At 40.3% G+C, this 144179-nt stretch overlaps 5 protein-coding genes and 1 long non-coding RNA gene across 7 annotated transcripts; 2 read left to right on the top strand and 4 right to left on the bottom strand.

Moving 5' to 3' along the window:
- Positions 1-3092: 3092 nt before the first annotated feature.
- LOC141809204 (keratin, type I cytoskeletal 13-like) lies at positions 3093-5773 on the bottom strand. The gene is made up of 7 exons (XM_074696100.1): positions 5471-5773; positions 4740-4822; positions 4115-4271; positions 3796-3957; positions 3554-3679; positions 3328-3402; positions 3093-3242 (listed from the first exon to the last, which is right to left on the bottom strand). The coding sequence occupies exons 1-7, from the start codon at positions 5681-5683 to the stop codon at positions 3093-3095; spliced, it is 966 nt and encodes a 321-aa protein (XP_074552201.1). The 5' UTR covers positions 5684-5773.
- Positions 5774-38964: 33191 nt separating this feature from the next.
- On the bottom strand, positions 38965-43541 carry atp5mc1 (ATP synthase membrane subunit c locus 1). The gene is made up of 5 exons (XM_074697496.1): positions 43402-43541; positions 41819-41865; positions 40496-40576; positions 39550-39728; positions 38965-39361 (listed from the first exon to the last, which is right to left on the bottom strand). The coding sequence occupies exons 2-5, from the start codon at positions 41855-41857 to the stop codon at positions 39247-39249; spliced, it is 414 nt and encodes a 137-aa protein (XP_074553597.1). The 5' UTR covers positions 41858-41865; positions 43402-43541; the 3' UTR covers positions 38965-39246.
- A 10491-nt stretch (positions 43542-54032) lies between these two features.
- Positions 54033-56429, bottom strand: eve1 (even-skipped-like1). Its single transcript, XM_074696332.1, has 3 exons — positions 56420-56429; positions 56074-56315; positions 54033-54887 (listed from the first exon to the last, which is right to left on the bottom strand). Exons 1-3 carry the CDS (start codon positions 56427-56429, stop codon positions 54402-54404), a joined length of 738 nt encoding a protein of 245 aa, XP_074552433.1. The 3' UTR covers positions 54033-54401.
- Positions 56430-58982: 2553 nt separating this feature from the next.
- Positions 58983-95519, bottom strand: LOC141810190 (uncharacterized). Its single transcript, XR_012600057.1, has 4 exons — positions 95487-95519; positions 94890-94967; positions 93278-93354; positions 58983-59050 (listed from the first exon to the last, which is right to left on the bottom strand). It is a non-coding gene; the product is annotated as an uncharacterized LOC141810190 (long non-coding RNA).
- hoxb13a (homeobox B13a) lies at positions 75227-77189 on the top strand. Its single transcript, XM_074696994.1, has 2 exons — positions 75227-75941; positions 76942-77189. Exons 1-2 carry the CDS (start codon positions 75227-75229, stop codon positions 77187-77189), a joined length of 963 nt encoding a protein of 320 aa, XP_074553095.1.
- A 292-nt stretch (positions 95520-95811) lies between the features above and the next one.
- Positions 95812-141426, top strand: LOC141808996 (homeobox protein Hox-B9a-like). Of its 2 annotated transcripts, XR_012599971.1 has the most exons (3): positions 95812-95884; positions 109657-109840; positions 139846-139920. XR_012599971.1 is itself a non-coding variant. In XM_074695785.1 (2 exons), exons 1-2 carry the CDS (start codon positions 129407-129409, stop codon positions 140079-140081), a joined length of 849 nt encoding a protein of 282 aa, XP_074551886.1. In that variant the 3' UTR covers positions 140082-141426. The 2 variants fall into 2 exon arrangements, 1 of the variants encoding a protein (XP_074551886.1); XM_074695785.1 differs by lacking the exons at positions 95812-95884; positions 109657-109840 and adding an exon at positions 129407-130019 and having other exon boundaries at positions 139846-141426.
- Positions 141427-144179: the final 2753 nt, after the last annotated feature.

Below are 144179 nucleotides of genomic sequence, written 5' to 3'. Positions count from 1 at the left end.
GATCCACGCTTTCATGTTGTTGACGCCAAATTCTGACCCTACCATCTGAATGTGGAGCAGAAATCCAGACTCATCAGACCAGGAAATGTTTTTTCAATCGTCTATTGTCCAGTTTTGGTGTTGCTGTGTGAATTGTAGCCTCAGTTTCCTGTTCTTAGCTGACAGGAGGGTCACCCGGTGTGGTCCTCTGCTGCTGTAGCCCATCTGCCTCAAGGTTGGACGTGTTGTGTGTTCAGAGATGCTCTTCTGCAGACCTCGGTTGTAACCAGTGGTTATTTGAGTTACTGTTGTCTTTCTTTTAGCTCAAACCAGTCTGTCCATTCTCCTCTGACCTCTGGCATCAACAAGGCATTTTGGCCCACAGAACTGCTGCTCACTGGATATTTTCTCTTTTTGGGACCATTCTCTGTAAACCCTAGAGATGGTGGTGGGTTAAGATCCCAGTAGATCAGCAGTTTCCGAAATACTCAGACCAGCCCGTCTGGCTCCAACAACTATGCTACATTCAAAGTCCCTTAAATCACCTTTCTTCCCCTTTCTGATGCTTGGTTTGAACTGCAGCAGATGGTCTTGACCATGTCTACATGCTTAAATGCATTGAGTTGCTGCCATGTGATTGGCCGATTAGAAATTTGTGTAAACAAGCAGTTGGACAGGTGTGCCTAAAGAAGTGGCCGGTGGGTGTTTAGGTAATAGTTAAAGGTCCCATATTCTGCTCCTTTTCTGCAGTTTAATATGGATCATTGATGTCTTCATGAAATGGTAGTAACATTTTTTGGTCCAAAAAGCCAATAAATCAAGCACAGCAGCATTGTTTCCAGGCTCTCATAGCCCCTCTGTTCAGAACGCTCTGATTTAGTGGGCGTGGCCTCCATATGTAAATGAGCCGTCACTGATACCGCCCCGCTCTTCCACGTCACTGAGAGCAGCGCCACAAGCTCAGAGTGCACAATGTTTAAAAATAAATAAATAAATAAATAAATAAAATAAATAATAAAAAAAAGAGTGCACAATATTTAGAAAACAGTAAAGCCGTAACATTACAGGCTAAAACAACAGGCTAACCACAGCTACAGTTAGCATCCTGAAGCTAACACAGAGACAGGGGGACACTGAGGAAAAGCTCTTACATCTGCTCCACAGCACACAGCATTTAAAATACTCACATTTCCAGGGTCTGAGGTTTGTTGGCTGATGGTTGGTAATGCGCCTGGATTCAGGACAAGTTTATTCACTAGCCCTCTGTTATACTGTCCAAAGCTGGAAAAGCAGTCGGCCGTGAAGTGACTAGTACACACCTGCACAGTTTTAGAGTGTAGCTGGCACATTTCCCTGATAAATGAACTCTAGCCACTTACTCTTGTCCTCTTTCGACATGGGAAGCTTGTGCATGATGTAACTATGTGGCTGTTTACAGCCAAAAACAGAGCAGTGATGGCTCTTCAATTTCAGCATTCTCTCCAGCAGCAGGGAGGGGAGTGGGCGGGGAGGAGGTTCGGGGGCATCTGCTCCGGTGGACCAATCAGGTCAGACTTGCTTCTGATTGGTCATAAAAAGGAATCGCTGACGTCGGCAAATCCCCAAAATCCAAACAGCTCGTTTTAGGTCAGGATTTTATATTCACAAGCACTACTAAGTACAGGTTTGGTCATTAAATATCATATTTTGTGGGCTGGGAGGAAAACCAAAGACCCACAAATTTTACTAAAAGACTTAATAAAGTGATTTTTACAAAATATGGGACCTTTAAATAAATGAAAATTATAACAGATGCTCCACCAGGGAGGGTGGTGCCCTTTAATAGTCAGTGATTCATTAATGCTGACTACCCTCTGCAGTACTAATAGGCCCTCTTTATATTAGCCTCAGCTATCACTGTATAAATTCATGTGTGAAAGGATGAATGTGACATGAGGCGTAATGGCACATTCAGAAGACTTGAAAAGGGCTTTTTGTTTCCTTTTTAATTCAATAATCATAATCTACCTCTAAACTTCAATCAGAGAGACAGGATTTGGATCATTATCAGGAAAATGACAGTTTTTCTAAACAAGTCAACTAAAAGATCACACCACATGTCACATGGGCAGACATCTGAATAATGCTTGTCATGAAACACATCAGGATATCTAACATTGTTCAGCTTAAGCTTCAAATAATTATATCTAATCATAAGGGTGCAGTCTTGCAGAACCAGATATCAGAAAGTCTTATGGCAGAGTGCCAGGTTGTTTTTTCTTTTTCTGTTTTGTTTCTTTTTGAGAGATACAGAGTGCTTACAGAACATGTATTGTACATGTATCATGTAATTTGAACCAATGCAGGGTTTCAAAGTGAAAATTTAATGACTGTTTTCTTGGTGATTGTTCTGTTGTGGCCCTCTGCAAACATTCATCAACAGCAGCACTTAGTGGCCGTTAGAGGAACTGCAATTTCACTCTTTTAAAACACATCACAACAAACAACTTTATTCTTTGAAGCACCGCAGCAAACTTTATTTGGATGTTTGTTTCATTGTAAGCTGAGTGGGTGTGCCGCCTGCAGGAGCTCACAGCTCCTTGGTGATCTCAGAGCTTTTAGAGCTGACCACCACCCCGTCCACAACCTCTTCTACGACAGTGATAATCTTCTGTTTGGTGATGGAAGTGGACACAGGGGGAGTTGAAACTGTCACAGAGCTGGAGGAGGCAGAAGCAGAGGCAGAGCTGGAGCCACCACCAGAGCCTGAGCCAGCACCAGAGCGAGAGCTGGCGCCAGTGCCGAAGCCAGAGCCGGAGCCATAGCCGGAGCCTGAGCCGGAGCCGGAGCCAGAGCTGCAAGGAGACAACATACATGACGAAGACAACAACGTGACATGGCTGATAAAGATGCATTTAGGTTCTTTTTTTATTTCTAAAGGACAAAAGACAAAATGAATAATAGCTCTATTCTAGTGTATCAAATAAATTGAATAAAACTAATAATGTCACAAACAATCTTTTATCTTGACATATAAATTTTCTCTTTTTCTCTGTTTTTGTTGGACTTCACAAGAGAAACCAGCAAGACTTTCATCCTGCAGGAACATCCGGTGAACAACCCTTTTTTTCCTCTTACCTGCCACCCTCTCCATCCAGCAGCCTCCTGTATATCTCAATCTCCTGCTCCAGTTTGGTCTTGACGTCCAGCAGCATCTGGTACTCTTCAGACTGTCTCTCAAGGTCAGCCTTCAGCTGGCACAGCTGGTCCTCCAACATCGTCACCTTGGGTAGAGGCAGAATAGAGTTGATATCTTGGAGTGTAACAAGCAGCGACATTTTGAGCAGTGATGTCTGACAGCTGGCTCACCTGGTTTTGGTATCCTGCCAGTTTCATGGAGTAGCTGTTCTGAGTTTCAGCCAGGGTGTTTTCCAGAGACGCTTTCTGCAGGAGAAAGGAGACAGTTCACTTTCTTTGTCCTAGCAGTGTGTGTGTGTGTGTGTGTGTGTGTGTGTGTGTGTGTGTGTGTGTGTGTGTGTGTGTGTGTGTGTGTGTGTGTGTGTGTGTGTGTGTGTGTGTGTGTGTGTGTGTTCACCATGCTGAGTTGTGACTGCAGCTCTATCTCCAGAGCCTGCAGCGTACGCTTCAGGTCTGTGATTTCAGTTTTTGATGTTGAGATGGTTTCTACGCTTTCAGCCACTTCTTTGTTCAAATCCTCTGACTGTGTGGAGGGCAGAGACGACAGTGTGATCAGGACACATATATGTTATCTATTTCAGACACAAAATAACAAACACTCATTTAATTTCTGGACTGGTGTTTCAGGTAAAGTCTCACCTTTTTATTGAACCAAGCCTCAAGTTCTTTGTTGCTCTTGGCAGTAAGAGCAGCATATTGCTCCCTCATGTCTTCCAGGATCTTAGTAAGGTCTTGTCCTGCAGGAGCGTCCACCTCCACATTCACCTGACCGCTCATCTGGTCCCTCATGGCCAGCAGCTCCTACAGAGCAAATCAGAGAAACAATAATGAAGGTTTTGGACAGACTGAAACTGAAATGTTCTCTCAAACAGAGAGAGCTTGATTTGTAGATGAGGTTGATGAAATATTTTATGCCCCAGTATTCAGAGTCCTTCACTTTGTAGAGGGATTCACAGACCTCCTCATGGTTCTTCTTCAGGTAGATCAGCTCCTCCTTCAGACCCTCGATCTGCATCTCCAGGTCTGTCCTGCCCAGGGTCAGCTCGTCCAGGGCTCTCCTCAGCCCAGCGATGTCCGCCTCAACTGACTGGCGCATGGCCAGCTCGTTTTCATACCTGCACCGAGGACAGGGTCATGAAAAGTCAATAACGCTGTCATTTGGGAATTCATTTTTTAAAAACTAAACTGCAATAAAAGCCATTGAAATTTTATGTAGGTTGTTCACTAATTTGTGGACACCACAGTGTTGAGTATCTCGCTACAGTTTGAAATTAACTGAAAGATTTTAAACTTTATCACCTTCATCAGGAAGTTTGTCTTATGTCTCTCCTGCATTTAAAATATTTAAGCAAGTGAGTTCATAGCAGCCAATTCACTTCAAGGTAAGCTACCATCACTTCGTGTCTCTGCATTTAATTGCTTCCTGTCACTTAGCATAAGATGCTAAGTAACCAACTTGCTAACTTCTTAGTATTTCAAAGACATGATTACATTATTCCGACTGTGTGCAAATCTCTAACTTAGGAGTTTAAGTTAAACAGGTCTATAATTCACATTTAAACTAATCTCAATGTTTCACTCACTTGAGCCTGAAGTCGTCTGCAGCCAGTTTGGCGTTATCAATGGAGAGGTATATGGAGCCGTTAGCAGTGGTAGCATCCTGGATCTGGAAAAGTGACAGACGAAAGAAATGCTTTAAACATTTTCATGTTTAGCTTTTCTTTACCTTCACGCAATGTAAAATATCAAAGAGACATCCTTGGATTAATCTCTTGTTCTTTACCTCTAAGTTTGAGTCTGCTTAACCCCCCCCCCGTAGGCACACACTTACACACACACACTCCAAGTCCTGTTCAACAAGCTCCAACAACACAGCACTGATGGCTATGAACAATGACAGAACATGTCAGCTGTCGAACAGTAGGTAACACTGTTTATTATCAGGTAATTACTGATGATGTAACTCACTTCAGACTGCACCTTATCACATATACCCTGGTTTAATCTTGCGCAGCTATCACACTCACAATTATTGAGTAATGAAACATAAATGATCTACTTTTGAGGCCATTTCAGTTTCATAACTTTTACTGTTCCAGGTTATTATGATATATATATATATATATATATATATATATATATATATATATATATATATATATATATATATATATATATATATATATATATATATATATTGTGGGGGATACTCATCTCCAGGGTAATTGATAAACGGAATAGTACATGTGTTATGGAAGTGTCTGCATAATGATAAAATGACTAAGATGACTGTGCATGTCAGAGATGAACCTACCTGTCCCTGCAGATCTGCAATGGTGGCGTAGTAGGCGCTGTAGTCTCTGGAGGAGGGGGAGGTCTTCCTCTCCAGGAACTCTCTGATCTTTGCCTCCAGCTCAGCGTTGGCTGCCTCCAGGCTGCGCACCTTCTCCAGATAAGCAGCCAGACGGCTGTTCAGGTCCTGCATGGCCATCTTCTCATTGGCAGAGATGTCCATCTCTCCACCCATACCACCAGCACCTCCAGCACCTCCTGCGCCTCCAATGCCAGCACTAGCAAAGAACCCAGAACCTCTACCAGCTCCAGGGGCCAAAGACTGTCCTCCAAGGTACTTGAAGGTCATATCTTGTACACCCCCAAATCCAGCACCTGAGCTCATCATAGACATGCCAGAGCCCACAGACATCCTGGGTGAGTTTGCAGAGCCTGTGTACATGGACTTACTGCTGCTGCCTCGATACCTTGAAGCCATTATGGAGATGGTAGAGAAGGATGTCTTTCTGCTACAGCTGAGGAGAGGAGACACTGTGAAGCTCAAAGAGCTGCTGATGTTTTATACTGTTTGATGAGCCTGAGAGGAGGAGGGGGGATGGATGGTGCTTAAACTTGGGTGGAGACACCTGTCCTTGTTGACTCTCAAGAGGGTAGATGGGCTGTAGGTGTGTCTGAGAAATGTAGAATCCACCCATCATTAGTGTGTTCACCTGTTAGTGCAAACAGAAGGATTCCAGCTCGTATCAAAACATCAAAGCACATGAAAAGCCCCAGGCGAGTTCAGACCTGAATGACATTTAGATTCAAAGATCAGTCACTACGTATAAAGCATATCAAATCAAATCACATCTGTAGCTGCAAGGACTGATAACCTCACAGTACCACCGGCTGTTATTTCCGTTTTTATGACACCAGGGTTGAGTAACTCTTGGCTGCAGGTTGTTGTGGTGGGACTCATAAGCTGAAGAGGATTAAAGAGTAAACCACTTTGATGAAACAGCCTTTGTCAGCTGAGTAAACTTGGGTAAACAGAGCTGACAAAGAGCTGAGAGGAGGGGAAGGGAGGGCTTTGTCACATTTGGTTGACGCTGTAAATCAAGATTGGAAAGTTATTGAATTATAAGTGTCAAAGACTTAGAACTTGAAATATTCTCTGACAGAGATTTAAAGAGTCTATTGTGCTTAAAGTTGTGTCATGCAAGAGCTGAATCATCATCAGATTCATGACAGGGAGTAAAACATTTCAAGCTTAATTTTTGCCAAGAAGATCAGGTTGAAACTGATGGCTGCTAACACACTGAAGTATTCATTCATAAAACATACTCCAAATATTTTGGTTAGATACCAACAAACCTTTAGTCTGGGTTGGTCAAAATATCAAGGCCTAAGGTTAAACCATCTGTGGTTGCCAAAGGGTTGTACGCGTTGTCTGTTAAATTCCTTTAATGTTTCTTATCCTAACCTACACCCTACAAGTTTATATGTCCCTTTTTATTAATCTAATAATCATCTGAATAAAACATAAACATGGGACACCAGACACCACCTCACAAAGCCAGACCGTGCTCACTGATGGTTGGTGTAAACCCAAGGGGGTCTCAACCTGTCCAAAAAGTTTTGTGGTGTTGCGCCTTGCCGACACCAATCTGATCAGCTGCACCTCGAGGCTCAAACTGGAAGTGGTTTGGTGATAACTGTTTGAGACAAAGCTTCTGTTACAGCCCAAATACACCAGATGCGTCTCTGGTCCGTCTCTGCTCTGTTGCGTGTTGTCTGAGTACGTCAACTCACTCTATCTGCGTGCTCAGTCCGCCACCTTGCAGGACAACAATTGGAATCAAAACTGAGTATGAGTACCCACGCTTTCCAGCCCATCAGAAAGCCTCTCCTCATCCTTTTTTTGGGCTGTAAAACCTCCAACCTGTTGACTACTGGCCTGGCTGTGCATATTATATCAGTTTGTACTCAATAGAAAGTTGAGTTCGATGTGGTTTTGACACAATTTGTTTTATTTTGAAGGTCATTAAACATGGTTTACATGCACAACTTCCTGTCCTGTTCAGTCTTTTTATAAATCGATGTATCTAAAAAAGGATTGTTGCTTATATGCTGAGACATGCCGGAGCAGGGATGCAGCCAGGCAATGGACTGTATTCATTTTAAAGTGACACACTGACTCAAAAAACCCCTATCTACTCCAGTGCTGTGACAGAGCAGAGCAAGGCCGAAGATGCATCTGGTGTAAACGGGCTGTTACACTTAACTCGTTAAATTAGCCCTTTGGCATCTTTTTCAGGGGAAATGTGACGTTTATGAGATCAGCAGTGTCACTATTTTTCATCATGGCTGCAGCATAAGCCAGAAACATAAAACATTTCTTTCAAAATAAAATGTTAGTTTCGAACCTTTATTGTTGTTAACACTGCGTGCCCACAACAGTACCGATAGGCCCTTTTCATATCAGCATGTGACTTGTGATGTAGTGGCGCAGTCAGGCGACTAGAAAAGGTAGTTTTATGTAGGCTCATCATCTACCTCCAAACTGTGATCAGAGAGACAGGATCAGGATTATTACTAAGGAACAAAAAGTTATTTGACACAGTTCAGTTTAAGCTTCAAATAATTATACTTAACTACAAAGGTGCAGACTTGTAGAACCAGCTATTAGCAAGTTGTTTGTCATGTCAAAGTGACACTTATTACCTCTTCAGCAGGGTATTAGTATTTAATGTGGTTTAGGACTAAAGTTTAAATGTTTAAACAACAGAATCAGAGTCAGGAATCATGCTGCTGCTTTTGAATTTTCTTTATTCAATATTTTTTGTTGATCTATGTTGTTCAGTTTTTACTGTTCATGAGTCCATTAAAAGGATCTTCACTGGTGCATTTGTCTAACAGTTGGAGCGTGCTCCATGAAACAGTACTTGCCACAGCAGTTGCTGGTTCACTTCCAAGCCGTTGCAATTTGCAGCACTTCTTCCACCACTATCTACTCCCAACATATCCAGGATCTCTTCAGTCTGACAACTCAGTTTATCTTAGGCTTAAGTTTATCGCTGAAGCAGAACATTTGCAGGACTAACTCCCTCTGAGCCAGCAGGTTGGGTTTGAAGCTGCACGAAACACTGAAGCACGGCAGCAGAGTTGGCTGTTGAGGCAGAGATGGAGACAGAAAGTCTCGCAGGCTGGAGTTTTCTGCCTGAATTAGCTTGCAGGCAGTGATTCATTTTTTACTTCACCCTGAAGAAAATTTCAGATTTGTATTCAGACAGCACAACAGAGAGGGAGCAGTGAGAGAAAATGTGATCAACACAGGGGTCACTGGACTTTCCCAGCTGTGAGCGTCTCCTTCAGAAGAACACACACTGCAAGAAACTGAAATCTTATCAAGTGTTTTGTATTAATTTTAGTAAAAAATTGTTTTATTTTACTCAATATAAGCTGCATTCAACTTATCAGTCCTGAAAATGTCTTGTTTCAAAATGTCCTGAAAATGTCTTGTTTGTTTTATATTTATCCAAGTGACTATTTTACTGTTTTCTCTAACTGCAATGTCTGTTAAAAGGAGTGGGTACTCTGTAACTGTGCGCTCAGTTAATTTCCCTTACTTCTGCCTTTTCAAATACAGAGGGTATTCTGCAGATTTTATTTGTCACCCAAAGCAAAAGTCCTTATTCTGTGACTCCCAAATATTTCAATTACCTTTTCACCATTCCCAGCGTGTTCGTTGATTGGAGAAGATGACCAGGATGCATCCAAGTTCTCAGTTAACTCAGATTTCATGATAACAGCAAGTCAAGAGTGTGAGACAGATCCCTGGGTTCTTCTTGAACTCTCCCTAACAGCCCTGATACAAGTCTTGGGCTCGTTCTTTAGGGACAGAACCTGGATTTCTGGCCCTTGAACCCTTATATAGTTGAGAGATCAGCCTTTTCTAGACACTCAGTTTCTGATCTGAAATGTTGTCAGCTTCGGGGTGAGCCAGTGATGTCTCCTCTCATTTCCCAGCATCGTTTGGTGTTTTCCTAACAAAGAAAGGTTAAATGCACACTCACTTAAATGCACACTTCCATGCTGCCTTATCAGAATTGTTGTCTCCTCCCAAAGTACTTTCTGTTCTTCTCCCCTTCAACTCTAGGCCTGCAGCTGCATCGCTCAAATTTCACATCAGCACACACACACACATTCTCAAAAGCAACAAATATATTATGCAGTTATTTGCTGAAAACTCAACAGAAACCCAACAGAAGTATAAGTATATGAGTAAACAAGATAAATCATTTAGCTTTAAAAGAAAACCTTTCCTGTTACTGGTGTCCACTCTCCCTTCGTACTAAGTGATCTGTAGCCTCTCAGGAGCTATCAACCTTCTGCAAGTACAAACAGTATCACATGGCTGCAATTAGCAAAAATTAGTATAAGAACTGTGAGAGTAACACTTTATCCAACACCACATTCAGTCATTATTTAAAGACAAAAATGAGGTCTGAATTGCTTGTAACAAGTAAAAAAAAAAAATCTGCCAATGGAACAAGAACTGTTTGCATCAAAATTTGTTTTAAACTAGAAAAATGTCTTAAAAGAAGTACTTTTTTTCTTGTTCCACTCGCAGATTTTTTTAACTTGTTATAAGCAACTCAGACTCCATTTTTTGTCTTTAAATAACTTGGGGCAAGACATTTTTCTGGACTAATCAGGTGAATGTGGCTCATGTTAAGTCTAAAAAGACATTTTCTACTGAAAATGAGACAAAAACACTCGATGAGATTTCAGTATTTTGCAGTGCAAGAACCTCCTCTGCTGTGGGCTGCATGTGAGGAGTTTTTTTTTTAAGGCTTATTTGTGCCCAGGCAGGCAGGAGGCACGTTAGGTTTGTCCTGCAGCTCCATCTGAAGGTCTGTCTCCCTTTGCTCAGACCTTTTCTGCACAAGCCCAACATGCCACCGCCCATGAAAGCTGCGTCATAGCTTTACATCTTCCAATTGGAGGAGCATGAAGGCGTGGTTTCTATTTGCAGTCAATGCTCAGACACACTGACAGCAGCTCAGTAGATGGTTTGTCTCCCTGAAAGACTCCAGTTTGTGTGAGCTCTCAGAGATTTGCTCTGCAGTGGGAAAGTGTTGATGCTCCCACAATCATTAAAAAAAAACAAAACTTTAAAGCATCAAAAGATGAAAAAGGCCCAGTATCACAAAGTTTATAGTGGTAGCTGTAGTGTTTAAATCAGTTTCTGATATCAGGACTACTGGCAGGTTTTGCAAGGTTCAACCACCAAGTAAGTGAAACATATCAACCCTGCTGGAATCTACGATCCCATTCACAATCATTAACTTTAGTTTCTTAATTTAGGGCACTGACATGTTTTTTTTCATATCTTACTCCATATCCATATGTGTCTTTTATTTCTTTTAGTTATTTTATAGTGTTAAGTTTATTGTTGTTCTCCTTATTTTATCTATTTTATTTGTATTTATTATTTTATGTACTATTTATTGTTTTAGTGTATTATTGTTTACTGTTACTTGTTTTTATTACCTTAATGAGAACTGGTGGAGCTGTTTTACTGTTTTTATTATTATGTTTTTGATGTACAGCACTTTGGTAATGCTCAGTTTGTAAAATGTGCTTTATAAATAAAGTGGATCGGATTGAATTGGATATCCCTTACAGAAAATGCTAGTTCAATCTAAAACAGAATGCAACAATGAAAAAAAGGGAATGCCCATCCTGATATATTAACTGTGGCCCCAGAAACTATGACTTCTTTATTGTGTGGAAGCTAAAAAGTGTTTTTCAGTTTTATCTTGTCTTTGAACACTTTGAGGTTTAAGTTTGAGTGTTTGGTTTGTGCAGATTCATCAGTATCATTGCATGTTAAGATCAAACAACTGGGACGCAAACATAAAAAATATTCCCTTTCAGACATTAACACACCCTGAAGCAATGTCAGTCCGTTTAGTTTTAATGATTAAGGTGGAAAGTGTTTTGATGCAGAGTGGGTGTGTCTGTGTGGTATTCTGCTGCAGGCTTGTTCCCATCGTGAGCGTCTGCTCTCAGGCTGCAGGGAAAACTGACAGGTATGCACAACACCCTTTTTCTCTCTTCATCGTAGTAATTACAGGTGAAATTTAATTTCACCTGAATTCAGACAATGCCTGACATGTTTGTTTAAGAGGCGTGTTCGCTTCAGACATTAACCAACAAAATAGCGTGCTCAGACTGACAGTCTGCAGCAGGATCACTGCAGGTGATGTGCTGCACTGATTTAGCTGCAACACTGTCCTTACCTCATATATTTTGGTTAAACCCATATCTTTGTTTCTATTGACAAAAATACCCCCTCATGCCTATAGTTTCTTTTGTTTTTGTTTTTTTTAATCCTTAAGGATGTACAGACTAAAGACGTATTTTCACTAAACAATTAAAACCCTTCGCTCAAGTCAATGAGATGCAAAGTCAATGTGAAGGCGTACGTTCTTATGAGGCAGCAAAAAAGGCGCAGGCTTCGTCAGTGGATCAGGGTCAAACCAGCACATGTCAAAAATGTGGGACACATTTATTGCTCTACTTGCTTTTGCAAGAGCAGAAGATCTGAATTCAAGCAAATCTTTCACTCTGCATGGAGATCTTTTTGAGTGACCAAATGGATCAGCAGAGGTTTATTCATCTGGGAAAAAAAAAACTCAAATGATTGTATCTGTGTGCTGCTGCCCTGAGCTCTGAGACCCCACCTAATTTTTATGGGGACAGGAAGAGGCTCACTCAGAGGAAAATGAGCGAAGAGGTTGGATTATCTGCCAATTCAGAAAAACTCTTGTGGCTTGATTCCAGCTGTCCCTTCTACTGCCCTAATCAGCATCACCGGCTTTACCTCCCAATTAAGTCGAGCTCGGCTTTGACAACAGACCGAAGAAGTAATCAAAGGGAACCTCTTCCCTTCTGCAAGATCTAAGTCTCTGCATGCTTGAAAATGGAGCAACTAAATACAAAACATTCTATTATTCAGATACGCCCAAATAAAGTGAATAAATATTTTACATACATTTGGGGTGAACACACTGTGAAAAAAACTAACCCCTCTACCAGTGGCATGCACAGACTTCTTGAAGGGTAGGGAGAAAAGAAAAAAAGCCGCTTACAGCTGGTCACACCATCAAAGAGAGAAGTAAGTCCCCGATATGAGAGCACTTTATATTCTACCAATGGCACATTATATGGCTTAAAAACAGAGAAGGGCACTTTTTCACATGATTTCACCACCAAGTGGCCACTTTAAGGCATGTTTTGGCTTCTAAGACAGCACTTTAGCGTGTGATAGGCAGACCCCCCCTCAGAATGTAGTGCCTTCTACACACTACATGTGAATGTAATGTGTAGTACGCACTACATACTACCTACTGCTTTTGCATATAGTATGTCATATGACTGATCTGTTGGGTCTGTTTTGTAGTATACCACTCTGGTTTCCAGTCTCGGAAGGTGGGGCTACAGATGATGTTGGGGTTTTTGGCCTGTAATATACAAAACAAGTAACTGGCAGATCTTGGCATTTAGTTATTTTGTTAATCATATCAAACAGAATCATCATTCTTGATTTCTAATCTTACGCCAAAAGTTATATCGTTTACTGAAAATAAATCTGAAAGGGATTTTTATTTTTTACAGCTGATGTAAAAACCACTTATATATAATCCATATATGGTTTAAAAAGTGAACCAGTGGTTTATATGGGCTAATGAATTTGTAGAAGTTAACACCTCTTTTACGACTGGAAGTGACATGATTTACAGGATTTTCTTCGCATCACTTCACTTCTATCTCGCAAACTGTCTAACATTTGTGTTGTTGTATTGTAGTTGTAATGCAGACTCATTCCACTAGATGGCGGTAATTTACCAAAACCTGCCACCGCATAGACAAACAAAGTTAGCACCGTGCATTGTGGGAAACAGTATGCCAAGTAGACTGGTTTGTTCCATACTGAGGAATTTTCCTGGATCAGTAGAACATCCGGGGATTTTTAGTATACTGCAGATTTTGCAAGTTTTCACATACGGACCACTAAAGACTGAAATTCAGCCAAAGTAGTAAGCACTGCTAGTGTAGTAGGCGGTTTGGAAAACAGCCATAGTCTCCCTGTCACCTGTCTGTTTCTGAAATTAATTTTGAAGTAAAGAGTAGCTATAGGGCGCCCATCAGTCACGTGAGCTGTGCCTCTGATGGGGTGAGCTTGCCATCTTAGGCCCCGTTTACATGACACACTGTTCATCTGAACACTCTAAAACGAAGTGAAAGAAATCTGCGCTTACAAGGAGACGCTGAGGGACTAAAGGAGCATGTTAGGCCTGTAGGAGGTGCTATAAGTGTCTTGTCCAGAAGCCGCTTTTAGTAGATCTCCACCGAAGTAGAGTTGAGCTGATCATCTGGTGTGTTGGTGAATACTAAGAGCAGAAGTGGAGCAAAAGATGCACATTTTGTTAAAGACAGTCAGAAGATTGAGCAACACAAGCACAACACGGTAGTCTGCAACGATCGTAATAACTGTACTGCTGTACTGTTGCATGTGCTCGCTCAAAGCAGAGCGTGACATCAGTGTTTCCACTGAAAATGACAGCTTACTGTTAACACGGCAATGGTGTTGGCAGTGTTTCAGAGATATTCCACTCTGGAGGCTGTTTTCAAAAGTTTGCGTTTTACGTCGGCTAAAACTGTGGCATTTCCCCCAAAACCGTTGTCAAGAAAGGCCCCTTAATATCCTCTAAGCTGCCGAGATAGAAGAAAATTCACCCCCCGTACAGTGTGTGCCGATAGTAAAATTAACTATTCAGACAGGAGACATGTTTTGAACCAGGTTGTAAATCGGTTTATTTCTGCTTTGAAATCTGATTTTTTTGGCTCGGTGGGTTTGTGACCTCTGGTACTTCTGGAGCCAGCCTCAAGTGGACACTCAGCAGGTTTTAGCACTTCCACATTGTCTCACATTCTTAGACCAGAGGTTGCCTCTTGGTAATTTCACAACTATGTTGTTACAGCAGCATCATCTATAGCTTAAGCTAAAGTTAAAGCTTCCATTATCTACAACAGCTAATATGACACAGCCTGTGACCTGGTTATCGAGTGAGATGTAGGGTGTAGTGTTTTCAGTGTTTAACATTTTCCTCTTAGTTGTTTTTAAACGGAAAATGTTGAACCTAAAGTCTAAAACATGAGCTAATGCACAATACTTGTAAAAGTTGATGTGCTAAACTTCAGTCTAACCCAGGGTTACCTTTCAGTGTGACAGAGAGAGGTTGTTTGAAGATGAGCCAACTTAAAGCTGAGAGTCTGTAATTGTTTAATAAAGGAACCCTTAGATGAAGCTGGCAGATCGACAGACGTAAAAGATATTTAGGACCACAATTCATCAGCAGCAGTCTGAACACAACAGTGACATGAAGTTGCCGTGGGCTCTGCTCAGTGACTGACAGCCATTGTCTGATAACACATACACCCAAACACGCGTCAATAACTTCACCCTCCCCCGCCTCAGGAAACCTGCCCGACCCTCTGAACCTGCTCCAGCTCGCCCCTCCATACGCCCCACACCTGAATCCTTTGCCTGCAGCTCCTACGTTACATAACAGGTGAGAGGGCAGGGCTAACGTAGGCCGCTGTCACACCAGTTTTTGAAGGTGAGTCTTTCTGCCCCAACTTCATATACAACCAAGACAAAGGGTGTCAAGATTTTCAATACGAAAAACCTTTTTGACTTTACCATAGAGAGAAAGCAGAGAGAGGAGCACTGCTAATGACAACAAAGATGTGAAGTGCAGCTCTTCTTCAAAACCGATACTTCTGCTTTTACCTCAATAAAGTATCTCATCCTTTCCCTAAATGTGAGGCCAACATTTAGTTTGGATCATCAGAGCACTTACACCGTTCTCCATCAGGTAGCAGCAGGTGTGTGTGTGCGCCTGCAGGTGTATGTGAAGGTCAAACAGTGTGAGCATGTGGTAATTACACGGATTATGTTCTGATCAGTTTTACTCGTTCAAACCCGCCTGTAAAATATAAAAGCAGCTTCATGTTGAACACTACAGATGATTAATCCGTCTCACTTGAAGGGATAAGAAACATAACTCTCATGTTCATCCCTGCAGACTGTGTCGGCTCAGGAGATGAAGTTATCATAAAATACACCCAACACAAAGTTGTTCCAGCTGAAAGAACTTGAAGCTGTAGACAGAAACCTGAGTGCTAGTGCTGTATGATGGTATACACAAAGAGCAGGGTGTGTCGGCGTCTGTCAGAGCACGACTACTCTAAACACAGCAGATGTAGAAATAGCATGTAAAGGTACTACATGGAGAATGTTTTTTCAGTCATTGATATTTAACAGTATCTGATGTTGCTGGTTTGAATAAATACTGGCATGTCATCTTGGTTGATCTCTTTGTGTGGCTGCTCTGTATCAAAAGATGGGGTCATATCTCTAAACATCTAAATATCTCTAATCTCTAAACACAGAAAAAAACTGAGTCATATGTCATAAGGAGTTAAAGCAGGAGGACAAAACAAAACAAAGCAAAACATAACTTTATACAGTACGCTCAGGAACCCTAGCCAATCTGACAACCAAAAACATTGTATTCCACTTTCTGAAGGGAGCCAGCTCTCTTGTCAGAAGGTCCATTTATCAGAGAGCCTGTGCATCAGAACATCAGAAGGCCCTTTAGTCAAAAAAGAAGAAGCTCCATTAGTCAGAAAAACAAAATGTTAGTCAGAAGGCCCAGTAGCCAAAAAATAAATCAGGTGTACATTTGTTAGAAGGCCAGTTAAACATAAGACCCACTGATCAGAGGGCTGGCTAGTCAGAAAATCAAAAGGCCTGTAAGTTAGTAGGATCATTTAGAAATTAGAAGGCCTGTTAGTCAGAGGTCTATCAATCAGCAGGCCTAGTTAGAAGAGTTGTTTGCCAGGAGGCCCTTTAGTCTGAAAATCACAAAGTCAAAATAAGAGGGCCTTTGTGTCATAGGAAAGCCCGCTCTATTGTGAGAAGTCCAATCAATCAGAGGGCCTGATAGTCAGAAAATTAGGAGGCCTGTTAATCACAGCACCAGTTCAGAAGGCCAGTTAGTCAGAAGGCAAAGGGTCTGGTTTTCAGAAGGCCCTTAGTCAGAAAAAAAAAAAAAAAACTATCAGTCAGAGGGCCTCTTAGCCACAAAATGAGATGGCTCATTGGTCACAGGGACGGTGAATCAGAAAATCAAAAGGCCTGTTTGTCAGCAGGCCCATTAGTCAGAAAATTGGAAGGCCCATTGGTCAGATATCAGACAGTGCTTCAGTTGAAAAAGTCAGAACGCCAGATTGTCCCAAAATTAGTTTGGATTCATTTGATATTTTTTATTTTCATTTGGGCAAGTATTTCGGAGAATTTGGATCTGATAAAATTGGTAGAGATCAAAGTCATCTCAATGCAAGGGTGGAATAAAAATGTGTTTATTTAGAGGTTTTTGTAAGGAAACTGAGCAGAACTATGGGACCATTTATAAATCAAACGCAATAAAAAAGCTGCTATCATTAATCATTTAATGATTGAGAAGGTTTCACTTTTTAGTAAACTTTGCAAAGTCTACATAAACTACAAAAAACTGAGGATACAGCCACTCACAATCATAAACAACATCATACAAACAAAGCCAAGAGTTTCTCACAAAACAGCCACAGAGTATTGGATTTTGTCTTTCAGGCTCATGACTCTTACATGCTGTTTGTGTTCTGCTCTTTCTGAGTGTATTCATGTATTTTGCACATGAATATGTTTTGTTTTTGTTTTTTTGTGACTGAGTTGATGCTGTCTCTGTTTTGTATGCTTTACAGCTTAACCTTGCTTTGATACAGATTTACCTCAGGGATGATAGAGCTGAAGTTTATGCTTTAAATGCAGAAGCTAAATCCTCCTGAGGATCACACCTTGAGTTGGAAGCTTGTCTGTCTGGAACATCTACAGGTGTCTCTTTTTGCTTTCTTATTACTGGATCTTTGTACAAACAAAACTATGTGACAGTTTTTTAATCTTACACTTTATCAAAGTGCTCCATTCACCTCCAAATACCTCATCCCAGTGACTTTATTTAAGGATAATCTCACAGTTAATCTTGTCTTATTGATCTTTGTCCACAGACCGTGTCATGAAACATGCATTAAATCAAAAATCACCTGACTGAGGTGAAGCCTCCCCTCCCTCCCTCCTCTTCAGGGTGTGACACCACCTGGAATCTCTGTGGAACTTTCCTTAAACCACCTCTTGGCTTTCTCTCCTCTCATAAATCCTCTACTGTCACTTTTTCTCCCATTATCAGATCATCAATCATTCACTCAGCTGTCAGCGCGCCTTCCTCATCAAACTGCTCTGCACGGAAACCCAAACTCATGCATGGCATCCTGCAGAAACCGCTGCACTGCCACACCACCGCTCCCTTCGTCTAAAACAACAGACCTCCAATCACGGCTCTGTCAGCACCAGTTTCTGATGTGTGTGTGTGATAACTGTGTCATCCTGCAGAGAACTTTCACTGTTTGGAGTTATTTAACCCCTCAGATAAACCGTGTCCTGTCGCAGCCTGCCCACATTTCTGGTTTCTTTTTTACCTCTGGCTGAATGTTTTTACCATAAAAGGAAATGTCAAGGTGCTCCTTACCTGAGGCAGGTGTGTGACCTGCAGTAAAGCTGGAGCCAATTCTCAGCACTTAAAATGCCTTAGAAAATTACAGAACATGATTCAAAGCAAAAGAAGACTAAAAACTGTGATCTCATCCTTATAAAAGTTTGCATATTTGAAAAAAAAAAAAGTTCTTTCTGAAAGATCTAAAGGTGACGACTGAGATTATACTTAATTATCTTCTTTAAGACTCTGTGATGTTCACTTCTGACCCACTAATGTTCAAACCAAATGTAGGGCTTGGTGTTCAGAGTGCATAACTGGGTCTCTCTGAACCCAACCTTACCTTACCAACCTGGATCATTATGAGATCTTTTTGACTGCAGGAACTTTCCCCAGGAACTAAGGATCCTGTAAGGAACTATTGCCAATTCTCAGTGTCCACACTCACACACATTCCTGTAGAGTCTGTGAGGGCTTAGGGTCATACCACTGTGAAATTGTAGAGTGTGTGAGTGCTCTTGCTCTGACTTTCTGAGCCCTTAATGCTACCTTGCTGTAGGTCAACATATTTGCAGACACAGCGTGAGAGAATTACCCACAGTTCATTGCAGAGTGACATGAAACCATGAAAACACAAGGTTCCCTTGGGAAGCTCACACAAATGACACATCTTTAAAAAGAGAGTTGGCAAACAAGAATCACAGAGATTAAAACCAATGGTAATAATTCAGAAATTTAAGTCTGCTTGTTTTTTTGTTTTTTTTTTTGTTTTGTTTTGGTTTGTTTTTTTTTTTTTAAAAGAGAACATAAAACGGCCTGAAACTACCCAGATATAGATTATAGAAGGGAATATTTTTTTTATTGATTCCCCATGGGGGGAATTATTTTGCCACAGCAGCTCACAAAAGAGGGCAATATTGCAGTAACAATAAAAATAAATAAATAAATAAATAAATAATAATAATAATAATAATAATAATAATAATAATAATAATAATAATAATAATAATATGGAATTAAATATTTAAAGAAACAATGAAAAGTAGAGAAATATTACTATTTGCATATGTATATCAACACTCAGACTTCTGTACCATTTATGGCTCATATATTAAGATGTTTTTATATTTATATTTCTTTAGTTTCTTCAGTTTTTTGTACAAACTGTTTCGACTCAAGGAGTGTATCCATAATTTTTTTTATTACTTTAAACCAACAATTGTTCAATAACAATCCCTAATGCTGCTCAGATGAGCAACATGATGACATGCAGGTTATGTGAAGAGTGGCAAAATGCTGTTTCTATTCTTTAAGCCATTGCAGACCCATGCACTCAGACACTTTTTTGGATGATCTCAGTTTAATCTGCAAAGGCTCAGTGCTCAGGGCTTCACTGAACCTAAGGAGATCAAGCTCAGCGCTAACTTGAAGCTGGTTATCAACATGAAAAGTCAAACTGAGAGTGTGTTCGCAGGAGCTGGGTGGAGCAGGCTACTTAACAGGAATGACAGTTTACTGTCAGCACGTCATCATATGTTTTAAACTCAGAGCAAACTGTGATATGGAGCCTTGTTTATTTAAGTTTCAGAGTTGTACTGGGTGAAAATGTCACATTTCAAATAAACAGGTTGCATGAGCATGTATGTTTTATTTCTGGGACAATGTAAAGGAGGAGGTAACACTGATGTGTGGAGAAAAAAAGTCATCAGGCCTTTGCTGGAAGACATGAAAAGGAGCTGACTCCACCTCTTTTACAGCACAGAGACACACACTGATGGGCCAGCCATGAAACATCTGTGAGTGAGAGCAAACATGTGCAAAGGTAACGTACAAGAGAGCAGAAAGGAGTAAAAGCAGCTCCTGGTATGACATCAAATTCGACTAAGGAGTGACTGAATTCCTGAATGTGCCCATTTAGAGCTCTCGGTTTTCCCCACGATTAATAATCCCATAAACACATCTGTTTTGTGATGGAATAACAACATTGGGCACAAGCAGGTTCATGCTTGGTATTTTTATGAGATAGGTAGTTTTGTTGCATGCTATGGAGCCCAATGGGTGCCAGGCAGAAACAGAGACATGCAAACCTGTGGGTAAAGTTTATGAAGACATGTGACAGGTTATAATCTGTCAGTACTAGCTACTAAGGTGGATGACTTATTTGAGTACATGGATGATGAATCTATGAGTTGCAAACAGTGCACGGTTTACAAATCTGTTCACACGTATTATAAATTCCTCTCCTCACTCTGCTGTGATTTTATTGCAGTGAACAGGTTAAAATGATGCCAGAATATTCTCACCATGAAGAAGACTCGCATAAAAGTCTCATTAAATGTTGGAGCTTTCATTGATCCAAATGTTTGTTCTCCTCCATACAAACTGAGTTTGGATGCAAGCAGGAAGTCATAAAAGTTTTTCAATCTTGTACAAAAAAAGTTTCTCACAAACTTTGCGCTCAAAAAGAATTGGGCAACGAGTGTGAATGTCAGTTAACAGCTCAAAAGCAGGTTTGGCTTTTGGTCTGAACACACCTGCTGAGGTTGTGTCAAACCGTTAAATTTACTCATTATCTAATTGAAAGGGATCAGGCTGTGACTCAGCAAGCTAGTGTTACCTTTGAGAGTCAGTGTTTGTAACCTGACAGCGTCAGTGACTGGTTTTAATGAGAGTTATCAGGTTTCTGCTCTGACATGGAGACGCTGTGCAGAGCAGAAACCTGAGCACAGGAGAGTCACAGCAAAGATGTAATGACTTTTAGCATACAATCAAACACTCAGCTAATCTCAGCTCTGCACACGTCAGACTGACAGCAGATCAGATTTTATTCATCTGCTGCCAAGACGCTGCTCTCAGACGCTAATGAAACCTTTTTGTTCCAGCGAGGCACTGTTCGTCCACTTTTTGGCTTTTCGTGAGTTTTAATGAAACACAGAAACATGACGAGTCAGTTTGTCTTGTCTTCAGTGTAATGATAGTTTTCTGTGGAGAAATCATTCAAAACATTTAATAAAATAACCGAACAAGTCAATAACAGTTTTCTTGCACCAAACTCCATTTGAGTCTTAGCAGATTTAATTAATAACTGTGTTTTTCTGGGATAAAGACTGCATTTCCTCATGAAATGATGTTTGTGTGAATCATTATCTTAGTTCACCAAGAGGGATTTTGAACATTTTGTCAGTTTTTTAATAAGTTAACTCATTAATTTAGCGGTTTTCAGTGTTCTTCTATTCTATCTCCTGAATCTGCATCTTGTTCTATAAGTTTAGTCTTGATAAGATAAAGTGTGGCCCCAATTGTCGAGGAAACATGCACTGAAATGCCCTCCTGGTTGGCCAAACACACTAAACTGTCCTCTTGGATGGGAAAACCCCTGATTTGAGTAGTCTGTCTAGTTCAGTGGTTCTTAACCTGGGTTCACTCAAACCCTAGGGGTTTGGTGAGTCAGTTTCAGGGGTCCGCAATGGAGGTCAAGACACACTCGACTCATTGTGTCAATTTGTGATGAAGCACCCCGCTTGGCCATATTTAAAACATACTCACTATGCCGAGCAAAAGAAGAAAGTGGTCCGACAAATATGTACAACATGGATTCACATGTATCAGCGTCCTATCTGCATGATTTGTAATGCGAAGTTGAGCAACTCTAATCTTGCACCAGCAAAACTAGAGGAAGTGGCACTTGCCAAGGTGAAGCCACACATATCTGAACTGGTCTCTCAAAGGCAACAGCAGAAGTCACACTGATTTTCAGGTATGTAATTTGTTGTGAGTTCATACACTGTGTTGGTTATGTTCTTGGAACAAGGTAAAGTTCATGCACGGTTCATTTTGTGCACCAGTAAAAAAAAAAAAATGTATATATATATATATATATATATATATATATATATATATATATATATATATATATATATATATATATGTCTTGAATTTGAAAAAAATCACATTTTATTTTTCACCAATGAAGGGCTCGGTGAATGGGCAAATGAAACTGGTGGGGTTTGGTACCTCCAACAAGGTTAGGAACCACTGGTCTAGTTGTTCTTTTTAAGGCTATATGATGGGCCATTTGTACAACTTATAAACATGTCTAAAGTGTCCTCCAAAATATATGTAACTTGGAGCGCTCTTCAGTGGTGAGAACGCCCCTTATTGTGCCTTCATTTTTGCCCCAGCTCTTCAAAAAGTCTGTGTGAGCCAGTGATAGAAATAAGGAATGTAAAAGCTGACTCAGCATCTGGATGGTTTTCGAACGCACAAACTGGTGATCATTCACATGAGACATGAAGGATTGTTTTCAACTAAAGAAAAATTCACACATTTCCAACAAACTTTTATCAGTTTGTCACTGCAGCTGTTTCTCCCTCCTGTTTTACTGACAAACACTTTGTTAAACTACAGACAAACATCTTGGAATCCACATGGCCTAAAGTGTGAAATACCATCTAAAACTTGCTGGTCTGGGTCTGATTTTTATTGCACTAAGGCCTCAGCGTGTGGTGATGTCTTAGACAGATTAGTACAAGCAGTTTCTCCTGTTTGAAGCACTGTGAGTGCCCAAGTCACTGAAACCTTTTCTATCTCTCAATGTTTACCCTGCACTCAAACCTGTTCCTGAATAAACAGGTGAACCAGTCTTTTGTTTCAGGTGGTTACAGCTTTAAATGGCTTAAGCAGAAAAAACAGAAACTGAAGGTTGAAGGAAGGAGAGATTTTCCACTAAACTCCATCAAAGTTTGAATAAAAAGTGAGTGGAACAGTCCACTTTGTGATAATCTGTGTATTTCAGCTGATTTAATGTTTAAATGAACCTGTTCCTCCGCTCCCTCATAATGATTAGCATCTCTGTGTTTGCCAAAGGAAGATCTTGTGAAGTTTAACTGGATCTGTTTTTTCATGTCATCTGTCTGCTCTGAAAAACACTTTAGAGATCAGATGTGCTTCAGCGTCGTGTCAGCTTTAAAGAGGCTGTGGCTGTGTTTGATCCACGTCCAGGTTTTTGTTGCATCAGAGCATGCAAGAGAGTGACACACAGTGACAGGCGTGTCGCCGACACGGCAAACGCCCTGCGAGCTGATTGGCAGATTGCCTGTGAGAAGAAAAGCAGGACTAACAGTGATGATTATTAACAGATCCCTGCACAGATAGAGGAGAGGTTAATTATTTCATTAAAAATCTGTGTGTCTGGGTGTGTGTGTGTGAGTGTGTGTAGGTGTGCCAAGCAGGTAAAATACTTTCACTTGTTTTTCTTGTCTTCTTCATACTTCACTTAGTAAAAGTCTTCCAACAGGCCTCAGGGGAATAAGTGATGAACAGGTCCACACATGAATCAGCACACACACACACACACACACACACACACACACACACACACACACACACACACACACACACACACACACACACACACACACACACACACTCCAAATGTGGTTGTATAAGAGCAAACAGGACCCAGTAACCCACACATATTTCTTTTAAATTAAGCGACAAAAACTTTTTTTTTTTGGTCATTTTTCTTCTGTTTTTTGTAGATTCTAACTCTAGAGGCGATTTTGTTCATATTTTCTGAAAAACATAATTTTAACATGGTTGAAACCCAGGCCATTTTACATGTCCTTCAGGCTGCTGACAATTTTTTTTCTCTCCATTTGAAAAAACATCCTGTCAAAGTCAGAAAAGTTGCTCCGTCTTCATGACAAAGTAGAAACAGCTCAAATCAATAACATAATCATGCAAAGCATACTTTGACCTTTGATGAAGAGCGGCTCCTTAAAAACATGTAATTCAACCTAATAGCACAGAGCTGTGGTGGAATTTTCATATTGCTTTATGCCTTTCCTTAGTTAATTCTCTAAATTGCCTCTATATGTGTCACAATAATACCTGTATTTGCCTTAAAGTTATCTGCACACAGAGACAGTGTTTTTCTTAGTCTGGGTTGGATCGATTCACACATTCCTGTCTCCTTGAAAACTGTTTCTCACATTGAGTTCCCAAGCTAAGCTGAACCCCCTTTCTGATAGATAGACATAACAATCCCAATCTCAAGAATACTAAATACTGAGCACACGGACTGGTCTGTTAGAACTGACTTTGCATTACACTGGGCACCATGTGTACTGTCTGTCATATTCTCCTCGATCGAGCTATATAAACTATTTCAACTTAAGCCATCTGAGTCTCCTGAGTCTTCATCAAGTGTCAAGATTCCTGAAATTTCTTTAACAGAGCAGATGTAAAACAGTAACCTGGCATCTTGAGGCATTAGCAACACACATTAACCAACAATTTGCATATACAGACGAGGTAATGATGTCCCTTAACCTGAGTGTATATGTCAACCACAGACTGTATATCACATATCACAACATCCATCTGTTTCTGAAGCACAGTTTTGTTTGTGTAGCTGCACTGGAAACGCTGAGCTCAGCTTAACTTTGGTTGAACTAGTATGTAAAGGTGGAGTTGAGGCACACGTTTCAATCTGACAGCTACAGGAGGCCTGCTGTCCGTCAAGTTAGCCATGCCCTTCACTGAGTGCTCAGTTTTAACTGGAGTTCACTGTTTGCTTAGATGTAAACCAAAAAACTACGAAGGAAAACTACATTGCAAACAATCCAAGAGGCCTCACTTAATCCTTTAATAAGATCTCTACGTGAGTTATGCAGGCTTTTATCTATGTACAAGCCACCATTACAACAACTTGAAGCATTGTTATAGAAATGTTTTCGATTACTCCTGCTGCACTTTGTCAAAGACAGACGTCCTTTGTTTAAAATGTTTCACAATAAGAAAAAGAACAAGTATTAAAAGTATTCACTTCAGAGACATTCTTCACCTCATACCTGTCAGTGAGACATCCCCCGCCTGTCATCTTCAGCCACATGTTAAAATAACTCCACATGACAATAAGTCAGTGATAGGGAAGAGGAAAATCTCATCTTGAACCATCAGTTTTGTGAACCTTCTGAGGAAGACAGAGAACAAAATGATGAGTTTTTAGGTGCAAATGATAAAGAAAGTAGAGATTCTTGGTTGTGAATGGAATCAGTTCAGGTTTTTCATTTAACACTTCACCTCTTCAACTCTCACTTTTACTTTTTGTGAATGATTTACAGTTTAAACGTGCTCTCTGGAACTTCACTTATTCATTCATTTAATCACTGTAATTTAATGTGGTTTCATTTACTTTTAATTACAGCTACAGGAAGAGCCTGGTTGTTTTGTCTGCTGAGGTCAAACTGACTGACAGAGAGGCAAGACTGGAGCATCTGTAAACAAAGGGCTCTATTGTACACCATGTGCCCTGGTATGCTGTGAAGGTTTTCTTGTTATTTCCACTCGTCACAGTCAACATTTTCACAGCCAGCCTAGGTTATGTTATTGGAGATGAACCAGCACCCATGGAGTGATGTGCACCAATTTGTGTGCATGGATTTTATCTTTATGGAACTATAAGCTGAACAGTTCAAAAAGCAGTAATCTTAACATCTTTTCCCCCTCCAAGTTTAAAGATATTCAGCAAGTTTCTTCATTTTTTTTTTTTGAGCCAGGTCAAGGTGCATATTCTTCTGGGATTTATGTCCTGTTTTATATTTCAAGGATTAGGGTGTTTTTCCACCAAAGATCCAGGATCCAGGTGGTTCCCTTGGCTCATTATTGATTCGCATTTATACTGCAAGGTGACAACCCAGGTAAATTATGTAGATCCAGCCAGTGACCGAGAAAATGGAGAAAAAATAACAACACACTGCTAGACCTGCAGAGGGCAGTAAGACAACGATGAACCAGACTGTAAAAAGGACACCACAGAAGGAGAGGGTAAGCCGACTTTGGTATGTGTTGTACTAAAGTTAGCCCGCTAGCATGATGAATTACAATCATACTGTGTCTCTTTTTATTTAGTTTTTGTAAGTAGCTGAACATGCAGCCTTCAGACATGTCCCACTGTTCATGCACACGGAGTCACATGCAAGATAAGATTCACTTTTTAAACCCAAGAGAATTTGAGTTGCCAGAGTGCAAAATACAAGATTAGTGGTGCAGAGTATAACGTGTTGCAGTGAGTACAAAAAAAAGATGCAGAACACAGAGCAGCTCTCTATAAAAAATATAAAGTGTCATAAAATATAATATAATAAAGTGAAATATGAGTCTCTATCACGCAGAAACTATCAACTATCAAACCTCCTGATTGCTGCAATCCTGTGACCTCATGACCTCAACACTTCTCAGGGAGCGGCAGCAACACACTACAGAGCAGGAATTTAAGGAGAAAATAAACTCACTCATAATCTGTAAGAATGAGACAGACTTTTAAATCTTGAGGTAGATTAATACTTTAATAAAGTACAAACTTGTATTGATAAGGCTTAATAAACAAAAGAAATGGTTCTTTGCTTCTCGGTTGTGTATCCACAGCACATGCTTATACAGCATTGCATAGTCACCCTAAAACTTTCTCTTTTTTTTAAGATTTGATCAAAAAATAAAAAAAAATCTCAGAAACTGAAATGTTTTCTTAACCTCTCAGACCCATGATACTACATTTTTTAAGACTTTGACCTATTGGCAACATTTGCGGACACTGCCCATATCATCTTTTGGTGAAATCCCCTCATTACACCAATAAAAAAAAAAAGAAAAATAAAAAAAAACAATGTATTTAAGTTTAATCGCACTTATAAAAAAAACAGCTAATAGGGAACTCATAAAACAAAACAAAAAAAAAACTTTCTGTACAATGATAAAGTTTAGATATTATAATTATTAGGTCTTACCTATCCCAAATAGCAAGGTGAATTAAAAAATGCACACTAGACAAAAGCTCGGGTCTTTAAAGGTTAAGTATCCTGTAGGTCAAAGGTCAATATTTAAAAAGTGTGAGGGAAATGGTTTATGGAAATAGGTTGAAGCTGTGAAGCTGTCTTGAAAATGTATTTATATCATTCCCAGTGTAGCCAACCTGCAGACAGTTTATTTCTTTGTAAAGTTTATGTTCAACAATTTTTGTTTTTGTTGTTTCCAAAGTTAAATGTGTCTTTTTTTTTAGCTTTCAGGTACCTGAATGTCTCCATGTTTGTAGTTTTTATGTGATTTAAAGCTTCTTTTTTTCAGGAAGTGAAGCTCACTGGAAGACACTGACTTGTTATGATCACACCTCATGAATCTGTTCCTCATTAGATTTTATTTTTGAGTTCTCTGCAAATACGTTTGTCAGGTGAGCTCTGATACTCTGCTGCCCCCAAGTGGTCAAAGTGAGAATAACAAGAGACAGGATCATTGTGAAGTTTTCTGCCTCCTACTGGCTGTTTTTAGAGAATAAGTTAACAAAACCTGATTTTATTCTGTGGAAGCTGCTTGTGAGTATAGATAAGGACTCTTAAATACATTGAAAGGACACTTCTTATTTCCTTTTTTTTTTTTTTTTTTCACAAAAAGACCTGAGGTTGCTATCTATCTATCTATCTATCTATCTATCTATCTATCTATCTATCTATCTATATATATATATATATATATATATATATATATATATATATATATATATATATATATATATATATACAAGTTGTAGATATACAAATATATAAATATGAAGCATTTTGTTTTCTTAAGTGTGAGTATTGCTACTTTATTGTCCATTTCCTGTTTTCCTGTTTCCTGTCAACACAGTTGCTGCTTGCATAGTGTCTTGTTCCGTCTCAAACGTTTAACAGTAGCTTGCTGCCCAGTCATGATGAAGTCTAACCAAATAGACCTCTGAAGCGTCTGCCTAGTGGGGTCCCATCCAGCATTTCCTCTGAAGACTTCATTGCTGTCTTATCAATTGTGTAACTGTATTGATGGTTCAGGTAGTGTTCAGACAGATCAGAAATCTTTTCATATCTTCCCAGACATGCAGTGAGGTGGACAGTAGCTTTGTAACGTGAGAAGTAGAGCACCAGTGAAAGAGCCAGAGTGACCACAAAGAATGGTACTCTAAATGACTTACTCACTCCAGGGAGAATGAACGGGATGAGGATGCGGTTCTTCCCAGGACGACCATGTTGATCTTGTAAAAACTCAAAGTGTTTCCATGCACCGTCCTCTGGTATTCTCAGAGGGCTCACAGAGATGGTTGGTATCGTCCTTTCTCTCTCTCCAGCATCTTTCATTGAGTTCCAGCCTCTTGGCAGTTTGGTGGGCTGATGGCCATCACGTTTTACTTTACAGCTTTCATCTTCCCCACAGAAAAAGACCCTGTGCTGGGGCTCCAGGCGTCCTGTAGCAATGCCATACGCTGCATCAGAAAGGAGATTGCAGTTCCATGGAGAATAGAGGACCACATCCTGGATTGTGGGCAGAGGAAGCAGACAGCTGGCTGGGATCAGAGGATTTTCTATGGCTCCATGCGCAACAAAGATGATGTCAATGTTTTCCTGATCAATTTTCACTCTGTCCTTGTCGATCACGTCTTTCAAGAATTTAAACATATCAACAAGTTTCAGGAAGGCCCCAGTCTTTGCATTTTCTTCCAGCCATATCCTGACAGCATCTTTGCATTGTTTTTTGGCAAACTCTATCAGTGTCTTTTTGTCCCTACAGCTTCTTCTCATGCTTCCAATGGATTTCTTCACTTCTGCTAATTCCTTTAATGTGTGCCTGCAGGATGAACACAGAAAAGAGCAACTCAATGTTATTTTGTCTGAATATTCATAACAATACCTCAGCAGCTGTTTCTGCATCAGAGTATTTAGTGAAGAACTTTCTCTGTGGGGTTGCTTTTTCTTTCCATGTGTTTTTGTTCACAGTTCATACTCTCATGTGAAAACTCAACATTAGCCGAGTGTTGAAAAACTTACTCAATAGCATCCAGTTCTTTCTTTATGTTCTCAGCGTGAGCCTTCATGTCTTCGGACCTCTCTCTCAGAGTCTTGCTTTTGTCTGTCTCACTGTTGTAAATCAGCTCAACACCTGAGAACACAATTCTGAAGGTTCTCCGTGTGATCTGAAATTAGAAAACAAAATACCCTGAAAGACATTTTACATCTTACTTGTCACACATTCATTGATTGATTTAAAATATGAGCGGTAATTTGATTGGTTCTTACATATTTGAGTGCTTTCCCTGAAGCTTTTGATCCAACTACCTTCACAGCTTGTTTCAATGCAGCAGATGCCACTGACGACTAAAAAAAAAAAGAAGAAAGAATTCCTATGAGCGAATTACACGCAGTGCACATGAGCTAAATAAAGAACCCATTTCTGAACTTTTCTGGCACTAACTTGGTAATGCTGACCTTAGTATCTAAAATAAGTCCGAAGTGTTTTGCCATGGCCCCCATGATTCGCTCAGTAACATATTCTTCTTGAGCATTTTCAGGAACACCAGCTTCTTTTCCTTCATCTGCCAGTGACTTAGTGAGTGTCTGGATTTCCTTTTTGAGATTCTCAATCTTCTTGAAGATCTCTTTTTCTTTTTTATCCAGTAAACCCTCATTGATTCCAAAAGCAAGCATTGAAACTACAGCTAAAAAAGGGAGTGCTGTCCCTCCTATAAGTAATCCTGCAGCTATCAGCACAGCAGAGCCGACAGCAGACACAACGCATTCAGCAACTTGACTTTTATTAAAGGCCTCCCTTTCTTTCTCAAGCTCAGCAGCTAACTCATTCAACTCATCTGCAGAGTGTTTCTCCAGATCTACTAAAGAGAAGATTTTGTCAAGAAGTTTGTCAGCAGGATCCATGGTGTGGTTTTCAGTGAGAGGTCAGGGGGTCTACAGGACAGAAAGAGAGACATGAAGCACAGTGTTAGAGTTTCATCAAATGTTTGCAATAACTTCCCAAAGATGAGAAAAAGTATGGATAAAACTTCCAGAATTAATAAGAAGTTTGGTCATTGTAGTTGATGATTAGTTTCAGTCTGTTTTAGAGTTGATAAATGAAATTTCAAACCCATCTAAACCCAACATGCCTTTTACTATTTTTTAGAAAACAAGAATGGGAATAAGATAAGGGATTTACACAAGATCATTGACAAAAAGCGTCATGTATTACCAATCTTACCTGCTTTAAAGCACGTCAGGACGGGGTGGAGAGAAAGAACAAGTGTCCAAGATTCAGCTTTGCTATCTGCAAAGTGGGAGGTGGAGGTGTGTTTCTTTTTTAACTTTTGCCTATCTGTGTTTTTCTATTGGCTTAATCAGCATAAAGGTAAAAACACTTGTGAATGAAAGTGAAACAAAATGTAGTCCAAATTTTCCAGCAGTAATTTTCTGTTTATATCAGCAATAAAACAATATAATCAAGACAATCAAGACTTACATTGAGCTGATGTGTTATACTTTGGTAGATCCAAGCCAGTTTTCATGATTGCCATTTTACTGATATTTACTGGTAAATAATTGACTTTAGTGGCAGAGGGAAGATGTGTTCAGCAGTACAAAGACCATCAAAACAGAAAATAACCAAATATCAGATGAACTCAATCAGTTTCACCTGTTTAATATCAAACAATAAAGGTAGTGCGTGTACTGCCTAAAAAACTGTAACCAGTGTTGTAAATAAACTCCCTGCCTTACTTCAAGCCAATGAACAACTTTTCTAGCAAGTTGTGAACCAACCAACAAGTAAACTGAGCAACAGACCAATCATTTAAATCAACAGCTGGCTCACTAACTGTTCAAGACCAACAAGTGCACTGATCAACTTACCTCTGATCAAATCGACGGCTAGATGAGAAGTCTTCTGGCAGAAAAGTCAGCAGCGTGGTTGGAAATGTAACAGTTCCAATTCTAATGTAGCATGGTGACTAATAAAGCTGACTAACGGTCCTGAAGATCTTCATGCCTGCTGATCAACCAGCAGCTTGACCAGTCAGTCTTCCATCCATTCAGCACCACTGCTAAATTAGCACTTTTACTTTACAAGGTGGTAATGTTGTTGAACAGTTTATATCAAATAACAGTGGACAGGAAAAGATGACAAACTATTAATGGGGTGAAAATGTCACAGCACTTCATGATGTTTTCATGGGATGCTGATGTGCTTTACGTTCACAGGAGAATGTAAGATAATAAGTAGTGTTAAAACAGCATGGCTGTCGTAGCTTATTGTTTTTCGGTAGCTGTGATGGAAATCCCCCCAGAAATTTGGCACAGAAGTATTCCTGCCAACCCTTAGATTTATTAACAGATGTGACATAAGAGATGGCTAATAAAGATTTAGCAAATGCTTATCAGCTTAACTTTACACTCTCTGGATACTTTATGAGGTTTATAAGACCAATCACATGTTGTCAACAGGTTACCTTGGGGATTTGTTTCATTTTGTTATCTGAATTTTAGTTCAAATGTTTTCCTTCTCCTGGAGTAATTCATGTTGTGATATCAACTCAATTAAATGGAAGCTATAACAAAGTAGTTTTTCCAAAATAAATAAACTTAAAATTACTCATTTCAGGTAGAATTTGACCAAAGACTTCGGCTTTTTTAATTGGTTAATTATGTCGTTCATTTTTATATATTTAGACTGAAACCAGATTTGATTTGTATACAAACAATGGTTTAAAATGCAGCTTGCAGGTAAAAGTTCTTTTGAATCATTGTTTTTTTCCACCATAAAAACAGATTACTAGATGTTTCAAGGTATCTTGATTAATCTACCCATGATGAAATTTATGACTATGAGCCTGTTGGAGGTCAAAAGAGAGTAATAGGAGAAATAACATCCACAAAATATAGAAAGTTGAGGAGCAATGAGACCCAGTGGAAAAAGATGGTGAGTGACCAGCATTAGCTAAAGATAAAAAAAAAAAAAAAGGTGTGTTCAGGTCACAGGTCGTCAGTTCATGCTAAAGCAGTGAAATTACAGATAACATATAGAGGCCTGAGTGGATCAGTTTGTGTATGTCTTTGTCATGTTTTGTATCATACTTAGTGAGGAGCTTCATCTCTCCAGTGTCCAGTCCACCATATGATTTGACACATGAACAGTATCTCTGTACGATTCATGGGGCCGTGTGACTCAGTAGTAAAGGGGTTCAGGAGCTCTTCTTTTCCTGTTTTGTATGATTGATACAATAACTGTATAAAATCTGTGTTCTTGATAGACTTTATACTAAGAGCTTGAAAGTTTAGTTACCAACTTAATCACAGGGTTTCCTTCATACTGAAAACTGGGCTGGATAATTATACATTTGTATCAATGTGTTCCACCACAACTGGTGTCGATGTCTCAGAAATAGGTCACATCCACCCAGCGGTGAAACATGTGTCTTTTTACAAGCTGCTGTTCATTGTCAGCCATTTAAAGATTAAACTTTATAGCCAGTGCTGACATTTTCTACTTATCAGTCAAATTTGGCTGACTCTCAATCGAAAGGTCAAGAATTCAATCCCAGGTCCCCATCTCCATGTGTCAAAGTGGCTTTCGGTAAAACACTTAACCCAAACTGCACCTGAGTGCCATGCCTTCAGCAAGTAAATGGGTGATTTTCAAAGAAGCCTCTGCTATCAGTGTATAAATATGTGAATGTGGTTAGAAAATCAGAGGAAGCATCCCATGGAAACAGCTTATTTACAATGTTAGACTCAGTGTCAGTAGCAGTAAAAGCTACACTCCTTTCACAGATATTGTTCAACCCTTAACACAGTGTTTTTTTTTTATAATCTTATATTTTGAGTCTGTTTTGTCTCAGAATAAAACAGCATAAAGTTTTTTTCCTTTTTTTTCCCCTTTTAATGTTTGCGCTCCATCTATATTAGACGGCTTAGCAGTTTCTGATACATATGAAAGTTTGCTTTCCTCACTCTGATTTAAAGTCAGCTGAAACTTATGTCCTATCAAAGTTTTGAATCTATACCCTTAATTTTTTGTTTCAAATTAAACTCTTGATAATAAAGCTTATTCAAAAAAAGAGTTCTCTTGATTCTTGGTTGTAAATACACTGCACATGATCAGTGGTGTTAATCTTTTCTAAAGAAGTTAGTTTTTTACTTTAAAATATATTCTCTGATAAAGTTGAAAGAAACATAGATAGACTAAAGAAAATAATATTTACAATGACTGTTTTTTTCTGAATTATCCTGGAGGTCAAAGGTAAATATTTCAGAAGTGTGAGGACGTCTTTTTGAAAATAGATTGGCAATGATCAGTGCCAACCCTCAGACTATCGATATCTTTGTAAAATCATTAATGGAATCTTCTTGTTTACATAGTTGAATGTGTCTATGTTTTGAGCTTTTAAGCAGCTGAATGTCTTCATGTTTCTAGTTATTATGAGATTCAAAGCTGGTTTTCAAACAGTGAAGCACACTAGCAGACATTACTTTGTTACCATAACACCTTGTGGATCTGTGCTGTCAGGTGAAGTCTGATACTGCCCCTAAGTGGTCAAAGCGAAAATAACGCCACTGGTTATTTCTAAAGAGACAGGATTATTGTGAAGTTTTCTGCCTCTTACTGACTGTCCTGGGCGAATAAGTTATCAAAACCTGTTTTTATTTTGTGGAAGCTGCTTGAGAGTAAAGATGAGGACCCCTGAGTTGGTTGAAAAAAAGTTTTTATTTTGCTACTGAGGAGTGAAAATGATCTTACATAAAGGCTTGAGGTTGCATTTTGTACAACAGAGAGAACATAAGAAAAGTCGAAATAATAATCTGAATATAACTAAAATAGATCTGAATGTTAAACAAAAAGCAGCGACAGAAACACAAACTTCCATTTATACAAGTTTAACGGAGGCAGTCTGTAGATAATAAAACACCACAAAACGTGATGTAGATTAAAAATAACACTTATCTCTTCACTGAGAGATGGAGTTATGTTAGTACTGTCTTATTAATGAAGATGTTTTTATATTACATTTTATAAAGGAAACATTATATTCCTCAAACTACTTTTGTCATGCATTTTTCCTAATCTATCATAAATAAGTTACAAATTAGTCATACTCAGTAGCTGTAGCAAGAAGCAGCCTGTTGCCATATGTGTGAGTATTGTTGTTTTAGTTTTAAGTTGATTTAATATCATATATTTTTTATAAAGTTTGGTTGCACAATTTTAAAAATCAAGCCAGATGTGAATCATACATATTTCATTTAGTGCTCCTGTGCTGTTTGCGATAACTTCACCTCCTAAACCATCTGACACGTTTTAACCAAGGATTTAACATAGTTGCTGTATGTGTGGTGTTGAGTGTTTGATGTAAATATTTCACTAAATAAAAAACACTATCACAGAGGAGACAGAGGCAGGCAGAACAGTATCATGCACTGGGACTGACGGGGCCGGCTTTAAGCCTTGGTCTAACTAAACATATCTTTGAAGAGTTTGCTGAGAGGAGTCCCATCCAGCATTTTCTTTGATGACGTCATTGCTGTCTCATCAATAGTGTAGCTGTACTGATGGTTCAGGTCGTGTTCAAACAGATCAGAAATAGTTTCAGATCTTCCCAGACATGCAGCGAGGTGGACGGTAGCTTTATAACGTGAGAAAAGAAGGACCAGTGAAAGAGCCAGCGTGATCACATAGAACGGGACCTCAAAGTCGTCACTCACTCCTGGGAGAATGAACGGGATGAGGATGCGGTTCTTCCCAGGTGGTCCATATTGATCTTGTAAAAACTCAAAGCGTTTCCATGCACCGTCCTCTGGTATTCTCAGAGGTCTGACAGAGATGGTTGGTATCATCTGCTTTCTCTCTCCAGCATCTTTCATTGAGTTCCAGTGTTCTGGTAGTTCGGAGGGCTCATGGCCTTTATCTTCTACTTCACAACTTTCTCCCCCACAGAAAAAGACTCTATGCACGGGCTTCAAGCGTCCTGTAGCAATACCATACGCCGGATCAGCATGGAGAACACAGTTCCATGGAGAATACAGGACTACGTCTTGGATTGTGGGCAGAGGGAGCAGACAGCTGGCTGGGATCGGAGGATTTTTAATCTCTCCATGCGCCACAAAGATGATGTCGATATTCTCTTGGTCAATCTTCTCTTTCTCCTCCTCAATCTTGCCTTTCAAGAATTGAAACATGGTGACGAGATCAAAGAAGGCCTCAGACTTTTCATTTTCTTCCAGCCATGCCTTGACAGCTTCATCTTTGCACTCTTTTTTGGCAAACTTGATCAGTGTCTTTTTCTGCTCTGGGCTTCTTTCTTTGCTTTCAATGGAGTTCTTCACTTCTGCTAACTCCTTTAACATGCGCCTGCAGGGTGAACATGTAAAAAAAAAAGCACATCAGTTTTATGCCCAAGCAGCTGTTTCTGTGTCAGAGTATTTAGACAACATTTTCTCCTGAGGGAAGCTTTTCCCTTTTCTATGTTTTTGTTCAGTTACTACTTTCATGTGAAAATGCAACATCAGCTGAGTTTTTTTAAACTTACTTAATTGCATCGAGTTCCTCCTTTATCTTCACAGCATGAGTCTTCATTTCTTTGGCCCTTTTTCTTAGACTCTTGCTTTTTTCGGTCTCACAGTTGTTCAGAGTTGCACAGGTGTAAATCAGCTCAGCACCTGAGAACACAAGTCCAAATGCTCCTTGTGAGATCTGAAATTAGAAAACAGAAGAAATATTTATAACTTATCTTTTACACCTCATAGGTGTTTATTTAATACCAAAAAAATGCAATTAAAAAAATATACTTACACGTTTAAGTGCTTTACTTGAAGCTTTTGATCCAAATCCTTTCGCAGCTTGTTTTGATACTGCGAATGCTGAAGTCTCCAAAGCCATATAGCCAGCTTTTTTTATAGCTCGTTTTTTTATCATTGTCACAACCAGCTGACTAATCAGCAAGCAAGTACGTATGCTAACTAAAAAAAAAACTGTGCATAAACCTGACCTTTGTTTTGAACATTTAATGCCCGTGTTGGATACCTTAGTATCTAAAATCAGTCCGTGGCGTTTTGCCACGGCTTCCAGGATTCGGCCTGTAACATATTCGTCTTGAGCATCTTCAGGGACACCAGCTTCTTTTCCTTCATCTGCCAGTGACTCAGTGAGTGTCTGGATTTCCTCAGTGAGATTATCAATCTTCTCATCAATCTTTTTTTCTTTTTTATCTATTTTTGGGTTAATTCCATCAACAACTTCTGAACCCATATTGATGCTCAAACCAAGCCATGAAACTGCTTTGCCTCCCAGAGCCAATACAGGGACTGCTGTCCCTCCTGTGCACAATCCTGCTGTTAACAGTGCAGCAGAGCCGACAGCTGACACAACACTTCCAGCAACTTGACTTACATTAACAGACTTTCTTTGTTTCTCAAGCGCAGCAGCTAACTCATTCAACTCATCTGCAGAGCGCTCCTCCAGATCTGCTAAAGAGAAGATTTTTTCAAGAAGTTTGTCAGCAGGATCCATGATGTGGTCTTCAGTGAGAGGTCAGGAGGTCTAAAGGACAGACGGAGAGAGTTAGCTCAGGCAAAGCGGTGTCTCATCAAAAGTTTTCAATCATTTTCCACTCACTGCTGTGTGGCCTTTATCTGTGCAACTTCTCTTTTAATCCTCTGGGTTTGAAAATGTTGTGTCAATTGGTAAATGTTTAGTGCACATGATGTAGAAGCAGTTTAAAAGAAGAAGGAAACACAAAAAAAAAAACGATTTTTTTTGTGAGAAAAAAAACTAACTGTCTGAAGGCACAGCTCACTCAGTGTTGGAAAATTTTAGATTGAGCAAAAACTCGAGGAGACACGGTACTCTGAAGCACACTTGCCAACCCTCCCGATTTTCCCGGGAGAGTCCCGAATTTTAGTGCCCCTCCCAAATTCTCCCGGGCCCACAATTCTCACGGATTTCTCCCAATTTCCACCCGGACAACAATATTGCGACACCATTGCATAGATTGATGGTTAATCTATGCAATGTATGCCTTTTTTGTTTGTATTTTTATTTATTGAGCATACATTGCATAGATTAACCATTATTTTATTTAAACATTGTGACAGACTACGGCCAGGGTAATTATGGCGCCGGAACATCCGCTCAGTAGTTATAATTGGTTTAGCAATTAGCAGCACACAACAACCTTTCACTATATCCTTGGTAAATAAGTAGTAAATCAACATCGTTAAAGGGGGTAACAATGAAGAATATTCTGCTTTAAACCTTTTCTATTCCAACCAAAACCTCCAGAAACAATAAAACAGTGTCAACTGATGTGAAATTAGTGGTTTCAGTTCAGTTACATTTTAAACACACCAAACTAAATAAACTATGAAGATCATCTTTTCTCTTACCTGCTTTGTAGCTAGTCAGAATGAACTGGTGAGGAAATCTCGATGTCTGAGCCTCAGCTTTGCCTTTTTGTTAGCATTTAAAGGGTGGAAATGAGTGTTGGGCTTATGATGGTGCACCTCCAAAAGAGAAAGTAAAACTTAAACAGCCCATCCAGCTGTGATCAGCTGACGCATTATCACCTATTAACCAGTTGGTTGGATCCCTCCCCCACAAAATAAGCCCATGTACTTCAGTCCTTTGACCTTCTTAGTACATAGGCTAATATTCGTGGCCTTTTTCACATATTATTATTATTATTATTATTATTATTATTATTATTATTAAAATTTAAATTTAAAAAAGTGCGTCGCTTTGGAGGAAAGGATGTCTCGTCTGTCTCAGAACAAATGTTTCCGTTCATTTTAACCAAGGCTATCGCAAAGTTGCTGTTGATTAGTTGATTTTCGTTCCTATATTCGACGCAAGTGGAGGGCGCGAGGATGAGATCAAATGTGAAAATGTGTTGAAAAGATACAACAGTACTCTTATCAGACCTTAAGATAAAAAGCAGCGTTGATTTCTGGTAAACTACATCAATTATAACCAAAACTGTCTCAGGGCGCAGACACGGTTTATAGTCTCTCTTTTTAATGTTTGTTACCGTGGCTCAATGTGTCCATGTATGTAGCTTTCTGGTACTTTCCTATCTTCATGGTCTATGTTCTCGTGAAATTTAAGGCCTAGTTTCGAATTGTTCAGCTCACAAAAAGATCTGACTTGTTATTCTTTTTCCACCTCCTTAAGTTCCCTGTAGGAGCGGTTTTAGGTGAGCTCATACTCTACTGCCCCTAAATGGTCAAAGTGAGCATTACACCATAGGGTCTTCTTAGCGCCTTCACATGAAGAAAAACTGTTGTTTATTGTGTGTCCTGTTTGGAAGCACACAGATCACTTTACTGGTATATATCTATTCATCATGCAGTTATCATTTAGCGCATGATTGGATGATGATTGTGAACTCTAAATCTTGACATAACCTCATTCATGAGATTTCCAGAACAATGAAAATCAGCTGTTTACAAGATTTTAGGGTCAGGTTTACAGGAAAATGGACTCTTCTCTCAATCTGTGATTCCCTAAATGAGGAAAAGGAAGTAAGATAAACTAACAGGTGAAGCATCCAGTCAGTTATACTACAATTCTATCCATGTTATTGGACTATAAGTATTTTATTGGATTATTTATCAGACAAGTTAAAACATATTGATCCTGTTACATTGATTGTGTGATGGTTGTTCTTAGAATTTTGTGCCAATATAATTTACATCAAATTCATATAATTTTAAATCCCAGCTTTATGATCCACTCAGGACCTCCTATAGTAACTATTTATAGGACCATCCTTTCATCTTTACCAAATTCCAGTGATTGGAAGTTTCAGAGAGGGCTGAGTCTCCACAGCTTCCAGTCAGTGTGAAGAGATCCATGAAGGCTATTCACGTGTCTCCTCTTTCCTCTGAGAAGCCTTTAGAGAAGCTCTACAAATGGCTGATGAAAAATAATCATGCATTTAATTTATCATAAGAAAAGGTAAAAACAGCTGAGTGACTTGTAAGACCATCAAGTTAATCCTGAGTGTATTAGGAAATAACACTTCAGACTGTTGTTAGTTATCCCAACCATTTATTTTGGACAGATCTTCAACCGAAGTGAGGTCTTACATAAAACGTCTGAAAAACAAAAACAAGCTCAGGAACATAAAAATATTGGATTTGAGGTTTGTTCACCTCTGGTGTTAATATTTTCCGATGATTGGAATGGCCTGGCAGCTCATTCAAGAGTTCCCGTAGTGGAAACCCCCCTCCGGATGGGAGAAAGGGAGGGAGAAAAAGAGACAGGTGGGAGAGGAAGGTGAGTGAGGGGAGGCGTGGCCGTGTGTCCAGGTTTACATGGCGAACAGGATGAGGAACGCCACCATCAGACAGAAAAGACCCATAGCCTCAGACAGGGCGAAACCCAGGATGGCGTAGGAGAAGAGCTGCTGCTTCAGAGAGGGGTTCCTGTGGGGCGGAGAACACAGAGGTGTGGGTGAAAACAGACTGCCTCTCAGATATTCTTTGTGTGCATTTTTAACTTCAGTAAGAACAACCGTGGCCTATTAATCCTAAGGTTATTGAACACTGCTGAATTGCGGGAGTCAGAGGCTGAAGAAGAGTCACTACGCTGCTGAGAAAGAGCAGCACATTACCTGGCATAGCCGATGATGAGGCTGCCGAACACTGTTCCAATTCCAGCTCCTGATCCGGCCACACCCACTGTGGCAGCACCGGCACCGATGAACTTGGCAGCGGTGTCGATGTCCCGGGAGATGGCGCTGGTCTGGAAGGAACGGGTTAGGACTGCAGACTGGCTGACTGGCAACAGAGCCTGTGAGGAGAAACAGGGAGGATGAAGAGAAGATTTTACTGTTGCATCAAAAGAGAGGTGAGATAATTTAATAGACCTGAGAGTTTGATGTTAATGCACAAGATCATATATAAATTCTTTTTATTTATGCATAGAAATGGATTTTCAAACATAGTGATGTTCTGCTTTGTTGTGGTCTAGATCAGGGGTTCTTTAACTTTTCAGCCCATGACCCCATAAATAGCAAAATGCTGGGAAAATGGTGACCACCTGCTGTGAGAAAACACCAACAGGCCAATTCAAAAAAAAGACACAATGGATCTGAAATACTTGATTTGGCTTATGGGTGGAAAAAAAATAAAAAATAAATAAAAATCTTAAAAAAAGCTTCAGACTACATATGCGTCTGCACCGACACAGCTGTCATCTCTGGGGTTTGTAGCAATAATAATGTGTTGCATCTCTGGCCTGTCTCCTCTTATCATGTGCCGTTCTCAATTTCTCAACTCTCTACACCAGTATGAAGCAAAGAGCTGAAATTAGTGCTCAGTTGTTCTGAAGCCAAAGGCCAAAATGAAAAACCCTCATTCAACATGTCAGAAAGCCTGCAGGGCATGTCTTCACACACAGGGCCCAAGGAGAGGGATTTTATCTTTGAAGGGGTGCTTAACAGTCTGCATTCTTTTTGCTCCCAGACAGGATATTTGCTTGATTCCAGGTTTTTGTGACAAGTGAGGAAAAACTTTTTAAAGTCAGCTAGAAGCAGGGTGGAAGGAGGAAGGACGGACCTGCTGCTCCACTGTGACTTCAGGTCTGTTGAAGAGGGAGACTGAGACTGGCCGGGCGAGGACTCTGGACCCCCCACGCAGCTGCAAACGGACAAAAATAAAGTCAGGAAAAGATTCACATTTTCAGACAATTTTAAAAGAAGTCAACCATTTCAAATATGCAGCTTTTTTATTAGAGTGAGAGACAAAAAAAAAACATATCTGGATTTTTTGTTCAATGATTTAAAATAGTTTTTTTGTAAAAAAAAAAAAAAAAAAAAAGATTTTTTTTTCTTTCAAATTTAAGTCCTGCATTTAATCTTTGTCTACCCTGGATTTACATCAAATGAGATGTCAGATCCTAAAATGAATCTAATAAATCCTAAAATCTGACTGACACATGATCATGAGAAAAGCACCATCCCAGCCCTACTTTTAATCGAGTTTCTCTTTTTATACTTAAACTGAATAAAAAAAAGAGAGGGATTAAGAGGAGTCAGATGAAAGATGTGGGTTGTCTCATTAAACAATTTCTACTATAAGTCAATTAAAAGCTATTTAAAAGTGATCACTTAAGTTTTAAATTTAGTGTATCCATTCCAAAGAGCAAACAAAGTGTATTAAGGGATGTTTGTTATCACAGAAAATGCAGCAGCAAATAAAGGTCAGCTGACGATGGAGGAACTTTAACGTCCATCAAAGCACAAATCTGTTGAACATCTATATACATGAACTGAAATTAAAGCTTTTTGAAACGTGTGATCTCAGTATTGTGATTGATGAAATTATTAAATTCAAAACATTTTAAGACAGGTTGTTGCTGCTACAAGAAAAAAAATACACTAATTGCAAAACATGAGAAAGATTGCCAATTTGCAAACTTTCAGTGTAGCATTTTCCTGCATGGCAACACTCTGAGCCCAACTGAATTCTTACAAAAACTGTCAGACGTAAATATGGGACGATGTCCTCCACAGCACCTCTGACTGAGATGCCCCACATGCTGCAGGTCGGCTGACATGCAGCTCTGAAACAAGAGGCAAGGGTCAAATGTAGCTGTCATTCAGAACATCTGCGTCCTTGAAGACACAAAAAGGGGGTGCCTCAGAGCTGACTGAATGCAGGGATCCTCTGGCACTGAGTCAATGACATTTATCATCCAATTGTGTGCACACAAAACAGTTCTCCTGAAGTTTGAAAGCTTATTTTTTGTGTATTGTGCTGTTCTTGTTTTTGCTGCAGATAATGCATCTGACGGTCAATAAAGATTAATCTTTAACACCTTTAATAGTTATATTTAAATATGCATATAGAATTATTGTAAAGCCTTAAAAATCAACTTACCACAGCAGGAGAAGTGACAAACTTGGCGCAGGCATACATGGCTGGAGCTGTGGAGAGAGGATGCATTTACAGTTTGAACTTGTGGTTTAAAAAAGATCAGGTTAAAGGCTAGGGAAGAACTGAGTTGCATATCAAACTACTATTGTTTTTAGGAGGGTAGACAGCTCATCATAATGTCAGAATGAGAGGAACGATTATACTAAAACGACAGAGTAGTTCTCCATCTTTTCAGGGAACTCAATGAATGCTGCTGGCAACAGTTTGGTCCACATTGTCCAGCAGCTTTTGACAGCTTTGCTGCACAGGGAAGTTACCTCAGCTCCATTGTTCAGTGCCAAAGTGCACACACTCATGTAAGACAACTTCCAGAGGATTAGAGTCCTCCAGGTAAAATAAGTCACCCTGAGGCTAAATGAACTCTGCTCACAGAGTCTGCCGATTAATAAAGGTGAGGTTTGGAGAGAGATCCTGGTTTGTTGCTACTGGCAGGTTCAGCTAAGAGGCTAATCCAATTGCAGACACTACTTCAGGGATCAAGTCCAGATAAACATCCACACAGACACACTGAGCAGCTTTGATGCTTCCACATTCAGACTGCATAAGTTAGAACAGTGAAGATACTGGAGCCACTGATTTATCCATGTGCAGTCACACATGCACGATTAGCATATTTTATCCCGTTTGTCTCCACAGCTTTCACTCCTGACATCTCATACTGATGTTTTGTCTGGCAACATTTTGGTGCCCAAAGTTGCAACACAGCTCAAGCAATTGATGTTAATACAAGCAATACCTCTGTCACAGCAAAAAGCCAATCATTGCTGAGGACTTAGGGGTGGCCAATCAAATACCAAGGGGGCCCATGACACCCTTCTGGACACACTCCTGCCTGGAATATTTAATTTACGTGTTCTGTAACAAGAGTCGTCATATAATCCTCGCAGAACCAGCAGACAGATTAGTTTTTGTAATAAGTGGTTTCATTAAAGACTCGTGTGTCTGTCCTCAGAGAAGCTAGGTTGCTAAGCTAACCAGGCTGCAGACCTGAAGGTCAAAAATAAGCAACAGACGGTCACTCTGGGCCAGGACAGTAAGCACGGAGCACTGCCTGCAGAGATACACCTGCGGAGGTAGAAAAGCACCGCTCGATGTGACATCACGGGTGTCTGACAGGTGTGTCCTTGTAGCGGGGACTGACTCCGAGCTCAGTAGGCCTCAGGCTGTCAGACATTTTACATCTAGGTGTCTGTCAGCGCTGCTCGGCCGCACTGTGTCCGCTGAGTGATCTGCTGCAGGGAATCCACCACAGAGGGTGTCCGCTTATCACACCACTGCTGCTCGGTTACCTGTCACACAGGTCAACCACGAGGACACACATGAAAGGGCTCGGAGGTCTTTACAAGGATTCAAGTCATTGAATGGCCGACCTAGCGCTCTGGCTAGCTGATGTTAGCAATGACAGTTAGCCCAAGAGTTCGTACTGCATACTCGCACATTTAACTTTCAATAATAGAAGCACCCACTGAAAACTCAGATTAACGTTGCAGTATGTGCAGTGTGAGAGCTGAGTAGTGAGAGTTTACCGGTTTGTGAGGCTTTCGGAGGGTCCGGGATTAGCTGCTCTCGCACACAGCGGCAGTCAATGAATGTAGGAAAGGGGAGTTAGTCACCTTGTCATTTATAACATCAGCGCCTACGTCCTAAAATCTGATTGGTCAGTCACATCCCTCTTAGAGTCATCACTAACCCGTCATCACGTTACTCCCGCCCTTAGCGCCTATCATAAAGACGTTTATTGAATACTCCATTTATGATTGGCTACAATATTTGTCAGGGCGGGACTAAGGTAACTTTCATTAATTTGATTGGTCATTGGTGCCGGGAGTTGTGAGTTTACAGGAAACGACCTTTCAGAGCATATCCAGTGTCCTATGATCCAACTGGTCATTGAATGGGAAGTCCCACCTTCATATAATACAAGTTTGAATAGATCCAGATTCAAACCTTTAATTGGAATAAAATAACAAGAACTGCTGTAAGAAATTAAAATTTAAATAAAGCAGACCAAGAAAAAATAACATCATTAAGAGAGAAAAGGCACAAATATCAATGCAGGAATCCACATGAGGAGCCTTTTAACAAGCTGGGAAACAATTTGAAATCTTAATGCAATAAATTTTAAAAATGAGACAAAGTATGAGACAAAATAAGATATACAATTTCTGTCCTTTTTAAAGCCTGCACTATCAAACACATACAAATACAATAACGGAAAAAAAATGTTTCAATGGGACCAGGATATTTCTGTCATTTAGCTACTGATTTATTTATTTATTTCACATTACATGGTGCGTTGGATTTTTTTTCCTCAAATTTTTGGTTTTGTGTGCACAATGGACAGGGTGATTCTGTCTTACACCACTGTACAGCCTCAAAGCCAAAATACCCTCTCCAGCGCTGCCATCTTGCAGCCATAGTCTGCACAATAGAGGATCTGTGTAAAGACTGGTAACAAAAGAAGTATAATTTCTTTCTTTTATAAGACTAATCTCTTCTTTACTCCCCATTGACTGCTCTTACAATTCCACTGTCATCACTGTGAAATAAGAAGTATAACACTGTTTTATCATCTAAATAACTAATTAAACAGAAATCAATAAAAAAAGAGGACTTGAATACAATGCAGCCACATAATATCTGCGTATCAGCGTAGCAGAGGAATTTGTTGATCGTTTTGATGAGATCGATTTAATTTCTAAAGTTTGACCTCTCCCCCTTAAAGGGCAAATCCGTTTTTTTGACACCTGGACTTTATTTATAGGTGTGTGCATGCTCATATACTCACTCAGACAAATATTGTGCAGCTCTGAGTCCTTCAGAAGTTATTTAGATCCAACCGATTTTAGCCGCACTTAGCAGGGGCCACGGCAAGGGAGCTTCAGCGCGGGACATAATCTCTGCAAAATCGCTCATTTCGTCAATATTTTTTCATCCATCGCTATCCATCGTTATCACAAACACACTCCTCCTCTGTTGCCATAGGCAAACACTGTCCACAAGCGCACCACCAGTTCGCATTGAGTCGTGGACGTGCTCCTGTTTGTTGTTCTCGAGCCAGCTCTTCGTCTCCCTCCCTGCATCCTTCTTTCATGGAGCTCCTCGTCCGTGTACTCAGGCTCAAACTGGCAAGGACAACCGTCAAACTCGAAGTCGTAGTCTGAGGACAGTAGACGAGCTGATTTTACAATAACACACACACACACACACACACACACACACACACACACACACACACACACACACACACACACACACACACACACACACACACACGATGACAAAATATAGCCGAAATGAGCGATTTTGCTGAGATTATGTCCCGCTCTGAAGCTCCCTTGCCGTGGCCCCCGCTAAGTGCGGCTAAAATTGGTTGGATCTAATTAACTTCTGAAGGACTCAGAGCTGCACAATATTTGTCTGAGTGAGTATATGAGCATGCACACACCTATAAATAAAGTCCAGGTGTCAAAAAAACGGAGTTGCCCTTTAAGAATGAAAGGGGAGACAGAGTTTTTGACCAACACTGCAGCCAGTCACTAGGGGGGGCAGTTTTTGTGGCAACCTCATTCCAAGCCGAGCAAATTGACACATACAGTACACTTATGCATGCATGCATGTATGTATGTATGCAGTTTCTAAAGTTTCTGCTGCCAGCCTCAAGTGGACACTGAAGGAACTGTAGTCTTTTCCAGTTCCACATCAGCTTTACTTCCCATCGCTGACATTTTTTAAATTTTCTTTACATCTGTGTCACTTCATGTCTCAATCAGCAATAAGAAAACAGTATCATCCACTTAATGTTAAAAAACACAACAATGAGGTCAGGCAAATGAAGGCCAAGCTCACAGGGGGTTAAGAGGAAGGGGGCGGTCAGTAATAAACCTCAAAACGGTGGACTTTCTAAATATAGTATATGAGCAGATATGGTGGGTCATCTTCAGACAGGAGCCTGAAATAATAGTAATAAGTGTTTATATTGAACTGTTGGGAGTTTTTCTTGACCCTTTATAATACAAGATTAATTTTTTTATTGGAAGCTGCTAAATTCCTCACACCCTCAGAATTTTTGTTGTTTGTTGTTTTTTTTTGTTGTTTCCCGTGTACCACTAATCACCAAGCACTGTGACCTTTGACCTCTTCACCTTCTACTGTACTCCAAACCAGTTTCTGCATTTTACTCCACCAGTGCACCCATTTCAGCTTCCTGGAGATGGAAACGTCAGCTAAATTTTAGAATATAAATAATTCAATGCCATTTACTGCCACGGCTGAACAAGAGAGGCAAGCTGTCAGCTGATTTACAGTCTCGATGCTGACAGCTGATTGGTTGATCTCAGACGAAGGCCTTGCTTATAAATATTCATTATTACTTGTAAAAGAGTAATAGATTCCTCTATAGGGACTGGGGGAGAGGGAGGGGGGACAGAGAGGGGAAGGTGAGTTGCAGAGCTCATGCATTTACTCTTTAAAGCAGCAGAGGGCGCCAGCAGATAACTTTGGAATGACCTTTTCAACACATTATTCTTTCTTTCTTATAATAATGTATTAACAAAGATACAACAATCCAAAATAATTACTAATGAGATAAAACAAGTGGGGCTAAATGATAATGGAGTGCAAAAATGAGAAGCTGTTTGAAAATGTACTTTGGAGATCTGATCAGACGGAGTACCCAGCCTGTTTCTGCACGCTGTGGCCTCCAACATTGAACAGACATTCGATTGTCTTGTGGGGCTATCAGAGCAACAGACCTTTAAGTGAAAGAGTGTGGACTACAACTCCCACCACAATAATACTCATCACTCACTTTTCTTATCTTGATATTTTAGAAAATGATTGAAATGCTGGAGGGATGTTCAATACTGTAAGATCCTCGCCCGCTGGTCTGAGGTAAAGGATATTGTAAAAATGATCCTTGGAAATAAAGCTTTTGTGTCTGCCAAAGGAGGGCTGTGACAAAACATTGATGTAATGACCTACATAACTTCATCCTACAATCACAGACCCACAGAAAGGGGCCTGTAAGACACAACACCAACAAACTGTCGACACAGTCAGTGCAGAAGATAAACACCACACTGGTTTATGTTTGCACCAACATTGCAGAAAACACATCCAAAAAACACAGAAAGTTCAGTACTTTTTCTGTTTCCCTGCAGCAGACAGATCGAACTCTTTGGCATCCAGACATCTCCAGGCATCACACACACACTCACACACACACACACTGCAAACACACACACACACTGAGAGAGACGGCCATCTTCATTAGTGCTGAGTGCCAATGTGGCCTCAGGATTTATTGTCAGGAAGAGGGGAAGCAGACATGTACACACACACACAGACACACACACACCTCTTCAAAATTCCACTCCACAATAGCCGAGTAATAATGACCAACCTCAGCGGGATCAATAGACAGATGAGCCTGGTAAACACACACACATGCACGCACACACATACACTCAAACATACACTTTTGCATCTTCTCCATGCAGGTCTGCCCACAGCTCAGGAAGATGGATAGCTGCATTCACCCTGCAATTAATGATGATAGGTGTGTGTGTGTGTGTGTGTGTGTGTGTGTGTGTGTGTGTGTGTGTGTGTGTGTGTGTGTGTGTGTGTGTGTGTGTGTGTGTGTTTGAAAGCATAATGGAAACATGGTGGAATATTATTTCGCCCTCCCTCACATCCATCAATCAATTTTTCTAAACTGCTTCTCCACTTTATGATGACAGAGATCTGGAGCGTATCCCAGCATGCATTGGATAAAAGGTGTGTTGTTTTCATTGACTGAATAAATAAGAGCCACACAATTTGTGATGTCACTCATTGGTGTTTTCACCGCTCCTCTTGGAGCCTTGTTTGCCATTTTTAATAAAACATTTTTTGCAGCCTTAAGTGAGCATGTTTGATAAAGAAGTTTCATTATCACAAACTTATTTCTGAGTTCAGACATGAGGCTGAACTTTGGAGACTGCCTCAGGTGGACACTTGAGGGACTGCAGAATTTGGAACTTCTTTTTCAGCGTAATTTTTTCTTCTTTTTTAAAAATTTGCTGGACATTGGTGCTTAATATAAACACATTAGCACTGCCATTGGTGTGTACATGTGTGCGTGTGTGTGTGTATGTGTGCATGTGCGCGGTGGCTGTGAGGGAGTTTTACAAGCAATCTCTCGACTGCTTTGTGTGGTGCACACCTACTTTTACTACCCTACCACAGTGTAAGGAAGAACACACACACACACACACACACACACACACAGAACCAATAAGCTCCATGTGAATGAAATAGGCTGCCTGGTTTGGTATTGAGTTCTCCCTGGCCCAGTTTATGAGGAAGCTGCCTTGGAGGGGAGGTGTGTGTGTGTGCGTGTATGTTTTAGGAGCTGGAGGGGGGGTCAGACATTAGTTTAATTGTAGTCGGGGTCTAAAGCGAAATTCAAGCCTAAAAGCATCCATGCAGGGCTCCGACTCTTAGCCACACCTCCAGAGAAACAGACTTCACCCATCAGCTGCATGAGAGGTGATGCTGTCTGTTTGTATGTTGCCGTTTCAATAAATCATTTGTGAGTAAGCATCCTGAATACAGATATGAACTGAGCAAAGTCAAATGTAATTATTTAGTTTTCCTTAGATGCTAAGAGTCACCAAGGCTGCAAACTCTGCTTCTCCCTGTTTAGTGCATCAATCCTTTTCATTCTGCAGGCGACTTATCTCTGGAGCAGCTTTGTGAGGTTAAATAAACGCGTGAGGTCAGTAACAGACTAGCATGTGTGAGTGTGTGAATCAACATTCCTTCATGTGGCTTTGTGGTTTTCATTCTTCTCTATCATCAGCTTCACTAATCTCCCAATAAAGATTCTGTTCTGCCTTACGTGACCGTCACTGCTCACAGTGATTAGCATCAAAACACGGCCGCATTCCAAACCAACGGGAGCACGGTGCAACAGCATTCTGAGACATTTTGTTTTTGGATGCAAATATGAGAATTAAGTTAATACCTGAAAAAGTGGACAGTTAGCAAGATCTGGTTCACCTGCTCAGTGTGCAGTTACCGTGATGCAGTAGCAGCTATCTATACACAGGTGGCAGCACACAACGATATTACTCTGCAGAGTAAAATGGGTGTTGGTTAGATGACAGGTTTGTTACCAGGAGAGAAAGAGCTTACTTTAAAGTGTTCCCTTTACTGGTTAAAATTCTGTGAAGATGCCTTGTATAGCTTGTGTGAAAATGCTGCCAGTAAATAACTTAAATTCCTTTCACAATAACTATTTGTATTTTATATTTACAGTATGAGTAAGTTGCTTGAAGCAGTTTTGCCAGTACTTAGCTGTAACTTTAACATTAAAAAGTTTTACAAAGTGATCGACGGAAATTTTACTTTGTTTACACCAGCATGTTGGGCCCTGTATTCTCAATTCTTATGATATTGTAAATGGTCTTTTCTTACCAGCAGGAGGATTGGTCGATGTTGTAAAGCAACAGTATGCTCCAAGATTTTTTTTTTTTCTCACCTGAAAACAAAATGATAGCATCCACAAACAAAGCAGCAACTAGCTAAGAAGTCCCTCCCACTCTGCTCTAAAAGCAACATGTAAGTGTATTTCTGCTGTCCGCCTTGACAATATTTTATAGTTCTAACGATTTATCCAGCAAAATCAGAGTGACAACACTGATACACTTTTCAAAGACGGACCCTGCAGTTTTATGGCAGCCATAGTTGGAGTATGAACAAATAATATATGAATAATAAAAGTGTGTGTTCATTGTGAGTACTTTAACAAGTCAACAGTTATGCTTCATTGACAAATCAATAAGAGCTTAACAGAATCAAAGCAGAGCTGTAACTGAGGCACATGACCTCCTCTGAGAAAGATGATTTGTTTCCTCAAGACTTGCTTCTCCATCAGTGCTGTGAATGCAGTTCAGACAGTGTGGCCAAAATCAGTGTGACAGTGTGTAAGAGAAATACACATCCCTCAGTAAAATAAAAGTACGTTATAAAAAAATAAATCAGGTGAAAGTAGAAGATTTGTTACATTTTCTCCTGAAGTAAAGTCTGTGAAGCTATCCCCACAGTACAGCTCACCTCACATCTCAGACCAGCAGGTGTGCCTTTAAACCTCAGACCTCAAACTCACCTGGACAGGTGTTCAGCATGCCAGCCACCGCTCTGCAGGCTGCAACCCGGAGCAGCTCTGTGCAGGCTGAGTGTAATGATGTAGGACAACAAACAGAAGGGTTAATTACAGGTGAGTGTGTCTGAATGCAGCTTCACGGCGGGACACGCGGAGGATACCGCTCAGATAATAATGTGGTTTAATCATGTGAGGGTATAAGTACAGGGGGGAGGCAGACTGGGCTGTCTGAACGGGCTCAGGTGGGATGTAGAGAGGTAGGGACTGAATAAGGGGCTTTAATGTGACATAATTTGCTGTCTGTCTGGTGACTGTATTGGAGGTCCTCAGCTCCAGCGAGTCACAAGAAAAACCTGCCCTGTTTGTCTCATGAAGTTCAGGAGAAGTGAGACAGATTACAAGAACCTCTCCTCTTTGAATTTGTTCCAAGTGTTTTTTGAAATAGAAAACAAACAGTCTGTCATTTTATCTTTGTGGTACAAACATTCAGTCATGTAACATTTAACCTTGTGCTCATTCAGTATTCAGTGACGCATAAACTAGCTGAGCAAATCATTTTCCTTTTTGGTTTAATGAGCCTGTTGTGAAGTCACACCAGTTTTAACAAGTGACCACAACCCAAAAAGGATTTCCAAAGTCACTGATCCAAACCGGTCACGGGGAAAAGTGCTGACAAACAAACAAACACCGACAGATGTAGGAGGGTTAGAGCTTTGTTCCCCACAGTGGCCATATTTTACAAGCTAGAGTGACACTTTACACAAACATTGAAGTCCAGATGGTGCGATGGGGGGAAGCTAAAATAAATGGATCAAATGAAAAAAAGACAAACCAGCGATATCAAAAGCTGAGGAACAAAGGTCATCTTTAATATCACATTGACTCAGTGTTTCAGAGAAATGTTTTGTTGATGATAAACAGAAAATGAATGAAAAAATTGCAATGTAAAGGGCAAAAAACTGTAGTACCACTTGTGTCCACAAAAAGTGGACTATAAATGAGTCATTCCACATAGAGCCCTATGTTAAAATGTTCAACTTTACCATTTTGGTTTCTACTGCTTATTGGGCTTAAAGAGGGGGTATTGTGCTCTTTTTTGGGCTGCATACTGTCCCTTTGGGGCCCCCGTAGTAGCTCATAATGATTGACAGTAAATAAAAATCCCTGTTTTCTCACAGCGGTGTTTTAAGACTCTTATTTTAGCATCCGTCTAGAATGTGTCATTTTAGCTGCTGCCCTTTGCAGACCAGATGTGCATTTTTATGTAAATATTTTGCAAGTTTTTTTTTTTTTTTTTTAACCTACTGTTTTTCAGTGCAAGCTTTCACACCAGCAACGTTCTTTCGCTGAGCAAAATTGTGGCTTAAATTTTACAGACTGGGGTTTTTCCAAAGTTTTGCTTGCAATGAGTACACATCTGACCAATCAAAACGCTCATTGTTGACAAGTCACATACCAAAACATTCAACATTGATTGTGTCCCAGCACCTAGTTCTTTATGACAAAAGACATAAAAACTACAAAGAAATTATTTAAAGGAGAATAGCTGCGGAGATTGAATATGACACCTCCAAATATTTTGCAATTTTGTGCCATTTATTTGGGGCGCTGTTGGTGTGCAAAGGCTTTAAGGCTCCCCACTCCACAACCCATCTTTCCTCGGGGGGCAGAGCTTTGAGCAGATGCACCCTTCCAATGTCAAAAACCAGTTAGGAGATCCTCATGTGATGACCTCATCATTTCAGCAGGTCTCATGAAGATCTTGTACTATTTTTTGAATGGGCATTTTCTGGGATTTGTACACATATGAATATGTAGAGGTTTGAAAATCTGCACATTTAAAACATTGTTTACAGAATGCAGAACCTGCTCGGAATTTTTTAACCTTTTGTAGATTTTTTTGAACTAATATTGGGCAAATAACCAGCAGGTATCTGTGTCTGTGCTTCACCTAGTGCACTTGTTAGCTTGTTCAGTGTTTGTTTCATGTTGATTTGTTTACAGCTGCTCATGTGTAGCAGTCAGGGTTGTTGTTGGCTTTGCAGTATGCACTCATGTCCCAAGAATTTATGAGACTCAGCGGCCAACAGACCGATCGACTTTTCTGTCCAAAACCTTTTTACAGCCTATGCATCATTTACAAGACGAGCGCCGCTACAATCTGTTAGCGTTGTTCAACAAAACAACAACTGGAAACAACAACACAGGTGTTCAAACACACATACAAACATACACACCTCTAGATTTAGAGATATTGAATACCTGTTTTTAGCTAAGCCTTACGGTCAATTTACCACCAATTTATCAGTCTCCTTCTGTTTCTTTTCAACACACATATACACACTCTGACACACACAGCAGTGTAATTTTTTAATCAGTTTATTGCTTGAGCGGAGGATTTGTGTTTTGGTTGTAAAACTCCATCAGACCACAGAGAACAGTTAATCAGTGTATCGCACTAATATGAATGGATGTTTTATTCCACTGTGGGAAGATGACGGATTTATTATAAAAGTCACATTTAAAGAAACGTTCCTCGCTCCATCTGTGGCTGGATTCAGATTGAATTGCACTTTAACATTTACTGTAAATTAAAAGAAGTCATTGTGCATTTAAGAAAATAGAAACAGGCAGAAAAAATGTTTTTGAATCTCTGAATATTGAATCAGCAGAGAGGTGCTGCTCTCTGCGTGGGTTTTATCTTTTAAGGACAAGTCAACACAAAGGCTGGTGTAGTCGCTCATTTCCACAGAGTTTTATTTGAATTTATTTTGTTTTTATTATGAGCACTCAATGCTAAAAAATCTTCTTACATGGTCAGATAATGACTGAATTCTGTGTCAGTTTAATGCGCCTTGACCTCTCGACTGAAACAGACCAGAGAACCTCACTTGCACTTGCAAATAAATGAATGTAGTAGTCATGGGTGTTACGGCAGAAACTTTTGAATGTGAAGCATCCACTTTGTGCAATTTATTTGCATGTGCAGTGTTTTCTTGTGCTTGTTTCTCAATCCACTTTCCTTTTCTTTTTTAAATCTGAAACACTTTTAACAAACATAAACACCAAAGGCACATGTGCACTACTTTTGTTGCCGTGTACTGTGAAAGAATCTCAGAAAACAAAGATGTCTGTCATGAAAAATGACAGATCGAAGCTTGTACTAAGTGTTTGGTTTGCATTAAAGTGCAGAAAAAAAGATGTCAGAATGGTAAAGTAATCTACAGCAAGTAGACGGAGGATGAGACTGAAAGATTTTTCCCACTTGGGAGTTTTTGCACAGAGTTTGAAAACAGCTAAAATTTTGTCTTTACCAGAATGAGTCTTGGGAACTCAAAGCTTTAATTTCCTGTACAGCTGCAACATTAAGAAATATTAACAACAAAGTTAGATAAACACTCAAAAACTATTAATAATCTTTACATTTCTTTTGGGAAGGAGTTCAAGTTTCCAGGCAAAAAAAAAAATCAATACATTTTGAGATATGCAGAACCAAGAATGTCATGCATGAGCAAAATGATTAGTGTGGTGTTAGTTCTTAAAGAAGTGTTTGGATGACAATGCAAAAAGGAAAGGATGATTGACAGAAGGAAGTGAGTAAACCTGGCATCTATGAGATAGGCAGATTGACTGTTTGAGCTCAAATACAGCAGACTGCACCAACAATCTGCCAGATATCGTCCTTAAGATGATGCACAAAGACTCGCTTGTTAAATGTGATGTGCTGGAAGATAAATCGAGGCTGTGGGGATTGCACAGTTTTTGGATTTTTCGTGTTAAGAATTCACAGCAGCTCAGGGTCAAAGTCCCAAAGAACGGAGGTGTGGTTTTTGCAGCGAGCAAAGCTGAGACAAAGAGGAACGCTCGTCTGAATGTTCCAAAAACTGAGCTGCACGCGTATCACGCTGTGTTGTTGTGCATTTGCTGTTTTTCTACATTCACACACTGGACACCAATATTGCACTGTTGCAGCACAGTGTAAAAGTATAAAGGCGTAGTGACTGCAGTGTTGTTTCAGCCCTGTTGTGTGCTCAGAATATAAAAGGGCCAGCGTCTCTGTGCTCCAGTGATGTTTGCACATATTAATAAACATTTAGGCCAAATGGGCCCCTTAAAGCTCCACAGCAGTGAGCTCCTCCCCACATCAGATTCATAAGACGAGAGACTCCAAATCTTTATGGGTGTTTTTGTGGTAGATTATCATCGCCAGTCCTTTGTCAACGCAGACCATCGAGTGAGCAGAGATAGTGTGTGTTCACTCTTCAGTGTTTCACTATGCGCTCCATCATGTCGGTCAAATTGATGGAGTCACATTAAACCGTTTCTTTTCAGCAGCTTGGTATTCTTGAAGTGTCACAGATTTGTGACAGAGTTCCTTTACACCATCTCCTCCCTCCGCTCCAGACCGGCAGCCTGGGTTCTGGTCTTGGTTGTGTGGTCTTGGCTCAGTCCCAGCGCCTCCCCTCTGGCTTTGAGCAGCTGCTCTGATCCCCAGTGCAGGCAGAGCGGACAGGGGCATGAAGCAGGGTGGTGCACAATGCTGCTGGAGGGGTAAGGGGCGGCTGTGGGTGGAGGCAGCCCTGCTGCTCTGTGGTGGTACTGCGAGAGGCGGAGTGCATCCAGCGTCCTCATGGGGGCACTGTAGCGAGTGTGGGCCGAGGACGTGGGCGATGAGAGAGTCAGAGGGTAGTGATGGTGCAGGGGGAGGTGTGGGAGGTGGGGTGGGAGGAAGGGGTAGGGGAGTGAGGAGGAAGGTGAGGCGCGGCCCATTAAGAGCGCCCCCAGGGGGTCGACGAGGGGGTGAGGCCACGGCAGGGAGTGTCTCTGACGTTTGTCCTTCATCCTCCGGTTCTGGAACCAGACCTGCAGAGAGGAGACGGAGCAGTTGGTCATTGAGGGAAAACTCAAACACTGAACATTTGACTCCAACATCCAACGAAAGTGTTTAAACCACCTCTTCAGGTCAGAACTTCTAGGACATCCAGAAGACTCCAGTCCTTGTAAGTTATTTATATATCAGACTTAAAAAGCTGAGGTTTCTCATCCTTGGTCATCATCTCGGCAAAGAGAGGCCAACAACTACCCTGGCCCCGCTGGAAAGGCCACACAAACGTCTGCAAGCTGTTGTTTAGCTTCCTATGACACACCTGAGGCCTAAACCTGATTGTACATTGCCAAGTTCTACTTTCATTTCTTTTTTTGTCCCCAACTGTTCGCCGTTTCATTCTGTGTCCAAACCAGAGCAGCAAAGAGACTGCGGTATTTGGCTCACTGTGTGGATGCAGCTGAACCACCAATAAGCTACTGAAAACTGTTAATCTACCGTCTGGATTACATGTGGATTAGTCTCCAGCACTATTTTTTGTCTGCTTGGCCCAAACTCCACCAGATCATAGAATCTCCCTGAAGGCTGAGCTTCTAAAACGTCAGGTGGCAGCGTTTACGAGGCCTCGCCTCACATTCCTGCTCCGCCATAAAAGAGCCTGCTGTAGTTGGCAGAAAGGTGGGCGCATTTACTGCATATTAAAGCTGCTGCACTGCGCCAGCGGGCCTCTGCGGCAAATGTTTGACGCTGCTAAAGCTGTCACTACTCAATCCAGCACACTGGCTGAGTTCAGAGAAGACAGAGGGGATGTCAGAGGTGTTGACATCCTGGTGAGTGGCGGTCTCTGATTTCTCACTTCCTGTTTGACCTGCTTGATTTGAGCTTTTTCCTGCGTGTGTCAGACATGTGAATGGTCAGAGAAGCAGGAAAATACACTGAGCGCAGTGTGTGGTAAACACCATGACTGAAGCAAAATGCCTCCCAGTTTCACAGGTGAAACTTAACACCTGTGTCTAAAGAAACACTGGTTGGTTGGTCAAGAAGAAGAGGGATGAAGAAACACAGTAAACAGAATCAACTTTTGTTTCCTTAAAGAAGTTCAAACACCTCCTCTTGAAACAGTTTCTGCTCCCATCCCTGATTAATTGATTGATTTGGTCTGACCCTCAATATAAAGCTTCACGGCCCTGCTCGCTTAACTAGCCACAGGTTTCCCCACTCTACCTTTATTGTGGTCTCCGGTAGATTGAGCGCAGTGGCCAGCTCGCAGCGCCGGGGTCTGGACACGTAGCTCTCCTTTCCGTACTCCTGCTCCAGCCGGGACAGCTGCTCGCGCGTGAACGCGGTCCGGTGCCGCCGACTGTGGTCGAGTAGGGCGCTGCGCGTGCACTGCTCCGTCTGCCGCTCTCTGTCCGGAGCGTGCACGATGGCTGAGGCTGCCACCGGAGTCTGTCTGCCCTCCGCAACTGGATGGAGGAAACAGAGGGCACGAGCTTATTCAGGCACATGGGACGAGTTGAAATAAGATTTTTTAAAAGGTTCTAACGGTCAGGAAGTTAAGTTTACTAACTTTGAGACATTTCAAAACACAAACAGGGATTTACTTTTTTAAAGAAGCATGCGAGAGAAAAGTTAGCGTGCATAGATTTCGCCAATTCATTTACCCTCAGAGCAGGATTTAAAGCAGACGCAAATAAAAAGCAAAAAAATACATTTCAATAAAAAATACAATAAAAAATAATAAAATGTAAAAAATATGTAAGCAAAAATAAAAAGTTCAACCTATAGTCAAAGTCTTCAAGTCAAAGGCATCTTTTTTACAAGTTTGATTTTTGACTTTTTATGAATATTGACATTTTGACGTCACGTCACATTACTTATAATTGGTTAAGGAGACTCTGGTGAGAAGACCTGATTAAGTTATTTATACTTTAACCGTAGGCCTACTCCTCCCCCTAAAAAAGTTTGTACAGTTTTTTTTTTTATATAAACTCATAAATGACCCAAAATGTAAAAGTGTCAATCTTCAATATCTTTATTTTCCTGTAAAGAACAAAAACTGAAACACATATTTGTTTAAAGAAAATAATTATTCATGGTTTATGAATTTGAACATTAAATGGGATTTCTTTTTGGTTTTTAAATGTTCAGGAAGGTGAACTCCGGTCCGAAAGGTGTGAATGATTTTCCAGATAAACTTTTTCCAGATACCGCAGCTGTGCTAATCATGTGAACACTCAGTATTTAGGCAGTTTAATGCAATTAAACTTGCTCTGTAATTCATCAATATGGGACACTTTTCTAAATTTAATGGACATGGAGACAACTGGGAAGAAAAATGTTTCTGTTTTACAACCCATCGACCATAAGTCAGAGTGAACCCCTGAGTTGAAGTTTGCGCAGCTTTAAAGTTTACTCACGCATCAGGCTGTTCCTGTGAGAGCTCCAAACGTAAAATCCTCCTCACTGCTCCGCTGTCTCCCTGTTCTCCAGGTGAAGTGTCCCACTCCACAGGCAGGAAGGCCGCTGCTGAAGATGCCGCAGCCGCGACACAAACTTTTCTCACTCCCTCACACACACACTCACACACACACTCACACACACACTCACACTTCGCCCAGGTCTGCTCAGACAGTCAAGGAGGAAGATGAGGTGTTTTTGTCCCGACACCCCCCACCACCTCCCCCTTATTCCTCTCCTCCTCTGCTCTGTGTCCAGGGGCTGCTCCTCTTCCCTCTCTCCGGCGCTGCAGACAGGCCGCGGTGTGCGCGTCGGCCCGGCGCGGCGCCGCGGCCCGGAGAGGTGTTAAAGGTGTTAAGGGATAAAGCCTTTGGTCTCCGTCTCGGCCTTTGTACTTTTGTTATGGAGAATTAAAGACGCGCAGGCAGAGACAGCAGCCAGGCCCTCATTGTTCTTCTACGTTTGATGTTTGATGTTTGGAAGTCAATCATTACGCGCCTAATGGCTCCAAATCAGCCGAGGTGGCGCACGAGTGAGAGAAATTAATAATTAGAGTAATATCATAGACACAAATTTGTCTTGAATCTTTTGAATCAGCAACTTGTTAGTTTTACAGTTTTATGTTACTTTTTTCCCAAACCAGAAAAAGCATTCTTTCTCAGAATACGAATATTGTAAATTCAACATACCTCAGGCCATATTTCAGTATAAATGTAGAATATTCAGCGGTATAAAGTTAGTAAGAAAGATAATTATTTGTTTTATTTATTTTTTTGTTATGAGAAACGATTAAGCTAGATCTGTAACGGTGCTTTACAGAGGAAAAATAAAGAAATGATTCCAGTTTCGTTGCAACAAGAGTTGAAATAATAAGCAGTTATGACAGAGCTCCACAGAGAGGATTAATCGAGCTTTATTTAGCAGTAATAGCAGAGCAGTATCAATGAAAACGCGATCCTCTAAGTGCACAGGCTGGTCTGCAGCGCAGGAGCGGACCCTTGAACCTGTGTTTTGGAGCTTATTACGGCTATAATCTGCGCTGATTGTTAATCCAGCGGCCAGATGATGATAAAGAGGACAGGCGGAGGACGGAGACAGACAGACGCCAGGTAGGGTGGAGTCTCTGTTACATGCAGGAAATTTATCATCAAACACCCACAGACAGTGATACGTGAGCGCTCTTATTCTATGGACTCAGATCAGATATTTTCAAGATGAATCGTGTCAAATATTTTCTCTGTTTATTTTTATGCGGTTTTATGCGTCGCTGTCTGAAATGTGTCATGTTGGAGCTTCTGTGATGTGTTGACCACAAGTCCAGATCATAAAACAAGCAGAAAATTTTGTCTGTCCAAAATATCTGGCTTTCATTTTGCAAATCTAAACCAAACAGTGCTTACATTTTCAAAGCAAGTCAAAAACATTGTAAATATTAATGTGAAATGATCATAAAACATTATTATTGCTCCCAGTGGTGAAATATTTCAAGTGCAGAGACATTGATTTATGAGATTCTAAAGACTTTGGTGTAACTTTATTTGTGTTCAGAAATGTCATCAGTTCCTCAACATGAATACAACCAGTTGTCATACTCTCCATAAAGTAATAACCATTGAAAGTGATGACGTGATGTTGTTATTCAGTTATCAGGCCTGACACAGAGGAAGCTGTTGCTGCTGTTGAAGATGTCTCGGGTATTCTGGTTCATTGAGGGAATGAGAGGAGACAGATCAGCATCAGTCTGCAAACAACCACATCAGTTTGACATGAGGCAGAGGCTCTCTGAGATCTCTCAGATTTAGCATTTCAGGGAGTTGCGAGGTTACGATTTGAAGTGTTTCAAGTGCAGTACCTCTGTTGTCCATGAGAGGAAAGCTCCAAAAATGAGCCACTCCCCATAAAGCCCAGAATTAATCCCCCAACTTTTACTTTTTAAATGCAAGGAGTATGAAGTCAATTTACTTTCAACCCTTTAAAGTTTCATCCAAGAAAAAAAATGTGTGTGTGTATATATATATATATATATATATATATATATATATATATATATATATATATATATATATATATATATATATATATATGGAGCACTAATATTAGAAAACTAAAACATCCGAACAATTATTGAATTATTTCAAGCTGTAGAGATGTAGAGAAAATTTAACTGCTTTTTACTCTGTTCAAAATATTTTTAATGAGATATAGCAGCAAGTTGAAGGATTAAAATGTTTAACTTTGGATTACTTTAACTTAAGTAATTATTTTTATTTATTTATTTATTCATTTTTAAGATTATTTTGGCTTAAACTATGCTATACTTACTAATTGCTACATTGCGATTACCCCTTAGTCTGCTCGCTGTGCCTTTGAATAGACAAAACGCATGAGAATTTTTCCCTTTTAACCTGGCTATATGTTTATTTTTGCTGGATCTCTTTTTTTTTTTTTTTTGCATGGGTAAGTATGTGGTGTTAGGTGCTTTTGCAGCCAGCCTCTGGTGGACTCTTAATGAACTGCATTTCTGATGCTTTAACATTGGCATCATATTTTAAGACTGGAAGTTGATGCTTGATTACAAAAACCCTCACCCAAAAGTCTCATAAATAGGAGTAGACTTTTTTTTTAATGTGGTTACATTCAAGTTGATTCAGAAACATGGATGGGGAAAATTCCTGCTGGATGTTACAAGAGTTCACATTTTTCTTCATTCTGAACAGAAAATGCAAATCTGCCGGTCATGGTCCAGAAACTTGATGTTTGTCCCTGTGATTAATCCACTGTTGTTTTTCTCCCTTTCTACAAAACAACATTGTTCATGAGAACAAATGTTTTCAAGCTGTCACTGAAGTGACAGATACTTTGCTCATGTTGAGGAACATGTTGGATCTCTTTCTGATGCAATAAGTGTTTGACATGTGTATCCACACTGTACATGTTTCTACATTGTTTAAGACCACCTCACAAAAAATATGTGTTGTACTGAAATCCACCCGAAATAAATGCATCAAATGTGGTTTTGGCCTAAACTAATAATGTCTCAGTGCTCCAGTAGCGGATATAAGGAGAAGGATCAGGACTTAAGAGATTGATTGCAGTCCAGTGTGATATCATTGGCCCACTTTAATGTCTTGTTTATTTACAAATTAGCCACTTGACTTGGTCTGCATCATGTTCGCATAAACTGGAGCTTTGACGTCTGACGGCAGATGATGTTGTGTCTTTTTAGAAACATTCCTGATGACTTTACTCAGTGGAAAGTCTAGTTCTGTAAAACTCAGGGGAACACTTGTTTCTTGTTTATTTTATGATGAGGCTACAATCTGTTTTGATGTAGTCTGCATGTCTTTTATGGACTTAGTAAAGGCCTCTGACCCCAGAGAGTCCTATGGGGGGTACAGCGGGAGTATTGAGAATGATGAGCAAAATATTCCAAGGAACATGGCAACCATGCTGGTGTTGTGAAATTTATCTGAAGAGCTTGGACTCAGTGCAAAAAAATCAGTGGGAAATACACAGTTAATAGCAATGACTGGAATATGACTCACAGGTTTGGAAGCAGAAAAAAAAAGCCTGTGTCACAATTTGTGTTTATATTTTTCCAAGGGCATGGAATTTTTATGTATTTTTTTTAAAAATGGACTTTTTCAGAAAGGTTAAGATATGTCCACTACAGTAGACTTCACACACCTGAACATTTAATACTAAACAGTATGAACTAAATGTAAACATAAATTCAATTGTGCTTTTTAGTAATTTCATGAATAGTTATTTCTTTTTATGCTTTGCAAAACATTTTAACACATTTTATGTTTTAACTTTGTGTTGAAAATACACTTGCTGTTGCGTGATGTCCATTTCAGTGGACACGTAGTTTAGTGGGATTTACTGCTTATTTGAAACACCACCGAATGAACCTCAAAGGAGAAGAGCAGCAGAGAGCACTCCAGAGGCTGATATATCTGTCCACGGCAGTGACCACTATGCTCTACAGTAGTATATTAGTTGTGGGTGATTCACAAGAAAGCTGTGGGAGTTTTTTTTTAGGCTCATACCACTGAAACCACCGAGGATGAAGTCTCTGTGTAACTTAATATTTACAGTGAAACTGAGACTCACAACAAACGAATGCAGGGTGCTGCTCTGTGTTAGGATGTAGGACCTGAACTGGACCAGAGTTTACAGTTCTACAGTTTCATTTAGCAGATGCTTTTGTCCAAAGCGACGCAAGAATTTTGACTGAAGGGAAAACCTTTGTTAGTTGGACAAAATGCTACAATTTATTTGGCTGCAGGTGCTGCCATTAAGTGCAAGGAGATTTTTTTCACTATGAAGAATAATAACTCACACTAACACAGTTAATTGCTGCAACAATATAGTTCAACCTTCAACAGTTAAGTAAGAGAAGTGTTCTGTTTTCTCTTTGTGATCTGAATAATATATAAGGAGGTGCATCAGCAGGCTCTACAGGAAAAACAGTCTGTATGATGAGTAAAAGCAGGCAGAACACAATCCACTGTAACAACAACCTGACTTTCTTCAAAGACAATTTTACTACTGTCTTTTCATCAGATCTACAACATAATGTTGTTTTGAAGACTTTAGTAAGGGGCTGTTTACACAACAACAGTTTTAGGCTGAAACGCGAAAATATTGTTGTGTTTCAGCCTCGCGTTTACATGGAAACGGCGTTTCAGCCGACCTTATACACAAACTTTTGAAAATGGCCTCCAGAGTGGGATTTTTCTGAAATGCTGCCGACACCGTTGCAGTGTAAACAGTGAGCCGGTGTTTCCAGTGGAAAGTGGACGTGCTACGCTTTGCGCAAGCACATACAACTGTACAACAGTGCTGTTGTTACGATTGTCAGACTACTGTGTAGTGCTTGTGCTGCTGAATCTGCTTACTTTATTTCAAAATTAGCATTCACCAAATCACCAGATGATCCGCCCCACTCTACTTCAGTGGCGATCTACCCAAAGCTGCTTCTGGGCAAGATAGTTGTGGCGCCAACTACAGGCCTGGCATGCTTACTACAATGTTTCTGTGTAAACACAGATTTTTTTTTACTGCGTTTTAGCGTTTCCGGATGAAACATTGTGTAAACACAAGACATTGTCCGGAAGTCATTTTTGTCTATCTTATTCATATTTCTTTACTATCAAACTTCTGACAGGCTCTCCTCCGGGTTTGTGAGACTGAAATGATTTTCCAGCGTGCATTTGGCTCAAAGGAAAGTTTCCTTGTTTGGGGCACTTAGAGAAAACTTTCTGCTCCCCTGACTTTGACGATCCAGATCTCATCCAGATTGGATTCCCAGCAGCTTTTCCCATTTCACAAGCCACATGCTAACATGTAGCCCCAAACGCGACAACAGTCTGTTCCTCAGAGGCAAACACTGTGTTTGAAACTGCGTTTTCTCCCACTGAGGGAATAAGGATCAAGCCTTATGTGATGCATGTCAGAGAGAAGAATAAAGACTTCCTGTGCTGACACCTCTGAGCACATACTTCTGTCAAATGAAAACATCCCTTCATTTGTGACCATGCATACTGATGAGGTTCACTTTGTTTCATGCCTCAGCAGCACAACTTTCAGAAATGTAATGCTTTCCAGTGTTTGCTGTCCCCCTCTGCCAAACTCTGATATCCCTGAGGATTGGTAGTTTTGATGAAATGATCAAAGGATGCTGTAGTATCTGTAAAACACATGCCTGTTGAATTTGCTTCATCGTTCGTACTCTGCAGAGTCTGCCCTGCAGGGTTCACACTCTCTGAGCTGCACAGATGGCCATGATTCAGCAGCTGTAGTTTTCCCTTTGTATTAAAAGTTCCTGTCTCTTAACATTCTTACTTCATTGAGTATAAGGGTAACTTTGATGGCTGAATTTGTGAACTTGTTACCTCCGCCAAGGAGGTTGTGTTTTTGGAGAGTTTGTTTGTTTGTCTGTGAACAACATAACTCAAAAAGTAACAAATAGATCTTGATGAAATTTTCAGGAAATGTTCAAAATGAGATAAGACAGAAGAGATTAAATTTTGGAGGTGATCCAGTTCACCGTCTGGATCCAGGATTTAAAAAAAAAATCTTTATCATTGTGAGATAGGGCCGTTTTACCATATGTGTATATAACTCCACAAGAAATGGCTGGATTGCTTTGCAAAAAATAAAAGGCAAGGTCACCATCAATTCTGACAGATTTTAAAGTACAATCCAGATCCTGGCAATATTCTGGATACTAAGATCCAGAAAATGAAACGTGTACTGGGTCATCACAATTTTCATCACTGTCAGGAAACAAATTATCGTACAAACCTGTAACTAACACCAAATTGTAGCAGACAGTCTGCTGAAAGGGAGTATAACATTAAAGTAGGACTAAAGTGTTGGTGACAATCACAATATGCTTGGTGGAGGTCTGTGCTGTCTGAGTGCTTTTCTAGTTTTAGATGTGACTGTTACACCTCACTAATGTATCACAGTCTACTACAGTTAAACACCTCCTGCTCGTCTATGGCTAAGTTCACCGTGGAATAAGTATTAAGGACTCATCTTGACAGATCACTCTGATAGACTGTGTTAAGTGTTTACCTCAGGAAAGATAACATGACTGATCATGTCTCAGCAGCTAATCGCATCAGTCAGGTCACGTCTCTCTGCAGAAACACTGACTGACTATCAGCAGCACAGTTTCACTCCTGACCTCTTTACAGTCACTCCTCGTCATGATCATCTTGTTTCTCCGTGTGCAGCTGTAGCTAATTTTTCTTCTGTTCAGCAGATCTTCACTACAGCACAGATGTGATGTTGGCTCTGTAAATCTGTGGTTCTTGTGTTTAGGAGTCAGTGAAAGCAGCTGCTGGTCCCACAACAAAACTCATTTTCTCCCAAAAATGTGTCGCCTTCATGAAGCAATATTTTACAGCATGTTGGAGATATTTCAATAACATAACCATAGCTACCTTTGTCTGGAGGTTGTTTTTTTTGGGGGGTTGATATACAGTATTTTTCTTTAATTCCAGGGTTTCCTGTTGCTAAACCCTGATGCTTGTTTGTGTGTTCAAGATGGGTCAAACCAACTTTTTCTGGGCCTGAAATTACATAAGTTAGTAGATCATTATTAAAATCACAATTTAAATTCATAAAAAAATTGACACTGTTACGATGTGTGGTTTCCAAGCAGATTTGGTTGCCTTTGTGCCTTTAATATTTGATTGCATTTTCATAAAGTTTTAGTGTATTGGACAAACCTACCTGTGACCGTGCACCATGGAACATTTACCATGGATGAAAAAAAAAAAATCTGCAGTCTTTTCCGAAACCATTCTCTAGTCCTGCCTGTAATGAGGCTGAATTTTTTTTTTTTATCTCCATTCAGTTTTTTTTTTTTCAGTAGGCTAAATAGATTTCCAAACTCAGCCCATTTTATAAAGACTAAGCCTTTAACAATAACATAACAAACATGAAGTGATAAAATTTCATGTCATTATTAAACCAATTTAAAAACAAACAAAAAATAGCCCCGTTTACACAGCAACATCCCACCCAAAAACGCAAACAATACAGTCATAAAAATCTTTACATCAATCTCTACACAGAAACGCTGAGGGACTTACTGTAGTAAGTGATGTAACTGTAGAGACACACTCCTCTACAGACCAGAAGATGTGTAGCTGGCTGCTAAATAACAAAACAGAGGAAAAGTGCAGAAGTGGTGCAACAGATGCAGATTTTGTTGAAAGGCAGTCAACAGATCCAGTAGATTCGGTAGCACAAGTACAACACAGTAGTCTGCCATTGTTACTGTTGTTGTCCGGTTTGGGCATGGCAATATAAGCCGCCACAATGAAGGTCTAATGCGTAAAGCGGAGCATGTCATCAGTGTTCCCACTGAAAACTCCAGCTTGCTGTCTGCATGGCAAAGGTGGCTGCGGTGTTTCAGAAAAGAACTGAGCCTAGAGACTTTTTTTTCAAAAGCGTCTGTTTTCAGTCTGTTAAAACACTGTTTCCCATGTAGATAAGAGGGCGAAACACGACAAGACTAACGGTTTCATCCTGAAACCGTTGTTGTGCAAATGGCTCCTAAATAAGTTCATTTTTTCAAAGTAAAATTTAAGATTGGCCTATTGAAAATATGTTGGGCCCACCTATAATGCTGCCCCTATACCACAAGTTTTAGCTTATAAGTCTTACCCCCTGGGGTACACAAGTTGACATAGGGGTACCCCCTACGTCAACGTGTGTGCTTGCAAAAAAACAAAACAAAAGAATAGAAGACAAAAATACCTGATTTGAAAAAGCTTGTTTACATTTTGAAGCTGACATATTAACTAGACAAAGGCTACAATCTGAAGTGCCTGCTTACATCGCCAAAAACTCACATATTTAGGCTGCCCCCTAGTGTTCAGTGAATTGCACTGTTGAAATAAATTCATGTGCGAGACTCTCATTGATTGACTGACACCTGTGGATGCGGGTCTCCCAGTTAACTGCCAAAAATTGATAAATAGCTAAAACACAAAAATTGTCCTTCCAGAGAGACATCAACTGCTACCATCAGTAAATCACCTTTTTCAAAAGTGAAATGGTGTTGCTCACTTCAAAATGCTGGTAAATAAATGTATTTTGTGAGTAACATGGCCAGAGGTCAGATGTCAAGGGGTACATACTGAGAAAAGTTTGGGAACCACTGTTATAGCTAAATTCATTTAATGTGGGACTCTATGGGAACTGACTCACCTTGGGAGACAACCTCTAGTGGACATACAAGGTACTGCATCCGTTTGCAATTTCTGCCTTTCATCAGATGTTTTCTCAGCTCCAGAGGTTTTCACTTCCTCTGGAAAATCATTTTCCCACTTAGCTTGAATGAAGTTACTTTCTTTTGCCCTGGCATTAGTTACAGTCATTCTTTATACATCATTATAACAATAATCATCAGTCATAATAGAATCACCTGTCAAAGGTTCCAGAGAAACAGTTTATCTATTTATGTTTTAAAGATGGTATGAGGAGGATCCAATTAATTAGACTGCCTCACCACCTTCTGGCCTGGAGTCTCTGCACACTGTTGTAAATTACTTTAAGTGAGGTGTGTGTTTGTTTTGGAATTAAATGGAGTTTGGTTTAAAACAAATTTTCTTTGTTCAAGACAAATTTTTACTGGATACAATGCGTCAAGGTATGGTGTTTATCAGTACAGTTACGCAGCGCTACAGTTTGAAACATGACATCAAGCAAACGTTGTAGTAGTTGGCTATCGCACTGATCTGAACCCGGTACTTTGACGTATCTGTAATCTAACGTGACAACAAGAGGTGAATAGTTTAGTAGCCATTTATATTTGGCCCAGCAGACAACCTGGTGCTCTGAGACGTGTATGTAATGTGTCACAATAGTGAATCCTGGTTATGTCCTGCCAGTCGTCTACCAAGCAGAGCTAACGTAACCTCACTCTTCATTGAAACGAACATTATCACAAACAGTTTAGCCCCTGTGACAGCCTTTAGCTCAGGCTGTATCTCTTTCCTGTTTATCTTTCTTCTGCTCTTCTGTCCTTTTTCTGTCTGACAGTCAGGCTCCTGTGTCCACCATCACTACAAAATTAATCACAGAAATCATTTTCAGAAAAACACAGATCTCTCTCTTAGTCAGCTGGTGTGGTGTTGTCATAGAGACTTAGACGTGCCATAAATCAGTCTGGTCATGTTGGACCCAATCAGGAGGCTTAGAAGTAGCAATTTAAAATAGCCTGTAACCTTTAATATTGGTTCTGATAATCTCATTTTAAAGTATGGATTATTAAAAGGCATATTTCTAGAAGAGACTTTTGCAGTACCTCTTAGAAACTCCTCACAGCCCCTTTAATTTTCTTGAAAACTCCTAACTGTCATACAGAGCCTGGAGAATATCCCAGCTTTTTAAGTTTATGTTTCAGTTTTCAGGATATAAACTGGTAGACTAAGCTCTGGTGGCCAAAAACGGCACAAGTTTGTAAAACCCTTGAGATGAATTTGTGGTCGAGCTTTTGGTCTGTAAAATAAATTACAACTGTAAATTATTCTTACAGCTGAGCAAAGTTGTCGTATCTAATCCACACTAACATCCATACTTTATTTTTACTATTAGTGCTCTTTATTTGTCTCTCAGATCCATCACAGCTGCTCATTCACATCCTCTCTTTTCAACAGGACAGACAACTTTTATAAAACCGCAAAGCTGCAGAAGTTCAGCCACTGACAGTTTGTTTTAGTTTTTACTCTCTTTTAAAGTTCTACCAAAAGTCTGTTTGAGGGTCTGTGTGATCACCTGAGCTGCTCTCAGAGGTACAAGGCCCCCTCCTATTGGCCACAGAGGGAACAGAACAGAACAAGGAGACCTGTCACAGTGAACTGCATCACTCACCATCACCACAACAGAACACACACGCACACAAAATACAGTGAATCACAGTGATAGCGTCCCAACAATACTGGACCCTGATTGGTTGATAGTTTAATAGAGAGAGCTGAGGCTCAATGCTGCAAACTGACCTGAGAGGAAGGACTTCATGAAGTGAAGGAGGGAAACAGAAATGAAGTCTCTGCTTTGAGTGAGATGTCTGAAGAATGTGCAGGAGAAGAGGTTGAAATATGGGTCACAATAGGAGTTAAAGTCACATAATTTGGGTAATATTAGATTCAATTATTCAGACTCATCCTTCATACAATGTTACTTCAGATGCATGTATTTGTTCAGAATAACAAACATATTTTACGGAAACATGAGCCTTTATTTTAAGCTAAAGCAGCTATCAAATGATAGTGTTTTCTATAAATATCGCGATGTGTTTGTAGGTGACAGACATGAGTATGAATTCTTTTCATACGAAAACAGAAAGACAGAAATGTTTTCATTCATCACCTCAGAGAGAAGATTTATAATTTTGTGAAGCCACAACTTTAAAGTCAAAAGCTGCAAGAATCACACACAGTTCTTATTTACTGAAAAGGTTTAGAGGAAATCCTTCCATGCTGTATTTTTTCCTCTTTTTCTGTTCTCTTTTCTCAGTCTTTTTTTCTCTGTGTCTTTGTGTCAACTCTTGCCCTGATAACACTTTCTTTAAAAATCTCCGGACATGTCACCTGAGGAGAGCAGCCATGCCGGTATGTCCACATGACTTTCACAGTCCTCTCAGTCCAAAGAGATATTTTCCTTTTCTACTGTTTGGACTTTGAAGAACAAAATCTAAAGCTGCTTTATTCTACTAAGAGGGAAAACATCTTTGGTAGTTTGCTATCATTTGTCCGCAGCAAATCCTTTGTGCTGTATGACTGTCTCTCAGTGTTGGTATGTTTGTTTGTCAAAGACAGGTCAAGCTTGAAAATAAGATTTTGTCTGAGTATAAAAAAAAACGTATAAAAACGAAAGTTTTAAAACGGTTATATTCATATTTTTTCATAGACTGTCTTTTTATTCTAGAGTAATTTTTAAGTTTTCATACCTATTCTTAGTCAACCTTGCAAAGAAAAAAAGTAGATGAATAAAAACACAAAAGAAAACAGATATCTGGTCTTTTATAAGAAGATTCATGCTTTGGATTCTTGACTTTCTCTCCTGAACTTTCATTTTCTTTCTTAGACTTTTAGAAGCTATAGACTCATGACTGCATTGAGGCTAAATTGACCAATTCCTTTTCCACTCTGTGAAATAAAATTTCCCCTCTATATTAGTTTTTTGAGTATGGTTTTTTTATTCATTTTTTTTCTTATTTCCAGTTTTCACAACGTCCTGTATAAAGCATTGTAGATTATGTCTGTGTCTTAAAATGTGCTTGACTGATGAATCTGCCTCATGTCTGGTATTATCTTACATGATGCTCTGATTTAGGGGGGAAGAAAAAACAGCTGAGACATTATTTCTACTAAAACTTCTCAGGATGGATGATAATGTAATAATATCAATTACACAAATTTCTATCAAAAAACATATAATATAATATAAATCCTGTGAAACTTGGGTAAAACACTGACAAACAATCATACTAGTTGAAGAAACTGAATGAACTGTATCCTGGAACATTACTTTAGAATAAGTGAATAAATCCTAAACATGATGAGCAGAAACAGTCTGCAGAAAGTGTGAATGATTTCAAAATAAGATTGAGTCAGTAACACTTAACGCATTCAGCCTGAGGCAGCAGATATGTGAGTAAAAGATGCGTTCACTGACATCTCTGAACTCACAGGAAATTAAAGAAATGATAAAGATCTGCAACAGAATGTTCTTTCCTGGGAGAGAAAGAGAGATTATCAGTTATTTTTAAAGACTGTGTAAGAATATTATTCACAGCCCATGAAAAGAAAATACATCAGAGGAGCTAAATGTCTGATACTGTAACTTCCTATGGCAGAAATTCTCCCAATTTTTTTCTTCTAGAAAATACATATCACAGAATCAAACAATATTAAATTAAATCGTGACGCACACAGCGGGATGTGTCACGTAACGCACCTGAAAGACGTGAAATTTGTTAATGTTTAACATGGGAAACGTTTAATTATTTCCCTCAAACTAAAGGGTGTTATTTCCTCACACTGTCCTCTCTCAGTGAAGACAGATTCACTCTGAGTTTAAGACCATGTTCTGAAAAAGTTGGAGTTTCATAGAAATTATTCTCCAAACCACATTGTTTCCTTAATCTAACCACAGGCTCATATCTCTCTCGTTCAGGTAAAGGTAAACGCGTACTTTGATGGATTTAATCTACGAGATTTACAAGTTGATGAATGTGTGACGCACTGCGGAAACTCAGGGCTGCAGGTGAGTGTTTCTTCAAATATGAAAGAAATGATAAAACAACTCCAACGTTTCTGTTGTTGTTCCTTGTTTCTGATCTGGTTCAAATAGATTTGTTTTTTTTGTTTATAAGCTGAACCGCAGCTTTCTCACACAAAAAGTGGAATTTAACAGAGAACAAAAAAGACAAATATTGCTGTTGATCATGTCATAATATATGGCGTTAACGTGTAAATTTAAGGCTGCGCCACAGGCTTATGTTTCAGTGCGCTCATAGAGTTTTTGTATTTCCATGTAGCTGTGTGTGTGTGTCTGTAACCTCCATCCTGACATGTATCTGTCTGTGTCAGTACAAATTTCTGGGTCCGAACTCTGTTTGCTATAATTTAGAAAACAAAACTCAGGAAGTCTTGAGACCTGGGCCAATTTTCAGAGAGTCTGAATAAAAAAACGCACAAACGAAGGCCAAAAGATTCCAAACATTTTGTGTGACACAGCCCTTAAAATAGGGAGACGTCAAAGACGACAAATTCACTTTTTTGGAACTCAATTTAAACACTTTTTACGTATAAGACAAATGAAAAGATACTGAACCGGAAGAGAAACAACAAGTTAAAAACAAACTCGACAACCAGTATGGAGAGATGCGATTTTGTTTGAGCCTTCCATCACCAGGAGAGACTTTAGGAGTATGTGAGTCTGTCGTGAAGAGTGGACTATTATCATTATGATACTGGTCAGCATTAGAGACAACGAAGGCTAAGATTAAATCCAAGCAGACAGCACATAAGAAGGTTACTTTTCTGCAAATTTGTTTTTGAACTGCAGCATCAGGACAGTCCCGTACCATCACTCAGTGCAGTCAACTGGCGTGTTTTTTATGTTTTTTCTTTCAATTATTATTTTTGTAAAAAAAAAAAAAATCACCTTTTTGCCCTGATTATTCCTTAAGTTTTAGTCAGTGATTTTTTTATTTATTTTATTCTTAGTTTTGTTACTTGTATTTTTGTTGCTTCTCATGTCCACTTTCTATTGCTGAAATAACCGGAGGCAGTTTGGGGTTTTAAACGAGAGAAGATGTTAATCTCTGGCGCTCCTGCGCTCTTACTTTGAAAGGAAATGAGTGATTTTTGTCCCGTGATTCAGTTTCCCTCACGAGTCTCATCTTCCTCTACTGTGGACTTATTTAAGTTAATGATTTATGGAGACCAGTCTGAATGTTTGTCTTTATACCGGTTACACTGGTTATATTGGACCGAGCTGGTGCCCATCACTGAGACAGCGCGGCGTCTTCTGCGTCATCACACACATACACACACTTCAAGGTGTGTGGTGGCCTTGAACTTGAGCTCATTACATCTGTCGGTCTTTCTGTCTGCACTCCTCTCCTCCCTCTCCCTCTCTCCGTGTTAAACTTGACCTTGACCCTCTGGGGCCAGGCTGCCCCTTCCTCCCCCCCTTCTCCCCCTCATCCCCCGGCAGACCACACTAAGGGAGAGAGACTGCCTGTCTGGGTGGTTTGTGTGTGTTTGTACCGGCGGATGTTTGTCTGCAGGTTTTGAACATTTCTGAAAAAAAAAAAAAAACCTGATTAATGAATGGTTTCATGTAGAAATACAAACACCACACAGGCTTAGCCACATCGTTCATTTTCCTCAGCCAGGCAGCGCCTCCTCATCCCAGGTCGTCAAAAAACTGACACTGTCATTCTCATCATTATTCAATGTAACTGTTTAATTGAAGTGGTTTTGATCCTGTTTGTTGTTTCATTGTCTTTTTATTGTATTTTTTTCCACTGTGTAAAAGTTCTGTCGACACACTAACTGACACGGTTACTTTAAGATTAAAAAAGGTGTGATAACAAGATGGATTACACTGGTGTCTGTGTCTGTAATCAGCCATAGACAGCCTCATTTGAATAAAGCCCTTATTTCAAATTTCCAAATGTTATTTGACTAACTTTCTTTTTAATTCAACATTTCTTTAATTTTATTGCTTTTCCATAACTCCGAGAAATCACCACCAAACATTTTTTAATATTCTCATAGTATTTGTAGTGCCTCTCAGTGGTCCATGGAAAGATTTCTCGCTATTTTGGCCAGCTAAGTTAGTTTGGTACAGACTGGCCTGATTGTTTCCTCAAACACTGAACGGACATCGAAGATCCAAGTCCCAGAAAGATGTGCGTAAAATTACATCTAAACCAAAATGTAAAATCACCAATACACGTGAAGAACATAAAAGACTCCATCGATGATGAAACATGCAAAAAGGTTAAAACGCGTGGTTTACATAGATTAGATCTTCTGTTTCACTCTTAAACCTTGTGCAAAAGTCTCAGATATCGTTATCGATCCCAGTTTGGCGAAATTTCTTTTTTTTTTTTTTTTTTTACTGTGGCGAGACAGTGGGCAACCCACACACAAAGTTAAAACATAATACAATACAACATAATATTATTTAAGGTTGAATATATGTCTGAAATTTAGAATACGGCAAATAGACAAATAATAGATACTACCTACGCATGCAGGGCCAAGGCACTGCGCAGGGAATCTTGCACCCGGATGTTAAAGCCCAAAGCCAATGTACCATAGAGATATGACGTGAATGCTGCTGAGTGGACAAAGCCCATGACAATGCAAATACAACAGTAACAGCATTATTGCACCGATGTGTCGTTCATTTAATTTAAATTTAGAGGAGCATATTTTGTTCTCGTACCATGCCAAATTTTCAGCAAAAAGTGTTTTTTTTTTTAATTGAAAGAAATAAAAGGAAAAAATGCACTGAAATACAATTATTTTTTTCCTTTTTCTTCTTTTTTCAAAGAATATAAATCCTAAATTACATAAGAACAAAAGACAAAACTTGAACAAACTCCTTTTATCAGAGTGTATCACATTGTAAATTTATCAGTTATCGGAGCACACTCGCTCAATCATTGCGTCCGTTATTTATTGATCTCCTCCAGCTGCACGCGCCCCACTGCTCAGCTCGGTGTGTCCCTGATCCTCTCTGCTGTCTGCCTGCATCACCTGAGGCAGATATTCACCTGCCTCAAATTGCACGTGACAGCCTTTCCACATTAACTATATATATATATATATATATATATATATATATATATATATATATATATATATATATATATATATATATATATATATATATATATATATATATATATAAAACAGTACATATATATATATATATATATATATATATATATATATATATATATATATATATATATATATATATATATATATTTCAAATGGAACAAGCACTTGACACTTGGTTTGGACCTCAGTATCCACCGTAGTTCTTCAAGGGCATAGTGAACACAGTAAATAAACAATACAGTCTAAGGGCGCGACTTCCCGTGCCACTGGACAGTAAATAGAGTTACGCATAAATAAATCAAATATTAAGTTACAGCAAAAAAATGCCATTTACGTCCCAGAGTAAGTTCTATAGAAGACTAAAGAGCCCGTTACTATTTCTCCAAATGTTACCATCAAATGTGTGTGATAAGCTACAAAGTTTTCAATATCTTCATTATAATAAGAGTTATTATCAGTCTGTATTCCTCATTTTGAGTAGATGCATAAATAATTTGAAGCCTAGGATGCACAACAAGCATCACAGCCGCACTCTGAGACCTTTTCGTCAGCTTGAAACATCTCTGAAATATGTTGTCTTTAATGATAATCTGAGTTCCGGATGTTGTTCCTAACTTCAAAATCTGATACTTTGAATGATCCTTGCTCAATTAACTTTATCCATCACATTTATTATAAAGAAACAATTCTGTGCTAAGAATTAGATAACCTTTTCATATAGGGGTTAAAAGTGAAGCTAGCGTTTGACATAACACACACGTTTGTCTCGTTTGTATTTCAAAGATGCAAAACGTGACACAGAAAAGACGTTTAAAGCCCGAAACACATCAAAGCCCTTTGAGATAAAAAAAAAAAAATCTGCCCTCTCATAAACCGAAATCCATGAGCAGTCAGTGAAATGAAGACGCATAGCGTGGCTCAGCCGTGCTGTGAAGCTCTTCCTGAAGCACTTTGAACCAAAGCCATTTCTCTCAAATCTCAAAACCTCCAAATCTCCTCCATAAATCCCCTTCACGCTTCCTACAGTCAGATACTGTGAGAGAGACAGAGGCATGCACACAGAAGAGACAACCTAGGGGGAGCAGTTACTCGACAATTCGGAGTTTCTTTCGGAAATAGTCCTAAATTATGATTTTAATACTTTTACGACGACGATAAACTTCTTTGCTCATGCACTGGCAGCAGCCCTTATAGTCTTTAAAAGTGTCAATAACTCTGAACACTTTAACACCGAGGTTCAAATAATTATGGGCATATTAAACCAATGTTTTTTTCAACTTGAAATAAGGTGGAAAAAAATATTCTAAAACAACTTTATCCCTGTGTTTAAAAATAATTCATTCATAGCCATTGAACAAGAAATGAATGATTCAGTCATTTTCTTTAGCCTTTAACGCGCTACAGAGCATCTTTACCCAATACACAATTCAAGTGTAGTGATCTATTTTTATAAGTTTCTCATATAACTATGATATTTAAGTCTTCAGGGACCACAAATTTCTTCTAACTTCACTGAACTGCACGAGAATCATCGGAGCTGCGCCGCTGCATGCAGCTCATGCCCCTCTCGTGCCACAGCTCGAGCCTCATAAAAATATTTTTCTGTGACTGACAATCTCCAACAAGGCTCTTCTTCTCCGCCTTTTTCCATGTCTCATCACGTGATTATCCAGTCTCATCCAATAGACACACGCCCTCCCTCCTCCCCTGCTCCCGGGGGCTCGTTGCGTCAAAGCTGCGGCTGACATGTAACTGGAGGTTCGGCCGGTTACCGGGACTCTTTGCCTCGAGCAAGCACCGTCACTAAACGGTGCAGCAGGGCGCGTGCTATGACAGTGCGCGTGACGGCACATGAGAAACATCTGAGCCGTGAGTGAGCAGGAGAGCGCCCGGGGCATAACAACTGCGTAAACCTGCACAGACTCATTCAGCAAATGTAGCAGCTTTGCGCACAGCAGTGGACGAACTCTGAGAGGAAACAGAGACGAACGGAGACCAGACCGGGAACAGGAGCTCATATGACCGCCTCCCTGGTCCTAAACCCTCGCTGGCCAGGGGACACGGTGATGTTTGTGTATGACAACAACCTGGACGACCTGAACAAGAACATGGAAGGGCTGGTGGGCAGCGGCAACTTCGCCGCTAGCCAGTGCCGCAACATTATGGCGCACTCCGCTGCTGCCGCTGCTCTGGGCGGTCATCCGTCCAGCCTGGTGCACTCCTCGGCCGGGTACTCCACGGTGGATGTTTCCGCTTCTAGCTCCAGTGAGTCGGGAACGTCTTCAGGAAAGCAATGCGCGGCTGGACCGTGTCCTGCAGCGGCGGTGCCGCATCAGAGCTCCTCTGCCGCCACCGCGTTACCGTACAGCTATTTTGGTAACGGGTACTACCCGTGCAGGATGGGGCGGGGTTCCCTGAAGTCCTGCACCCAAGCGGCTGGAGCCGCGCTCAGTTCACAGTACATGGACACCACGGTGAACTCAGAAGAGTACTCAAACCACCGGGCCAAAGAGTTCGCCTTCTATCACAGCTACCCAAGTCCCTACCAGTCCATGGCCAGCTATCTGGACGTGTCTGTGGTCCAGACGCTGGGCACCGGAGAGCCGCGCCATGATACCCTGCTCCCCATGGACAGCTACCAGCCCTGGGCTCTGACCAACGGCTGGGGGGGACAAATGTACTGCTCCAAGGACCAAGGACAGGCCGGGCACCTCTGGAAGTCTGCTCTGGCAGGTAAGACAGATTTTAATGTTCTTAGAAAACAGATTTAAAAAGGCTCTTTAATAATATTTCTAAATAGTGCACAGGGTTTACTGCTGAACAGCATGAGTATTGTGGGTTAATTCAGTCAGTGAGAATCTAATAACGTCCTCCCACGAAGACCCATTTAATGAGCGATTAAGATGCTCTGGTGGATAGAAACCGGCCTTATAAATTTGGAGTAAGATCTCTCTCTCTCTGTAATTCATTTTATGCTCCTGTTACTCACGTTTAAAACATTATTTGACACAGATGTGCCTGAACTATTCTGTGCAACTGGTGCGTAAAACACAACAAGCAGTTTGCAGATGGAGGTGATGATAAGTTGCTCTGTGCATTATTAGCTGTCAGGAGAAGGCGCTTTATTTATTTCTGCTCCTCATGCAAATGAATGTTTTTATGAATCTAAAGGTCACGTGTTGCCTCATATGTTACGTGATAATTACAGGGTCTCGAACACTCGTATTTTGTTGTCAGTATAGCGATAAAAAAAACACTTAACAGAACAGCAATGTGTCATCATTATCAGCCAGTTTCACTGATTTTATTTGTGATCTAAAAGAAAGGGTGTGGGTTGAGTTTGGACGTGACTGCTGTATCTTTCTCTATACATGAATTCCACAGGGGCGCGTGGAATTACACAGTGGTTAGAAAATACGTGAAACACTCACCGAAGGAGATTCTAAAATCCTTCTTTTTGTGCAAAACCAAAAATGCGCGTACATTTGAGGACAGAGTGTGCAGCTGCATGCTCGTGCAGAGACCAGACATCCTCCATGTTGTTTGTCTGTCGCAGCATAGCTGGCCAATCAGCTCAAAGCACGAAGTCTCAGTCCTCTTCATTAAGCCTAAACAGAAACACAGACGCTCACAGCTCACTCGTGTCTGTGATTTAGTTGATTTGAAAGCTAGCAGCGTGTCCCGGTGTGTGCAGCCCTCCTCAGCCCTCCTCTCTCTGTCCGCTTTCTCACAGATGTGGTGGCTCATCAGCACGACGGCTCGCCTTTCCGCCGCGGCAGGAAGAAGAGGATCCCCTACACCAAGGTGCAGCTGAAGGAGCTGGAGAAAGAATACGGAGCCAACAAATTCATCACCAAGGACAAGAGGAGGAAGATCTCCGCCGCCACCAACCTGTCGGAGCGGCAGATCACCATCTGGTTCCAGAACCGGAGGGTGAAGGAGAAGAAGTTTGTGGCAAAAGTGAAGACCACTACGCCGTAGCATGAAGGCTCGTGCGCTCTGGACGGTTAAATGAATGAACTGGATGTTTTCTGTGTGTTCCACATGAAGAATGGACTGAGAGAAATCGTCAAAAAGGAAAATAAACAAACTCGATGGTACTCCTGATGGACTAGGGCTGTGCGTAAAAGCGTGCGTTAAGAAATGGAAGAAAAAAACGAATGAAGAAGGACAAAGAGGACAAAAGAAGAAGAAAGAAAAGAACCAAAGCCCTGTCTTTGTACATACAGCACCTTCCTGCCTGCTTCAGTGTAACTGTCTGTCTCCTGTCTGTGGTTAACTGTCTGTCCGTGTTGTCCGTGTTGTCGAAACACAATATTATGCTGTTCATACTGTTTATAACGCCTGTAAGCCAGTAATCAAAGTATAGTGCATCACTTAATAAATACGTTTATTCCTGATACAGTCTCCAGTAGATCTTATATCTTTAAAATCATCAGAAATGTAGGATCCCTGCCTGCAATTTACCTCCTATTCTGTTTAACTACCTCTTTACAACAAGCAAAGAAATCCACGCTCAAAGGCTGGAGGGTGATACACACAGGGTGGACAGACATCGAGTGTATTCAGAGTGTACACAGATTCAAACGTGTTTATGAGACTGTGAACAGCACCACAACAATGCTATGCATTTCCTGATATCTGTTCACAGGCGCGCAGAGATCCGTGTGAACAAAACGCGCTAAAGAACGAAATAATCTGAGCTGAAAAATAAAGACAGGAGCCGCCTTAAACCACTGTTTTAATCGTATACATGAGTTTTTTTCTGAATAAAACAAAGATTTAATCTGATGATACGGTGTTACAGGGGTGAAAATCACGTTGCAAACGGAGAAAGTAATTTTAATTTACCAAAACTAATATTAACGGGAAAATAGGCGTTGAAAAATATTTTATTTAATGTGAATCTATCTTATTTGATTTTTTTTTTTCATCCATTTTTTTTTTTTTTTTTTATGTTTAGAGATGGGGAAATATTTTTTCCTAAAACTTTTGGTGCATTTAAAGACAAAAATAAAAGAATGAGTAATAAAAATGAAATAATTTGGTGCTGGAAACGTCTTTTATTTATTTTCAGCACTGTGCGTGAAATCAGATTAATGTAACTCTTTAAAAACTTATCAAATAACGTAATTTTTTTTTAAATTAAAGAATGGACAAAGCTGTTCTAGAGTTTAAATGTGCTGCTATATTTTCTTTAATCAGTTTATTTTTAAGATTTAAGGATTGAATTTGTTGAAACGTGAAAAAGAATGAAAACATAATCACAGCAGAGCATGAAAGTTTGGAAAATGCGCAATGTTCAGATATTTTCTTAAACACGTTCTGCTTTAGCTCCAGTTGTTTTGGGCCTTACGCTGTGCATCAAACATCACAAACAACAGGTTTAAAGGAAGAAAAACTTGTGCCGTGTTTGTCTACATTTGTGAAATCCTTTAATGAGTGTGTGTGTGTGTGTGTGGGGGGGGGGGGGGGGGGGGGGTGTAAGTGTGTGTCAGTCTGCGAGACGGAGAGAAAAAAGCCCTTGACCTTGAAAGTCACGTGAGCAGCCTCAGGCTCTTTTACGGCAGCACACCCCCCACCCCTCATTCACTCCCTCGCTCACGCTCACGCTCACACACATACACACACACACACACACACACACACACACACACACACACACACACACACACACACACACACACACACACACACACACACACACCACATTGATTTGTCGCGCGTTCACGTTGAGCTGCGGGTTCGCGCTGCTCCCTGTGAGCGGGTTTGTGGGTCACCAGCAGCGGCAGCAGTCGGCCTCCAAGTTATAATTTTCCGCAGAGACCTGGTTTCCTTAAAAGTGTCTGAAAACACACCAGATGAACGTCACGCTGCGCGTCACAGTGTGTGTGGAAACCTCACTTTTTAAAACATGGACGCATGAAACACAATCCCTCGCACTAATGAAGGATGATGCTGAGTCCAAACCTCAGTGTTAGAGATTTTGAGGTATGTGCTCTCAGAGTTTATTGAACCTCCTTCTCGTTACAAATGTGTCAGACTATTTAAATGCGCACTGCACGGTTTGGTGCTGAGGATCAACTCCAGCCGTGTTGTTTCTTATCAGAAGATATTTAGATGTTTGTTGACAAAGAGGTAGGGAAAACAGAATCCTTAGAAGTAAATTTAAAGTAAAATGATTTTTATTGTTTTATTACTGTTTTATCTTCGGATTTGGATCTCTGTGGGCCTCCTATCTCACATTAAATTGACACAGCAAAGTATGTCGTTTAGGCCTGACCATGAAACTTATGTAGGATATTTAAAATACATTTGTTCCTTCTTTTTTGAAAGTATTTAGGTCCTCTTATTTAGCTTACACCTTTTTTTCCATCGCTGTTTCCAAACGATGAGGTTTGTCTTTGGTAGGAAACGTTGATAAATAATTCAAAGCCCTGTTTATTTTGCATCTTAGCGGAGTGTGCGACGATTTTCCTCCTCCCAGAAACTGCAGTGCGTCCCCATCTTCCTCTGCTGCTCGTGCTACAACGTGTTTCATTCCACCCCTTGTTTGAACTCCATGAAATACGCAAACCTGAAAAAGAAATGAGGAGCTCCGTGATCTTATCTGAGACATTTTTTTGGTCTGAATGGAGTTAAATCTTTACAATTACTGCATTATATATCTTAAGGCCAGTACACCAAAGGTCCTTACAAGAAGAAAAAAAAACTCCATACGAGCTTCAAAGACGCTGGTTTTAAAATGTATGTTTTTGGATCTTACGCATGTCTGTTATCTCCCAAAAGCTTAAAGACGCACACCTTTGCATCAATCACTGATGTTGATGTCATTTCACAGATGTCAAAGTTCTGTTTCTCTCTCTTATCGAAACCGCAAAATATTCTTAAAAATACGGCAAGAGACGATTTGCGCGCAAACGTATGCAATTCCAACTCGGACATGTTCGTCATGTCCGCAAACAAGAATGACAGAGAAAACTTATTCTAACACTTTTCCCTCCGTGTGTTTGGAAATTGTCTGTAGCATCAGGGGTTTGTTAAAGTTTATATTCTGTTTTTGGCAGAGCCGAGGAGCTTCCAATGGAATAAAATCCAGTTTCCAACTCTTTAAAAGTGAAATTAAACTCAGAATTTGGCAGTTTTAACAGAAGCTACAACACAATGAAACGATGGTCAAAGACAGAGCAGGAAAATGAACAAACGATCACAGGATATAAAAAAATGATGGCTGCATGTAGGACAAGCGTGGTTTACGATTCTTATCTGTGAGAAATAATTTGATCAGATTTGAAGTGAAGAAAAGAAGCTGGAGCTCGCTCAGTAAAATCTATCACATTTCCTCCCTGTGTGTGTGTGTGTGTGTGTGTGTGTGTGTGTGTGTGTGTGTGTGTGTGTGTGTGTGTGTGTGTGTGTGTGTGTGTGTGTGTGTGTGTGTGTGTGTGTGTGGCCGTGGACCGTTAAACATTAACATTAAACTTGACAAACGGCGGTGTGCTCTGCTGGCCTGTTGACTCTCTTTACTGCTCCGTCTCTGTCCTCCTTTAAAACCAACAATACGGACGGAAGCCCTGAAGCTCATAAAGCTCTGTCTCCCCTTTAGTCCAAATACCAGAGAGAGGAGGAGGAGGAGGAGGAGGAGGAAGAGGAGGCCTGCAGACGGCACCGTCGTGCCACTCGTGTGGTCTCTCTTTCATGTCATCAGTCAGACATGTTTCAGAATAAAATCTCTGACTTCAGCTCAGCTTCATTTCATCCAGAATGAGGAAGAGACAGGGAGAACATCTCACTGAGGAGCGTTTCTGATAAACTGGAGGTCAAGAACACCTCATGTAGGAGCTAAATGGTCAAAATGAGCAAAGAAATATTTGCTGCAGGTTAGCTCAGCAGAACCTAAACCTCAGAGACAAAGATGCAATAAAACTGCCTCACTTTCAAATGAAGCATTAAGACTCTGAGAATGAAAGGAGAAAAAGAAAAATGGGGAAAAAAGAAAAAAAAAAGAGAAGCAAGTGTGAGAAGAATTTCAGTAGGCTACATATTTTTTATTATCATTATTTTTTCATTATTATTTTTTTCATTATTATCATTATTATTATTATGATTAGTAGTAGTAGTAGTAGTAGTAGTAGTAGTAGTAGTAGTAGTAGTATTTAAGAAGGTAAATTTAAATCAAAATTAAAAGAAGGTACTCAAACTAAAACTTAAATATTTGATAAGGTAAATTGATAAATGTATTGTGTAAAAAATGTTCAAAGAAAGAAAAATAAAATAAGATAAAATAAAAAAAAATCTAAAAAATTATAGTGACGGGCACAGGTAGTAGGCTTTGAATGCTTGCAAGCTCTGTGCTTTTATTCATCTTATTCTATTTTATTTTTTAAATATTATTTTTATGTTATTTTTTTAATTTTGCTTTGTTTTATTTAATTACATAGGAATCATTTTAATTTGTACTTGCAATTATTCCATCTTTCAAACCTTGCACTACTTTTCCATTAATCTTCTTTATTTTATTTTATTTTTTGCCTGACAACAATGTGCTGTGAGCACCACACCGAAGCAATGCAAAGTTAAAAGGGTTTGTGTCAAACATTTAGGACTGAAGTTATCTTTTCAGTGAGGTGTAATTTTCAGGCTTTTAAAACATGTTGGTCAATTTTCACATTGAATGATTCCTACTTGAATCAAACAATCAAAATATGAGTTTTTGAATATTAACCCAAATTATCAGGGTAAATCCAGATTCTGAACATATGAAAACAAATAAGAGGGCGAAATGAGAAGCTTCTGTAGGAGACTTTCTAAGAGTCCTTCAAAAGGAGGTCAAAGGTCAACATCATGAATGTCTGATAATCCGTGAAACAAACATTCATCGAGGTCTTGAGAACCATGATACAGAAAATACAAGTGTAGGTAAAAATGAAAGTTTAGGTGATAAAAAAAACTCGTGTTTTGAATTTTGGATGAACAGAGGGAGGTGTTGGTGACGGTGCGGCGTGGTCTGACCTGCTCAGCCGTAAAACCAGAGTGAGTGGACACAGAGCACTTTACATTCCTGCCTCAGACAGCTGCACGCTCAGAGAGCAGCAATAGAGGCTCAGGCCTTGTGTAGCATTTTAACTGTTACACTTTTTCAGAACTAAACTAATACGATCAAAGGCGGATTGAAAGTCAGACAAAAAAACTGCTTTACTTCAGTGAGAGCACTGAATCTGAAATTAGAAAAACAGTCACAAGAAAAAAGAAAACTCCATACTGAAGGTTTTAAAAAAGACAAGGTAATTACTGTAAGTGTTGTAACTTTGTGAATGATATTTGACAAATAAACATTCATTGTGGTGTACAACGCTTAAAATGATTACCATAGCAATATTTCCCACAGATGAATGAATATCTGGAGCTTTGGCTTTTACTGCACTGCAGTGATTGGCTGATGTCAGCACTTTTCAGACCTCATCAGATGGATTTCAGTCATTCTGGGAGCAGGGCCAGTAAAGGCTCCAGCTGAGGAGACCGCTGGTATGAAAAAGACGAAAACAGTTCAAGTAAAATCCTCATAAACTGGCGTTCACTCACAGAGATATTTGTAGTCTTTAAGGTTCCTGATCAGTCCGCAGTGAAACTGATCTCTGGAGAAGAAATCAGGTACCGTCTCTTTAAAGAAGAAGATAGAAACAACGTTTTTTTTTGTATAATCATCACAGCTGCACTGGTTGATTTGATATAATCCGTCTTATTAAATAATTTTAAAGCTCAAAGTTTGGTATGATTAAGGGTGTGGCCTCTTTGAGTGACAGGTGGAAGCTCAGCGAATTCAGTCTCTGAACCCCCACCCCTCTGGACTGTGTTGGTGGAGTCCGAGGACATAAACAGGCCAGTTGTTGAAAGAATATGATCCAGATTAAAATGATCCGGATTTGGAAATCCCCATTTCTTGCTATCCAGGATCAAGAAATCTGTCTCAGTTTTTTGCCAGTTTTTCAAAGCAACATTGGATTTGATCACCCTGATCAGGATACAGTTTTCAAGATTACCAAATCTGGATTACCAGTGGTCTAAATGGGACAACATGTGACAATGTGGGCTTCCAGCTCTGTAAAGAACAAGTTTAAGAGCCAACATGGGGTCACTGTAGGTGTTTTTTTTTTTTTTTTTTTTTTTTTTTAACTAAATAAATAACATAAACATCAACTTTTGTTTTTACTCATATTTGTCCTTGCGTTCCAGAAGAAAAACAAAGAAAAGAAAAGAAAACGTCTGAAATGTTAAAAAATAAAACAAAAGAGGCTAAATGTCCAATAGTTAGCAAAACAAAAAAAAAATGTTCAGGGATCTTTTTCATCTGTGAGAGAGAGTCCAGCATTTTGAGCTCTGCTTTTAGAAGGTGGATCTGAAGTTTTTACTCTGGTTTGCTGCAGTTTAGTCAGTTTGATTTGTTCCTCTGCCAGGAGTATCTGCGCTTCTGCTCTTTCAGTTTCTCTTTGTTTTTACTTAATTATACTGAAAGGCTTCATTGGTAGCCTAATACAACCTTATCGACTTTAACACTGTAATGGTCAAACAAGTCAAGTGCAAAATACAAATAGAAGTATGGAAACTAAATCGTGCAAATGTTGTCTTATTTAAATTTTGAACAACACAAACTGAAGGTTTGATTCAGATTAAAACTGGGATTGGATAACATGATCTAATCCGAATTTGAAATCCTTCTTTCCCTTCTTTTGAACAACCCATTTTCAGGTTGCTGCTACCTGAAGGCCATGCCCCTGAGTCCATGAAGCAGTGTCCTATTAGTTGCCCTTTAAAAGGGCCTATTGCAGCCTAACATCTGTCTACATGACTTCCTGATGAAGGCTTGATGCTGAAATACATCGAAGTTTGTTTTTAATGTCTACATGACCATGCTGTTATAACAAAGGCATTTTAATAGCATCTAGAGAGTGCCTTGGAGTCTCTTCTTTTTGCTTCTTGAACCCATTTTCAGGATTTAATCCAATCTGATAACCGAAATCTGATTGGATTAGCTTTGAACAGCTGGCCCCCGAAGATCAGTCTGGGTACTTTACTGGACCAACAGACCTTCATGAAACTGGACTCTATTTTCTTTGCTATATGAATAAAACATAAAACATAAATATTAGTACTGGGCAAGTTAATGCGTTATTTTTGCTTTAACCCGTCAATCTATAAACGCCGTTGAATATTCTATTGCACATAAGTGCATGTTGCTCACATGCTTTTATTTTGTAAATGTCTGTTGCTGACCGCGGTGGAACCGGAAGTGAAATTGGCAGAAAAACACGATGAGTAACCAAAACAAGCATGGAGAAGAGGAGCAACGCCACGGAACTTAAAGGCGCTCGCCACTTAGTGTATCAGTCCGCGCGCACGGCCAGATATAAACAAACGCAGGTAGTCTGCCAGGACGAAGAGACACGATGAGAACTAGAGCCTTATTTAGTGGTGTTTTTGTGTGAAAGTAACGCGCTGAAAATTCTCTAAATAAAGCGTGAATGCAGACCGATATCAGATTTTGTTGTTTTTGGTCAAGTAAAATATTGCCCCGTCTGAGTGCAGAGGAAACCAGCAGAGGAGCAGGGAGGGGGTGTTTGGTGCGAGCGCTCTGGGCTTCTGCTGCACTAAAACACTGCTGTAGGGGTAATTTCTGCCCTAAACCTTGTGATAGGACCCAACATGTTCCATCCCGGAGTATCACTTTAATGCCCTGACAGTGGCAATATGTTTTAATTTTGTTTTTTCATTTTGTAAATTTGATTTGCACTAAATATGTGATTTAACTATTACTGTATAACAAGTACTGATTTTTGTGTTTGCATGACAGATGTTATGGCACTTTCGTTCATATGGCAGAATATTCCAATAAAAGTTCACTATACACTGCTTTTGAATTCACTATTAGATTTTGAATTTACAATGCAATTAATTATGATTAATCAGGGAAATCATGCGATTAATTACAATTAAAAGTTTTAATCGTTGCCCAGCCCTAATAAATATATAAATAAAATCATCATTGAATCCAAACATTTGATCAGCATGTTAGTATGTTTGGTCAAAAGAGGAATGGTGGGGAGTCACTTTTGTCAGGATGCTATTTCACACAACTACCTACTTAATACACTATACATGATTTCTGACTCCACTGCAGGGCAAAGACTGTGCAGCTTAATTACTGTGTAGCCTCGTCTTCTCGTCCAAAAGGGGTCACTTCAGGCTCCAGAAAACAAACACACAACCTGCAAAAATGCCAAACTCAAAGCTTTAAAAAGGAAGAAGACAAATGTACGAGTGGCTTCGTCAGTCAATGAGTGTGATGTTCAGTTTCAAACGCTGCACTGTGTAAGTCCACAGCGCTGGATCACAGAGGAGTGCTCTGCAGCCTATGAGCTTACGATGGAGTTTACATTAAATAATAAGGATGCACAGACTGTCAGCTGTCAGCAAAAGAAAGATTCAGAGACAAATAGTGGTTGGAATAATCCTTCCACCTGTGCAGCATCATTCGTCGTCCAGCACGTTCTCACAGGATAAATAAATTGTGTTTTACCTCAGACTCTGTTCTGTCCATTTCACCAAGGTTTATGGGACAGAGAGAGTAAGACAGAGAGGAACAACCCCCTGACACACACACACACCTCCCTGGAGAATACTTTATGCTTCAGACCAGGAATGCAGGACTGAGGCTCGTTTTTCTGTCTCAAGTTCATGTCCAGCAGACCCCCCTTCCTCTCTCTTTCTCTCACACACTCACACACAGACACACACACACACATACACACACACTCTTTCCCTGCCGGCTTTACCACCCTCTTTCTCCACCCCTCCTCCTCCTCCTCCTGTGTCTGCATTGCGGACCGTCTTTTTGTTTCCCAGGTTGGACTCTTTGCAGTTGAACTTGAGACAGACAGACAGCTTGTAAACAGTTAGTAGTCTGGCCTCTGTCTGGTCTGGAATGGCCTGGAATGGCCTTGGGGGGCCAAAAGGGCGGGGAAACGGACACTGGTCTGAACAGCCCTGTTTTAATACAGACACCTTTCAATGGATGTGGAGGCGTTTTGGGAAACAACGGCAGGTTTAAAGACTTCTTAATCTGTCTTCACGTGTCAGAGAGGAGAGGCAGGGATCCTCGTGGATTAAAAAACTGCAGAGGGATGTGATGTGCATGTCAAACAGGTTGGATTAGGAGTTAAAAAGTGTTCAAATCTAATCTGGAGATTTAAAAAAAGCAGATTTTCACCTCATCGGTGAACAAACGAACAAAAATAATCCTGTACTTCTCAGCCGCTCTGATAAACTGAAGTGACTTTCTGAGAGATAAGGAATTAAAATACAGCTCAATTAGGTGTGTGTGTGTGTGTGTGTGTGTGTGTGTGTGTGTGTGTGTGTGTGTGTGTGTGTGTGTGTGTGTGTGTGTTCTTTAACAACTCAGGAAGAAAGGGAAATAACTGTAAACACACCACACACCCTCCACAGGCCTCCAACAAAGCTGTGTGTGTCTCTGTGTGTGTGTGTGTGTCAGTGTGTGGTGTGTGAGTTGATTGGTGGGAGGATATGACATCATGCGGTGTAATAAATGCAGTGCTAGGCAGACTTCAGCCCTGCGTCTCGTCCTGTGGAGGAAAAATCCACACACTGAGCTTTGGATGTTTCCTAAAATCATTTGATTTTGAGGATCATCACGTCCACGGTGTCTCCTGTTCCTCAGAGTACGTACAGTTTTAGATGCCACTGGAAAAAGCGTCAGTAGGTATTTATTGGTGAAACAAGAGCTGTGGCTGTGTGTGAGTGAGTGTGTGTGGACACACTGAAACATAAAACCTGTGTCAGTGGTGATCCTGTGATAAACGGCCTGACTGACATGGTGATAATCTGCAGGGCTCACATCCTGCTGCTGGGCCGGACAAGACCAAGACACAAAGTAAACACAAGCTTGTTAAACGTAAGCAAGAAAATAAAAGCTGCTGAACTCGTTTTTTAACTTTTCTTGTATTCATTCAACTTATTATGATTCAGAAAAAATGATTTTTTTTTACATTCTGTGATAAAAGTCAGAATTCTGACTTCATACAAATTTGAAATAAAGGACGTTTTTTTCTGATCAAACATTAAATCAGTCACTTCTCCATGTGAGGATATGGAGATTTTTTAGCATATAGGAAAGAGATTGTACCAAATTCAAGGATATAATAACGTAGCGTCCCCACAGAAACATAAAGTTATGACGATATAATGGAGTATAGTAGATAATGGAAGGAAAACAAAGAATTACTAATAATGAAAGGATATATAGACATGTTTCTTTACATCAAGATAATTTCCTTCTGCATAGCAACATCCTGAGTATGATCAAATTCATCATGAGAAATAATTTCAGAAAAATTAACAATCTCATTGTGAGACGACAATAACAAATTATATATATATATAAATATATTTAAAAAAAAAACTCCTAAAATATACTCTTAATGAGGTCATCTAACGCTTTAAATTGAAATACAAAATATTTCTGATCTTCGTGATTTAAATTCTCTGTCCAGATGAGCTATCTTGTTGCAAACACTTTAAAATAAAACTTTTCAGGTAACGTTCAGAAACAGATATACTATGGAAACTTTCCTTGAACAAATACAAAACTTTAAATCTGGAATAGTGGCAAATTTTGATCATGGTGCACAAAAAGAAACCACTGGACTAAGGTTGCAAAATGGTGGAAAATTTCTGCTAAATTTTTGTTAAGTTTTCTAAAAATTTAATTTGGTAACTTTCTTTCTGGAATTTAGTCTGGCTTTTGTTGCCTTCAATTAAATGTACTTTCTGAGAATTCCTGCCATTTTTTTTTCTTCTTATCAACTTGAATGAGGTTTTCAAAAATGATCTTGGTTGAAACAACATGATTGGATGCAAAATGAACTGTGTACCAAGAATCATGTGTGGAAACAATTCCAAGCACATCAGATCATCATCAGTCACTAAATCATTAGCCTACAGCATTTTAACTGAGACCACATTTCTGGATTTTGGAGTCTAGAAGTACTGTTAAGGTAAGTTTTGATGATAGTATCGAGGTAAATATGTTTGATGATATGGTTAAGCTTTAAGTAATGGACACATTTAAGTTAAACTAACAAATGCTTGTCAAAATTTATAACATTTTTAAGAGGTACTAGCTATTAATGACACTTAGACTAAGGAAGATTCCCCCAAATTCCCTGAAAATTCATTTATAGTCTAATTTTAAAATATTGCATTAGAATATTTTTGCATGCATGTCTGCCTTTAAGAAACAAAATGTTTAATTTTTACCTCTGGCAAGCAAGTGATGTTTTTGAGGGAGTTTGTTAGTTTGCCTGTGAACAACATAACTCAAAGTATCAAACAGATCTTGATGAAATTTTCAGGAAATGTTCAAAATGGGATAAGGAAGAAGTGATTAAATTTTGGAGGTGATCTGGATCACTGTCTGGATCTAGGACTTTTTTAAAGGGATCTTTATCATTGTGAGATAGGGCCGTTTTCACCATATGTGTATATAACTCCGCAATAAATGGTCGGATTGCTTTACAGAACAATACAAGACAAGGTCACCATAATTTCTGACAGATGTAAAAGTACAATCCAGATCCTGGCAAAATTCTGGATACTAAGATCCAGAATATGAAATATGTACTGGGTCATCATAATTTTCAACACTGCCAGGAAACAAATTATCGTACAAACCTAAAACTAACAGCAAATTGTAGCAGACAGTCTGCTGAGAGGGAGTATAACATTAAAGTAGGACTAAAGTGTTGGTGACAATCACAATATGCTTGGTGGAGGTCTGTGCTCTCTGAGTGCTTTTCTAGTTATACATGTAAATTCCTGTTAATTTCCACTAATTTACAAAAAAAAAAATCCCATGGAAAGTTTCCAACTTTGAAAATTCACAGAATTTTGCAACCCTACAATGGAAAAACAAAAAATCAAGACTAAATCCTTTAAAACACAAAAACAGAAAGAAAATAAAAAAGAATAATCTTAAGGTCCAGTATTGTTTGGACAGAAAATTCACTATTAAAAAATGTAGAGTTAACCTCATCCTCAAAATAAGAGAAGATGAATATTGGTTGAAGGTGATGTGATGAGATCAAGCTTTTAAAGACCTGCTACAGGATTTCAAAGATTGAAACATCTCAGATCTCCTGAATATAACACGACTTTTAAATGTGACTCAAACTTCCACAGCTCATCTTTACGAGCTCTGACGGTCAGACTGTTGTCTCTCCCATGGCAGAGGTGAGGGCAGAGCGTTACTGACAGTTTGGGATCATCTTATCTCGTCCTTTCTGCAGAGATCATTTGCAGTACAATGTTAAAACCGATATAAATGACACAGACTGCAGCAGGGGGGAGACAGATGTTATATGAGAGGGTGCAGGCGGAGGTTTTTAAACTTTATGCACAGCACTGGAAAAATGAAGAACTGAAAATTAGAGTCTTCTGGATGTTAAGGTATTTGATCCTTAATTTTATTGTTTTAATTTCTAATGTGCAGTTTAACAAGGTTTAAGTTCTGACTTTAATTTCTGGGGTGTGGAGTTTGGTTTCTAAGTTCCTTTCTTTCAGATTTCAGAGATAACTGGACGGGTTTGGTGTCAGATCATAAAACGTCCAACGATTTTTCTTAAAGTTGCTTGTGTTTGTGGTGGATACAGTAACTGCAAAGGTCAAGGTCATGCAATACTTCAAATAACTTTAACATTGTGAGACTCCTATCTACTTATCGGATCTCTGAAGCGGGCTCCACATGTACAGAAACCCAGCGGCCCTGGTTCAAGTCCGACCCTTTGATTTTTGTTGCCTTTTAGTCGCTGCTCTCCTTCCTTTCTCATTTCCACACTTGGTGTCATTTTTTCAGCTTTTATTTTTTAAATAGAGACAAAAAATGTAAAAAACACAACATTTTACAAAAACAAGCACTAAGGTGTCATATCTGACGGCTGCAGGAAGGTTTTAATGTGTTTTATTTCCATTAATAAAGAATCATATCGTCAGCATACTGATGGAGAAAAATCTCCACCTCGGGTTGTTTTTGCTGAACACAGAATTCAGGATAGATCGAGCACTTTTCGAACACTAGAGTAAGAATTATTTTCACCAAGCCCCTCACACACACAAACACACACACTCCTGCCTCCATGATCCAGCAGAAACCCAAAACCAACTCATCCTCTCCAAACAAATCCAGCATTCATTTCAGACCGCACGAAGCTGTGAAATGACTGACTGTAGCGCACATTATCGTACAGTCATGTGTGTAATTAACAGCCACATACAGCAGTGTTAACCTTATAAAAGAGTGTGTGTGCTGTGTGTTTACCACAGAGGTGCAGTTTGTCGGATTTTCTCCCTCATTTACATCCACTCATGTGGGACATTTCCAGGTCAGTCATGAAACGAGTAAACTGCTCATTAGCACCAAGTAAGCAGTGATTACGCTTGTTTATGTGGTTAATTTAAGACGTGAAAACAGTGATAGAAAACAGCTGGGCAGGAACAGATCTCTGCTCAGCACAGAGCATGTTTAGACAAAGGAAAAACATGCACGAAAGAAAAAAAAGACAGAGTTACAGAGAAGAAGGTAGGAGGAGAAAAACAGAATCGAGGATATGAATGAAGCCTGTAGCACTGCACTGCTTGAGCTGTTAGTGATGGAAAACCCTCTACATGCTCCGGAAAATGAATTGTGCCGAAGACATCCCTGCTCTCTGGAGGAATCTCTACCTGATAACCAAGTTATAAATCTGGTCTGGATTTTTGCATCAGGTAGTGCATGGAGATACAGATCAAACTGTTAACGCAGAAAAGGATAGAGCATTAAAACCATACACAAAAGTTGCTGCTAAACAGAGACATCACTGAGTTACTCCACCTTTTATCTCAGAGTTATGACTTACTATTGCATAGTTTTGAGGTGTCATTATTTTTTTAAATAAAGCCCAAGCTCATTTTTTATTATTACTTGGCAGGAATGGGCTTCCATATAATTCATATGAAAAACAAATGAACGATAATAACATGGTTCCAGTTACGCCAAAATATCTATTCTGCAGAAATTCCATGTCCTCCAGGGTCAAAATGACCCCACCTGGTCTCAATGTTATTTAAAGCATATCGCAAAAAAAAAAAAAAAAAAAAAAACAGTTTTAGACTCTTTGTCATACTTCAGTCCAACCCATTATCATGATTTTTCCTCCTTTTTGGAATTTAAGGCTAATAAAAAGGGGCCGCTTCTTTTTTTGACGGCTGTATCTGGCCTGCCGAAATACCCCCGTCGTCACTGAGGTGTTTGTGGCTAATGCAATTGATGCGCTCGCTTTCCCCGAATTTAAAAAAAAAAAAAAAACAGCATTCAATGTAATGCCTCTTTCGTTTATTTTGTCATTTTGTAAAAAAAAAAGAGATCAGATGAAGAAAGGAAGCAAAAAAACAAACTGAACAGCAGCAATGGTCAAAAAACTGTGTGCCTACAGCCACACACACCTGCCCGCATTGCCCCTTCCTCTGTCTTTATGCACAGCAACAGCACACATGAGCACATGCCCCCTGCTGAGGCAGCCAAACAGTTACAAAATGATACAGCTTTGGAGACTTGTTCCAACAAAAACCAATGCACAAGAAAAGGCTCTGAAAATGACAAAGGATTTCATTTAGGGTGAAAATGACCCAGGACAACACAAAGGCTTAACAAAAAATCCAGAGGCAGCCCTGACAGGAGATCACATTTTTATGATTTTTTCATGTCTTTGTTTGAATTTGAGGAATTTAACATTCTTACCTTTTTTGGCAATCAGCTTTTTTTTTATATATTTCTAAATCTACCTGTGATATGTTCACATGATGTGTCTGTTTGAATAAGTCACATTTACTGTTTCAAGTTCATGTTCAGCAGACCTCTCTGCCTCACTTACACACGCACACACACACACACAATGTTGGCATGGTGATTTGAAGCATATGTGGGTGGGATCAGGTGACCTCTGAGTCACTTCCTGCTCTGACCGCCATGTTGTTTCCCCCGTAAAAGTGTTAAAGGACGAGAAGATTTCCACCTGGGTGGTTCATTCGCACCTGTGTGTGTTTGTGTATGTGTGTGTACATGTGAGTGTGACTCTCTTTATAAACATGTTGCATATTAAATGGGCTGATGTCTGCTTACTTAGTTACATTTTTGTTCTGGTCAGATTTCTTTCAACTTATTTTGAATTGAAAGCTTTTAAACATGAACATCGATCCCCACTCGTGTCATGGTTATATGGTCCTTGTGTGTAGAGATGTCTGAGTGTTTGTAGTTAAAAGAACAAAAATTAACCAACAAGTCGCTCATGTCAAACCCAAAACAAAGCAGCCTCAGGATTACTCACAAATACCCAGATATGTTAACTTTTCAGTCTTTACGATCAAATTTAACTTGACCAAAATCAACACTAACACTCTAAAACTGTTCAGATGAAATCTTTGAAGCTCTTTGTTTGGTTTTATCTTTCTAAAGTACAATGATAAATAACTTTTTTGATGAAATATTAAAGTATTTCTAAATGTTTGTTTCTGAAATAGATATGTTATCATTTGGAAACACAATGCTTGGCCACAAAGCACCGACAGATAAGAGCCATTGAAGAGCCATCCCTCATTTTTTGTACACTGTTACAGCACCAGCGCAGTACGTGTGAGCTCAGGGTGCACGGTTGGGCAACGATTTGAAGTGTGTGAGTCGGGCCCTTTCCTTCTGGTATAGTTCAAGTTTATACAAAGAAAAATCTGAAGCTAAGAAAAATTGTGTGCATTTTTGAAACTTCTTCACTCTGTACAACTGTAAGGTTAATTATTTTAATTTTTGCACGCATTTTTCCCACAATAATATAAAAAACCCTCTTAGACTCCTGGGTGTGGACCAGACAAACATGTAAAGAGTCTTTTGGCTCACAGAGCAAATGAAACTACAAAAAGCTGTCCACTGATAGAAAACAGTGGTGTGACTACAGTTTAACTCTCCTGTCACCTACCTCTGCTCGGAGTATTTTGACTTGTCTCTGGCTGCTTGCGTCTCCTGTGGATTTTCGGGACACCCCGGTTTAGACTCCTGGAAAGAAAAGAAGAACACTGAATGATCAAAGTGAAGGGTTACGGCCAAATAGCTCAGAGAGATGATTAAGATTTTTGATTCTTTAAAGAAAATTCCTGATTCTCCAATGAGCTGCCACTTCATGCTGTTTTAAAAAATTTGAACTACAATATGTTTTTGGGAATCCTGCAGTGGGAACACTTCAACAAACACGATAGTGAAACACAATGTGAGAACATGTGTGTCCAAATCACATAAAATCTGGTCCCCAAATCCAAACTTGAACCGACCTCAACGGGCATAAAGGTGCAAGAAAAATGTTAAGGATCAGAAACTCTTCTCTGGCTCTTTAATGAATTATTTAAAAATACCAGATAGTTTCGAGAAATTAAAGAACAACCTTTAGAAATGAAACTGAATGTTTGAAATCCTGTGAGGTGTTGGATCAGCACTCAGCACAATAGATTGATGTCTTATTTCAGCATTTCTTTTATTTAATTTATGGTTTATCTTTGTACTTCAGTTATTTGGTCACCCTCTTTAAGTAAACATGTCATACATTTAATTAAAAAATGCATAAAACTGCATTTAAAAAAATCTTCCCTGTTAATTTAGTCTTGATTTGCACAGATTTTGCTGCCTCCACATAAAAATGAAGAAATACCATAATCAAATGATAAATGATAAACATATAGTCTGACCTTAAAAAGAGAAGCATGTGATAAAGAGAAAAAAAAACACGTCTGAAATCTGGGGTTGCAAGCATGGCAGAAAATTACACGATTATCTCTGACCTTAATCTCACCACAAAGCACTTTTTAAAACCACAATGTCAGTGGCGTGATGAAATTCAGTCTGTTAAATATCCTACACATTGCATTTCTGCACATTGACGATGAACACAGCAGACATCTAACTGATTAGAAATGACTAAATCTGTGATTTCTGACTGAACTACAGTAAGAAAAAGAAAACTGGAATAAGAAAAAGAGAAGAAGTCATAAAAGCAGTCTGATTTCTCATTGTAAGTATTAAATTTGAATCCATCTTTCCAGCTCTACAATAACTGTATAACATCCCTCATATTTCAGACAGGGTTCAACAGAATTTGAAGCTGCCCATTAAAGCAAATGTGTTAAAATATGAGTTCAATTAATTCATGCTCACTGATGGGAGAAGAGAGACATAACTAAAGAGCTGCGTTTTTAGCTCTTTTTCTCCATCTAGTGGTTTTCATGACAAACTGCACCAATGAGAGATGTTTTGTGTATTTTAGATGAACCCAGGCCTGGATTGAATGGTGGTTGAATCGAGTATACAAGCTTTCAACTAATTCATTGAAGAAGAAGAAGAAGAAGAAGAAGAAGAAGAAGAAGAAGAAGAAGAAAAATGACGCCACAACACAATCTTTCCGGAAACACACAAGACAAGAATGACTCAGTATAAACCACCTGATATAATATTGAAATTTGGTTTGTTTGAAGATTATTTGATGAGACAGTTACATCATAAATTTTGGAAGAAAGATAAATTAGCCATTAACTGAATCTTACCTTCAGGTGTATACATTGCTGCCCCCGCTGGCCATTCTTGGTATCACTCCAAGGTACTCAAAATTTGAGAAGACTGACCTAGAAAAATTTAAAGTGTATGACTGCTTTTATCTTTGGCGACTGTTTCTAGGATAAATTCCATGACTGTCTACTGGAGACATTTCCCTGGAGACCATCCTTATGTTTGTAAACCCACAGTCTGTCCCAGAATCACAGATTCACTAAGGGCTTCTTTTGCGGCCTTGTCTGCAGGTGGGAACCTTCACCCTCTGAGCATCAGGTGCACAGAGTAAAAAAATATTTCTAACTTCCCATTTTAGTTTCCAGCTCATTCAAACAAACTCAAAACCACTTTCCTCTCCAAGCTTGGTCACTTCCCTCACGTAAAAACCTCTTTTGGTCTCCCTACCTGAGGTATATTAGCCTAGCTTAACCCCACAAGGAAACCTAGCTATCCACCGGCCTTTAAAAAAATATTGATGCCAGAAGTTGTCCTAAACCAGTCACAGCTCATGACTACACTTTGTCAGAGACGGTGCAAAAGAAGTGAATAAAGCCCTCCAAAGTCTAAACAACGCAACGCCAGACGTTACAGACCTTCTTCTTCTACGTTGGAGTTTTACGGCGGTTGCACGTTACAGACCGAGAGCAGGCCCTCTTTTTAAAATGTAAGCCCCTCCCACTGAGCGTTATGGTTTCATAAAATAAACTGAAATACAATTTTTCAAAAATAAAATGGATCTGAAGCCTCTCAAACTGAAAGGGGGATTATTTAAACTACACGTTTACCCTTTTTTACCAACACAAACATCACATTCCAAGGGTCTACTCGAGGAAAATATTTAAAAATATCACTATATAGGCCTAGTTCACGTGACCATAAAAGCCCGCCAGAATACCCTATTTAAAGCACGGAAATTTAGTGACTCGGTTTCCTTAATCCAAACATCTGAGGGCGATGGAGGAGGTCGTAGAGCAGCTCTTCTGAACTACAGGTAAGCCGACATGAAGTTTGTGCAGCTTTTTGCGAAATGAAATCAGATTTAGCTGCTGTGCCGGGCTGGTTGGCGGATATGTGAAGAAGGATGACATGTGGGGAGAGTGTTTAATCGATTTTTAACGAGTGGTTAATGTGTGAATGTGTGTGGGCATGTTTGAAGGCCTGTGTTCACGTGTCGTAGGCTACACGCTGTGGCGGGGGCGCGCAGCCGCACCTGTTCAACAAAAAGTCATAGTTAAATATATTATGAGATAACATAAACTACAACATCTCAAACAAAACATGACCATGTGAGTGCTTTCTTGTAATTTCTGGCGCCAATGCTGCCCGTGCTAAAACTCAGTGTCGCATTTTGAAGAGGCAGGAGCGAAGAACTTAATATAGCCTAACTTATCAATTTGAATTAATGAAGAAAAACAGGTATGCTTTTCCTCTGTGTGCAGCTTGGAGACAACCGTTCATTTAGTTCATTACTTTTACCGTATAGTGCCTTGACGTGGATTAATAATGTAGAACAGTTAAACTACAAAGGCCTCTGTGGTGCACACACTGGAAGCACCAAATCAAAAGACAAAGAGAAAAATAACAGGCTATAAACTTTTAAAAGCCAAATTGATAAAGGGAAACTTGATGTTTTTGTTCTCTGAGAAGAAATTGGTCGAACTTTACTGATTTTTTCAAATTCATTATTTAGGCCTAGTTGTTTCTGTGGTTACACCTGTGTGCTTTGTGAGTAGTTGCTTGTGGATGCAGATGTGTCTACTTTTCTTTTTTACATTACTTTGTTTTCCATGTTTTATGTCCCATAAACCCACCCATGATTACAAAAAACCCTGATTGAGTCTACTTTTTGCTTAGCTATCTACTTAAACTTATATTGATTGTTAAGTTAGCAGGCATGGCCTCTTTGAGTGACAGAGATGGGAGATTCTGGCTTTAAGATATAGACATCATCTCAGCTAATTCTGTCCGTTAACTTATCCTGTTGGTCATGTTTGTGTCGTTGGTGCATTTTTGAGATTTATTCATTTAAATGTCAGACATTTTCTGTTTGTCCGTGCACTTTATTGGACTAACAGTCCATCCAGCTAATCTGATGCCAAGTTTTTACACTGTCGAGTTCTAGTATCAGTCATTAGCATGAATTAGCAGGTGTCTGTGTCCATACACACCTTACCTCTCAGGTTATCAAGTGGTTGTCACGAGTGATTTGTTTGGAGCGGCCTTCAGGGGTCAGGATTGTTGTTGACCTTTCCTGAAAAGATGGCTGCAGTAGCTATCAGAGGATGACTAAGCACCAAGTGCACTGGACTGCGTGCTTTTTCAGGGTCTTTGGCCTCATAAACAACTCTGCTCAGCTTTAGCACAATATCATACTGTGAGAAGGAGCTGCTGTCTGTTGAGCTTTGATAACTTCACCTTTTCTCACTCCTCTAATGCTCTGGCTGTAGAAACAGGAACAGGAAACACAGTTATGACGACCAAAATGCTAAACCAAACCTCCGAAGTTCTTAAGTTTTTCGGTCTGTGGTGAAACATGTTGAGGACACCTGCAGCCTTTGTGTTTCAGCTCAGGAGAGGTGTTGCAGAAACCGGCAGAGTTTAGCACAAGGCTGCATTTTGACTCAGTCTCAAGGTCAAACAAAACCAGTTTGAGGTGGGGTGCTGTGGGGTCTCTGACTTTATAGAGCCCAGAATAAAACCCTGATCACTGTGGGTTTTCTATCTGCTCCTCTTCTGCCTCTCCGTGACGACTCGGCCACTCGTTTTTCACAGAAAGACGCGTTTTATGGAGCGGCAGCCTGCTGACGGGCAGCGAGCGTGTGTTCAGCAGACTTTAATTGTGTGTCTGTGGCAATAAAAGAGCCGGTGAAATACACAACCGTAAAAGAGCTGCAGGCCGGAGCCCGGTGCATCCTGGGAGACGGAGATGAACTGGGTGAGAGTTTGATGGTGAAGAGATCAGACAAAGAGCGTCACCTTAAAATGTAAACGAGTGAAAGAATTTCAGCTCAGGAATGAGTCCACATAAAACGCTTCAATCAGGATTTTCAATTAAAGGTGACTGTAAACACAGACCGTGATGTCATAGTCATAACGTCCAGGTAATACTGTACATTCATCAAAAATGTCCTTTAAAATGGACTGATGTGCCAAATACCTTTCAATTAACTGGTAAAGCACAAGAAACATGATGGAGTAAAGTGTCACACAAAATACAAAACAGAATTATGGCTGTGAGTATCTGACATGATACTGTGTGTTTATTTCATTGATAATACAGTAATTATAAAGCTATCAACTAATTTCAGAATGCAAGGTTTTTTCATTCATTCTTTGTACAACAGCACCATCTCCTGGTCATGAGTGAGTACTACAGGAGTAATTGGCAAACCACAGTTTTGCAGATAGATGAATGGCTTAATTTGACCAACCTGAGATCCTCTTCACTGATGTAGGATGATTGAAATTCTGGATTATCTTATCAAATAAAATGATAAACCCTCAGAATATATCAGTCACAAATTTAATCCAGTAATTTAGCTCCTCTGTTATGTTAAACCATGTTTTCATGATTGTTTTCATGAGTGAAAATGAACCACAAACACTGAAGGAGCTGACCCACATTTGTTAAGCAGAAAACATGAGACATGAGACTCGAGAGACTCCAATGTTTCTCACAGACCACATATGCAGAAACACAAACATGTGGCTGCTGTGGAAATGTGTTTTGAGAATGTGGCTGCAAAACATGTGGTCAAAAACAGCTGCAGCTTTTGGTATTTTAGATTATTCTGGGGGGTTTATATTCCCATTAAACATGTGAAGCTCGAGAATAATTTGTCAGTAGTTATGGTGACTTAAGGCTTTATTTCTAGGAATATTTGCACAATAATTCATGCTGGAGTAGCTGGCAACATGTTTTTATCATGTGTGATGTTATAGCAGTCAGTGGAGTCGCCCTCTCCTGGCCATAGGGAAGAATGCAGGCTTAAGGCTCTCATAGGCAGTAATAGGGAGGCTTTCTTCACTAAGTGCTCATCATTTCTTGTACTACAGGGCATCTATAAAGTCCCTTTACAATTACAAAAGCAAATGAACAGAGAAATATATAGACATTGTGACATAATGAGGATTAGATATTGAGTTTTTTCAACTAATTTGATTTAGAGAACTAATTTGTAGGGTGAGGCTGATAGACTTGTCTTCAATGTTCTTGGACATCCACTCCTTCCTTTTATCCAACACTCTCCTTGTCTCCATAAAATTCTTGTGCCATGTACAAAGTGACAGACTGGACGGTGGAACTCTTCCATACTTTTTTCTGTAGTTTTGCAGAGTCTGCCTATGATGATTTTTGTTTCAATTAACCATGACACACGACGTGTCTCTTTTTTTGATAAGAAGGTATTTTTTAGGAGTTCATTTAACAGAACTTCTTGTCAATAAAAAATCTGAAATGCACAAAACAATGTGATTTAAGACTTTGATTACTGAGTAAACAGAACAAATCTGACTAAGATATCTCACCAATTGCCTTTGAAATATATATTTTAAACTGTAAGGGGAGTTTATGGACACCCCCAAACTTTGTGTTTCACTCAGGGTTCTGTGGTAACTAGGGATGGGTACCACATTTGAAACAGAAAGAATATGAGACAACGCTGAAGTGCCCAAATCTGCTGTTTCTCAAGTGTCTGCTTGAGGCTGGTACCGGAGGTACCAGAAGTGACATACACAGCAAGCCAAAAGAAGCTGTTTTCAAAGCAGAAATTAACCTTTTTACAACCTGGTTCAAAAATCGTCCCCTGTCTGAGTCACCAATTTTAGTACTGGCACTGGCTTTTTTTCTAACTCGGCCGTTCAGAGGATAGTAAGCTCGCGAGCTCACCCAATCAGAGGCACAGCTTGGGTCACGTGACCGACAGGCACTGTATAGCTGTACTCAAAGCCTTTGCCACTGCCAATATGGCCGGGATAGACGATTTTCTGTTTCAAAAACAGACAGGTGACTACGTCCAGGTTTAGGTACCTAAACAGGGTACTTTTTGATTTTATGTGAAAAGGTACCCGGTACTTTTGACAGAATTTGGTCGATACCTATAAAAGTACCTAATTCAGTACCCATCCTTAGTGTTAACATGGCTTCTAAAGGCAGGATATATAGAGGCTGCTGTGCACTTTACAGCAGCAAGGTGCAGAACATATTTACAGTGTTGTGTATTTTAATGTACAATACCATCACTATGTCCCACAATCCTTTGCTGTTTATAGTATGATACTGGAAAGACCGTTCTGAGTAAGTTACTGCAGATATTTCCTGTAATCTATGGTTAAAGTTACAAATCTCAGTTACAGTGTGATCAGGTTGAAAGTTACTGATTGTATTTTGCAATTAGATAAAAGCGTACCTAATACAGCAAATCCCCCATCTTTGTAACCAAATAATGTCAATGAGAGCACCAACTCGTATTACGCAGCATTTTGCAGCAGTGTTACAGTCTGCAGACGGAGCAGGTCATTGTATCGATCAGCCACTGAAAGAGACCTCCACCTTCAGACACACACAAGGTCATTTGTGTATGAGTGTGTGTGTGTGTGTGCTGTCAGAAATGCAAATCTGTCTCCATAAATATGTTTCAATCCTGCTAATGCGCTCAGCGGCCCGATTTAATGAAAAATGCCTCAATCTCCCTCGAGACTCGTTTTTATGGAAAACAACTTCTGAGAGGCTGAAGCAGAGAGATTACAATCTGTGCTGACAGGGATTTTGTTTCTTCTTCTTCTCCATCTGACACACACACACACACACACACACAGAAAACAGAGGCATGGTGGGAGTTTTCAGGTCTCTTTCTGTGTTGTAAAACTTTACAGCAACTCTGGGGGCCCCTGTCGTCATGGTAACAGGTTATACGAGCTCGGGGTGTAGATGGGTGGAGGTGGAAGAGGGGGATGCTCTTTGCACAAGTGTGTGTTCATGTGTGTGTATAGACAACTCTTCTGTTTATAATTACTGGTAAAGTGGGTATAGGGTTGTGTGTGTGTGTGTGTGTGTGTGTGTGTGTGTGTGTGTGTGTGTGTGTGTGTGTGTGTGTGTGTGTGTGTGTGTCAGAGAGAGTGAGAGGAATCATTGTAATGTCGTTTTTGAGAGCAGACGACTCCCCTCTCCACAGCTTGTTATCCTCACACACGCACACACACAGATTGGAGGTTTGGATCAGGACCCCCGGGGATGACACTGGAGGGTTACTGTCGTGCATCTGCTGATGTGACACCCTGAATAATAAAAGAATAGATACTGTAGAGTAGTTAGTGGTGTATTTATGATCAAGGTGAAATATAGAAACAGACGTCAGACCACTGAGCAGATCATAGATCAGCTCTTCAGGAGTTTAAAAAAGAAAAAAAAGACGCATTAAACAATCAACATTTAACATCCCATTGCATTTTAAATATTTCTAAACAGATGTTTTTATGTTCTTAACCTTTTCAGATTCAAACTATTACAGACTACGAGTTCCATCTTCATCTTAACTTGTACCAGATGAGCGTTTTGCATTATATCATGTCCCCCTGACTCGAGGCCCCACAGGCCCCCCACTCCACTTCAGTATTTGACATTCCTCAGGGAGAGGTGGTACGAAGAAGTGGCCGGCGTTTACACACAGATTTGACTCATTAGCATGAAGTTACAACGCTGGAAGATCCATGAAAGTGACATGAGAAACGGATTAAAGGATAGTCTATGCTCCACATGTGCGCCCATCACAGACGGCAGAGCTGAGGCAGATTATATTTTTACCAACGTCCATCTGGGCGTCACATGCAGCTAAAAAACTCTTCTTGGAACATGTGGGATGTTTCTGGCAGAAACATCTTCCAGGAAATCTGTATAAATAGTTTGATCTTAGAGTGGTGTTATTGTAATCAATAACCACTTAAATGATCATGTAAATGATTTCCTCTGGTTACAGACAAGGAGTTTAATAACTAGGCACTACTACAAACATGATTGATGACATTTTGAGTCAATTTTTTCACCTTTGTTCTCATTACTGATGGATGTAAGGAGAACTTTTTACACAAAACTGAAACACATTTTTGATTAAACTCCATTTGTTTTGGCAGCAGCAAATTCACAGCAGTGTCAGCAGACAATAAAAACTTTAGAAAGATTTTTCCTTCCATGAAGGGATTGTGTTTCTTTTTTATTCTTTTCCCCTCATTTTCAACCTCATGAGTCAGTCTGTGCATCCTTCTCTACAACTAAACATGCTTTAAGGAAATGTTGGCAACTTGTGTTTTTGAGATGCACTTTTTTTCAAACTTGTCCAGTTGCTTGTTAAAATTAGCTTAAAGCTAACTCTGGTACAATGCCAAAAAATGGTGACATCTATGTTAAATATCACTCACAGTTCTTTTATAGACAAATCCAATTGAATTGAATTTAAACAGATATCAATGAATAAAATAAGAGATCGACCGATAGTTTTTTTCATGGCCAATGCTGATAAAGATTATTAGTGGGCAAGGAGGCCGATAGCAGATATTTGGAGCTGATACATATTTGCAGTAAAAGTAAAAATGTTGGCATCAAAATTCAGAATAATACAAACTCCAACACTTAACTTATATAAATGCCTTTGAGCATATTTTTATTACCCGACTGCTTCCAAGCTCAGCGGCATGTCATAAAGTTAAATGAAAACTTGAAAAAATAGCTCCTGAAAGTTTTCTACAGTTCATACATTTTTCTAAAATTTCAATGTAACTGCAATAAAACTGGACTGAATTGAGGTTTTGCTGCCTTGCTGCTAGTGGACTTTTGCTAACCAAATCTAGCTGGCTGAGAGTCACTTTCCTTTGCTAAGTTAGGCTGTGTGTATCGTTTTATATCGGTTTTACTGTGCTTTTGTGTGTAGAGTCTAGCTAAATGACCAAACACACTCTCATTTCACTATGAACTGTTCAGCGATCGGATGAGAATAGAATTCATTACGTTTTTAACCCTTCACACACACACACACACACACACACACACACACACACACACACACACACACACACTCTCTCTCTCTCTCTCTCTCTCTCTCTCTCTCTCTCTCTCTCTCTCTCTCTCTCTCTCTCTCTCTCTCTCTCTGGAATACTATCATGGATTATTTCCATGTAAATATTACCTCTTTTTGTGTGGTTAACAAGCGCATTTGGAGAAACTAACAATGAGCAGATATGATATTTACATAACGTTACTGGGCTCACATTAATGGTCATCACTGAGATGGACTGAGATGTTCAAGTTTCAGGAGAGTCTGCTGCCTTAACTTACCTTTGAAATATACATCTGCTTTCCAGAGCCTGTCCACTCTGCAAAAACTTTCTCCTCTCAGCTATGTGAGTCTCTGTGTGTGTGTGTGTGTGTGTGTGTGTGTGCGTGTGTGTGTGTGTGTGTGTGTGTGTCTCTGTGTGTGTGTGTGTGTCTCTGTGTGTGTGTGTGTGTGTGAGTGTGTGTGTGTGTGTGAGTGTGTGAGTGTAAGAGTGTGTGTATATGAGAGAGAGAAAGAGAGAGAGCACTCAGACACAGCGTTGACTGCTGATTGGCTGTTACCTGAGCTATGGCTCTGCTGTAACCAATCAGACTGTACTGTGGGTGGGACAGTGCTGGGTGTGGTGGCTGCAGACAGCAATGCTGCTTCATCAGAGCCATATTGACACAATTTTGAATTGGTTTCTTATTGGCCGTCAAATTAAAAAAAGGCCAATGCTGATATGCCTTTAAATGATGTTAATATGCCAGGCCAATAATCGACCAAGTAGCCGGCTGATGAATAAAAGGTTTGAAATTAAGCAGAAAATTAGAAAAGCACTCAGAGAGCACAGACCTCCACCAAGTGTATTGTCACTGTCAGCAACACTTTAGCCCTACTTTAATGTTATACTCCCTTTCAGCAGACTGTCTGTTACAATTTGGTGTTAGTTTCAGGTTTGTACGATAATTTGTTTCCTGACAGTGTTGAAAATTATGTTGACCCAGAACATGTTTCATATTCTGGATCTTGGTATCCAGAATATTGCCCGGATCTGGATCATACTTTTACATCTGTCAGAAATTATGGTGACCTTGTCTTGTATTGTTTGCAAAGCAATCTGACCATTTATGGTGGAGTTATATACACATATGGTGAAAACAGCCCTATCTCACAATGATAAATAATCCCTTAAAAATGTCCTGGATCCAGACAGTGATCTCTCAGAAAAATGTATCCTCCTTGGTGAAGGTAAAAATAGTTAATCTGCAACAGGACTCCTGCTTTGGCTCAGTTGTTGGAGCAGGTCCCAGGTTTGACCTCTGACCCTGATCCTCACTCTTCTCTGCTGCCTTATATTAACTCTAGCATTCCATCTAGGGTCTTTCACCTCATTTAACAGTAAGTCATCCTTTCTCCAACCTCCCCACCAACTGGTTCCTGTGCTGCCCCCCGCTAAAGACCAGCATTAAATGTTAGTGGTAGGATCTGGTCTTTCTATTCTTCATGAGCTCTGAAATGTCCTCACTGTCAGTCTCAAGGTGAAAGTGTTCCTGTGAAGGATGTTTCTGTCCATGCCAAGTTTACTGAAGCTCACGTAATGTTTGGAGACGATTAAACTGAAACCATTCCAACTTCAAACTGAAGGACAAATCAGTTAAAATATGAAACATTTACTTCACTCTGAGACATAAATCAGCCCCAAAACACCTGCAGAGTTATTTATCTCATGAGATGATGTTTATCCATTTCAGGTGTCTCAGTTTTTGAAGGTGCTGGTGGGAATGAGCTCAAAAGAACAATGGTACAAGAAATGAATTCAGATATTTTTGTTTATGTGTAGAATAAAATAAATACTGCAGCTAACTCAGATCATCAACACATGAAGGCACAAAACAGCTGCTGTCATCACTATCACATCTTTATGTTGTGACAGAATGGTGAGGTGTTAATGAGAAACAGCGACTCCTGGAGGCAGAAATTGTGTATTGCAACTTGCCTCTTAAATTTTTCAGTCCAGTCACAAGAGGAAAAGTCTGCTCTGGTCACAAATCATCTGTAAAACCTGTTTAAAGATGAAGTGTGGAATTTTCTGTAGATCTCTTTAAAAAGTCATACTCACAGAGATGTGTTTGATGAATTACAGAGTGAGATTCATTCAGGGCACTTTAATGAAAATCTTTCAGCGTGTCTAACCAGACTGCTTGAATTTCAGTGAGCTCTCCTGCAGAGGAAATAAACTTTCACAGATTTGTTTTAGTAAACATGAAATCTCTTTTGTCCCTCAGTTTGATGAAAAGTTTCAGGCTTTTCTGGAAACTTTTCTGTGGTGTTTTTACATGGGCTGCTACTTTTTTTTCCTCTAATTTCTGACAGCAACTTTTATAAAGTGCAAAACGGAATTATTCAAGACCAAGTGTTGTTGTAGTAGTTTTAATTTATGATAGATATGATACTTAAAGTTTCTTTCCACATTGAGGGGACATCTGTGGATACATAGTTTGTGTTTTAATGGATCAAATTCCGTGAAAGAATAATCTAACACAACTGTACTGCTCGTTTATCAGTGCGAGCACATCTTTGGCATTTTATCTGCAGATTCCTGTTTTTACGCAAACCGCAAATTCGCTGAGTTCAACAAAAATGTATTTAGATGACAGATGTAATGATACAACTGGAATTTCCTTCACGCTGCTGTCTGATATTTTGTCACCATGAGATTAAAACAAAGCTCCCGCTGCCCCATCATCAGGCCTGCTTTTGGAGTTTAACGATTTAAGTTCCCCTTGATTAAAACAAAGTGTTATTCTGCCTGTGCTTCCCTCTTCCAAACAACTAACAGAGCATCTACATTATTGAGATGTTCGGATCCAATCTGAGGGGAAATTCCACAGCAGGCTGCTGCATGAGCTGGACTGTAATTGGATACAGGCTCGGGTTCACAGCGGCTCTGCCTCGGCCTCCTGCCCGCTCCCAGACTCCGGAGCGCGCGTGGTGCTCATTTGGAGAGGCGGTGAAATATGGACGGAGCGAGCTTTAATGGGGGCAAGAGGATTTTTTTTTACTCAAATAAAAGGGAAGAAAGGAAGAAACTGTCAGAGCTCGGGGGCGTGGCTTGTCCATGAACCTCAGACTGCCATTGGCCGCCCAACAGGAAGTGTTTACAGTCTGCCTCAACCCCCATCAACACCAAACATGCCCCCCTTCCTCCCCTCCGTCACCTCTTCCTCACAGTAATGTCACAGCACAAACACACACTTACAGTTAGCGTGCATTTCCTTCACCTCCCGAGGACTCCACGTTAGCGTCAGCGCTCTGGTGACCTTAACGGGGCTCGGGATGCGCGTGCGTCCAGGGATGACGAGCTGGGAGCGGCATCATTCCCAAAGCTAGCAAGGTGTCAGCCCCGCCAGGTACACACGAGGTGTGGAGGAGGACGTCGGTGTCTGGTGGAGGAACGCGCCCTCAAACATTTCAGGATGGCGTTACGCACGTGCGTACTGATCAGAGACTTCCAAAAAGGATCCCCCAAACCCCCTCCCTCGCACTACCTCTTCTTCCTCTCTGACTACGTCACATAGGAACCGAACCGACACCTTTTAGGTTCAGACCGCAACCGCACGTGCCAGGTTTGAATTCAAAACCACTGATCAACAGCTGCACGAGATCGCGAATCAACATCTGTTCGCCTTCCCAGCTTTAAGTCCCGCAAGGATTGCACCCATACGAACCGGTTCAGAAATGAGCGCCTTGCAGGTCCGGTCTTGGTGCAACCGGTGGATCTCTTCGCGCCATCTGCAGACCTCAGGCTTCCTTCTGGATCCGAGAAAAACAGACCCACAGGATGGAAGCAGCAGGATGAGTGGAAGATGACGGGGGAAGAGGGTTCCTGCTGCTGCACAGACAGGAATAAATAAAACGAAGAAGAGAAATAAGGAATGTCAGTCGGTTCTGGCTCAATGCAGTCCCGGAGAAAGCTGCAGCAGCAACCTGATCCAGACACCGAGACAGCAGGAATCAGGTATGAAAGAGAGGAGAGAAAAAGAGGAGCTGTGTAAAAAGAAAATGCATGAAATAAGTGAGAAATGGAAGTAAGACTCAGAGATGAGGGAGGGGGATGCCAAAGCAAACGATGGCATGGAGAGATGAGGGAAAAAGAGAGAAGGGGAGGAGACTGACTCCCACAGATGGAGGTGGACACCATGTTAGTGAGCATGTTCAGGGGAGAGCGGAGACTGTTTTGTCTGGGAGGGAGATAAGTCTGTCTGACTCCCCTGTCGTCCCTCACACTGTCTCTCTTTATTTGGTTTTATGGCGGGCTCTTAGGGACAAAAGCAGTCGGTTTGTCCCCCCTCTCCTCTACCCTGTGATGAATTTATTGCTTAGGTTGAATTGCTCTTTTCCTCTGTGCAGCAGCCGGACAGGAAGCGAATTTTACAACTCATCTTATCTGCTTTAATGTCATCGTCATGCAGGTGAAAGTGAGAGAAAAACTGTCTAAGGTGCATATGTGCACGTGCATGTCACTAGAAAGACCCCGCACGAGGAGCCTAAATAAAATCTAAAAGTGACAGTTACACTGAATTAACTGAGGTGTGTGGGAGGGGGAGAAGAATAAGGTAATGCATATTACCTTCATCCCGCTATGCTTTAACACACACACACACACACACACACACACACACACACACACACACACACACACACACACACACACACACACACACACACACACACACACACACACACACACACAGACACAGTGTGTGGAGTTTTTATTCCTAACTCTGTGTGCCAGCTTGAGTATGTCTGATGAAAATGTGAGTTTAATGTTATATTTCGAGAATTATACTCTATTTTATATTATTTTGGTTCAACTTGCGCATGCGTATGAGGGACGTCTAGTCTTGTTTTAGCTTGCACAACCTACGATTAAAATTGGCCTTGGGGATTGTGGGGAGCTGAACTAAACTCGGAAGAAAAAAAAATGAAGATCAGTAATTTCCCTTTTTTCTGATTTTGTATGAACACCACTCGTATCCATTTTAGCTGTTTTGCCATTATGGATAGAGTCTTTGAATTTTTTTTTTTTTTTAAATCTCACATAAATATTGGTCATTTTTTAACCTCGTAGCTGCTCTAAAAATTCACTAAATGAAAAACCTCGTGTCCCTTTCGTTGATGAATGAGGTATGGCCTCCTCATCCAACCTGAGAATATTTTTTGTGGTTTCTTTCTCTGACTGGAATGATATTTGGTGGATTAGATTTGCAGCAGAGTTTACATTACTCCGTGTTTTGGTTTCCCTTCCACCTCTGAGCCGGGTCATGTGAGACAGAAAGCAGAGCCGCCATGTTGAATTTGTATTTCCTCAGCGGGATGTAAGAGGTGCCATCATAAATTCTGAATATGGAGCCGCAGGATTCTGCCTGAGTGCAGCAGATAGAAAGAGATGTGAAGTGAGTTTTGATATGAGCTGTGGTGCTGCTGAGACTGTGGGAGAGGCCGGGCGGGCTGGTGCTGAGTGAGGACGACCTGCACTGAATTATCAGCAGGGAAAGTTTGTGCATAAACATTTTACTACATGTCTTTAATCTCGGGAAGGATTTTTTTTTTATTTTTTGGAATAAGTAAAAGAAGAAATTTAGTCTGTGCTATTATAAGAAGTAAAAACATAAACAGTATGAGTTCGTAGAGCCAAAAACATGCGCTCAGGATGTCCTGAAAAGCCACAGATCTATTTGTGCGTGTGTTGTAGTTTCTGTGTATCTCCCGTGTTGTCACGCTCCTTCCCTGCACTGAAATTACACTTTACGTTTGAACCATTTGCTGCTTCTCCCCACACATGGAAACATTTCTTTATGGGGTTAAACATCTTGTCCGCATTCGTTTTCTTTCCTCGGAGAAGGTTCCTAATGACAGAGTTGAACACTTTGGCTTGTTGATAATTATTTTACTAAATTTTATCAATCTGCAAAATGCACGTTCCTGGAAATAAGAAGCTTTAATCATTAAATCAATTGAAAGGCGATCTGTAACATTGCGTTGAAATGATAATTAAATTAATTTGCGCCGATAAAATTACTGTTTTTATTTTTCCATCACTTCCATTGAACTAAACCTAAAAAAACCCTCTAAAATCAATGGAATATTTTTTTCTCGTAGGTGGTAAAATTAAAACACAAAAATCTTCTGTATTAAAGAACTTGTGTTTTCTGATTTTGTTTCTTTCAGCAGACGAGCAGAATTAAAAAATCACCTCAAATGTCCGTTTTTATGGTGTAAAGACTCAAAAGTTTTGGTGTGTATTATGAAGCCCCAGTTGTTAAATTATGGGGTAATTACTCAGTCTAAACATAAGACGCAACAACATGTCGGCCTACACGATCAGAGACAAACGCACGCAGACTAACACACAACCACAGTACACAGACACAATTGCTGGATAACAATATCATTGTTAACATACCTCTCTTTTGAAAAAAAAAAAATAGGATAACGTTTTTTGGACAAATAAAAAATGAGGTGTGTGTGTGTGTTCGATGCACGCCGAGGAAAATAAAAATATATATTAACATTGTTAGAATTTCATCAGTCAAAGGGTTTGTTTATGGACATATCTTTTTTTTTTTTTTTGATACAGAAAACACGTTGTTGTTGTGGTTGTTTTGGGATTGGTGGTATTAAACAGATTAAATATTTCCCATGATTCACCATAATCTCCTTCCCCCTTCTCCAGGTGAACTCTCTGAGGGGCTCCCAGTCGAGACTCGCTGTCCGTTCTCTGGCGTCCGTTTTTCGGCTTCCACCGTCAGGATGAAGCGCTGTCCTTCCACCACACAGATGTCTTTCCAGCACCTAGTACCTGTATCAACAGCGCCGTCTGGAGACCATCCAGAGCGTCGACATCCCTCCCACATCAGGTAAGAATCTGCTCCGAGATCCAGAGGCTGGAGGACGAAACAACGCGGGATCGTAAAGGTAACTGATGGACTGATGCAGATGGGCCCTTCCATTTTGACGATCACACACACACACACACACACACACACACACACACACACACACACACACACACACACACACACACACACACACACACACACACACACACACACTCGTTGCAGGCCTGAGATCAGTCGCTGGATCAAAGACGAGTTTTAAAATGTGCTGTCATTAACGCGGGAGCGTAAGATGTCATTTAACTCGTGCATTTATGATGTCCGCCTTGTGGGCTCTTGAAAGCAGACTGTGCTGGAAATCAGAGTTAAACCACAGCCCGTATATTTCGTTTGTTCCCGAGGCGTCACATACAGACGCACGCGGGAGACTGGGAGTCTGCACGAGACGAGCTGAAAATGACCGTGGAAATCAAAGTTTCAGGGTCACTTATTTCTAGTCTAGAGTTCCACTGGAAGAGGTGCTAAATCTGAAGATTTTTCCCCTTTCTGTTCAATAAACCTGACTGAACTCTGGACTAAAGCTGACTACAGTGTGATTATCACCTGAAGGTGAGGATTAAGCCAGACAATCTGAAATGAGGTGAAAGGAAAACAGAGGGAAGTTAGCTAAATGGACCTGGAGGTGCAACATGGACGGTTTTGGTTTTTCTGTTTTCCCTTCCCCACAGCGTGTGCGCGCCGTCCCTTTTCTGCGATCGTAAATCTGAGTTTTTAGACTCGATACTGTTTGATTTTCATTTCCAAACCTGGCAGCTTGGACTCAGCCTGCCTTTCTATCTTCATCTCATGGTGAGTGTTTTTTCTTTTTTCTTTTCATAGTCAAAGGCCAGGGATGCGCGGGTTAGTCTGCTGTCATTACCTTACTGCAGTTATTTCATTACTTGTTTTTTTTAAACATTCTTTGTTTTCTATGAGGGACAGTTATAAAAGGCATCAAAGCTCTATGGTTTAATTTTATTCTTTAAAATAAATATTAATAAATATATGTGTTTTAAATTTTACATTTTTCTGCTTTTTGCATTCAGACGACATGGTTATATGGTTACAACGCCATATACAGTTAATCAGTGGCTGTTCTTTTAGTTTGTTCATTACAGAAAGTGAAATTGTGACATAAAATACGATACAAAATGCACAATCATGCCCACATTTCCACGTATACGACATATTCTTTCTTTCGCGCCATCACCATCACAAAAAATAATATATATATTTTTTTAAAAAGCTGCGATATCAGAACACATATAGTTTCACTTTCATACGAACGCACAGGAGACGGAGCTTTAGCAAAACTTTAATGAAAAAAAATCAGCAGTGAAAATCAGAAAATAGAAAATAGAAAAACAAAATTCTGCAAGACTATAAATAAATAGAAAAGATAAATAAATTTAACCCAACAAAATGAAAAAGGTCAAAATAAAAAGTCACAATAGCACAAGTAAAAAAAACACCAAATAAAAGACAACAAAAATAAAAATGTAAAACAATAAAAATGTTAAAAAAAAAAATAATAATAATCCCAGAAAAGAAGTATAAAATGTCTCTAGATCAAGACAGATTAGAAGAAGATTTTTGATATGTCTGAAAACAATGAGAGCTTAAACTAGAAGCAGTTTCACAGTTTAGAGGTACTACAGAGACACTTGACCTTTCATTTACTTTACAAGCAGCAAATCAAGATAATTAAAACTGTATTTTGTGCTGTTTTATTTCACTTAGAGAAGCTCTAGGATTAAAAATCTCTTTGCAAGAGAGTCCTGGCTTAGACGGGCAGCAGCACAGTTAAAGTTACAAACAAAATGCAATACATGAAAAAAAAAAAAAAAAAAACATAAATATGCAAAGTTTAAATTAAAACATGTTGATCACACTCATGAATAATCAGCCAGATGCATCTTTTTTAAAGCACCTTCAACATCCACGTTTCATCTCTTTTTGCCATTTGTTTGAAAATAACGGCAGCAGAAAAAAACTTGTTTATTTCACTTTGATTCCCAACCTTCAGAGCAGAGTTGGTAAAGTTCCTGCGAGCAAAAGTTCTAAGTTCCTCTTCTGTCTGACGAAGGTTAGATGGTATGAAGGAAGCAGACCTAAAACAGACTGTCATTGTTTCAGCATATTCACAGATTAAGACCTCTAATGTGCACATTTATCCAATAAACAGTGATGAGTGAAGGCTGTGGGATTAAGAAAACAGGTAAAAGAACTTTAAAAGAATGTAATACAGGAACTATTTCAGTGCAGTGAAACAGGGAGATGTATCAAGTGATTGGGGGAAGAGGTCTGCCTCTGAATATTTCTAGAGCTAAAAATAAATGAAATTATTAAAACTCAAATCTAACAACAGTTAAAATATTATTAGTATCAGTCACAGCAGTGATCCAACCCTTGTAGAGTTAAAATGATGTAAGTAACGCCGCTCATTGATTTCTAAGCTCGCCTGGGAGGAAGAAACGTGTGAGAAACATGTTGGTGGTTCTACATGTCCTATGAGAGACTTCAAGCTTCTATTTCTGACTATAATGACTTCTACTTCCTGTTCAATGCAGTTCAGAAACAGAGATACAGATGGTGCAGGGAAGTGTCTTCATTTAGAGAGAGGCTGAGATAAAAGAAGAAAAGGGGCACCATACCACTCAGTCTACATCAAGCTGCAGTCGTAACACTCAGATGCACTGATGGAGATGGATTTGTCCATAACATCCTGAATTATTCTTAAAACTCTCTTTTTAAGTGTATTTCTTTGCAGTTTCAATAAACCGTGCAAAAAAAAAGCTATACAGATAACAAAGATATGGGTGTTATTTAGCAATGCTAATATGCAAAATGCTAATAGCTTAGCAAAGCAGTGTGTAAAGATGAAACTAAATGGTTTTACATCATGGATTTGAGACTTAGGAGCAGGGCCACCCTGGTTAGAAGTTTGACCTTCTGCTGGTTGGGTGTCAGAGTTCCTGAAGTGTGGAGTTAAAAATATAATCCAAAGGACAAATCTCAACAGTTCACAAAGCTCTGATGAGATGCTGGAGGGGATACCGTGCACATAAAAGGGGAAGGTCGTAAAATCCTGCTGCAGTTGGAAACCCTAAAAAGTGTTGAGACAGGATAGTTGGTGTTCCTCACCCTGACCATCAGCCTGTTTGATTTCAGCCTGAATGCAGTTTTCTAACGCGCGTGTTGCATGAGAAGCGACCCACAGGGCTGCTTTCTGGAGCTTTGATCAGGAACACATGGCCAAACTTCCTCTGCTGCTCCAGCCAGCTGCTGTCGGTCTGTTTGGAGAGGAGAGGAGGAAAAGAAAAGACAGCGAGGGCGAGGGAAAGCAATGCTGGCAGTGGAGGGAGAAAATAGAGCAAATAAAACGAAGAGGAAACAAACAAAGAGAGGAAATGGAGGAAGAAAGGAAAGGTGGAGGGAAGAGTAATAAAACGAGGGAGGGAGGACAGCGTCCGTTCTCCTCGGGCTACAGGACTGCAGGCGCCATGTTGAGAGCAACATTTCTTTAGCGCCATGCTGTCTCCTGCCTCATCTCTGTCCCGTCTGCCTCCTTCCTCTCCCATCTGTCTCCCTCTCCCACCTTCACTTTTTACCACAGGGGTAATTGACCAACTAGTTTATTGGTGGTTGGAGGAAGCGGAGGAGGCAGTTGTACCGGCTGTGTATATGACTGCATAGTGTGGTTTTACGGCAGCCTTATTGCCCCTTATTGCCTATTGGTGGTCAACAAAAGACACTCCAAAGGACGCTCTGCACCTCCTGGAAAGTCTGCTCTCTTTGTCGTCCTTCCTGTCTGTCATCTCTGTTTGTCAGAGGCAGAGGGAGCAAGAACTAAAGATCTTTGTTTTCTGCTAAGCATGCTTTGAGTTTTTTTCTGGAATCGTAAGCTTAATGAATGCATTAAATTATTAGAATTAGCAACAACATTTTCAAAACACCCTTAAGTGTTTTCTGCATCATCATCCAGATCAGGCTATATCAACGACACACAGCCACTTTGGTTACTTTTGATAACAGTGGCTTACTTTCTGGGGAAGACAGAGCATCATGTAATGCCTGCATAAGGACAAGAGCATCATCTATTGCATCATGGGTTATGTAGTTTAGGAGCTATCATGAACACAGTAATGTGGGAGAATGGCTGCTGGTAAAATATGCTGCATGACTTTGCAGGTTGTCTAGTTAAAATGTAACTGTTTACTTGAGTGGGGCTAACACCAAAGTTTTAGGGGCTGTTTACACGACTATGGTTTTAGGGCGACACACAAAAGTTTTCTTGTGTTTCAGCCTCGCGTTTACATGGAAACAGCGTTTTTGCCGGCCTAAAACGCAAACTTTTGAAAACAGCCTCCAGAGTGGGATTTTTCTAAAACACTGCCAAAACCGTTGCTCTGTTAATAGTAAGCCGGCGTTTTCAGTGAAAACGTTGACGTCACACTCTGCTTCGGACTTCATGCATACAACAGGACAACAGTACCGTTGGTACGATCGTCGTGAACTACCGTGCCGTGCTTCTGCTGCTCAACCTGCTAAATCTTCTGACTGTCTTTCAACAAAATATGTATTTGTTGCTCCACTTTTGCACGAAGTATTCCCTAATGCACCAGATGACCAGCTCAACTCTGCTTCGGTGGAGATCTCTCAAAAGCTGCTTCTGGACAAGACAGTTATAGCACCACCTACAGGCCTGGCATGCTTACTACAGCGTTTCCAGATGAAACGTTGTCGTGTAAACCTGGGCCTTAGTCATTGCACCAGCTGAGCTAGTTCCAACTCCATCCTAAGTGTTAGCAATGTTTTCTCTGTAATAGATAAAGTACCATTTTATTAACTACAGTACATTAGAGTTGATGATCACACAAGATGCCGCTGTTATTTCCACCATTGTTTTATCATGTTTCTAAGTGCTTCACCATATTTCAATAGCTGAAGTCGCTGTTTGTCCATTAGAATAAGGTTGAAAAGCTTTTATTGTCATCAAACAATGTAAAACCAATTCAGAGAGAGTGGTTTCTCAGTGCAAAAACACATGCAATGTGCAAATATACAAAAAACAACAACACATTGAATTTGATTTGTTTTATTGTTTTGTGGACAGACCCCTTTAATTTACTGCTCAGTTAAACAGGTACCTTTAGCCTTTAGGCTAATTTCCAGCTGTAGTCCCCAACCAGATGTCAGTAGGCAACCTAAAATGCAATCGTTAATACTGCAATGTCAGGTGCGATATACAATACGTACGGAGCAATCTGCTGTGATTTCACAGTGTGTGGTTGAGATGTTGTGACATGCAGAATGTGTGGGTCAGTAACTGTGAGTTAAGAGTAGTTATGGATCTGGTTAAGAAACAGTTTCTGAGTCTGTTGGTCTTGGCTTTGGTTAGAATGAGTTTCAGCTGGTTTGATAAATAAATCAAGGCTGTTAGCTTCGTGACACACACCCTGTTCTTTAAAAATAAAAACAGCTTACACTGATTTCTGCGACAATATTTTGGGTAGTTTGAATGTTACTGTCAAGTGGTTAAGGAGTACCCTACACCTCTGTTCTGAAACTTTACAACAGCACAAGTTCAGTGGCAAACTGAAGGAGTTTTGACTGAGTTTCAACATTCGATTTGGTGTGCACCATACTCGCTAACTTCACTTTCTGCAGAGCTGGTGCAACAGGCCACAGGTTTACCGAGGTTAAGTTTAGAAATTGTGGTTCTGTTTACTGGAGCAAACCAGGTCGCTTAAAAAGCATCGCTGTAGCTTTAATGTATTGAGGGTAACTATCAGTTATCTCTTTTTGCACCTTTTGGGCATCAAAACAGACTCAGGCTAAATTTGCGAGACCTTTACTCATATGTAATTTCATTCTTCTGGATTTCCATCAGTGCATATCAGAAATAACCTGAAGAAGTCGTCAGAAAATATCAAAGAGAGGAAAACTGTGGCCCCATCTAACTGATTTACAGACTGGAGCAAAGTGAATGTTCATTATTTTCTCCCTGCTGTTCTTTGATTTCAAGTTGGACTGATTTTAGTTTAATAGTCTCCAGATATATGGTAAGCTTCAGTTAGCTTAGCACAGAAACAGACGCTGGGAATGACCTTCAGAGAGATGCTTTTTTTGGGACTGGGAAAACATTTTTAGAGCCTGGACTCAACTTTTACTGCAAGACGAAAGTTTAAATTAGACTCCTTTTTTTTCTAACCAGATTTTTTTTTTTTTTTTTTTTTAACAGAAGCATCTGATAATCATCCCTATTTCTTAGCCATAGGTTGTTGTGCACGTCTGACACTAAATAAGACACTAGTTTTTCTTCTTGTTAAAATTGACACCCACTGATGGACTCATCTGTTAATATGCCGTTGCTTTCTTAACAAACTTCTTGTGCGCTGTCAACTTACTCGTGCAGAGGTTTCCCAAACTTCTCTCCACATCACGCTCGCACAGTTAGACATTCATTAGGCCGAGCAGGAACCCAGTACTGGAGGGATTTTACTTGTTACTTATGATCTACTGCTGCGCTCTGACCTCCTGCTGCTGGATTCAGTCACATGCACTCTGATCATTTGATTATAACCAGAGGACGGCAATACTTCCAGCCCGGCATCTGTCACATAAAACATTAACTGAGTTATTATCCATGCGTGACTTTTAAGCTGTAATTCAATTAACATGGATTTGCATTTATGCTCTTATGGGAGACTCCTGGTCTGCTCCTTTTTTAAATTACTCAAGGTGGTGCAAAGCAAAGGATGAAAACTGGATCAGCACGGAAAGCAGTTTGGGCAGTGGAGTCACTAGGGAATGGATGTTTACTGTGATCTCTATTAGAAAGTTTGCAACATTAGGTACAGGAAGGCCCAAGGGTTGATGGTATTTACTTTGTTCAATTAGGCCCATAACATAAAGAAAGAGTGTAAAATAAGTTCTCAATCTTTCAAAACTGGAGCAAAAGATTCACAAGAACATGAGTCGACTGTGTGTATTGTTTTGTTTTTATTAACGATGGGTTTGATTGCAGACTGTGGCCTCTTTCCTTCATGTTGCTCCCCACTCTCACCCTCTTTCCTACTCTGTCCTCTGTCCTCTACTTTTGCATTAAAGGCATGAAAAAGCCCAAAAATATCTTCATGAAACAATGCTTTTCTTCCTTTTGTACGGAACTCATTTTGCTGGCTTGGCCTTGAACACAGCGTTTGTTCTGCCAATGTCAGCTCAACTTTGAGTAAAGGCGGAAAATAAATGTCCCACAGTCACAGTCAAAGATAGTCAGGGTTTAAAAATTGGTTTAATTTGGTTCACATGGTTTTTGGCCATGAAGGTTGTGCTCCTGTCTTTGAAAGAACTTATTATTCAACTTTAATGGCATTTCAATTCCCCCTTTCCTACTGCTTTGGTAAACTCAAGCCCAACTTTTGACCCCTTTATACTATTCAGCAATGCGAGCAGCTGACAACTAGAATTCTCCTTTATGTCAAATTGAAACTTCATTAGACAATTGATCTAATGTGCAGCAGCAGTTTGATTGAAAATGACTTTACTTTAAATATAATGTAACCTTAAGTGACCTTTACAACTCACTAGCAGAACTGATAAGTTCAAACTTGACTAGTTTGAGTTATTGTTTTTTTTTTATTAAACTTGTTTAAAATCTGGAAATCATCACAAATAGAGAAATGAGCCATAGAAACCAAAAGTGTTTCTGAATCAGGCTGTGAACATGTTTTATTGTGCTGTGTTTGATATTTTACCATGGGGCTCTATAAGGGTTGACTTTACTTTGGTATAAGCCTCCAGTGGACACAAGAGGAACTGCAATTTTTGTTTTTTTTTTGCTCTTTGCTTTTTGGTTCATTTCATATCAGCTCTCTTTCCTGCACTTGTCTACCAAACATAATGTCTTTGTCGCCTTGCCCTTGTGAGATCAATGAGTTTGGACTCCGTCGCCTTCACAGCCCGAGTGTCTGGATCCACACCAGTGCTGTGTGATGTAGGTAGTTTCAAGTTGTTGGGCTGGACACTTCAAATCACAGGAACCTGAAACTGCCTGAATCACACCAGCGTCATCTCTACACACACACGAGAGGAAACCACACACACTTCGCCCAGCGCAGCCTGGACAGGCTGTGTCCTGTTTACGAGTGAAACGGACAATCTGATGGCTAAAACAAACTGCAGCTTCTTCTGATGGCTTTCTTCTGCACAAAGCCACATGTGAATGCGAAACACATGTTCTTTGAATGTGAAATTAAAAATGAGTACTTGGTGGTTTTCCCATGAGCTGCTGCAACAAGAGTCTTCAATAAATATGTTCTGTGTGTGCACCAAGGTGCTCCCAAATGTCTTCATTAGTTCCTCTGTGGAGGCCCTGAAGCCTGCCTTCACTTAACATGTGAAATAATGTTTCTGTCATGTCCCCTTTGTTTGAAAGAGAGTCTGTGAAGGGGATGATGAAATGTAGAGAAGAAAACAACATGAAAATACTGTCAATGCTAATAAAAAAACATAGACAATATGATAGATTAATAAATAAGAAGCAGAAGCTGTGCTAACAAGGAAAATGGAGCACTGAGCCTACCTGACATCGTGAGATGAAGACTTACGGTGGCCTGTAGGTGTCAGATGGTTTGCAAAAGCAACAACACAAAAGAAGTACAGTCACAACAGATGTTACAAGAAGTCAGTCATCCCAATGGACACTGAAAAGTTGTGATAGTAGGTTAATGATTGTTTTTTTTTTTTGTTTTTTGAACTTCAGCTGTGATCAACAAAGCTTGGTAGGGGTCCCACATTATGATATCTCTCACAGTTTGTATATTTCTATACCGGTAGTATGTCATCTTATATTTAGCTCTATGTATCAGTCATGTCATAATGTGAGCATTAGAGCTATATTTATCATAGCTGAAGTTAAAAAAGAAAAGGGTTATTTAACTACTTTCACAACTTTTCTTTGCCCACTGGGATAACGGACTCCTTAACTTTTGATGTTGCTTTTGCAAATCGTCCGACTCCTACTGACTACTGCAATGATAACCTACAGAACTTTTTAAAACTAAGTTCTTAGAATGACAAATTCAAAAAAGTTGGGACAAAATATCTAAAAGATGATTAACATAATTTAATTAGAAAGCTTCTTACAGAATGTTTTAGGCAGTGAATGAAGAACATCCTGCTGCTTCTGCAGATGCTCACAAATGGTGATTGATATGAAACACGACAAAGACCAACACAAGCAGAGCTGAATTCATTTAGGCTCTATGTTTATCTGCAGGACGGCACGCGTGCCACAACTTTCTCTACCTTTGAAACAAAAAGCCCACCATGCAGGGAGTTTCTGGGGATAAAATGACGTCTTTGGACCCTTATTTGGATCCTGGTTACTGCAGCTGAAATGCATAGAATTCTCTCAAAAGTTTCTATACAAGGTCCCAGTGTGAATTTGCAAAAAGTCTGTGCTGTTTCTTCATGGATAAGGGCACTTCTTGTCAATCTTCAAACAACATAAATCAAATTCTACTCCTACACTGAAGTCTTTCAAAGACACTTACAATTCACCAGAGCAGAAGCCTGGAGGGCAAAGAAGGCCCAGGAAGATGACGGCCTCCTTTAGACACCCCTTTGGAACTGTAGCATGGTCTTGTTAATTATCCATGGCTTCAAAATGAGCATTTATACACCACCACAGAAAACCAGATGCTTAAAGAGAAACTGGGATTTGGTCACTGAAGTGACACAACCCAGGGGAAGAAGCTGTATCGTTGGTTGCTTTTTCATTAATTGAGGATGTGATTTGAGAAATCAAGTTTCATTCTACACCAGCAGTGATTCAACTTTAGCAGGATCTCTGTCATAAAGAGAAGTGAGGGGCACATTTACACACTCTTATCTCATTGATAATTCACAGTAATCTACTTTTAATGAAAGTAATGTGATATCACTGGCTTGAGAAATCCCTACAATACTTAAACATATCTGAGACTGTGTGTGTGTACTTCTCAAAAATAGCAAATACTGACAGTGATCCCAACATTTCTGTGCAAGGTAAAACAATTGAGGTGGTGCAAGAGTTTAAAAACTTAGGAATCGCTCTTGACTCAACTTCTTTTTGAACAATAGATAAAAGACACTGTGAAGTGGATTAAATACAACTTGTCCAACTTTAGATTTATTAGAAACAATCTAAGTCTTGAGTCAGCAAAATTGTATTTTGATACTATGATTATGTCTAGGAATGGGTACCTTTCACTTTGAAAGGAAACGGTACCGATGCCCGGTACCTGGTAATCGGTATCGGTACTCAACGGTACCTATTTTCGGTACTATTTTTTGTGTTTGTGTGCTAAAAAATATCCATTTGTTTTTTATTTTTTTATTTAAATTGAACATAGTTATTCTTCAGTATATAACCTTGTAATGCTGTGTTTATGTCCAGCATGTAAAATCACCTACTCTTCCACTTTCTCATTGTCACGAGGATGCATTTAGGTACCTTAACATGGTACCCTCTGATTTTATGTAAATTGGTACCCGATACTTTTAACAGAATTCGGTTGGTACCCATAAAAGTTCCTAATTCAGTACCCATCCCTAATTATGTCACACATGTCCTATTACGTAAAAAGTTGGGCATTGGCCTGTAAGACGACACTAGAGTGAATTGAAACAGTTTAACAAACAAGCTCCGAAAGTATTGGATTAAAAAAAAAAAAAGATTTCCATCACTGTCAGATATTTAATAACATGAGTGCTTAAGCTGAGACAACACTGTTACATACACTGACACTATCGTGGTTTATAAAATCTTCCACAACAAAGCACCTCCTCCATTACAAGAGTTTGTGAAAAAAAACTCAAACAGATCAACAAGAGCTGGTTCTAGTCAAACCACTTTTTCTGTTTGTGCCTCTAACACCTGGAATTCAATACCAAACCCAATATGTGGACCCCTGACTCTGACCTCTTCTACCAAACATCTCAAAGCTTGGCTGTTGGAAGAAAAACACTGTTGTCACAACCGTCAGTAAACTTGTAAATTTGTATTTCTGCCTTAATACTTCAGCACTTTAATCAACCTGTTGATTTCTAATTTTAGCATTTAACACTAGTGAAATATGTATCGTCCCCTGACCCTTGGCCTGTATGTTTCACTATCCACTGTACTTTTCATTGCTCTTGCTTTTCTTTTTTATCATCTGTCCTATTGTGTTTTTAAGGACACGTTTTCTCTCTTTGTAATTGCTCCTCCTGCCTACTGGCCATGAAGGCTAACTGTTCTACTGTTGTTTTATTGATTCCATTGTTTTTAACAACAACCTGCTGAAGGGACTAAAGATGGAAATTAGCCATTTGCTATCTTGCATATTTACATGTATATGGTCTTTAATATGTACTGTCCCTGTTTTAAATAAATAAACTTGAACTTCATCACACATCCAACATGTCTCACACAGTCTGTCAGGAGTCAAACATCAATATTTGGAGTAAGACTGCCCCCCTTTTTTAATAATCAATAACAGAGACTCTTCTCTGATTCTTCTCTGCTGGATTGGACTGGACTCAAACTTAAAACACTAAAGAACATGGGCTCAAGGTTTTGTGACTCTACTACAACACTGGAACAAGATCTTTGCAGTATTTCTACTTTTACTTCAGTTTAACACCCAAACATTAGCACGCACACGATGAAGCCAAAATGCGAAATGCTGTCGTTGTTTCACTTGAAGCTGACATGCCGCCTGTAAACACATTAAATTTAATCATGCCTAGAGTAAACTGTCTGCATGTTTCAAGCTCTCGAGGTTAAGTATGTTTATAACGTGACTCCACTGAAAGAGGATGAGTCTGAAAAATCAGACTTTGCTCATCACAAAGTCAAAACGAGTAAGTCAGTGTGTGTGTGTGTCTGTGTGGAGGTCGTGCTCTCACAGTAGAGCTGCAGTGATAAACGTTGGCTGTGTTCATTTTCAAACATAATATGTTTTATGAAGTTCAGCGTGCTGCCGTGAAGCAGTAAATCTGCTCCCCCTTCGTTCTCTCCAGTGTCAGCGGTGGAGGGTTTCTGTGTAATTTGCAGCACGTTTAATAGCGCATTAACATTTAGCAGCCAAAGTTCACTGTCTGTCTGCTCTGTGGCGCCGGTACAGCAGCCTGTACAAGCTCCTCGTCCTCTCAGCATCACATCAAACAGGATGTGGACTGTTGTTGACATACAGACTGTAAATGAAGCCATTCATAGTAAAAACTCATGGTGCATTTTATTGACAACCACTTACTTTTAATTATTACTTTAGTGCAGCAGGATAACTTTGTCTGTTTTGACATCAGGGCTTGTAAACTCAACTCTGATTTGCCACTGACAGAATCATCAAGCTTTCAGATTTGGGTTTTTATTGACATTTAGATTCTAAAAACTTTTGAAAGTTGGGTCATTGGACGTCTTCGAGCTGCTGCTGTTAGATGGGCTGTAATGGCTCAAATGTAACCCTTTAAACTGAAAGTTCTTGTCTACATAAACCGCGGTCACATCATTTTCTCGAGATATTAGTCATTGGTCAATAAATCAATTTCACTGATTATTTTGTATTTGCTTGAAATAAAAATCTAGACTTCATTTTGCCTTCCTCCACCACTCCTCTAGCTCTAGTTCACACCCTTCCCCCTTGCCTCCTTCCTACAGACACACACACACACCAACACACATGGCTGCCAACATTAATGAAGAGTTTGTTCTTAAAAAAGGCGCAGTGTCACAGCCTGATCTGTCGCTTGGAAGTCAAACAAACCACTGCACAGTTTGATGCAGCTAAAGGCAGCAGCATAACGAGTTTATTTCGGCATCTCAAACAGACGCATGCAGCTGAGTGAGAGAAATGTATACGACTATGCACAAAAACTTCTGCAGCTCACAAGCGTGTGCAAAAACTCAGGCAGCATTAGATGAATCATCTTTACATTGTGTAATGTTTGACAAAAAAGAGACATGATGGAATCTACTAATGCAGTCACACTGCATGTGATATGTGCTAATGCTCTGAAAAGCCAGTTTATCTGTGTGCTTGAAGCTATGAGCCTCAGACGTGTGCTGCCCAGCTGCAAGGGTGTCGCAGAGGTTGCACTGTGATCTGTGCAACTAACAAGTTTATTTTATACTCATCAGTGAGGCTCTTTGCATAGTCGACCTCCAAACAGCTTCTGTAATGGGGGGCAGAAAAAAAGTAAATGGAGTCTTTTTAGTCATTTGTAGCTTTTTTTTAATAAGAGAAAGAAAAATGAAAAAAAAATATTTAAAACAATGAAGGCTATTTGATTTGATTTGATTTGATTTATTTAGGATCCACCATTAGTTGAATTAGCTATTCTTCCTGGGGTCCACATATTCCACTTTCAACAAAAAATATCATCTTTCTAAGCATGCCTATAGACACTACACTCACAACATTCACACAGTCCACTCATACAGTAGCTCTGTTATCCACCACGTGATTGCAGAAAATAACCAATACACGTTTACAAGTTTATAAAAGAAAACAAATAACAAAGAGAGAAAGAAGAGACAAACCACAGAACTCTTCTAACCTTTTGGGACTACAGCAAAAGAATCATATCATTAGTGAGAAGTAGTTATTATCTTTCAGGTAAGCCATATGTAAACAAATACATCTTTAATTTCTTGTTGAAGCAACTTCTGTTACTGTCTGAAATTAAAAAGCTTGGTAGTTGATTCGATGCCACCATTGCTCTGTAGAGAAGGCTATCATCAAGGCAGATGTGTTTCAAAAGCTACATTACTAGGTTGATGGCTTGAGACATTGCTGCTTGTTAGCCATGCCTCTTTTGTTTTTCTGCATGTATTCTTCTTAGGTTACATGTGTTTACATTCTACTTTACGAGACCAGACTGCAGCACTGCAATCTCTAAAATAATCGTTACTTGCATTTAAATCTTGCTCCATAAAAACAGTGTTCATACACATTAAGTTTTTTTCATTGGACTAACAGTGATGCATTATTGTGTGGCTCTGAGCTTTATCAATCTTACTTTTTAGATACTCGCATCGTCTCTCTGCACAGTTAACTACCCAAACTACAAACAATTCAGAGAAATAAAATGGAATATTTATTTCTTAGACCAACACTTTTCAGAAAGTAAAGTAACCCACTCTGACCAGCTCCACCCTGTCCTTATTTTACACTGACTGCTCTCAGGCTACGTCTAGACAGTGCATTAGTCATGAATATTGATTATTAACATTTTAAGAAGTGTCTGCAGGATATGGCTACCAAGCTGGTGTGGTGTTCAAGGACATAGAAAAAAACAGTTCTTCATAGTTTTTTTTTCCCAGTGTTTGATAAATACAACCTGTGAATAATTCTTTGGAACACCGTAATGATTTTTAGAGATACTTCTTGCAGCCATGTAACTTTTATAACTGATTTGAATCATTTTACGTCACATGCTCTTCTTTGCAGAGTAACCTGATCTGCTTCTGTTAGTAGTACAAGTTTTTTTTTTTTTTTTTTTTTTTTTTTTTTGTGTTTTTTAAGACTGTTCTCTGGGATCTCTGATGCCTTTGACACTTTTTTTCATTTATATTTTTGGACTGAGGCGATGCAATTTTTTACTTTTGGAAAATTGTGGATTTAGTTAATTGAGAAGAAAGTTTATACTTTTTTGATTTATCATCGATCCAGAAATTGCCCTCTTGTCACTAACTGGGTCTTTACGTAAATAAGGCGTTAACATATATTACTCTGAATGTTGATTATTTAATACTGTGTTATCAAACCATAGCCTGGAGAATGCTACTTTATTGGAAAAATGTCGAAGTTATCTAGATTTTTTTGTGTTAATAAGCGTAAGCGAAGAATGGACACACACACACACACACACACACACACACACACACACACACACACACACACACACACACACACACACACACACACACAGCAGCTGGACTCTGTGTAGGTATGAGTCTCAGGACATTTCTTGTAGCTGCTGCAGCTCATCACACCTCCTCTTCCATCTCCTCTTCTCCTCCTTCTGTCGCTGTGAGTCCGTTAAGAACTCTCCGCTGACTTCATTTACAAAAGCTACTTTACCATGTGAGCTGTAAAGAGGCTCGGGGAGATGCCGCAGCCTCCACGAGCTTTTTCAGCAGAGAAATATGATGCTGTACACGATCCACGAGGCCCGGCGCGCGCTGTTATTAAAATATATCGCTCATATTAATCACGCAGGTTATCATGCTCGATAGCAGTTATTGTTGGGTGTCTGCGCGCGCTTTGTCATCAGAATAGAAAGCCTGGACCAGTCATTACACATCAAGTTGTTAATGTTCATGATATAGATCAATATTTTATCATTACAGAAGACTTAATGATTTTGTTTAATATTGTGGAGAGTGGAATTTGATCACGGGGGGATTACGTTTTAAACAAATCAATATTTGTAACATGTACAATATTTAATTATATAAGTTTATCTGCCACATTCTGACATGCATATTTTATATGTATGTGTGGTATTATCTATTAAATGTGCGTCTGTGTGCTGTTTTTGTAAAATAAGCATGTCCATTTTAAGATGGGACATTAAAATGATCATAAAATATTTATAGATGTGCCCTCAGTACACTGAACAGAGCATCATGTGTCTGATTTTGGAGTCCACACAGCTTTGTTACTGCTTTGACGCATTATACTTTTCAGAATAAAAAGAACGTAAAAAAGAGCACCAGGATCACCAAAATAGATTTTAAAAAGTTTCTGTTCAGGTTGTGGTTGTTGCCCGATGTCCCATGTTTACACTGCGCTGCTACAATCGTGCACTGCGTTATTGGGGCCGTGCATTTTTGGCGATTATTACCATATTAATAATGCAGCCTCTGTTTCATCGGCCGTGTTGTGCATACTTTCACTGATTAAATGCAGTTTTTTTTCTCTCTAGGTGAATTATTTTTTTCTGAGAAAAAAAACGTGCAGAAATGTGTTGCTGTTAATAAGTTTCCGCGGCAATATCCACGGTTTACAGATGTTCAAGCTGAGGCTGTTTTTTCCCATCAGTTAACATTTTGACTCATTCCTAATCAAAATAGGTAAATAAATAAAATCATGCGTTTTTCTTGCATAAACTTTAATTTTCTGAGAAATTAAATGATTTAAAGGCAGAATTGGATATTAAAAGCTTTATATCCCACTTCGACAATTCTACATGAGTCACTTACTGTGAGCACTGCACCTAAAAGAAATTTTAGATATCTGACTTTCTGACTTTAAAACAGTGAAATTGTGTTTCTATCTGAAGGTTTTGGATTTTTTTAGAAGTATTTACACACGACTTTATTTGACCTTTAAAGACATTGAATTCTGCCTAAGAGTTTTAGAACGATAAACATTAAAACTGCCAAAAAGAATCGTCCTTGAAAGATTCCTCTTGCAGACAGGACAAATTATTTTATGTCCTGAACAAAATGTCCCCTTGAGTGCGTGTAAATACATCCATCTAAATCCAGACCCGCTGCCGGAGATTTAAGTTTTTTTGGTCTAGGAAAAGCACGTTATTCCCCTGAAGTTCTTGTGTTAGTATTTCAAATCAACTCAGATGCTCAAGTCCATCCCTTTGTCTGCTGTTTCTTTTATTTAAACATTTTTCAGAAAAGGCGAAAAAGAACAGGGAGCAGTGTTAAAATCTTAAGATCTTACTAATTATTGGTTCATTTGTGTTTAATGGTAACACGTTTATTACACCGTTAATGATCCTGCTGGTTTTACGGTCCATGGCTGACTTTTGGAGGAAATAAAGTTAAATCTTTCTCCAGCAAGGCTGAAGAAATGCTATAAATGCACTTTATTGTTCTGTAAATACTTTTATTGGCAACTTTAAATACACTGTCAAATGGTTTGGTCAGGACATCAAATCACAGATTTTAATAAAGATATGTGAGTATTTTTTGTTTAGTTTCAGAGCAGCTGGAGGTTGAATTCAGTGTGTATATTTCTAGTTCGTCACATGGGGACAGTTTGGCATTTTGAAGACACACGGGTTTAGGCTGGAGTGTCCAGTCTAAAGTGTGTGTCTGTGCTTTTCAGGAAGGGCCATTTGGGTCCCGCGTGACCCTGGAGGGGCCTGAACCCTCTGCGTCATTCTGCGAAGTTACTCAAGAAGGAAATGTGATGCAAATGTAATTTAGTGGTGTGAAGTTGGGCATAAATATCAGCATAATATCTCATTGAAATAAATGCAAATTATCTGCATTTTCTGCACTTCAGCTCTGATTTTGTTGTTCGTCAGTCCTGACACAGCGCTGGTGTTACGTCAGAAACTGAAGGTGGTTTGTAGATAATGTCTTCAAGCCTTTTCCGCGCCACTGTCTTCAATTAACGTGCTGCCTGGATGGCAGGCAGGCCGGCCTGAAGGGCGGAGGCCCTGCGAAAAATTAAAATTCCCACAGCTTGCGGTCTGTGGGGAGGCCATTCTGAATGCAAAACATCCCGAGCATCTGTGAGTGGAAAACAAAGACGCTCTCTCCTCTAAACATGACAGACACTCAGCACGCGTACAATCAGGATTAAGATACAGACAAACCTCTACATCCTGAAATATTTCAATACGTCCATGCAAAACAAAGAGGCTGCACACGTCCCACCACACACAACACTTAAACTCCACTTCTTTCATTATGCTGACTGAAGAACATTTAAAGACATCTCTAAAAACTCACACTGACCTTACAGGGCTAGTGAAATTTGGTTTATTGCCACAATATTAGTAAGACAATATTTGGACATTCAATGCACTTCACTTTGGTCTTACTGAGCCGCTCTGATCCAAAGGCACCTTCCATAAGCCGGATCTCGGTCATTCAAGAGGACAAGACGGAGGAATGTTTGCCTTCAAGCTCAAAGGCCAGAGCTGCTCCAGACACGCAGCTGATGTTTGAAGGAGTCCTGTTCAGAATTTGTGTTCCTGTTCTTGAATTAAATCTCTGCAGCCGCTCAGTCTCCGGTCAGACCCATCATTCCTCTTCAGCATGCGCTCTGGTCTCGTCAGTGACGGCTTCAGACCCTTAAGCAACGCGAAGTTCATATTTGATCGCAGTAAATAACACTGTGCGCTGAATATTCGACGCACAGACCGGATTTATAGCCTGGACCAGGGGATTGCCATCCCCACAGAGTCCGAGGCTTCACGGCTGTGATAATTGTGCAGAAATATAAAGACTTACTGAGTTTGGAAAAGGTCAGCAGGAAGTCAGAAGTCTGGACTCACTGTTAGTCCGGTCGGCAAGAGCCTTCTCATTAAAGGTGACTTTATTCCTCAGACACAGAGCAGCAGAGTCTTAGTATTCCGTTTCAGCCTCAGCCCCGGTTTCTCCAAAGCTCCGGTCCAAGCTGTGCTCTCTCCTGGCAGTCTGACCGCTGAGTGAAGGCGCCCTTCACCCGGCCGACAGGAAGGCTGCAGCAGCTTCAGGCGCGTTTACGGTCCGCACCACCACAGGCCATATATCAGGCCTATAAAAGCCGAGCAGCCGCCCTGATGTAGGATTTTATTATGGTATTAAACGGGCCCAAAAAAGTAGTTGAAGTAGTTTTCGCTGTAAAGACAAGGGGCATAACCGCGCAGGGCCCGATTTAATGGCGCTCGTTAACAAAAATGACTGTTAATCTGCCAATAAAAGCGAGTCAGGAAACTCTGCAGCTCAAAATGAGCAGAGTCAGAGAGTGGCTGAATAATTAAAGTCAAAGGTGTGAGTTTTACTGTCCGCCCTGTCTTGGATAGAAAATATCTCCGCTCTTAAGTGTTGGATTCAAACTAATCGTGTTTGGGAGCAGACTCTCTGATGGCAGATTGATTTAAGTGATTTCTTTCGCACCATTCAGCACAAGTGGATGTGCTCTGAGTGATGCATCTCGTGCGCTTTACACCGGATTGCACGCGCATCTATTTTGATTAGCTGAGGAACAAATAAATAAATAAAAACATAAAAAATAATGGCGCCACTTATTTGTCAGCCATTGTCTCCAATCTACATTTCATGCACGGCGACCAGACGAAACATAATTTAACGGTTTTCTATAATTTCAGTCTGACAGCACCTCAGACACACAGCAGATATACGGACGAACTGCTCATTTTGCATATTGCATATAAACAAGACTATTCATAAAGGGGGGGGGGGGTCTATGAGAGAGAAGGGGGAAAGGGGGGGGGGGGTGATTTACGCTCCATTGACGCTTTATCAGGCTCGAAGAGGAAAAAGTCCGGCCAATCAGTTTACGTCTCGCGCACAAACCCCCGCGCACAGTGCGTGGCAGAAGGCTGTGACACTTTGTTTCTGTGTAGTGAGCAAGTTGTTTGGAAGAAGGGGGCTGAGAGAGAGAGAGAAGAGCGAGAGAGGAAGGGAGGGGGCGAGTGAGCAGAGGACTGAGGAGAGAAAGAAAAGGGGGAGAGGGAAAGAGAAAAATCTCGTAATGTTTCTCTTCTTCTTCTTGTCCTTCTAGTGATCTCGCGGCGCTGCGCAGATAATGTCCGAGAATGTCCATTTCTGGGACTTTGAGCAACTACTACGTGGACTCCATCATAAGTCACGAGAGCGATGAACTCTCAGCCCCGACTCGCTTTCCCAGCGTGCAGTACTCCGGCTCGAGCTCCGCTGCTGTTGCGGGCGGAAGGCAGCCCAGCGGAGCGGCGCACGCGGAGCATCCTCATCCCGAATCGTACCCGTCCTGCAGCTTCCAGCCGAAACCCCCGGTCTTCTCCCCGTCTTGGAGTCCGTTTAGTCCGCACCACGGTGCCAGCGGCCTCTCAGCTGTCTACCACCCGTACATCCCAGCGCAGCATGTGCCTGCCGCGGACACTCGGTACCTCCGCTCATGGCTGGACTGCGCGCCGCGCGGCTCAGAGTCTGTCCCGGGTCAGGGCCAGTCGGGGCAGGTCAAGCTGGAGCCTCAGCTCGCTCACCTCGGCGGGGAGATCCCTCCCAAACTCGGCGGACAGCACCAGCACGAGACCACCACGTACATCCTGGAGTCGACGTCCACGGCGGCGCGCGAGCTGAGCCACCATCCGGCCGCCATCCCGGGAGCAGGGTTCGAGGAAAATAAGGACATTTGTGAAGGGAGTGAGGACAAAGATGGCCTGGATCAAAGTAAGTTATTAAAACAGGAAATAGCACGCGGGAGAGGGAGAGTGAGAGCGGAGAGAGGGATTGTAAATGCTTTTAATGCCGCCATAAAACAAGAACAAAGAGCCGGAGAGCCAAAGTGCCCCCACCGTCTGCTCTCTAACTTTACCCTCATATTTACACCGGATCATCAGCTCCGCTACGACCGGGTCACCCTGGAAAGTGAAAACAGAGAAAGAAAAATAACAGAGTTCGGTTTTCTTAAAGCAGCCTCAGTGAACAGTTATTTATGCTGTGACACGAGTGTTAGAAAAACAACAGCCTGAATAATTCATGTCAGAATCAGTGTGGGACCAACGCGTGTAGCAAAGAGTGGACCAAAAGTGAACACGGAAATAAAGGGGTGAGTTTTAAGATGGCTCTTTGACGCTGTTTTGACAGTTTGCGGTATGACAGCTTGAACAGTATAAATGGTTAGTTTGTGTGACTTGTCAAAAATCTTGTAAAGCAGCCGAGGCGTATTATTTTATATGCTCAAAACTCAAATATTTTTCTCACTTGGAAATAGAGGGTCATGGTTCTTTTGCACATGTAAAGAATTCTAACAATACTCAGAGTAAGAGGAAAAACATGAATTAAAAGCTCAGGAAAAACAAGGCTGCTCCTCCTCCTCGAATGTTACACTTTGACACTAATTAGAGGGCAGAACTTTTGTTTTGGTTTCCTCTTAATTGTTTTACGCACGTTATTTCAAGAGCATGCGCAGTTCTGTCCTTTGAGGGAGCAATCTAGTTAAGGTTGGTGCTTTGGACGTTAAGTTTCTTGCATTTTCGGCATCTCATTGCAGGAAAACTACAGGTCGTATAGGTCAGACACAGGGGAGTGCGCTTCAGTGCGTTTTTAAGCTCGTCATGTCAGTCAGTCAGCACCACGAACGGCAACTGCCAAAAGTCTGACATGGAGATTTGTAGACTTCTGCGCACAAACAAAAAGTATTCCTGAATCTTGTAAATGCAACCTGGCCAGTCATATCATAAAATAGTTTCTTTTCAATGTAACGTTCAATATTCTCATATGTTTAATATTCAGCCCAACTGGTTCACTAGTTAGTGGTTAAATGTGAAATAATCTGCTGTCAGATATTTCCTATAGAGACATATGGGCATGTGTGTTTGATGGGGCAGCATATATTGTCGTATTTCTGTTCCCCGGTATCATCACTCTTAGCTGTAAACAGCGTAATAAGGATAAATCGGCATATCGATCATTCCCTTTCGTCCCGCAGATGCCTCCCTCTGTCCATCAGCCTGTCTGCTTCTTAAAATCATAAAAATCATAAAGGAGTCTGGCCGTCCATCACCGAGCCGCGGAGCAGATTAGTTCTCAGAGCGGAGGCCTCATAACTCAGTCTGCAGCCAGGACGCAACACCGCTCACATGAGCAGAGCAGAGATACAGGTCAAACAAAAAAGGAGGGAAGTTTGTTTCACACGTCTGTTTTATCAAGACGCTCGAATCCCCTGGTTTGTGATTCACTGTGTTCACAAGTAAATAGACACTTTTTTTGCTTTTATCCTACACTTTGTTCTATCCCTGGGACGTGGTTAACACGAGAAACAGAGAATCTTCTGCTCTCGGTCATCAGTCTCGTTTTATCCAAATCATAGGAAAAATAGCTCTCGTTTTTACCCTGTTGTAAATGAAATCACTCCGCCAATGTTCATCAGCATCAACACAGCACAGCCAAAGTGCACAATATCACAAGTAGTCCCCTTTGAAATCGAGGAGCAGATGGGATAAAATAGCCTCTAATAATCTCTACGCAAATCCTGCAAAATTCACTATGTCCCAAAGAACAATCAGAGGGAAAAAAAGAAACAGCACGAAAACATCTGTTGTTAGATACAAAGTAAATATTGAACATGAAAGTTCTTGTAAAACAAAGGCTACTCTGAGGTCATTTTTTGTGCAACTTTGCTAAAATCTGATCTGTTATAGCTCATGTTTTTACTTCAGTGCGCGCGCAGCCAGTCCTGTAGAAAGAAATGATGTTTCCATCCCTCTGCTCTCTGTAATAATAGTAATATTTATATGTCATGTAATCGCTACTATGTTGATATAAAGCCGCGTTGGAGGCTTTGGCCAATGACACGCGGGTTTCTTCTGTTTTTCTATCATCACTCTCGCAACAACAACAATGAATCCATCTTGTGCTGCGGGGGAGGCCCACTTCAAACTTCTTTTCCAGAGATTTCTTTTATTTACTACGAGGAAGAAAAAAAAATACACTCTGTAACTCTTTTCTCTTCATGTTTACATTTGTATGCAAGAGGCTGGATGTGGACGTGCTCCTTCACTCCACCTACGTGTAACTGCTGTCAAAGTCTCGTGCCTAATCCTGTTACTCCTGCGCGCCTTTGGCCTCCTCAGTGGAAGAAATGTAACATAGGAAAGAGGTGCTGCGCCCATGCACACACAGCTCTTTCTCCCTGTTACACACATGTACACACACGCTCCGCCACCTTATTACAGCATGAGAGCACGCTATCCATCAGAGCAGCGCGCTGGTTACGGGCTGGATGGAGCCCAGCAGCCTCCAGTCTGAATTATGACACTTTCCAGCAGTAACGCTGTGTGTCCCGGTCTGGCTCGGTGCTGTAACTGATGAAGGCTCCTCTCTTCTTCTCTCTGACCGCTTTCAGGGCGTCAGCACTTTCCCTGGTGCTGTGGTGTTGTCTGTGTTGTAGTGGTCCTTTATGGCAGGTAGTGGGAGCTGCCGGGAGCAGCAAGTGTTTCTATTGTTCACATGGCGGCCATTTTGAATTCTATAGCTGCACAAATAAAGACAAGCCATTCCTCTAAATATACCATCACATCTAAATCCAGACAAACTGAATGGTTCCCAGATTGGCAAGCAGAGCCTCAAGGATGTTGGTTCAGACTCTGAACTCCTGTGGAGAAACTCAGACCTTCATGGTCGGAAATACCAAAAAAAGATTTGTTCAACCTTCTCTTTTCATAGCTGCTGTGTTTATGATAGGTTACATATTTTTGGTACAACTTTTTTTCGCTGAAGGCCCTCATGTGAATCAAATGTATCTACCGAGAACTATCTTTGAAGTCCCCTCAAAGCAGTTCAGTCATATTTTGTCCGGTTGAAATAACTAAGTCAACATTTTTAGCAGTTTGGGCATTTTTTTTCCTGCTGAGAGCCAAATTTGACGACTCAACCCACTTTTATGTTCATAAAGTAAAGGCTATCATTACCTGGAACATGCATTGCTTCATACAGAAGGAACAAAATCCCTCACTTGTGATACTGTGACTCTCTTTATATTCTGTGAAATCAGAGGTTGTGGTTTCCCAAACTTTAATGGAGAAATGTTGCTAAATTGTGACATAAGTAGCTCAGGTTCTAGCAGAGATGAGGCTTTGGTTGTATTTGACACTGATGAAAAACTTAGCTCTTGATGTGCTGAAGCTATGAGCAGCAGTGAGAGCTCTTTAAACCAGAAGACTTGTTATTCTGAATTATTTTTATGACTTTAAACCCAAGAGGAGCCTGGTGTTTTGTTTGACAGTGTGTTTTTCCGGTTGCATTGTGGGATTGAGTGAATCACCTGATTAAGAAAAAGATTTGAGTGAATGGTGTCAGAGCTTCTCCCAGTGCTTCTAAAACTGTTAAACACGATTGCATCATTCAGCCATTATCGTCTCTTTCATGAATGTGTGCTAGCTAGCATTGCTGCTAACTCTTCTTCTTGTCTCTAATGTGTCTGATAAATGCTGCGGCTGTGCTTCTGTAAAACCTCTGCCCTGTGTTTTAGTTTGACAGAGCAGTGAGTGAGAATAAAAAGCACACTTCTTCCCTCATTTAAAAGAAAAAAGGTTACCGTTAGCAGGGTTGAATGCTTTCAAACTCAGTGCTGCCTCGCAGTTATATTTTTCTGTCTAGATCACAAAGATGGACTGTTAACGTGTATTTTGGAGTCGAAAATAGCTCTAAGAGCCCTCACTGTTACAGCATGCTCCTAAGCTGTCACAATAATTTACAATAAGAAGGAATTTTATGCTGACAGTCGGTGATTCAGGAACTTCTCAGGCACACACGTTGGCTGCTTTTATGTGTTGCCAAAAGGGAAAATAATCCTATGACAAATACAGACTCTACTGGAGTAAAAGTTTAAAATCACCCGCTTCCAGGCCATGATGGGCACTGTGAAGCTTGATTTTCTAAGCTCAGCTGGGCTTAAAGGCAGACTGTGGCACTGATCTGGACTCTTTCAATCAGTTGTTTCTTCAGAAATCTCAGCAGGGAACCTTAGAAATGATTGGTGTGTGCAGCCCGGCACATAACAGCCAGACAAACATGGGTGTCTCCCTCCACAGGTATTCAAAATGGCTGCGGTGTGAATAACATCAGTGGAATTTTACCTTTAAAAAACATCACATCCAGCTACAGATTCTCTTTGTGTCACTGGAGCTGGGCAGCGATCCAGAATAAACTACGAGATTACACTTCAGTCTTTGTGCTGCTGCCGGCCCAGCCAGAAAGTTATTACCCCTGAAGTTTATTAAGTTATAACGCCGAGTGAACAACCCCATTAATTGGCGGGCTGCTCTTGGTAGCTGGGTGAGATGGGGTGTAAGGGTCGGGTGGGTGGGGGAGATAAAGTACGACTGCAGGAAATGTAATAACGTGCCTTTGGGATATATGAGAGGTCAATTTCTGGAACTATTAGGGTGAAATTGCAAAGGGAGGGAGAAAGAGATGGGATGTGATATTAGTCTTGTAGCCTTTTTGGTCTCTGTTTCCATGCAAGCAGCATTCATCACAGTGCACAGATGACACACACACACACACACTCACTCACAGGCAGACTGGCCTGCAATTGAGCACATTGTGCTGCAGGGCTCGAGCTTTACGGGAATATCAATCTTTTCGTCCATGTTGTTCCTGTCTGTGTCACATCACAGCAGCACAGTGCTTCTTGCAGATGTAGCCTAGAGAGAAAACTTCAATTTAGTGCTGCTCGAGCTCTAACCCCAAACACAAATGCCTTCAAACTGTGTAAATTAGGGTTTTGTGCATGAAGTTGAGCCAAATCTTGAAGAATTTTCTTAAAATTTCAGAAAACATTTCAGATTTTAGGTTTGACTCTTGCATGGACCTCCTGTTGCAGCCATTACCAATCTGCAAAATTAATTCCACAAATTAAGTGTAATGACAGCAGCCTGCTGCAGCACGTTTTTGGCTGCTTGCAAAAAGCATTACGTTTTAAATAGAGTCATTAGATGTCTGTTGGGTGTCATTCATGATCTATTTTGAGCTGTAGGTCAGCAAGTGAAGCTTAGCTTCTTGATACAGCACCAGCTAAAAGTAAAGTGGATCATTCAGCATTGCATTAATAGCTTTGAAGATATCGGAGCTAATGTAGCATGTGGATAGCAAAGCATTTTTGGGGGCTATTCAGGGACCAGGTTAAGTATCTTCAAATTGCATCAGCTTAAACCAACACGGTGAAGTCGTTTCTGTGGCTCTGATCTAGATGTATGCGACGATGCTTCAGTGTGTATTTATCATCCTGTGTCTTAAAGACAAATTAATTCAGTGTAACAGTGAGCTGAGAAAAAAACAAAATAAGCACCTGGCAAGAGTTCAGTATATTTTTTAAATGACGTCTTGTGCCACACATGCAGTGCCTTCACAGCCCACCAGGGGGCTGTGAAACTGGTCATGGCGGCTACATTTGGCGACATTGCATTTTCATCCAGATTTTTACGGATACTTAAAGAGATTCCCATCCTCCATACCAAAGATGCATTTTTACAATTTCCGCCCCAGCTTCAGAAAGCTTTAACCCCCTCATCCACATTCCTTCCTTCAGCGTCTCATCATCTTCACTGTCTCCTCATCCCTTAAATAAAAGAAAAAAGTCCATACAATCCCCCAGCTCCCCCCTCCAGCCCCCTCAGCCGGTTTGTCATCCTGGGTGACAGGCTCGGTCGTGGCACAGCTCCGAGGGTAATGGATGGTCCTGGAGGTGATTATACACCCAGGGAATGCAAAGCACCCACTTTACCGTGTGACAAAAGCACTACACACACACACACACACACACCCCAACCCCCCCTCGCCCCCCACCCCTCCAGCCTGTCCTCGCCTCTTTACCAGGCATTATTTTGCTGTGAGATGAAATCGATCCTGGACATGCTGGCCATGTTGGAGAAAATTGATTCCAGAGGGTATTAATGACGTATTTACTGATGATGGCTGCTAACCAACTTGGCTGGTGGGAATAACACGAGAAGGAGGGGGGGCTTGATTAGGTGTGATCCACATATGAAGAGAGGGTGGCTGATTGGGAGCACATACAGGCAGCCATCTTTGCTCTGTTTTCTTGCTCTGAGCCCAAAGTCTCTGCATCGAAGAGGCTAAATAAACCTCAAAATAACCCAGTAATATCCCAGTCTGTCTGACTGGCTCTCAAATCAGCACCCTGATGATAATGAGATATAACAGTATAATATCACTATTCTTATTCAGTGTGTTTTCTCTCAGCTTGAGTAGACAAAGTCTCCTTGTTTTTGAACATTTTTAAGCAGTCATATCGTCACTGTGACGTCAATGTGTTACTAAAAATGTGTCTTTCTGCGTTGGTTAGCTATAAATCTCTCAATAATAAATCAGATGTATTTGTACTCATTGGTCTTTGTAAAAATATATCTGGGAGATCGTTAACACAGCTTCATTATTTAATACCTATATCTAATGAGTGGCTTGTATCAGTTTTACCCGCCCACAGACAAGGCCGTCTCTGATCTTATCCTATACATACAAAAAGTCCTCCTGAGGACCCATAAAAAACATTGTAAATAGAAGCCTGTGTACACAGATGTACATCTAGAGTCGTGGCCAGAAGTTCTGAGAGTCACACAAGTTTTGGTTTTCACAACGTTTGCGGCCTCAGTTCTTGGAGAGGCAGTTTTTATTAACTCTAGATTGTGGTAAGTGATCAAATTAAATGCAATTAACAGCAAAGTTATTCCCTGACATGTAAAATGATTTTTGTGAAAACCAAAATTTTTGCAATTGTCAAAACTTTTTGCCACGTGCGCACAAATCTCTGTAACATAAGATTCAATCACAACAGTACTGTTTTTTATTCTTTGTTTTGTTTTTTTGTTTTGCTCTTTTGTAGGAAGTTAAGAAATTAGTGTGAATTTTGACCTTTCTCATAAGCGGTCAAAAACTCCTTATAGCATCTTTAAAATTTGAATATGTGTGTGTGTGTGTGGGTGTGTGTTTTTGCGTTTTAAAAGCATAAATGACAGACATTTTTTAAAAATTGTCTTAACATTAAAAAGCTGAGAATTCAGTTACAGAATCCAAAGGTTAGACTATGACATGCAGCGAACTAATCTTCCTCTCCTTGACGTAAAACAGGATAAATGTTCATTCTTTCCTCTCTCACAAGTGTCAACAGTTCTGACTGTCATAAACAGTTCTGTGAGCTGCCCTGGCATTATGACAACTGTAATTGTCACATCGGTAAAATATTAGCAGTCAAATTGAACACAGACGGAGCCTCCACCCAGAATCCATCAGGGGGAGAATCCAGCCCCTCGGGGAGGGACACACACTTCTTGGATCTCCATCCTGGAGTCAACAGTCACACTTTGCCCATGACTTGTGAAAGATAAGAACGTCTCAGGCCTGAAAAATGAGGTAGAGTTTGACAAAGCCCCTGTTATAACTCTGTGCCCTGCAGATCTGACATTTCAAATTCATCACTTTTGGGTTTGCAACATGATGGAGCTTATTCTGCCTCAGTTTGTTTAGATGGAGGTGATATTCCTAAATTTACCCAGAGAGTGAGACTGGGACTGTGCTATGTTTTATAAAGTCCACTACCATATCCCTTAGGATGGCTTAAATATAGCAAAACATCCAGTGAAACAACAAGTTTAACCCATACATTCAGAGCAGATTCCTCTCTGAAGCCACATTTGGGTTTTGCACTAAACTTGGATTTGCACTGCTCATCGAGGTGGTGTCTCTGTGAGCTGCAGTGAATAAACTGCAGCTGTGGAGGAAGAATTTATATCTTGTTTTCCTAAATGTTGCATTTTCCCCTTAACTTAGACCATTTCATTTTAAGCTGCTCAGACTAAATTTGGAATCTCACTCAGAGTTAAAGGTGCATAGTGTGCTGGCTGTCGCACTGACAAGGTCATGGAAAAACAAAGTGTTTGATCGCATTAGTGGCCCTGCTAGTTGGCGCCATTTGTGAATGAGAGAAATCAACTCTGAAATTTTTAGGCTCCAGCTTTGTAAGAAGAAATGTGTGAACCGAGTTGTGACTGACTGGAGGAAAAGCCTGACCAAACCACAGGGACGATCACTCTTTATGGTGGAAGATTTGATTTAAAAGATTTATAAGTGGAAGGGACATGTGCATAAATACTGGAGATTTGGTTGAATTGATTAAAATGTTGTAATAGCTGCAGGCTTAAACTGCAACAGAGGTGGAAAGACTGCAACAGAGGAAAGTTATTCATGCTGGAGTTACAGTGATCATCCCAGCAAGCAACCTCATAGTTGGGATGCTTTGCAAAGGGGAGAGAGAGGAGATAATTTCCAGCCTTAAACCAGACCCATGTGTCCCAAGCAAGAGCTCTCTGCTAATTACATCGCTCTGAGAGCTATAAAAGGGGAGACAGGGTGGCCTGGAAAACAAGAGGGAGAAAAAAATAAATGCAAAGATGAAAAAAACGAAACCATAATTCATATTTTCTCTCCTCTGAAAACAAAGAGAAAACCAATCCCAGTTTTTTTTTCCATCCAAACTTTTTAATTCAAAGAAAAATCTCCAAGATGAAAGACTGTATTTGATTCTCATTAAAAAATCCTCCACCCTCTCACCTTCATTGATGTTTAATTCACAAAAGAATCAGCTCATTTTCCAGTCACTTCAGTGTGTGTTCAGCTATTCGGAACATTCTACTGCGTTTAAATATCTGGAAATACTGAATTCATGTAACCTTAATTAAAGGAAGAGCGCACGAATATTTTCCTCCAGTCCCACGAGTGCCGTAAATCTTCCTCCGTTTATTAATTTAGGAGCAATCAGGAGACACTCTGTGACAGTGCGCGGAGCTGCCATGTGATCATTATTCTCACGCGCACAGAATAAGGCAGTATTAGGCCTGTAAAACATCCTCTGTGATGTGTTCGCTGTCATCAAGCGAGGCGGAAGTTTCAGCTTCTGTTTATGATCACAAGTATAATTTAGGCTTTATTTCTGATTTATGGACTTTATTTTTTTCATACAAATAAAAGCCTTTGTTGCTTCAAAAAAAAACACATTTATTCCCTAAAGGTCACCTTCAAAATGAATCCAACGAACAAGTCAGATTAGTTTAATTAACGGAAACTCTGCAAATCAGCAAGCTTCAATTAACGGAGTCAGTACTCCATTGATTGGATTGTGAATTTAATCGCTGTGTTTGGAAGTGGATGTAGAATCAAAGATTTTGATGAATTCAAACACTCTGGTGTTCAGGTATTTCAGCCTCCTGCATGAGAGCTTCAGATATGTCGCTGCAAGCTATCTGTCTCACACATGGTGTCAAGTAAAACAGGCACAGGTCTCTGCATCATTTGCGCCCCGCGTCGACACTATAAAACTAGTTTACCCACCAAAGTGTCATGGAGTCAGGTTAGGGTTACACACAGCGTATTTTTCTCATGTCATTCAGTTGTTGTAAAACTAAACTGACTTTATTGTTTTATTGTTTTTTTTTAAATTATAATTTAAATACCTTTCTCTTCTCTCCCTTTGCTCCAGATGACCCTTCGGCCAACTGGCTGCACGCGCGCTCCTCCAGGAAGAAGCGGTGTCCCTACACCAAATACCAAACGCTCGAGCTGGAGAAGGAGTTCCTGTTCAACATGTACCTCACGCGGGACCGGCGGCACGAGGTGGCGCGCGCGCTAAACCTGACGGAGCGGCAGGTGAAGATCTGGTTCCAGAATCGGAGGATGAAAATGAAGAAACAGAGCAAGGACCAACCCAAGGACTAACGGGACTCTCCCTCTTTGCACGCGCGCACATACAAATGATTCAGACGCACGTGCACGCACGCTCACAACATGTACCTAACGTAGTTTAAACACAAAATGGCCTTCTCTTAAACTGCAGAAACACGCACAGACAACCTTTTCCAATTTGTTTGAAACCTCCAGGCACAAGCACGTGAGCTCCAGCCCTATCACAGTGATCAATACACCTGATCAATGGCTTTATTGATCGCCAAGACGCTGAGGACGCCGCTACATTAACTGAAGTCTTATGAAGGTCGGATTTGCTCCGTGTGACGTCAGAGGGAGGCTAGAACTTTGGGATATGAAGGATGTTGGGTAAAGAGTCACAGTGTCTCCTGAAAGTCTTCTTCTTCAAATGCGTAGGACTGTTTCTGCAGCTGAAGACTGGACTGTCTGGTTGCTCTTCCTGCGTCTCCATGTTACGCTTTTAAATGTTTTGCTTTATTTTGAAAGGGAAGGGAGCAGCAAACTGCCTCGTGATGCTACAGAGAGTAAGGGAGAGATGGTTCACTTCTGTATCAAGCACTACTTTTCCTTTATTAGTTATTTATTGCTCCGTATCTGACATCAGAGGCGCGCGAAGGTGCTGAAATCGGGGTTTCACGTGGCCATTAATAAGCACTAGAAGCGGAGGGGGATGAACACACACCTCCTATTTTTCCTCCCGTCGCCGGCAGACTTTGATTAGGAAGCGCCTGATGTTCGGCGTTGATACAAGCAGCAAGCCGCCGTTTGTTTCCAGGTTGTCGGCCTAAGTAATGAGAAGATACCGGGAGGGGTCGGTGGTGGTGATGAGATGGTGGGGGTATTAACCTACTCAGCAACCGGGGATCAGATTAGGTTGCTGTCAATACCGTGGATCCCGCCCTCTAGCTACCTCTCCGGATGCTTTATGCGCTGCAGCGGCGGCCCACGTGCGGCTTCTATCGGGAGTCGATAGCCGCTCCCTCCGCGTCACACGAGCCCGGAGTCAGCAGGGTTTATGTGAGAGCAGACAGAACAATGCACCCGACGTTTTAGAAATTAAAGTACAGATAGCAAGAGTCTCATTTTTGGGGTGAATCTGCGTTTAATTTGGGGGAAACTGGGGAAGGCTGCAACAGCATTTTTGCATTTCCATCAATTAATAAACAAAGTGAATCAAATATATCTATAGGTTATATTAAAGGAACTTCTCTTTCTTTATTAGAAAGCAATTATTTCATTCAAAAATAATATAACTGATGACGTAGCTGACCCAAAACCTCTGCAACCCAATTTTACAAACCTTTGCCTTTCGTTTTGAAGGCATTATATGTCTCCTTTGGTTTGATATTCTTAGGTACAGAGCTTCACAGTGTTCTATTGTAGTTTTTTTTTTTTTACTCATTTCTGATGGTAATGCGAAATTCAAGTTGCTTTTCTATCCCACAAACAAAAATGCAAAAGAAGAAATGTAACTTGTTTTAATATGGCTAACTTTTTATTTACTGTGGGGTTTGTTTGTTTTTTTAATTTGAGGGATTTGTTGCAAAGGTCCCCAGTCTCCCCTATTTATAGGTAGATTAAATTCCTTCCTCTCAGACTGTGCTTCGACACGAACAAATCTAAAACTGGCAACACGAACATTTCTGTATCAGACCAGTCAGTGCTGATCCTCCGTGGCTGCCGAACTATTTGCAGCAAATGCCAGAATCCAGTCGGCACAGAGTCCATGAAGCGCTGGTTTATCAACATCTGCTCAACTTCTTCAGTTCGCTCTTGCTCTCTAACAAGCTTTGACACAGAGTATCCTCTATATGTTGTCCAGTATCTGCTATGCAACTCGGATTCTTTCCAGGAAATACCTGGTTAGTGTGCGTAAAGGTGATTTTTTTTTTTGGACGTTGTCAAGAGCAAAATTCAAAACCCAACACACTCATATGTTTCCTGTCAATTAAAAGAAACTCTTTTAGTGTTTACTTCCTGAAAATATGATTCCTGGTGGATGCAGACAACGTTTACGTGGACAGAGAGCAGGACAGACGCGCGAATGCTTTAGCAATAGTGTCAACGTTTAATAGCTCAGAAAATTATCTGGTTAGAGTCAGTTTATGCAGAATTTTATTGATGTGAGTGTTAAAATATGAAGAGGCCACGTTGCACGGCCCGGCCTGCCATGGTGTTAGTTGAAGTGTCGGCGTAGTTAAATGGCGTCCGCTGGCAGTTTTATGGACGGATCATAAACTACACACAGGCTTTACAGCGTTTACAACAGTGTGTGTGAGAGTGTGTGTGTGAGAGAGAGAAGAAGAGAGTGTGCGTGGGAGTGTGTGTTTGTGGTGTTGGATGTTGCGGTTGCAGTTCTGCCTGTGCACCAACATTGTAAAAACTAAACACACATTATATATAAATATAGTCAAACACACTCTTGCCTCCAGTTTATTTTCATTTCTAATTAACACGCAGAAATAACGGGTCTACAAACAGCCTTTTTGGCAAACTCTTATATGGAGAAGCGCGTGCAGCATCAAATGCTCTATTCACGAGTACAAATGTTTACATGGTTTGCGCATGCCTCGAGTCTCTCGTCATTTTGGGACGTTTTTTCGTCGTTTAGCTCTTTGTGTGTTCAGTGTTTCGGAGAGGAATGCTTACGGAAAAGTTAAAACAGACTAGATAAAAGTTTCTTAATAGGAAAAAAAATCCTTATTTATTGTATATAAAGTGAGTAACATCGTCTTTCTTATTGGAATATGCTGATAACTGTTTGTCTTTTATGGATTTTACTGTATATAGATGATTTTTTTTTTCTTTTTGTTCTTCATGTTCTTTAAAATCTGTCTCCCTGTTAGTGTGATGGCTGTCTGAATTTCGTGTTCTGATTTCTGATGAGCTCTTTGTGACTACGAGTAAACAGTGCTGATGGACTGAGCCCAGCTGAAGGAGGAGAGATTGGTTCAATTTTGATAGCTTTCCAATGAAATGATCATGTCTCCTTCTTTCTGCCCCCTCTCTGATATTTCAGTAGGTACTGAACTGTAGGGTCTCAGTTTCTGGAGTTTCTTGCTGTTAATAAATATGGATAGAGTCCCAGAAGTCGTTTCTTTTCCCCTCTGCTTTTAACGAGACAAATGTACACCATGTGTCCACAGTGAAGGCTTTATTAACAAGCAGGCGAGCTCCAGTCTCTGTGCGCCTCTCCTCCTCCATGTGTCCTTTCTCGTGCGTTTTCCTCTCTTCTGTGTTGTTGTCTCCTGTTTCTTTGTGCGATGGCACTGCTGATGCTGGATTCCTATTAAAGAAGAGACTTTACAGAACAATCATTGCACTCATTTTTTCTTCAGATTGAGGGAAATTCTGCAAGACAATCTGTAGTTTACAACTAAACTGGATTATTTACACGCTCTCAAATGTCTGCCAAATTTAAGGGTGTTGCAGGACATCTTTGTTTTCCTCTTTTCAAACTTCTCCACTTTTGGATTTTGTCTCTGTGGGAAGACACGGAGACACAGAGGCGAGGGGGGGATGAGCCAGCATGTGTTTAAAATATGTGTGTCCTCAGTCGTACACTGCAGCTTAAAGGAGAGGGGCGTCTGTTTGGCTGCAACACCAAAAGACTGTCATAAACCCATAAACACCCCCGCTCTCTCTACACAAACACACACACACACACACACACACACACACACACACACACACACACACACACACACACACACACACACACACACACATACACAGATGATGATGATGAGTGCATTCATTAGAAGCGTCGTCATCCATCCGTCCATTAGGAGCTTGTGAAGCCGCTGCGGTTCCTGTGTTTGTCTCTGCACCAAATGACTGATAGACACAGAGTCTGAAGATGAGGGCGGCAGGATCTCTGCTTCCTCTCCTGATTCTCACATCATGCCAGGTCATGCAAGGAGTAGCAGAAGTTTGGTACAGAGTTGGCATTCAGTGTTCATGTTTTTACTGATCATCACTTTGAGCGTGGTGCATGTGACACAAAATGCGTAGTTTGTCAAAGCTGACACTATGGTACAGTACAGTGCCATTTTTGGTTGACTAGAATTCACAACAGTTGAGCTAAGTGCAGGGCGATCACCAATATTT

Source organism: Halichoeres trimaculatus, unplaced genomic scaffold, assembly GCF_033239565.1.
Source record: "Halichoeres trimaculatus isolate MK-OKI-2021-1 unplaced genomic scaffold, fHalTri1.1 fHalTri1_scaffold_20, whole genome shotgun sequence".
Taxonomy (NCBI): Eukaryota; Metazoa; Chordata; class Actinopteri; order Labriformes; family Labridae; genus Halichoeres; species Halichoeres trimaculatus.
Note: the sequence above shows the minus strand (reverse complement) of the source record. Positions and strands in the feature narration are given on the sequence as shown.

Excerpts from the sequence above, each read along its gene's own strand:
- LOC141809204 (XM_074696100.1), bottom strand. The coding sequence starts at position 5,683 with ATGGGTGGAGAGATGGACATCTCTGCCAATGAGAAGATGGCCATGCAG. Across the intron at positions 3,958-4,114 it reads TGAAGAAGAACCATGAGGAG|GAGCTGCTGGCCATGAGGGA; the intron begins GTCTGTGAATCC and ends TTTGCTCTGTAG. Across the intron at positions 3,243-3,327 it reads TGGCAGGATACCAAAACCAG|GTGACGATGTTGGAGGACCA; the intron begins GTGAGCCAGCTG and ends CCTCTACCCAAG.
- atp5mc1 (XM_074697496.1), bottom strand. The coding sequence starts at position 41,857 with ATGTATGCCTGCGCCAAGTTTGTCACTTCTCCTGCTGTG. Across the intron at positions 40,577-41,818 it reads TTGTCACTTCTCCTGCTGTG|CTGCGTGGGGGGTCCAGAGT; the intron begins GTAAGTTGATTT and ends GTCCGTTTGCAG. Across the intron at positions 39,729-40,495 it reads AAGTCACAGTGGAGCAGCAG|GCTCTGTTGCCAGTCAGCCA; the intron begins GTCCGTCCTTCC and ends TTCTCCTCACAG.
- eve1 (XM_074696332.1), bottom strand. Across the intron at positions 54,888-56,073 it reads TACCGGAGACCACAATAAAG|GTCTGGTTCCAGAACCGGAG; the intron begins GTAGAGTGGGGA and ends TCCTCTCTGCAG.
- hoxb13a (XM_074696994.1), top strand. The coding sequence starts at position 75,227 with ATGACCGCCTCCCTGGTCCTAAACCCTCGCTGGCCAGGGGACACGGTG. Across the intron at positions 75,942-76,941 it reads CTGGAAGTCTGCTCTGGCAG|ATGTGGTGGCTCATCAGCAC; the intron begins GTAAGACAGATT and ends GCTTTCTCACAG.
- LOC141808996 (XM_074695785.1), top strand. The coding sequence starts at position 129,407 with ATGTCCATTTCTGGGACTTTGAGCAACTACTACGTGGACTCCATCATA. Across the intron at positions 130,020-139,845 it reads CAAAGATGGCCTGGATCAAA|ATGACCCTTCGGCCAACTGG; the intron begins GTAAGTTATTAA and ends CCTTTGCTCCAG.